The sequence below is a fragment of the Halictus rubicundus genome, unplaced genomic scaffold (assembly GCF_050948215.1).
Source record: "Halictus rubicundus isolate RS-2024b unplaced genomic scaffold, iyHalRubi1_principal scaffold0207, whole genome shotgun sequence".
Taxonomy (NCBI): Eukaryota; Metazoa; Arthropoda; class Insecta; order Hymenoptera; family Halictidae; genus Halictus; species Halictus rubicundus.
The window spans coordinates 343,849-468,739 of record NW_027488748.1 but is presented as its reverse complement, the minus strand read 5'-3'; the positions used below and the strand labels follow the sequence as shown (position 1 = coordinate 468,739).

At 39.1% G+C, this 124,891-nt stretch overlaps 4 protein-coding genes, 1 long non-coding RNA gene and 1 other non-coding gene across 6 annotated transcripts; 2 read left to right on the top strand and 4 right to left on the bottom strand.

The window, feature by feature from the left end:
• Positions 1-10,398: 10,398 nt before the first annotated feature.
• Positions 10,399-20,641, bottom strand: LOC143363998 (uncharacterized). Its single transcript, XR_013083950.1, has 3 exons — positions 20,513-20,641; positions 19,910-20,035; positions 10,399-10,484 (listed from the first exon to the last, which is right to left on the bottom strand). It is a non-coding gene; the product is annotated as an uncharacterized LOC143363998 (long non-coding RNA).
• LOC143363984 (uncharacterized) lies at positions 13,997-18,948 on the top strand. The gene is made up of 2 exons (XM_076804513.1): positions 13,997-15,086; positions 18,668-18,948. Exons 1-2 carry the CDS (start codon positions 14,051-14,053, stop codon positions 18,676-18,678), a joined length of 1,047 nt encoding a protein of 348 aa, XP_076660628.1. The 5' UTR covers positions 13,997-14,050; the 3' UTR covers positions 18,679-18,948.
• A 9,184-nt stretch (positions 20,642-29,825) lies between the features above and the next one.
• On the top strand, positions 29,826-74,355 carry LOC143363997 (uncharacterized). The gene is made up of 4 exons (XM_076804527.1): positions 29,826-29,864; positions 30,886-30,975; positions 31,078-31,362; positions 74,194-74,355. Exons 1-4 carry the CDS (start codon positions 29,826-29,828, stop codon positions 74,278-74,280), a joined length of 501 nt encoding a protein of 166 aa, XP_076660642.1. The 3' UTR covers positions 74,281-74,355.
• On the bottom strand, positions 35,698-35,806 carry LOC143364001 (U6 spliceosomal RNA). Its single transcript, XR_013083953.1, has one exon. It is a non-coding gene; the product is annotated as a U6 spliceosomal RNA (small nuclear RNA).
• Positions 39,060-47,897, bottom strand: LOC143363986 (uncharacterized). Its single transcript, XM_076804516.1, has 4 exons — positions 47,682-47,897; positions 47,302-47,610; positions 42,610-42,681; positions 39,060-39,267 (listed from the first exon to the last, which is right to left on the bottom strand). The coding sequence occupies exons 1-4, from the start codon at positions 47,777-47,779 to the stop codon at positions 39,060-39,062; spliced, it is 687 nt and encodes a 228-aa protein (XP_076660631.1). The 5' UTR covers positions 47,780-47,897.
• Positions 63,872-73,195, bottom strand: LOC143363985 (uncharacterized). The gene is made up of 4 exons (XM_076804515.1): positions 73,176-73,195; positions 64,389-64,483; positions 64,188-64,271; positions 63,872-64,113 (listed from the first exon to the last, which is right to left on the bottom strand). Exons 1-4 carry the CDS (start codon positions 73,193-73,195, stop codon positions 63,872-63,874), a joined length of 441 nt encoding a protein of 146 aa, XP_076660630.1.
• Positions 74,356-124,891: the final 50,536 nt, after the last annotated feature.

Here is a 124,891-nt window from a genome sequence, read left to right as displayed (position 1 = left end):
ATCCGAACCCGTGATCACGGTAATATTAATATTATTATTATTATTATCAAACTATTTGTAAGCACTCCAGTATATGCGCTATATAAACCATATTTGTAAAATCAAAGTAATCTCTGATTCATAACCACACTTTGAATAAATCAATAATTTTGTTGTTTTCAAAATAAGGGTACAAAGATATTTAAACGATCCACAATTTCCCGAACCATAGCCGGTGTATGCAGGTAGGTTTGAAACTGCGTCCTATCCTCTTAAAATCGTAATTCATACCACCTGGGACGTAACACTATCAAAGCTTGCAAAGGAGTATCTTTGTGTTATGGCAACATCTGTTCCTTCCGAAAGAGTATTCTCAAAGACTGGCGAAATAATTAGTAAAAAAAAGGGAATAGATTAAAAGACAATATAGTGAATAAAATATTGCTTCTTAATATGTACAAAATAAATCGTTTATTATGTCTATTTCGTATATTTTCATTTTATCTACGTTTTTTTCTTGCCGAAATGTTCCAGTATTTCCACTCGCGGCATTTCTATACTCATGTCAGGTCGGAACTCACAGTCAAATTTAAAGCATCGAGATATTTGAAGGAATCATTTGGCAATCGATACATATAGTATAGAAACAGCTTATAGTGATCATGAATAAATTACTTCTGTGAATTTGATTGCAAAGTTCAAGAACATTGACACCTTCGACTCGATAATTTCATAGGATGGATAATAAAAATGCCCTTGCAGGTATTAACGAAACAACCCTCCCCCTCCCTAAAGAACAAATTCGGTCATTCAAAATAGGCAGAATTTTTCATCAAAACAGACAGTTTTTTCGAATATCACGGAAAATAAGGAGACCGCCGCACAGTGCGGACAAATGGCCTGTTTTCCGGCACTTCTCGTAATTTGGTTATTAATGTACATATTAATATATACAGGGTGAGTCACCAAACGTTAGCACCTCAAATATCTTTGTTGTTTCTAAAGATACGTAAAATATGGTAAGGACAAAGTTGAATGGTACAATGGGGCTGACACGATGCAAAAAAAAATTTTGTTTTTATGTCATTTTTTTGGAGATATCAAGGTCACCTTGACTTTTTTTAAATGGAACCACCCTTTTTGAAACACCTACAATGATAGTCTCTTTCATTAGGAATTCAGTGACTATAATTAGTCCAAGGTCATTCATGGTCAAGGACAGAAAAAACGTATAAAACTAAAATATGGGAGCAGAATACGTTTATCACGGTTGAGACTTGTAGGAAATAGTAAACATACTATGGTCGTAGTTAAAGTAAACATACTAAGGTTCTTCAATGTTATTCAGCATTCTTATTTACTATCAGTATGTTTCCAAACGCGATTCCGCCATGTTATATTTGATGACTGAAAAGTGTGATATGATCACGATTTACTGTGAATGTAAACAAAATGCAGTGCAGGACCGATTACTGTATGAAGAGAGGCACCCCGATCGAAACACTCCTTCTAGACCGACTTTCATTAATACGTACAGCTAGTTTCGAAGTACTGGAAGTGTACATGCAAGACAGTACAAACGGAAGAAACCCACGACTAATGAAGACAATGAAATTAATATTTTAGCAGCTATAGCTGTCAATCCTTACGTGAGTACGAGAAAAATTGCCCGGGAAGCAGGCATAAGTCAAAGTAGCGTAATACGAATTCTGGCCCGACATAAATTTCATCCGTTCCACATATCGCTCCATCAAGAATTGCACGGGAATGATTTTCAAAATAGAATTAACTTTTGTCAATGGGGATTGCTTCAAAATCATTCATTTTTTTCTAATGTCTTGTTTACGGACGAAGCAACATTTACTAATCATGGCTCAATTAATCTACGGAACGCCCATTATTGGTCTGTGGATAATCCGCACTGACTGCGAGAAATTGATCATCAAAGACAATGGAGCGTAAACGTGTGGTGTGGTATTTTGAACAACAAAGTAATTGGACCATATTTCGTTAACGGAATGATGACGGGACAGAAATACGCTCAATTTTTGCAAGAAGATCTGCCAATTTTGTTAGAAGATGTCCCTTTACAAAATCGCTACGATATGTGGTACTGTAGGGATACGCACGTGTGCGATCGGCAAAGCGCGGCGGCAACGTGCGACATTGTAGTTGCCGGCCAAAACAACCGACGATCTCGGCGGAACGCGGCGGCCGCCAAAGACGCCCTTTGGTGATCTGCCGACTTCGTCATATAATGTATGTGCGATCAAGTATAAAAGGACTGCATCGACCGAGAAGAATCAATCAAATCTCGCCGTCGAACACGCGCCGTCGACATAAATAAAGTATACGCCGCTACAAAATTCAGAAGTGGGATCTAGTGTACCAAGTGAATCGCGTGTCGAGATAGACCTCAAGTTCGAATTTTTTTCTCTTCCTCTTCTTACGGTGCGTTGTAGTGCAATATGAATTCGTATACCGTCGCCGAATTAAAAGACATGCTACGCGAAAGAGAGTTGCCGACGACCGGGACGAAAATCGAGCTAATCCGCAGATTGCGTGAAGCCGACGTTCCGGAACCAACTCCCCGAGAGTACGCAGATGCCCTCGACACTGATCTCGAGGAGCAGGAGACAATGCAGACACTGAAACAACCGGAAAACAGTGCCCTAATGTCCGAAGTGGACCTGTTACGACGAGAAAGAGTTTTAGCCGAGCGCGAAATACAGTTGTTAAGAAGGGAACTGGAAATCACACGTTTAGAAACGCCGCGAACGAGCAGTACAGTGTCAACCCGCACCCGTGAATTAAAATGGACCGAGATCAAAGACATGATCGGCGACTACGATGGAAGCAGTTATGCATTCAGAGGCTGGGATAATCAAATGCGTAAGCTGATCCGGAATTATCAATTGGACGACCAGGCGGCGAAGGCCCTAATCTGTCAGAAGCTAAAAGGAAAGGCGCTCCGATGGTTCCACTCGCGAGAAGATTGCATAGATCTGACATGGGAGGAACTGCTGCTGGAGTTATTCGCTATGTACGGTCAGCGAATTAACACCGTAGTATTGCGGAATGAATTCGAACGACGAACGTGGAAGGTCAACGAATCGTTCGCCGATTACGCCCACGAAAAAATAATTTTGGGTAACAGGGTACCTATAGCCGCCCATGAAACCATCGATTACATAGTGGACGGGATTCCAAGCGAAGCGTTACGTGCAGTGGCACGCGCACAACGGTTCAGGGAAACCAAGGACTTGATGGAAGCATTCGCGGAAATATCGCTGTCACCAGAACCACGACGAACGGGACAGACGCGGCATCGCGCAGAATGGACACCGATGGGCAGAACCGGGGAGTCACTCAGGCCGCAACACGTCAGGCAGGCCCGCTGCTACAATTGCAACGGCATGGGGCATTTTTCGGCAGAATGCAGACAGCCAAGGAGGGAACGAGACATCACTCGCAGAGACGGCAGCATTAGGAAAGCAGACGACGAGCGACGAGTATCACCACAAGGGCAGGTGAACTTCGTAAGCCGAACAGCGGAGGAGGAGGATGATTTCTACCCGACGGTACAGATGACGGTGGGGGACGAAGACAAAACAACAATCGAAGTAAGAGCGTTAATTGATACCGGTAGTCCAATCAGTTTTGTAAAACAAGGTCAGGTTCCGCGACATCTAGTTACAAAAACCGTGAAAAGTAGTAGATTTTCCGGGATAAACGATAGCACTCTGACGATTATTGGCGACATCAAAGCGAAAATAAATTTCCAGCGACGCGAACTCGATATATCACTGCGGGTTGTGACGGATGAGACAATGCGAAGTGCGTTAGTTTTAGGCCGGGATTTTATAAAATTGGCTAAGCTCTCGTTCACGGTAGACAAAGAGATCTCGGAGATAATGAATATCGAGATAGCATCGGATACCCTTAAATCAGCGTCGCGTCCCACGATCAATAGAACGTTACCGTACGAAACGAAAGAAAAATTCTACCGGCTATTCGAGGAAGAGTACGTTAATCCAACTCGCCCGAAACATCCGCAAACGGAAAACGTGCTAGAACTTAGACTGTCCGACAGCAAACCATTCCATTTCACGCCACGTAGATTGTCGTTTGTAGAAAAAGACAAATTAAGGGAAATCCTGGACGACTGGTTGGCAAAAGGCGCGATTAGAGAAAGTACATCCGAATACGCGTCACCGATTGTCTTAACGAAAAAGAAAAACGGGGAAACCCGAATGTGTATAGATTTTCGAGTACTAAACAAAGTAACGGTACGCGATAATTTTCCGTTGCCCTTAATTGAAGATCAGCTAGACCTATTACAAGGTAAAAAATACTTCTCATCGCTAGATCTGAGAGACGGATTCTTTCATATCAGAATGCACGAGGATTCGGTCAAATATACCTCGTTTGTTACGCCGTTCGGACAATATGAATGCACCAAAATGCCGTTCGGTTTAAAAGGGGGTCCCCTAAGATTCCAAAGATACGTGACAGGGATATTCAAAAATCTAATTAACAGCGGGGACGTGTCGGTATATCTAGACGATTTTTTAATTGCATCGGTAACGATCGAACACCACCTAGAAATCTTACGAAAGGTTTTCCAACTATGCGTCGCAAATAAGTTGGAACTACGCATGGACAAATGTAAATTTTTGGAAACAGAAATTGAATACTTGGGATATAGGGTAACGAACGACGGCATCAGACCCACCGAACGCGGTATCGAGAATGTACAAAAATTCCCAGTTCCGCGTAACGTACGCGAAGTGCAAAGTTTTCTAGGCCTCTCTTCGTATTTCAGAAAGTTTATAGAAGGCTTTTCAATCATTGCCAAGCCTCTATATGACCTAATCAAGGAAAAATGTAAAGGGCCTAGCCGATTAAGATGGTCAAAACTGCCCTTAGAGGTTTTTTAATGATTAATGAACCATTCGAAAGCTGACCCAGAAAAACCCCTCTGAGCAAAATTTCAACCCCCTATCTTGCCCGTGAGGGTAGTTACAGGGTAAATTAGATTTCGTGCTTTTCCGCGCATTTCCCACACTCTGATGCTTCCTAAAATTCTGAAAAAAATGTGGCATATTTTGGATCCTAAGACAGATTTTTGAGAATTTTTTCAGATTTTTTTCTTGCAAACTGTGGTCGCAAAAAATGAAAAACCTCAAAAAAATCGGAAAAATGTACATTTCTCAAAAATATGAAAACATGCTATTTTGCTGTTTAGTGCCCCGATAAAGTACCATAACAGGCAGTGTCCTCAATTTTTTTTAGATTTTTTCTTGTGGGCACTTTTTGTCCAGACATGAAAAACCGAATTTTTTCGCCGTTTCTGCTATTAGGAGGAAAGTTACACTTGTTGGTTTTATCGCAGGTATATATTAAGTCATTTTAAACATTATTACATCGAAACAAGTAAGTGTTTGACCTAAGAAATGTTTTAAGAGAAAAAATGGATTGTATTTTGTGCGATATATACCAGAATGTTCGGAACGTTTACAACATCGCCGGTTGGCACAGCGGTTAGGGCGTCGGGCTACGGAGCGGATACGCTGGTGTTCGAATCCCGTCGGTGGGAAAGTTTTTTTTCCATACGTCATCTTTATTTTTTCAATTTCTTATATGGTTTATTCATGTGATTTTAACAATATTTTTTTAATGTTTTAAAAATATTGAGGTAACATTTTTAACTAAAATACATACAAAAATAGTTTTGCAGTATCTATTATTTCCTCGATTCTCTAATTGTATATGTTCATCATTGCGGTCCTGTTTAACATTGTTAATATTAAAATTCATTAATCTAGTTTCTAAGCCTTGCGTCTTCAGAAATTAGGGAGGAAATAAGAAGAACTCTGAATAAATAACACGCAGCAAAGTATTGGTTTTTGTCAAATTGAGAGAAAAGGGCTACATACTACCACTATTTTGAAAGTGAGGTATCAGGTACAAATAAGCCTAAGCCATTCCTCTTTATTGTAAGGTACATGAGGAAGTAATTCCCGTTTATAGTTACTTGAATGAAAGACTTGTTCTGTGGACATTTATGATACGGATCAGGAAGTTCATTATTTTCGGTGGGATGCAGAGGCAATTCATAGTATACTAGGTCAAAAGTACCAGCTTCTACACAAACAAGTAGACAACAAAACCTTTCCAAAAATTGGGAACAATTGGAACTGCAAAAAGACTCCATTTCAAACAGTATCCTCGGTAGATACTCTTGATTTTCCGGAAATGACAGAAGTAGATTTAAAAATTCTTTTCACGGAATCTTACCAATTTTCACAAGCAATTTCATATCAGGCAGAAATCATGGACGAACACAATAATATAAATATTAATTTATTGCCTAATCCAAGAAAATAATATCATTAAATTCGAAGTAAAATCGGAGTGATATAAATAAAAGTTAATTAAAAATGTTACCTCAATATTTTTAAAACATTAAAAAAATATTGTTAAAATCACATGAACAAACCATATAAGAAATTGAAAAAATAAAGATGACGTATGGAAAAAAAACTTTCCCACCGACGGGATTCGAACACCAGCGTATCCGCTCCGTAGTCCGACGCCCTAACCGCTGTGCCAACCGGCGATGTTGTAAACGTTCCGAACATTCTGGTATATATCGCACAAAATACAATCCATTATTTCTCTTAAAACATTTCTTAGGTCAAACACTTACTTGTTTCGATGTAATAATGTTTAAAATGACTTAATATATACCTGCGATAAAACCAACAAGTGTAACTTTCCTCCTAATAGCAGAAACGGCGAAAAAATTCGGTTTTTCATGTCTGGACAAAAAGTGCCCACAAGAAAAAATCTAAAAAAAATTGAGGACACTGCCTGTTATGGTACTTTATCGGGGCACTAAACAGCAAAATAGCATGTTTTCATATTTTTGAGAAATGTACATTTTTCCGATTTTTTTGAGGTTTTTCATTTTTTGCGACCACAGTTTGCAAGAAAAAAATCTGAAAAAATTCTCAAAAATCTGTCTTAGGATCCGAAATATGCCACATTTTTTTCAGAATTTTAGGAAGCATCAGAGTGTGGGAAATGCGCGGAAAAGCGCGAAATCTAATTTACCCTGTAACTACCCTCACGGGCAAGATAGGGGGTTGAAATTTTGCTCAGAGGGGTTTTTCTGGGTCAGCTTTCGAATGGTTCATTAATCATTGAAAAACCTCTAAGGGCAGTTTTGACCATCTTAATCGGCTAGGCCCTTTAAATTTGGTCCCAAAGAAAAGGAAGCGTTTGACGCGTTAAAAGAATGCCTAATACAGGCACCCATTCTGGGAATTTACTGTCCGCGTGACGAAACAGAATTACATTGCGATGCCAGTGCGATGGGTTTCGGTGCTATTCTGTTACAGAAGAAGGCCGACCAAAAGTTCCACCCGATTTTCTATTTCTCAAAGCGCACCACGGACACCGAATCCAAATACCATAGTTTCGAGCTAGAGACACTCGCTATAATCTACGCACTGCGCCGATTTCGCCCGTACCTATGCGGAGTGCCGTTCAAAGTAGTCACGGATTGTCAGGCGCTTAGCCTAACGCTTAAGAAAAAAGAAACAAACCCTAAAATCGCACGGTGGGCATTAGAATTACAAGACTACGATTACAAACTTGAACATAGAGCGGGTACAAGAATGAGACACGTCGATGCGTTAAGTAGGCAGGTTCTAGTACTGCAGGATAACACTTTAGACAGAAATTTAGCCTTATGCCAACAACAGGACGAGCAAATTCAGAAAATACGTCAGAAGTTAGAAAAATCGGAAGACAAACTTTTCGAAATGATAAATGGGTCGGTTTACCGCAAAATGGACGATCGCGCTTTGTTTTTTGTTCCGGCAACGTTAGAAGGCAGTATAATGCATCAATACCATAATGAGCTAGGGCATGTCGGACCAGAGAAAACAATAACAAGTATTATGAATAGCTACTGGTTCCCTAACATGAGGGAAAAAGTTATGAAGCATGTTAAGAATTGTTTAAAGTGCATAGCATTTTCACCGAAATCCGGACGGCAAGAGGGCATGTTACACGAAATACCGAAAGATAATAAACCGTTTTCTACACTGCACATTGATCACCTAGGACCTATGTCGAAGAAACAGTCTGTAAAGTACCGCTACATTCTCTTAGTAGTAGATGGCTTTACAAAATATACAAAAATATACCCCACAAAAAGTACGAGTACCGCCGAGGTAATTAAGTGCTTAAAACACCATTTCGCGACCTACAGTAGACCATTGCGCATTGTATCAGATAGAGGCAGCTGTTTTACCGCGCACGAGTTCGAACATTTCTTAAAAGATCACGATGTACAACACATTAAAATCGCAACCGCAATGCCGCAGGCAAATGGCCAAGCGGAAAGAATGAACCGTACTATCATCCCAATGATATCAAAATTAGTCGACGAACGTAACGCGCATTGGTACGAAGTACTCGAAGAAGTAGAGTTCGCCATAAATAATTCTGTCAACAAGTCGACCGGTGAAACTCCCAGCGTATTATTGTACGGAGTGCCCCAACGCGGAAAAGCGATCGACGCCGTCAGAAATATACTCGAGTCTTCCGGAGCTTTAAAAACTGAGCGAAATCTAAATAAGACACGTGAGAAGGCGGCTTTACGAATACACCAAAGTTTTAACGCCAATAAAAAGTTGTACGATAAAAAGCGTAAACCAGCCTTACAGTACCAAGTCGGGGATAAGGTAATGATAGCAAATTTTGTAAATTCCAGTGACTGCACCAAGCTGGTACCGAAATTTAAGGGGCCGTACGAGGTGGCACGCGTTTTGCGAAACGACCGATATATTGTCAAAGATATCGAGGGATTCCAGATCACCCAAGTACCGTATCAGGGGACGTGGGCTGCGTGCAATATGCGTCCCTGGCTATCCAGTTAAACATCCGTGCCAAAGATCCATCATTTTATACGATTATTGTAAGATTTATGCGTTACTAGTATTAGGTATATAGTATAAATAGCGCCGGTATTCATAAGTAGTTTAAGACGTATTAGTTTAATCGGGACGATTAAAAGGTCAGGATGGCCGAATTGTAGGGATACGCACGTGTGCGATCGGCAAAGCGCGGCGGCAACGTGCGACATTGTAGTTGCCGGCCAAAACAACCGACGATCTCGGCGGAACGCGGCGGCCGCCAAAGACGCCCTTTGGTGATCTGCCGACTTCGTCATATAATGTATGTGCGATCAAGTATAAAAGGACTGCATCGACCGAGAAGAATCAATCAAAATCTCGCCGTCGAACACGCGCCGTCGACATAAATAAAGTATACGCCCCTACAGTACCAACATGACGGTTGTCCTGCTCATTATGCACGAGTAGCAAGAGAAACGTTGGATTCTCGATATCCAAACCGATGGATTGGACGAGGCGGAACAGTTTCATGGCCGCACGTTCGCCTAGTTTACATTCACGGGATTTCTTTTTATGGGGTCTGCTAAAAGAGACCATGTACACGGATGCTCCAACAACAGTTGAAGATATGCGTCAGCGTATCATCACAGCATGTACGAATTTCAATTCGGATACACTTATCAGAGTTCAACATTCCTTCAGAGCTCGTTTACAACAATGTATCGACGCAGACGGCCATCATTTCGAACATTTATAAAATACAGGTATTCTGCCTTCATATTTTAGTTTTATACGTTTTTTCTGTCCTTGACCATGAATGACCTTGGACTAATTATAGTCACTGAATTCCTAATGAAAGAGACTATCATTGTAGGTGTTTAAAAAAGGGTGGTTCCATTTAAAAAAGTCAAGGTGACCTTGATATCTCCAAAAATATGACATAAAAACAAAATTTTTTTGCATCGTGTCAGCCCCATTGTACCATTCAACTTTGTCCTTACCATATTTTACGTATCTTTAGAAACAACAAAGATATTTGAGGTGCTAACGTTTGGTGACTCACCCTGTATATATAAGGTACTAAAACTCGAGGAACGTAAAGAATATATTTCGCAGAAGTTATAAGGGAATAGCAATCCCTAAGACCCGTAACCTATAAATTCCAAATTCAAGAAAACAAGATCTATTCAAATTAAAACATTGATAAAGAAATAATGAGAAAATACCTGCGAAATGACTTCTTAACGACTTCGAATACATTTTAACAATGTTATAACTCCGGAAACCACTACTATGGACCACCCGTTAAATATATTTAAAGACTTTAACTATGCAGTAAATTAGCGCGGAAAACGATCAACAGATAAGGAGAATACTCCAACTTATCTTCCTGCAAGACACGCAGATGAAGATCGGTTTACACCCTGACAACCAACAGGAAAAATGTAATGTTACTTACATTGAAGATCCATTCCACATCAGATGGAAACCGAGATGGTGACCGCGGAAACAGTCCGCGAGATAAGGAGTGAATCCGCACTGCATACGTTGGCGAGCCTCACCCACTTGAAAACACTGAAAATAAATAATAACATGTATTCAACGGCAGAAGGTAAAGTTTTCAAGCTACTACACGCTGTAAGGAAAATAAATTGTAGAGACAACCTGAGAATAAATGAAGAAAACGTTTGCGGTGCAATTAGAAATTGTCTCTACCTGTAATACTTCCACTTGTGAAGACTTCATTCAACGTTTATGAACTCAATAATTACATATATAGAAACAACTTATAGTGATCATGAAAAAATTACTTCTGTGAATTTGATTGCAAAGTGAAAAAACATTGACCACTTCGACTCGATAATTTCATAGGGTGGATAATAAAAATGCCCTTGTGGATTTTAAGAAAGAACCCTCCCCTGCCCTAAAGAACAAATTCGATCATTCAAAATAGGCAGAATTTTTCATCAAAATAGAGTTTTTTGTGAATATCTCGGAAAATAAAGAGACCGCCGCACAGTGCGGACAAATGGCCTGTTTTCGGGCACTTCTCGTAATTTGGTTATTACTGTTTATATTAATGTACACTAACGAGCAAAACTGAGTCTACACTATTTGAAGCAACATAACTTTTTAAAAATTAGATCAAATGACTTGAATTTTATTGAGAAGTTAGAAGGATTAGTTTATTAGACGAGGTGTAGGAAGGAATGGGAAGGGATGGAAAGGTTGCTGGAGAGGTTTCTGAGGTGGGTCCTAGGGGTAGAGAGGTACACACCCGGGAATATGGTGAGGGAAGAGCTGCAAAGGGAGTTGTTGAGAGGGAGGGCGGGGTTGAGGGCATAGCGGTACGAGAAGAAGTTGCGGGAGGGAAAAGGGGGGTAGCTAGCTAGGTTGTGCTGGGAGCAGGTATGAGGAAGGGCACAAGGGGTGGGGTGGCAGTAGGTGGGGTGAAGGAGAGACGGCGTTTTTGGGAAGAGAGGGGCTGGACACCGGAGAAGGCGGAGGAGATTATGCAGGAGAGGATAGAGGCAGTGAGTGAGGAGATAGTGAAAAGGCAAACGAAGAAGCAACAGGGGGAGAGATGGGAAAAGATAGGAAGAGCAAGGTACAACATGCAGTACTGGAGGGTGAAGGGAGAGGGGATACCAGGGTATCTGAAGAAAGGGTGGGCAGAGAGCAGTTGGCAAAGGGTGGCCAGGTACAGGTTGGGAAACGAGATGAGAGGTGGAAAGGATTGGTTGGAGAAGGAGAAGAAAGTATGTAGGGTCTGTGGCAGAGTTGGGCAAAATATTTATCTACATAAAAATTTCGAATAACGAATAAAAGATAAAAATATTTTTATTCGTTATTCGAAGGTTCGAATAAAAAAAGTATCTTTATCCGACGAGTATCGGATAAATACTTTTATCCGACGAGAATTTATCCGACGAATAAAGATAATTTTTTTTATTCGAAGCGGATTTATTCGAACTTCGAATAATTTTTTCATCTTTTATCTGTATCTTTTATTCGAAGGCTTCGAATAAATCTTCGAATAACTTTTGCCGAGCGCCGAGCATCAAAGACCCAGCGACGACAGACGACATACAATGTAAGCGGATGGAGAATCGCGCACGAATGAAAGTTTAAACTTTCAGATTTTTCAACATATCCTCATCAAATTGTGACGAGCGAATGGAGGGAATTTTCCTGATGAAAATGAGGTCAAATTCGAGTGTAATCGAACAAGTTTCACTGATACCTAATTTTACGATAAAAATTACAGTCTCATTAAAGACAGTCCAAATGATGTCGTGTTTGGACTCATTTCGATCGGAATAAGCTCTACAACTCGAAGGCTTCGAATAAATCTACGGATAAAAATGCTAAATACAGTCCAATTTGTACCGTGTTTAGTGTCATTTTAATCAGAAGAATGCCACGAATTAGTTGGCGCAAGACCCACAAAAAAATCATGAAAAACAATGAAGTTTTGCAATTGGATTGGTAGTTGTTTGACACCGATATCGCGCGCTCTGCGAGCTCGGAACTTCAAAGACCAGCGTCCGACCAACAGCCTACAATGTAAGCAGACGGAGAATCGTGCATTATTGGCAATTTATGCTTGTATGTTTTTAATCAGAACAATATTGTTAAGACGAACGAGTTGTAGAGCTTGTTCTGATCGAAATGAGTCCAAACACGACATCATTTGGACTGCCTTTAATGAGACTGTAATTTTTATCGTAACATTACGTATCAGTGAAACTTGTTCGATTACACTCGAATTTGACCTCATTTTCATCAGGAAAATCCCCTCCATTCGCTCGTCACAATTTGATGACGATATGTTGAAAAATCTAAAAGTTTAAACTTTCATTCGTGCGCGATTCTCCATCCGCTTACATTGTATGTCGTCTGTCGTCGCTGGGTCTTTGATGCTCGGCGCTCGGCAAAAGTTATTCGAAGATTTATTCGAAGCCTTCGAATAAAAGATACAGATAAAAGATGAAAAAATTATTCGAAGTTCGAATAAATCCGCTTCGAATAAAAAAAATTATCTTTATTCGTCGGATAAATTCTCGTCGGATAAAAGTATTTATCTGATACTCGTCGGATAAAGATACTTTTTTTATTCGAACCTTCGAATAAAGATAAAGTATCTTTTATTCGAATCGTTATTTAAATAATTTTTTATCTAAATAATGCCCAACTCTGGTCTGTGGGTGGGAGGAGGAAACGTGAGAGCATGTGTTGGAAATGTGTAAGGGAGGGTTGAGGGGAGTGGTTGGCAGGGGATGGTGGGGGAAGTATTAGGGGATGAAGGAGGAGAGGCATGGATGAGGAATGTGGACGAATGGAGGAAGAGCAGGAATGGAAGAGGTATGGGAGATGAAGTAAATGGAGAGAATGCATTGGAATGGAGTGAAAGAGAGAGCAGCCGGAAGAGGAGGTCCAGGAGGCGGGGGAAGGATGTGTGAGGTTTAAGGAGGGGGGAGAGCAGAGAAGCATGTGTGTGTGGGAGAGGGAAAAATAAGAACGCGGCGGACATTAGTGTAAGATCGTTCTCTCTCGCTATGGCGTGTTTTTAGGATACGTTTAATTAAGTTAGGGTAAGTTAGGATAAGTTTAAGGTTAAGATTAGGGTAAGAGCGAGCGAAAGCGGGAGATGTAATTAAAATTTTAACCCGAGGGGAATCAATAATTGATATATATATATATGTCGGGGCGTGATGGCAGCGATGCACCCCGTCGGCAACAACGCGTAACGCCTATAGGACTTAGTTTAATTGTAAAATAACGATTTACCGTACCCTGATAATTGCCCTGCGAAGGGGCAATAAAACAGTCCCTGCGTACCTGCGCTACCCCTCTTCGCGCGCGGGGCAAAGGGAGATGCGAGACAGGGTACCTGGAATGATGGGCTGGGACCCTGTTGAACGTGACCACGGGCGACAGAATAGTTTCCGGGACGGTAGAGCGAAGACTAGCTTTGAGGAAAGCGACTTCTCGAGAGTAAAAGAACAGAAAGACGTACGCGAACATTCTGTGCGGCCCGTGTGCTCGTTGACGTGTCTCTCGTTGCGCTACGCGATCCGGCATCGCGTGTACGTGTAGAGTCCATACGACGTTCGCGTAAGCGCGAAAGGAGCGAAACGATGGAGAACGACGACGGACAATCTCCGACGGGTCCGAGGACGGAAGAGTCCGCCCAGCCTCCGACATCAGAAGTGGGATTCTCGCGGGAAAACTCAGCTCCGCGAGTCTCCTCGCCCGAGAACGATGGAACAAATTGGAAGCTAATGTTCGAGATGCTATTAGGACGGATGCAAGGTCCAATAGTGAATCAACCAACACACGCCACCACCCGGATATTCCTGCCAGAGTTCGACCCGGATAAGGAGGACTACAGTGCGAAAGCTTGGTGTAGAACGGTGGATGTGTGTCTCGCAGAGCGACCGATACAGGGCAGCGAATTGGTCATGGCTCTAAGCAGGGCATTGAAAGGTGGCGCGTCCGCGTGGATGTCGCAAGTGAATTACGCTGGCATGAACTGGAGTGAGTTCAGAAAAATGTTTCTAGCCCAATATGATACGTTCGAAACCCCTGTGGGTGCAATGATGAGGATCAACGGGGGAAAACCAAGAGAAGGCGAGTCTATGCCTTCATACTCAAACCGTGTGCTGGCCTCATTTACTAATTTATACGCATCGATGTCGACGGAACAAATCGCAATAGCATCAACATTGGCACATTGCGTGCAGATAGATCCTCGACTGCAGCGCGTTGCGTTCACAACAAATATCGATACGCGGGCTTCATTACAAAAGGAGCTGATGGCCTTCGGGTTCCGTAAACGGCCAGTTACCACCGATGGAAGAGAACCGAAGTCAACGGACAGCAAGAAGCCGAAAAGTGTTGTTACGTGTTTTACATGCGGCAAGGAAGGACATAAAGCCACGGACTGTCATCGACGCCAAGGAGCTACCAGGTTGCCGGGACCCAAGCCTGGCACGAGCGGAAGCAACCGGGGACCACCGAAAAAGCCGGTTACCTGCTTCAAGTGCGGAGAGGACGGCCATATTGCTCCACAGTGCAAGAAGGAGGATGGAAGACCACATCCGAGGATACCCATGGAACGGCAGATCAACTTGTGCAGTATCGCCCCGGTAACAGCGGAACTAGCGGAATCGGGTGAGGTCTACGAATTTTGTTTTGATACGGGTGCGGAATGCTCTCTGATAAAAGAGTCGGTGGGAAATAAATTTTCCGGTAAGCGATCTAGAAATCTGACAAGGTTAATTGGTCTTGGCAACGCTAACGTGATGAGTAACTTACAGATCCTGTCCCGAGTGGTAATACACGATCACCGCGTTGAAATTCTCTTTCATGTCGTGCCGGACGAACATTTGAGTTATAGTATTTTGATTGGACGCGATTTGATAACGCAAGGGTTTTCTGTTGAAATTTCGGCGAATAGCTTCAGTCTAAGACGGGATAAGATAATAAAAATTTGCGAAGTTGGCAAAAAGATCGATAACTTTAATAGTGTTGACACAGATGTAGTTGGTCCCCATAGAGAAGAACTAATCGATCTGTTAAAAGGATTTTCTGAATCGTTTGTCCTCGGTACACCTACGGGTAGGATAAGTTCGGGAGAGTTACAAATAAAATTAATAGACCCTAATCGTACTGTTCAACGACGACCATATAGACTTAGCCCTGATGAGAAGCAAACTGTAAAGGACAAAATCAACGAACTCTTGTCTGCCGGGATAATTAGACCTAGTTGTTCCCCGTTTGCCAGTCCCGTAATCCTCGTTAACAAAAAGGACGGTTCTGACCGTTTATGCGTTGATTACCGGGAACTAAATAGTAACACAGTCCCCGATAGGTACCCCTTACCGCTCATAAACGACCAAATCCAGCGACTAAGCGACGCACAATACTTTACGACACTAGACATGGCGTCGGGTTTCCATCAAATCCCTGTCCATAAAGACTCGATAGAAAAGACTGCATTTGTTACTCCAGATGGTCAATACGAGTATTTGTCCATGCCATTCGGGCTTCGTAATGCTCCTTCGGTATTTCAGAGGGCCATAAACCAAGCCCTTTCTGGACTCGTAAACACATTTGTAGTTTGTTACCTGGACGACGTTATGATTCCGGCCAACTCTATACAAGAGTCCTTAGAGAGGCTACAAATAGTACTAGAAAAATTAAAGTCAGCGGGATTCTCACTCAATTTGAATAAATGTGCGTTTCTAAAATCACGTGTAGATTATTTGGGCTTTGAAGTGACCGCGGGGGAAATCAGGCCAAACCCGCGGAAAGTAAAAGCATTAACCGAATCTTCTCCTCCATCAACGGTGACTCAGCTTAGGCAATTCATAGGCCTTGCTTCCTATTTCAGACAGTTTATACCTAAGTTTTCTCAGATCACTTCCCCACTATACAAATTGACTACGGGAAAAGGAAAGATAGAATGGAAACAGCAACACGAAAAGATCCGACAAGACATTATTGCAAATTTAATAAACGAACCCACACTAATGCTATTCAATCCGTCATACCCAATCGAATTACATACTGACGCCAGCTCGGATGGTTACGGTGCTGTCCTAATACAAAAAGTAGATAGTAAATCTCACGCGGTCGCGTATTATAGTAAGACAACCACTGACGCCGAATCGCGATATCACTCATACGAGTTGGAGACGTTAGCGGTAGTCAATGCCATAAAACATTTCCGCCATTTCTTGCAAGGAAGACAATTCCTAGTCGTCACTGATTGCAACTCGCTTAAAGCCTCGCGTACAAAAATGGACCTTACCCCGCGAGTACACAGATGGTGGGCATTCCTACAGGCATACGATTTTGACATTGTATACCGAGAAGGAAAACGCATGAGCCACGCGGATTTCTTCTCGCGAAACCCTTTACCGATCAAAGACAGTCATAAACGGATTGAACAGAAACGGGTTAATTTGGCCGAGATATCGGAGAACTGGTTACAAACTGAGCAACTACGAGATGATGAACTGAACAAGATCATTTCCCAATTGGAAAACAATGAAATGGATCCTGATACCGCCAAAACATATTCGTTGAAATCAGGAGTTTTGCATAGAAAAATACAACGTAAAAATCGCAGTCAACAATTACCCATAGTCCCCGTACATTTTCGATGGTCCGTAATTAATAATGTTCACGAGTCTATTATGCATCTTGGTTGGAACAAAACCTTAGAGAAGGCCTATCAACATTACTGGTTTCCTAACATGTCGAAGTACATTCGTAAATTTGTCGAAAATTGTATCACGTGCAAATTATCAAAGTCTCACTCAGGTAAAGCGCAAGCCGAGCTGCATCCTATCCCAAAGGTAAGCGTACCGTGGCATACGATTCATGTTGACGCTACGGGAAAACTTAGCGGCAAAAATAACATAAAAGAATACGTGTTTGTGTTCGTCGACGCGTTCACCAAATTTGTAATTTTACGACATTCCATAAACATAGACGCGGCCAGTGCCATCACAGCACTGAATTACTGCGTGAATTTATTTGGGGCCCCCTCCAGAATTATTGCCGATCAGGGTAGATGTTTCGCAAACAGCAATTTTCGTGAATTCTGCAAGACCCATAATATTGACCTGCATCTAATCGCTACAGGTACGTGTCGTGCCAATGGTCAGGTAGAAAGAACAATGAGTACGCTTAGAAATATGCTTACCGCGGTAGAACTAAATAATAGCAAGTCCTGGCAAGAGTCCCTTGAAAATGTCCAACTAGCGTTAAATTGTACAGCGAATCGTACCACTAAGCATAGCCCTTTGGAATTGCTGATAGGCAAAGTTGCCAGACCAATATCATTGTCAGTTGCTAATGATAACGGCGAAGAACTCGACCTTTCGGACATCAGAGAACAAGCGACCCAAGCGATCGACCAAAACGCCGCGTACGACAAAACACGATTCGATAGTAACAAAGCAAAAATTGTTAGATTTTCGGTCGGAAATTACGTTCTTATAGAAAATCACGAACGAAATCAAACGAAATTAGATGCTAAATTTCGCGGTCCGTATAAGATAATAGAAGTTTTGCCCAACGACAGATATCGTTTGAAGCCTGTAAGTGGCAATAGAGTACTTAAATATGCTCACGAGCGACTGAGATTGATGCCTGATAGTTCTGTTCCCATAGAGTTTGATATCCGTAGTAATTGGAGCGACACCGAATTAACAGAATGTGCCAGTGTCGGGGATGACAACAGTGAGGAAAGAAACACGTGAAAATCCATGCGTCGTGCTTATTAGTCGTAAGCCATTATTCCCAAACCCAGTTTAGCTGGTAAAGGAGGCGGGGCGATGTAACGGCAGACGATGGATGTATTGGGTCATGTTGATGACTGCGAAATGTGTGACCACGTGATTGGTCAGGAGTCGTATGAGTCGACTGAAAAAGGTGTGACCACGTGGTTGGTCGGGTGCCACATGGGTGGCTTTGTTCTGTTGTGTCCAGTAGTGGACTAAAAGTTCATGTTGTTGTCTTGAGCTCACGGTGTGTCAGAACCGCTTGGCCGAACTGTTTATTCCGTGGCACCGAATTATCTGAATATGTTTTTATCCAGAATTGGTTATGATTGCCCGCATGACATCGAACGCGTGTATAGTGCTTCGACATAGAGTACATGGCAAACATGGCATTCAGAGCTCAATCGATATTTTGTCAGAATGGACGAACGGGAAACATAGATGGTATTTCTTTTCCAGACGATGTATAAAGTCGTTGCAATTCCACACGAGGACGTGTGACAGTCAGGAGGGCCGTGTCGGGGCGTGATGGCAGCGATGCACCCCGTCGGCAACAACGCGTAACGCCTATAGGACTTAGTTTAATTGTAAAATAACGATTTACCGTACCCTGATAATTGCCCTGCGAAGGGGCAATAAAACAGTCCCTGCGTACCTGCGCTACCCCTCTTCGCGCGCGGGGCAAAGGGAGATGCGAGACAGGGTACCTGGAATGATGGGCTGGGACCCTGTTGAACGTGACCACGGGCGACAGAATAGTTTCCGGGACGGTAGAGCGAAGACTAGCTTTGAGGAAAGCGACTTCTCGAGAGTAAAAGAACAGAAAGACGTACGCGAACATTCTGTGCGGCCCGTGTGCTCGTTGACGTGCCTCTCGTTGCGCTACGCGATCCGGCATCGCGTGTACGTGTAGAGTACATACGACGTTCGCGTAAGCGCGAAAGGAGCGAAACGATGGAGAACGACGACGGACAATCTCCGACGGGTCCGAGGACGGAAGAGTCCGCCCAGCCTCCGACATATATATATTAGACGAAGTGTAAAAAATTTTTTTCTTAAATTTGAATTGGTCGGAATCGCAAAAGAAATAGTAAAAGTTGGTTTTTCAGCTTTTTTATCTGAGCCTGTATTGAAAATTTAAAGAATGTATTTGATTCGCTGGAATAAATTATATCCATGCTGAAAATTTCACAGATATTGGTTAATTCGTTTACGAGTTATAAACGATTAAAAGTGCGATTTTAAGTCGAAAATCGTGAAAAACGGCAATTTTCCACTTTTAAGCGTTTATAACTCGTAAACGAATAAACCAATATCGGTAAAATTTTCAGCATGGATGTAATTTATTCAAACGAATCAAACACATTTTTTAAATTTTCAATACAGGCTCAGATAAAAAAGCTAGAAAAACCAACTTTTACTATTTCTTTTGCGATTCCGACCAATTCAAACTTTTTTCAAAAATTTTTTACACCTCGTCTAATAAACTAAACCTTTTATGTTGCTTCAAATAGTGTAGACTCAGTTTTGCTCATTAGTGTATGTATATATAACGCTAAAACTCAAGGAACATAAAGAATATATTTCGCAGAAGTTATAAGGGAATAGCAATCTCTAAGACCCATATCCTATAAATTCCAAATTCAAGGTAACAAGATCTATTCAAATTAAAACATTAATAAAGAAATAATGAGAAAATACCTGTGAAATTTCTTCTTAACTGTTGAAAACAAAACACGAGGCCCTGGGGTGACCGAGGGACCAGTCAGTGAGGTGAACAGCGAACCCACATTGCATCCAATAGCCAGCCTCACACACTTGAAAACACTGAAAATAAATAATAACATGTATTCAACGGCATAAGGTAAAGTTTTCAAGCTACTACACGCGGTAAGGAAAATAAATTATAGGGACAACCTGAGAATAAATGAAGGGATCGTTTGCGGTGCGATTAGAAATTGTCTCTACCTGAAATACTTCGACTTGTGCACTTCATTTAATGTTTATAAACTCAATGAATACATATATAGAAACAACTTATAGTGATCATGAATAAATAACTTCTGTGAATATGATTGCAAAGTGAAAAAACATTGACCACTTCGACTCGATAATTTCATACCTCGCTTCACGTAATAATGTATATATGTATAAGGCGCTAAAACTCAAGGAACTTAAAGAATATATTTCACAGAAGTCATAAGAAAATACCAATCCCTACGACCCATATCCCATAAATTCCAAGTTCAAGAAAACAAAATCTATTCAAATTAAAACATTGATAAAGAAATAATGAGGAAATACCTGCAAAATTACTTCTTAAGGTCGATGCACATCTCACCGGCCCGGCCGGCCGGCTCAAAATTATAACCCTGGTTTTGGCCCTAGCGTTTACTGGCGGCAACCGTGTCAGGCTTTGGAACCGAATTTCTTCTCTGGCCTCTCGACCCTTTCCAGATGGCCTTTCGAGAGCGCGTTGACAGTTCCCTGCTGTGCGTGGCACAAAAAAAAATGTTTTTAGGGGCTCCACAGCTCCTTAGGTAATCTATCCGTACCTCTCCTTTAAAACACCATGGAAATAGGAAACGTTCCTGGCACTTACAATTAGTGAAACAGCATCGCACATCCTTATACAGGGTGATCCACACAATTGTTTCAAGTCATAACTCCGTTATTATTGCATTTACGAAAAAATGATAAAGGAGAAAGATAAATGGTTCGAAGAGCACTACATCTGTAGGCCTTTAAATTTTTTTTAGATGCTGCAGTGCATGTGCAATTAACAATTGCATCATTTCTTTAAATAGAATAGATTCTTCCTTTCATTCTACGTAAAAAATTATTAGGGTACCATGGCAAAAAAATTATTAGATCTCGAGATATTTTCAAAAAATGTCTTTATTGAAGAAGATACTCAAACACTTCATAACTATGTTGTAAAGGTAAACACCCTTTCGACATTGTTATCATAACAGAAACCGATTTGTACGAGTGAGCATTTTATAATTCAGTAGCAAGTCACGTATCGTAACTCGAGTACGAAAACTAAGATTTTGAAAAAGTGTAGCTGTATTTCACTAAATACAAGAAAATGTATGACATTTTTTGAAAATATCTCGAGATCTAATAATTTTTCACATTCAACATGTGTTTTTGATTCACAAGAAAAATTACCTGCCTATTTAAAATACGACAGATGTTCCCCTCAAACCCAACAAATGGTAGCTCGAACCTATAGCTCCGAAAGGGAGTACCGTATTATTAATTATTCTGGTAGCTTTTTCCTAATAACGCTCAAATTCCTTAACAAAGTATTCCCCATCTATTACCACGAGGGACTCTGAAATGTTCTAGTTAACAGCTTTTGAAATAAATAATGACGAATTGTTTCACCGCACAGATTGTCAGATGATATTCTTTCTTTTTCGTTAGCGTGGTAATAAATTGTTATTTCGTTTGTTACAACGTTCAAATTCCTTAACAAGATCTATTACCACGAGGAACTCAGAAAAGTTCTGGTTGATAGTTTTTTAAATAAATACAGCATGTTCATTCTGTCTTCGTACTGCCACGCTACGAGCCGGCCGGCTAGCCTGCGAACATTCTCGTCGAGAATGCTAGCCGGCTAGCCGGCCGGCTCTAGCATTGGGCAGCGAACCCCTGGGGTTCTGGTAGCAGAGGACACGCTGTGCCTTTGTTCCGAGCCTCTCGAACCCTCTCTAATAGCTGTCCCGGACCCCAAAATGCTTATAAACGGGGAAAAAACGGCCGGTCGGCCGGCCGGTGAGATGTGCATCGACCTTTAACCGTTGAAAAGGAAACATGAGACCCCTGGGGTGACGGAGGAACCAGTGCGTGAGGTAAAGTGCGAACCAGCATTGCATCCGTTGGCCAACCTCACCCATTTGAAAACACTGGAAATAAATAATAACATGTATCACTCAATGAATACATATATAGAAACAACTTATAGTGATCATGAATAAATAACTTCTGTGAATTTGATTGCAAAATGGGAGAACATCGACTCGATAATTGCATAGGGTGGATAATAAAAATCTCCTTGTACATTTTAACCAAAGAACCCTCCCGCGCCCTAAAGAACAAATTCGGTCATTCAAAATAGGCAGAAGTTTACATCAAAATAGACAGTTTTTGCAAATATCTCGGAAAATAAAGAGACCGCCGTACTGTGCGGACAAATGGCCTGTTTTCGGGAAAACTAATCAAAATGTGTACTCCAAAGCTAATCGCCATAATACGTACTTACAACACACGGCACTGACACGAATGGCTGCTCTGAAGTGAATACTGGCCGACGCTCGCGAGCGAATGTTCGATGGCATTCCTTCGACCGCCTTCGGAACCGATCTTCGCTTCTTTCTCTGCAGCTTCCCGTGGACCATCGCCGCGCCGCCGCGTATACAATGTATGTTGGCGGTTCGTCGGCGTGCTCGTCGCTGCGCGATGCCCAGGCTGCCACATGTCCATTTTCATCTGTCTTTTTCGGCGGTTTATTTGACTTCGAATAATTTCCGGAGACGCGTTCGAATGCTGTAACGAGGACGAGCAGTCAAAGACTGGCGCGCGCGTTGCAATGTATGTGGTTGTATCGCCCAATGACAAAGCAAGGATCAAATAAAACTATAGTCTATATATAGACACTTATGAATCGTAGTTCTTTTTAGACCTTTGAAATTTTGAATCATTTCATTTTTGGTTTAATTTAGCTTTACACATGAATTTATTGACTCTGTTGTAAACATTTATTTCATAATAAAAAAAGAGAGACCGAGGTGTGTGCATGAATAATAGTGGTAAAGTATTTTTAAGTTATAACATTCACAAAACATCGTATCCGGACCTAATCTAATCATACATTATCATTATTAGGATCATACTCTTATGCAAATGTACGTAGACTTTTTGACAGTGATACTGAAATAAATGTAATGTAACAATTACAATTTTTATTCTGTTATAACGTCTGACACCTGATCGTTCCATACTCCGGGTAAAAAAAAAAACATGTCCACTTAGGACCCTCCTCCCTATAAATATCCAACATTTAATAAAATTGAAAGATTCCCTTTTCAGTTCCTTTCTTATTCATTATCTAACACGCCGGTGTTTCCATCTCGTATTCATCAGTCAGCTACACATCTGTAGGTAATACCATACCTCGTCTATGGCACAGAAGAGGTATAAGAGTAGACCAATCACCATATGCGGTTTCGTGTCTCACATGTAAACAACTGCTTTTCTTACGCCCTCTACGCTGACGAACGATAAATGTTGGAACTAGATCTACAAAAATTATCAAATGTGGTCAAATACAAATGATTGACGAGTTATGTACATATCTGATGTTATGATCAGAGTTATGACTATATGTTCAAATTATATTTTTTAATTTGATGTCATTATGTTATATATCTACAATTATCTTTATCAATACAATATTAATAAATATAGATACCATGTTTCCAAATTATAGAAATACAATTTTCATAAATCTTGAACGTAAATAACATTTCTCCATACGTATAATTATTCGCATTTCTACAATTTTTTAACACTATTAATACGCATTCATTTTGAATATCTTTTGTAACTGAACTTGAAAAAGAAATTAAATTGAAATTTACTATATATTTCCATGTATATTTCATTTAAACAACATAAATTTTAGCTTTAAAGAATCATGTAAAATATCAATTAATATTAATTGTGAAATTCGAAAGAGTCAAGAATTAATTAATCAATAATTATGTAGTTGATCGTTTTTTGCGAGATGTCAATCTATTTCACTATTCACTCAGAACGTAGTTGTATTATTTTTTTGCACGTTTCTAATGAGAAAATAAACGACGAACGCAACGTACGACACGTACAAACACTACCGCATTCATCGAGCTCGATCACACTTGTTCAGTCGTGATGCCAGAATCGCGTGACGCCGCACAGTGGTGCCAAATGGCCAAAAAGCGGCAAAAAATCTGTAAAATGAAACTGTCCAACGAATTTGTTTGAAAATCTGTGGAAAGATTGCCACAGTTACAACGCTTATTTGGCAAAAAATTTTTGCACAAAGTTGTTAATATTAAGTAATATGGGCTAATCGAAAATCTCTGTTTTCTGCCCATTTTTTATTTATGGAAGCATAAAACAAATCCTTTAATAGATTTTGGTCTGGAACTAATCGTTTTGGCAAGGTGTAATATTGATCTAACTTTGTGCAAAAATTCATGAGACCCTTTCGTCACAATTTAAGTTTAAATATCAACTTTCAGAATTTCCAAGGGTGAATCGTGCGGAAGCTACGATTATTTGATTTTCCAGGTGAAATTTTTTAGGAATATTTCTAATTAATAAAGAAAAATGTGAAGTGCATATGATTTATTAATTTTTCATGTATACAAAAATATTTAATAACAATTTTTTTTATCTTACATAAATTATTTTTATAGCGTTCATTGGAGCACTACCAAAAAATACCTGTTGCATTTTTGCGACAGTGGTCCAGTGAACGAAAACTTTGTTTATTTAACATAAAAAATTGTTATTAAATATTTTTTAATATGTATGAATGTAATTTTTTTTATTATCTGATATGTATCCCTTAAAAATTCCACCTGAAACGTCAAATAATCGTGACTTCCGCGCGATTCATTTTTGGAAATTCCGAAAGTTGATATTTGAACTTAAATTGCAACGAAAGCATCTCGAAGTATCTCATGATTTTTTGCACAAAGCTAGATCAATATTATAACTTGTCAAAACGATTAGTTCCAAATCGAAGCTATTCAAAGGATTTTTTGTATTCCTCCATAAATAAAAAATGAGCGTAACGCAAAGGGGCTTCAGGTTAGTCCATATTACTTAATGTTAAACAACTTTTTTTGGAAAATTTTTTTTTGCCAGTTAATAGTTGAAGCCATTTGCAATAACCCATATGATTTGTAGATCCCTAAGTATTCAATTATAGGCGGAGTAATTACATAACTATCGCACTGAAAACTGATGAATTCTCAGGAACGAGGAAATGGTTATTTACCATGCGTATATCTCCATAAAACAAATTTTTTCAAAAATCTGACTGGCACATCATGCACGTACTATTAGGCTATACAAAAATAATTTCTTTTTATAAAAATCAAAAATTTATAAAAAGGATTTTTTGCCGCCTTGGCACCACTGTGCGCCATCCCACGTGAAGGGTTGGGGGGGGGGGGGCACTCTCTCGTACCGTCGTCTCCTTAAGGCTCGTACAGACCTGAACATTTCGACGAACATTGCGCCGAACAGCGAACGAAACGCAAGATCGCGCCCTTCGGTTCGCCGAAATGAATGTTGATTTTTGAGGTTCGGCGCGCCGTTCGGCGCAATGTTCGTCGAAATGTTCAGGTCTGTACGAGCCTTTACGTTGCTTCTACTATGCACGCGCTACACACAAGCGTACCCCTATTCTGTCCGTGTGAGCTGCCTGCTCGACTGTTCGAGGCGTTCCACCGAATTCACGTTACCAAAGTTTCGAGCGCCTGAGCCGCAATCGATTCCCGGTTCGGCGAGGCGCACATTTTGCTACAACTTTTAAACTAAAAAAGATATCAATGCGAAATTTGGACTAGAAATCTTTTTTAAAGATCGGGTTTAATGGCGCATACTAAAATATGTTCTATATTTTTTACATAATTTTTTTTTGTTGATTTTTAAGACAGAGCCGGATAAGATGGTCAAAAGTGCCTCCAAACCAAATTAATTTTTAGTCGTACCATGCTCAACAAAAAATTACGAAAGTGTTCACGAGTATTCTACCTAATATCATACACGACTGAGATTTTTTCAGAATTTTTGGCTGCAAAATCAATTTTTAAACAAATCCGAATGCATAAAATTGCCGATTTTATATCGAAGTTTTCAGTTGAGCACGTTTATTGGTCTTATTTTTTATGGGTCGTATTTTTTACAGATTTTCCAGATTATGCAAACGCGTTTAAGAAAATTGGATAGTTGGATTTCCAATCATTTGGACAAAGTGCACATTTCGAATTGAAGTTTCAGAGATACCAGTTTTATAAAAATTCAGTAGTTAGATATTATTGAAACAATTTTTCCGAATTTTTTCAGAATTTTGTATAAATTGCATCGTCGTTAAAAAAAAAACAAAATCAATTATTTCGATGCCTTCTGATCGTTTTGTAGGTGTATTATGTAATATTGAACATTTTTATATTCAGGAAAACAGTGTAGAACCTGCAATATAAAATATTTTTTTTTGCGTTACATTTCAATATATGACTGTGACTCTCAACAGTTTCGGTTGGCGCTGGTCGTAACATCTCCGGCTGAGAATCTGTTGGTCCGGGATCGAATCCCGCATCGAATGAAAGTTTCAATTTTTAGATATTTTCAATACACCTTCAGAAAATTGTGGCGAATGAATTGATGAGGGACTTTTCCTGGTGAAAATGTGTCCAAACTGGAGTGTAATCGAACAATTTTTATTGATACTTAATGTTGATAGGGAATCGAGGATTATTGGCAATTTAAGCTTTTATATTTTTAATGGGAATAATAATTTTAATTCTAATAAGTTGTAGAGCTTATCCCGATGAAAACGAGTCCAAACACGACATCATTTGGACTATCTTTAATGAGATTGTAATTTTTATCGTAACATTACGTATCAGTGAAACTTGTTCGATTATACTGGAGTTTGACCTCATTTTCATCAGGAAAATCCCCTCCATTCGCTCGTCACAATTTTATGAGGATATGTTGAAAAATATAAAAGTTTAAACTTTCATTCGTGCGCGATTCTCCACCCGGTTACATTGTATGTCGTCTGTCGTCGCTGGGTCTTTGAAGCTCCGCGCTCGGCAAAAGTTATTCGAAGATTTATTCGAAGCCTTTGAATAAAAGATACAGATAAAAGATGAAAAAATTATTCGAAGTTCGAATAAATCCGCTTCGAATAAAAAAAATTATCTTTATTCGTCGGATAAATTCTCGTCGGATAAAAGTATTTATCTGATACTCGTCGGATAAAGATACTTTTTTTATTCGAACCTTCGAATAAAGATAAAGTATCTTTTATTCGAATCGTTATTTAAATAATTTTTCGGCGGAACGCGTCGAACAGTCGAGCTGGCAGCTCACACGGACAGAATAGAGGTACGCTTGTGTGTAGCGCGTGCGTAGTAGAAGCAACGTAAGGAGACGTACTGTTGCCTTCGTCGTTTATTTTCTCGATACAAACGTGAAAGAAAATAATGCAACTACGTTCTCAGTCAGTATTGAAATAGATTGACATCTTGCAAAAAAGATCAACTACATAATTATTGATTAATTAATTCTTAACTCTTTCGAATTTTACAACTAATATTAATTGATATTTTGGATGATTCTTTAAAGCTAAAGTTTATGTTTTTTAAATGAAATATACATGAAAATATATAGTAAATTTCAATTTAATTTCTTTTTCAAGTTCAGTTACAAAATATATTCAAAATGGTTTCGTATTAATAGTGTTAAAAAATTGTAGAAATGAGAATAATAATTATACGTACGGAGAATTGTTATTTACGTTCAAGGTTTATGAAAATTGTATTTCTATAATTTGGAAACGTAGTATCTATATTTATTAATATTGTATTGATAAAGATAACTGTAGATATATAACATAATGACATCAAATAAAAAAATATAATTTGAACCTATAGTCATAACATCAGATATGTACATAACCACCGACGAGATATATATAAAGACTGCCAGCCTTACGGGAGAATGTGTCGCTCGAAAAATGCGGTGTTTTCTACCGCACTCTAGGATAGATTTTGGCTGTAGTAAGAAACAGAAGGCCAACGACGGTATTTCGTCGGTACAGAAGACCACTAAGGAAATTCTCGTCGTTGAGAAGGTGAATCATCACGGACTAGGCCTGCAGCCAAGCTCGTATATGCGCGCCGAGCTCAGGTCGAGTCGAGCCGGGAGTCGCTTTTCGAGTCGAGTCGAGTACTCGCACGATGCGAGCTGCTCGCAACGAAGCGAACGGCTCGAAATAAAATCAGGCGTAAAATGACATGATGCGAGTTACAGCGGGAAGATCAGCACATCGATATTATCAAGCATTTTAGTATATTGACAATGCTAAATGTTTGCGATGTTTTATTATGTATTTTGATAGTGAAATGTAGATTCAGAATTTGTATAACCCTTATTGAAAATAATTATGCAATAACAACTATTTCCTAGATTTATGTAAATAACTAGCTGTGATCTGTAAAGAACGGTATTTTATATATTCCTTTATATTATACTCCGGTTCACTGTACAGTCGTAAAAATGTGTTGTCGCAAAATTGTTTATAATGTTGAAAATTAACGTTAAACCAAGTTGGAAGTTGGAAGTTCCAACAGCCTGTCATTCGGTACTGTACAAGTATAGGTGATAAGATTTAAAAGGGCATAGCCGATTAAGATGGTCAAAACAATTGGAACCGCAAAAAGATTCCATTTCAAACAGTATTGATTTCTTGATTTTCTGGAAATGACAGAAGTAGATTTCAAAATTCTTTTCACGGAATCTTACCAATTTTCACAGGCAATTTCATATCTGGCGGAAATCGTAGACGAACACAATAATATAAATATTCATTGCCTAATCAATGTTACTTCAATATTTTTAAAACATTAAAAAAATATTGTTAAAATCACATGAATAAATAATATAAGAAATTGAAAAAATAAAGATGATGTATGGGAAAAAACATTTACCACCGACGGGATAAGAACCCCAGCGTATCCGCTCCTTAGTTCGACGTCCGGCGATGTTACAAAACTTTACGAACATTCTGGTATATATCACACAAAATACAATTTATTCTTTCTCTTAAATCACATTTCTTAGGTCAAACAATTACTTGTTTCAATTTAATAATGCTAAAAATTACTTAATATATATCTGCGATAAAACCAACAAATGTAACTTTCCTCCTAATAGCAAAAACGTCGAAAAAATTCGGTTTTTATTGTTTTTTTTTGACGATGATGTCCCACAACAAAACATCTAAAAAAAATTGACGACACTGCCTGTTATAGTACTTTAACAAGGAACTAAACAGTAGAATAGCATGTTTTCAAATTTTTTGAGAAATTTGCATTTTTCCGATTTTTTTGGAGGTTTTCATTTTTTTTACGACCACAGTTTGTAACAAAAAAAAATCTGAAAAAATTATCAAAAATCAGCCTTAGAATCCAAAATATGTCACATTTTTTTCAGAATTTTAGAAAGCATCAGAGTGCGGGAAATACGCGGAGAAGCGCGAAATCTAATTTACCCTGTAACTAACCTCATGGGCAAGATAGGGGGTTGAAATTTTACTCAGAGGGGTTTTTCCTCTAAGGGCAGTTTTGACCATAAATCGGCTAGGCCCTTTTAAAAGGATCTTATCTTTTGCGAGCGCCGAGCTTCAAAGACCCGGCGACTGCCAAACGGCATACAATGTAAGCGGATGGAGAATCGCGCACGAATGAAAGTTTAAATTTTTAGATTTTTCAACATATCCTCATAAAATTTTGACGAGCGATTGGAGGGGGTTTTCCTGATGAAAATGAGGTCAAATTCGAGTGTAATCGAACATGTTTTACTGGTACGTAATGTTACGATAAAAATTACAAAGACAATCCAAATGATGTCGTGTTTGGACTCATTTTGATCGGGATAAGCTCTACAACTCATTCGTATTAACAATATTGTCCTGATGAAAAACATAAAAGCGTAAATTGCCAATAATGCACGATTCTCCATCCGCTTACATTGTATGCCGTTTGGGAGTCGCAAAATACTAAATGCAGTCCAATTTGTACCGCGTTTAGTGTCATTTTAATCAGAAGAATGCCACGAATTAGTTGGCGCAAGTCCCATAAAAAAATAATGAAAAATAAAGAAGTTTTGCAATTGGATTGGTAGTTGTTTCACACCGATATCTCGTGACTCTACGAGCTCGGAACTTCAAATACCAGCGACCGACCAACAGCCTACAATGTAAGCAGATGGAGAATCGTGCATTATTGGCAATTTATGCTTGTATGTTTTTAATCAGAACAATATTGTTAAGACGAACGAGTTGTAGAGCTTGTTCCGAACCGTGTACACGGTTGCTCCAACAACAGTTGAAGATATGCGTCAGCGTATCATCACAGCATGTACGAATATCACGTCGGATATACTTATCAGAGTGCAACATTCCTTCAGAGCTCGTTTACAACAATGTATCGACGCAGACGGCCATCATTTCGAACATTTATAAAATACAGGTATTCTGCTTCCATATTTCAGTTTTATACGTTTTTTCTGTCCTTGACCTTGAATGACCTTGGACTAATTATAGTCACTGAATTCCTAATGAAAGGGACTATCATTGTAGGTGTTTAAAAAAGGGTGGTTCCATTTAAAAAAAGTCAAGGTGACCTTGATATCTCCAAAAAAATGACATAAAAACAAAATTTTTTTTGCATCGTGTCACCCCCATTGTACCATTCAACTTTGTCCTTATCATATTTTACGTATCTTTAGAAACAACAAAGATATTTGAGGTGCTAACGTTTGGTGACTCACCCTGTATACATGCTATTTACATTGGTCTTAATATTATTCGCCTATTTACCTAGTTCCTTGATCTGATTGTTAACTATATACAGCGTCCGTATTTTACAATGTTGTTCTTTATAACGGTAGCGGCGCGAGACATTTTACCGACCGTTTGTATTCGCCTTTCGCGGTTCTTATTGTGACTACCCTAACTATGTCGTCTTGTCCGGGATGAAGTTTGGAAACCCGTGCGAGGGTCCATTGCATTGCAGGGAAATTGTCGTCCCGCACTCTTACGATACTGCCTATTTCTATTTTTTCGGGTTTATGTTTATGCCATTTTTTACGTGTGGTCAACTCGTGGAGGTATTCCTTCCTCCATCGTTGCCAGAAATGATGTCGCATTTTTTGCACATGCTGCCAGGACGACAATCGACCGGATGGAATGTTTGATATTTCGTAATCGGGTATGCCATTTAACGTATCACCAATCAAGAAGTGTGCTGGTGTCAAAACGGATAAATCGTTTGGGTCGGAGGACAGAGGTGTTAACGGCCGTGAGTTGAGAATCGCTTCAATTTGATTGATATATGTTAATAACGTTTCGTACGATAACAAGGTGTCGCCTATTACTCGTGTTAAATGAAACTTTAGTGATTTTACGGCAGCTTCCCAAAGTCCGCCGAAATGCGGGGATCGCGGTGGGATGACGTGCCATTTTATGGATTCGTTGGCCAATATGTTCCCTGATTATCCGCAATCTTAATCAACGCGGTCGATAACAATACTTTCGAAGGAATATTAATAGAGTTTAATGAGGTTTTTGGAGTTTGTGTGGCCTGATTCGAATTCTGCGTGTCTTTTTTGAAAATATCTCGAGATCTAATAATTTTTTTGCCATGGTACCCTAATCATTTTTTACGTAGAATGAACGGAAGAATCGATATGTGCAAAAAAATATGCATTTCTATTTAAAGAAATGATGCAATTGTTAATTGCACATGCACTGCTGCATCTAAAAAAAATTTAAAGGCCCACAGATGTAGTGCTCTTCGAACCATTTATCTTTCTCCTTTATCATTTTTTCGTAAATGCAATAATAACGGAGTTATGACTTAAAACAATTGCGTGGATCACCCTGTATATACAGTGAGTGTAAAAAGTATTCGCACACCTCTTGTAGGCGTTGTAAAAAACCATGTATTTCTCTATGTAATTGCACACATGTTTATAAAACGAAACATAATTGTAATTTTTATATATTTTAACTACATACTGTCACATAAATACACTTGAAAAAGTTTAACGTTAACGAGAAAAATTAGAAACTATGAGACGTGTCTCTAAATTGGCGCGCAAAAAGTATTCGTACAGGTACTAGAATGTACTCGAAAGGCGTCCGATTGTTTATATTATGGTTTAGCGGGACCCGACAAATAATCAGACAGGGTCTTTGATGAACAGTCTAGTGGCAACCTTCTGCAAAACCAGTCAATTTTTATAACATTCGGTAAAATGGGTCATAAAGATAAGGAAACAAGTGAGACTGAAAGAAAAATTATTATACAACTGCATAATCAGTGTAAATCATTGCGAGAAATAGCAAAAACAATTAATAGGCCACACAGCACTATACAAGGAATTATAGATCGATATGGTGAACGAAAAACCAATAAAAATAAAGCGAAATCTGGTCGCCCTCGAAAACTTAGTTTACGCGATGAACGTTTTATAGTGCGTGAAATAAAAACAAATCCTAAAATTAGTGCCCCTAAGATCGCTGCTAAGCTTGCAAACAACGCTGGAGTAAGTGTATGTGCCAGCACTATTCGTAATTGTTTACGAAATAATGAATACCACGGCCGAGTTGCTCGCGAGAATTATTTCGTAAATGCCGCAAATAGAAAGAAGAGACTTGATTTCGCGAAAAATAATATTAATAAGCCTATCGAGTTTTGGCGAAGAGTCATATTTACTGATGAAAGTAAATTTAATGTTTTTAGCTCTGATGGCAAGTGTACGGTCTGGAGGAAGAAAAATACAGAGCTACAAAAAGAAAATCTACGTCCCACAGTAAAACACGGCGGAGGTTTGGTTTATGATTTGGGATTGTATGAGTGCTGCTGGAGTGGGGTCATTACACTTCATCGAGGGAATCATGGACCACAAAATATACCTAAACATACTAAAAACCCATATTGTAAGTAGTGCAGAAAAAATGGGTATAAAAGACAAGTTTATCTTCACTCAAGGCAATGACCTCAAACATACAGCACGCAACACAAGAAAGTGGTTGCTTTATAACACACCGCAATATTTGAAAACACCTCCACAATCACCGGATATTAATCCGATCGAAAATTTATGGGATCTGTGTGATAAAAAAACTCCGAACCCGGCATATTTCAAGTAAAGAACAATTAAAACTTTCTGTTCAAGAGGAATGGTGCATTATTACAGACGAAATCCCATCCAATTTAGTGGATTCAATGCCAAGAAGACTGGACGCAATTATACAGTCGAAAGGCTATCCAACGAAATATTAATTTAATTTATTTTCGCAAATTATAACACGTTTATTGCTAAATTTGTTACGTGTACGAATACTTTTTGCATGCTAATTTTTAGAGACTTCAGACTGTTTTTAATATATCTCATTAACGTTAACTTTTCGTTAATTTATTTATGTCACATTTTGCAGTTGAAACATATAATAATCGTAATTGTGTTTTTGTTTTATAAAAGAATGTACAATTACATAAAGAAATATATGGTTTTCTAAATCTATAAGAGGTGTACGAATACTTTTTACACTCACTGTATATATATAATTGCGAGAAGTGCCCGAAAACAGGCCATTTGTCCGCACTGTGCGGCGGTCTGTTTATTTTCCGAGATATTCGCAAAAAACTGTCTATTTTGATGAAAAATTCTGCCTATTTTGAATTACCGAATTTGTTGTTTAGGGCAGGGGAGGGTTCTTTCGGTAAAATCCACAAGGGCATTTTTATTATCCCCCCTATGAAATTATCGTGTCGAAAGGGTTAATGTTCTTCCACTTTGCAATCAAATTCGCAGAAGTAATCTATTCATGATCACTATAAGCTGTTTCTATACTATATGTATCGATTGCCAAATGATTCCTTCAAATATCTCGATGCTTTAAATTTGACTGTGATTTCGGACCTGACATGAGTATAGAAATGCTGCGAGTGGAAATACTGGAACATTTCGGCAAGAAAAAAACGTAGATAAAGCGAATATATACGAAATAGACATAATAAAGGATTTATTTTGTACATATTAAGAAGCAATATTTTATTCACTATATTGTCTTTTAATCTATTTCTTTTTTTTTACTAATTATTTCGCCAGTCTTTGAGAATACTCCTTCGGAAGGAACAGATGTTGCCATAACACAAAGATACTCCTTTGCAAGCTTTGATAGTGTTACGTCCCAAGTGGTATGAATTACGATCTTAAGAGGATAGGACGCAGTTTCGAACCTACCTGCATACACCGGCTATGGTTCGGGAAATTGAGGATCGTTTAAGTAACTTTGTACCCTTATTTTGAAAACAACAAAGTTATTGATTTATTCAAAGTGTGGTTCTGAATCAGAGATTACAAATTTGATTTTACAAATATGGTTTATATAGCGCATATACTGGAGTGCTTACAAATAGTTTGATTATAATAATAATAATAATAATATTAATATTACCGTGATCACGGGTTCGGATTCGGTTACAATATACTCCGACTGCTGACACTGGTCTTTGAAACGGTTTGTCGCGAAACAACTGAACGAACTATTTTAACTTCACAAGAGACTACTGTACTATTGACTATGACTGAATAACTGATTGTTCACGATTGCCTGACTGACTGACTGACTGTTTATAACTGAATTTTAGGAGTTGGTCCCCCTTTTTATAAGATGCACAATCCTTTGTTTTTCAAAGATGCTGGCACAGGAGTCTCTACCTTGCATCTTTTTATCTTCTTGATGTCTCCTGACTAGTCAGCTGTATGCCGACAGGATCTTTTTACCATGAAGTCGGCGTCTTTTCTTATAATTTGGCATAATTGGACACCTTTCCTGTTTGTTCTCAGCGTGTAAACTGAGAACGCTTATCTGCGAGTCTTGCAGGAAGAAAAGTTGGAGTCGTTTCACGTGCTACCTTACTGCGTAGAATTTTTAACATATATCCTAATCCTATTTTTACTTCTCCTCGTGCGACATCATCGGTTGTCCATGATAATTCATAATAATTCTTCATCTGAGGGTTTATTCGTTGGCGGTCGAACCACCGGACGTTCACTGCCTCTGTCTGCTGGGACTGTGATTGACTGCAATTCTGTTCCCCGCGGGGGAAAAAAAAAACAGTAATAATCTATCTATCTATTATAATGTATCTATCTATTATAACGTATCTATCTATTATAATCTATCTATCCATCTATCTGTGCATTGTGCGGCCACTTCTTACTTACAGTAACGAGCAAAACTGAGTCAACACTATTTCAAGCAACATAACTTTCTAAAAATTAGATCAAATGACTTGAATTTTATTGAGAAGTTAGAAGGATTAGTTTATTAGACGAGGTGTAAAAAATTTTTGAAAAAAATTTGAATTGGTCGGAATCGCAAACAAATAGTAAAAGTTGGTTTTTTCAGGCTCTTTTATCTGAGCCTGTATTGAAAATTTAAAGAATGTATTTGATTCGCTCGAATAAATTATGTCCATGCTGAAAATTTCACCGGTATTGACTTATTCGTTTACGAGTTATAAACGATTAAAAATGCGATTTTAAGTCGGAAATCGTGAAAAATGGCAATTTTTCCACTTTTTGTCTAAAGGGTGTGTGCCTGGATCACGCGAGTACTCAACAGCACAGAACGCTTCACGATTTTGCGTGTTATCCTTGCGCAGGGACCATGCTAATCTTCTCTGTATCGTTTCAAATTTAGTATATGTGCTGTCGAAGCAATTACACATGTCAGACACAACCTCCATAATTTCCAACCAGGGCGTTTGATATGTCCCACCGGATATCTGGTGCAGCGAACGGACGATTATCGTCTGTGAGTTATGCACGATCTAACCACGAAATTATACTAAAGGCATAGAACATGTCAAGACACAACACAATCGTCCTACATATTTCATCGTCCATTACACAAGTATATATCATCGGAATTATATCATATTTGGTTTAGTTTTAATCAGAAGCATGTTGGTAAATATGTTGGTAAAAGTTTCATAAAAAAAATAATGACAAATAAAGAAGTTTTGTAACTGGATTCGATTAGTCTTCTGGTCTCACACCGATATAGCCGACAATGTGTGGCACACTTCTCGGCGACGACGGCTCTTGACCTTTGCTGTTTTCGCCGTTTTCACGTCAGTAGCGTTTTCAAGTTATAGGTTTCTTATGACTTGAAGACGGTACGACGGTTTCCAGCGTTCCCTGTGTAGTTCAAATGGGACGCTCGGCGAGAACCTCCGATTTCGTATCTTGTCAGTAAAAACGGCGGACTGACAAACAACGAGATTTCACTGTAATAGGCAGTCCTTATAGTAATAGGTATATATTATCTGTAGGGAGTTTTCTATTTTTTAAATATTTACCTCTTTGTGTATGCACAGGATCACGAGCAGGTTGAGCCCATTTACGAGCAGACCCAGGAGGGAGCACAGCAGGATGGGCACGTCAACAAAAGAAGCCGCCATGTTCGAGTCTCTTGCTGAAACACGCCATTCGTAGCTTTATCTTAGTATTAAATAATGAATTTGTACGGTGTCACGTTGCCCTGATTTTCGGCCCGTCCGACGGGAGAAAAACCCGGGCAACGGCGGGTTTTTACAGACCGTGAAGCCGGGCCACGTTCGGCCGCGCGAAACGTGGTCCACCCGGGACAAACGGCGCACAGTGGTGCCAAGGCGGCAAAAAGTCCATTTTATAAATTTTCGATTTTTATAAAAAAAAATTATTTCTGTATAGCCTAATAGTGCGTGCATGATGAGCCAAAGTCAGATTTTTGAAAAAAAATTTCTTACGGAGATATACGCATGGTAAATAACCATTTCCTCGCTCCTGGGAATCCATCAGTTTTCAGTGCGAAAGTTATGTAATTACTCCGCCTATAATTGAATACTAAGGGGTCTACAAATCATATGGGTCATTGCAAATGGTTTTAACTATTGACTGGAAAAAAGAGTTTTCCAAAAAAAGTTGTTTAACATTAAGTAATATGGACTAACCTGAAGCCCCTTTGCGTTACGCTCATTTTTTATTTATGCGGAATACAAAAAATCCTTTGAAAAGCTTCGATCTGGAACTAATCGTTTTGGCAAGTTATAATATTGATCTAGCTTTTTGCAAAAAATCACGAGATACTTTGAGATGCTTTCGCGGCAATTTAAGTTCAAATATCAACTTTCGGAATTTCCAAGAATGAATCGCACGGAAGTCATGATTATTTGATGTTTCAGGTGAAATTTTTAAGGGTTACATATCGGATAAGAAAAAAAAAGTGACATTCATACATATAAAAAGATATTTAATAACAATTTTTTATGTTAAATAAACGAAGTTTTCGTTCACTGGACTACTGTCGCAAAAATGCAACAGGTATTTTGTGGTAATGCTCCAATGAACGCTGTAAAAATAATTTATGTCAGATAAAAAAAATTGTTATTAAATATTTTCTTATACATAAAAAATTAATAAATCGTATGCACTTCTCATTTTTCTTTATTATTTAGAAATATTCCTAAAAAATTTCACCTGGAACATCAAATAATCGTAACGTCCGGAAAATTCACTCTTGGAAATTCTGAAAGTTGATATTTAAACTTAAATTGCGTCGAAAGCATCTCGAAGTATCTCTTAAAATTTTACACAAAGCTAGATCAATATTACACCTTGCCAAAACGATTAGTTCCAGACCAAAATCTATTAAAGGATTTGTTGGATGCTTCCATAAATAAAAAATGGGCAGAAAACAGAGATTTTCGATTAGCACATATTACTTAATGTTGACAACTTTTTACAAAAATTTTTTTGCCAAATAAGCGTCGTACCTGTGGCAATCTCTCCACAAATTTTCAAACAAATTCGTTGGATAGTTTCGTTTTTACAGATTTTTTGCCGCTTTTTGGCCATTTGGCACCACTGTGCGGCGTCTCGTCGACTCGATTTTCGCGACGGTTCTCTCAAGTTCGGTACTCAGAACGGGCGCCAGGCACGAGGACGGTGCCACACGAAAAATTACGCTAAGACGCGAATCGGCCGCCGCGATCTCGATTCGACGAGCACCGCGCGATATCCTGGAAAGCCCCTACACGGGTCAGGGTTCTACGTGAAAGAAGGACGGGGCATTCCCCGCGGCGGGAAAGTTGCTCAGAATTACGACACACGAAAGTGGGCTTCTACTTTACATTTATTGTCGTTCGGGTGTTACAAAAAGCTGCCGGCAAAACCCGGCAGCGGTGGTCCGAGAAGCCCGCACGATTGTACAAAATACACGACGGATGGACGGTCGCTCGCGCTTATCGTACCCGAAACACAGCTTCTCGCAGGTGTATTCGGCAGCTGCCCTCAAATCGTTATCATACGCCGCAAACTGTTACTTATTATAGGCAACCGTTAAGGTCCAGCTTTCCCAGGTGGCCTTGATCCGCCACAGTGTGCGTGCCTGCCGTGTGCGTGTGCCATGGTGTGCCGCACACAACGCTAGATCGTACAAGATTGCAAGGGTTCGGGAGGCGTCAATTTATGGCTCGATAATGTAAAGATGGGGCATGTCAGTGGTCAAAAGCGGTAGATGAAGTGTACTTGCTCGTGCATGGACGGGAAAGACCAGTGATTTCGGCTTTCCTCACGTCGATCACTCCGTCGCGATTAATTAAAGCCGCGCTCGGTTATTTGTAAGAGGTGAGGTGTTTTGAGTGTTACTTCAACAACTTGTTAATAACAATAACTTTAATAACGGTAACGTGTACAAAACATGTAGCGGAAACGAGGAGTGTATGTTTAAAGTGCCGGAAGATTTGCTGAAGACTGGCGACGCGCTCGCAAAGATGGATATTTAAGGGCTGTAATTCTATGGTGGGGGTGGTAAAATGAGAGGAGAGAATGGGTGTGAGGATGGTGAGATTTTCCAGACGCGCTGTCCTAAAATGCGTGGAAAACTCGGACGAGTCCCGTCGCTTCGGGTTCACGACTCTTCGACCCTTAGACTAATTTATGGTCGGGGTTTGAAGTGCTTGGCGTTGCGTGTGCTGAATGTTATTGGGAGGAAGTTGGTTTTTAGGATTCGACATTGACCAGGCGCAGTCTTTGATTGTTTCTGTTCTGGCATTCGAGAGTCTAGGAAGAGTCCCGTCGCGTCGGGCATAAGGGTTTTCGCTCCTTGAGGTAATTTATTGCGGATGGTCGCAGTGATTGTATTTCTGTCTGACATTCGAGAACTCTTTTATGGGTCTCGCATTTCGTTGCGTCCCAACATGAAGGATAAATCTAGAGCGTTTGCCACCAGGCAGGTCCTACTTTTGCGTTGTCGAGCAACATTTTGCATTATTCGGTCGCATGATGCCGAATGCCCGAAATCTGCTATGCAGATGACACCCTGATTTATGCCGTGGGGGAGGACTGGAGGAGGACCAGGCACCACGGTGAGGCCGTCCTGGACTGCATGGTCGGGCGAATTCGGAGGATGGGGCTGACCGTGGCCGCCGCAAAGACCGAGGCGATCTGGTGGTATGGATCGCCTCGGCCGTGGCGGCTACCCCGTGGTCAAGACCTCCGGATTCGCGTCGCTAAAACCTCCGTCGAGATCGGGCCCAGGATGAGGTACCTGGGCCTGGTCATAGACGGCCGCTGGCGATTCGAAGGACACTTCGGGCTCCTCGCCCCCCGACTGGAGAGGAACGGCAGCCGCCTCGGGAAGCTCAATCCGAAGGCTCCAGGGATGGGGACACCGGGTGGGCCCCTCCGCCCGGGGTCTTATAGCGTAGGCAGTGGGGGAGGTTAAAACCTCCCCCGGGGTATGATGATAGCTGGGAGGTGTCCTGTTGAGTACACGCGCGATCCAGGCACCTTCCATTTAGCTTAGGTGGGCGTGGGTTTTTTAGTGGGTAGCCCCTTGGGGATCTTTCCCCAAGGGGTAGTCCCACATAACCCCGACTCCCCCCAGGGGGTCGGGGTATGCGTAACGTCATTTTCCCCACGGAAAAAAGGGGGGGACGTGGGCAAATTTTGAAGCATAAACCTCGTTTTCATAATATCCCTAATAATATTTTTACTTGACAGAAACATATACAATAATACCTCCCGACCCCAATATAACACTAGATTTATTATTAACAATAAGTAATGTGCCGACTAAAGATAAAAGATTTAATAGACAAGTCGATGCACTTAATCCATGTAAAAAAAATGTTAAGGAGATAAGTAATACAGCCCGTAGATGACTAAAGGCCGAAAGTACTCCAAAAATATTTTTCCGGAAAATTATTAAAAAATAGTTTAAACATAGTTAAAAAATGTTTTTACAACAGCGTAACAACAATCATACGGTTAGAAATCGAAAAAACATCTAATTAAAGAAAAAAAAAATTGGACCCGGGCGAGATCCGAACCTGGTCCATAGCTACAGCACCAACCGGCGCCGTTGAAAATACCTTCGAAATATTGGGATATATCCTGCGTAGTATAATTGTTGTTTTTTGTATTACGCAATTTTTAAAGTCTGGACGATGTTTCCCTGAACTTAGAGATGTTTAATATTACATAATATATTTTTACGATAATCATAACTTAGTGTTTCACGGAAAAAACGCCGAAAAAAGTGGTTTTTATTTTTTCCTACTATGACGCACCAATCGCAGGAATTTGAAAAAAATTGAGCATAATACTTAGGGCAATATCTAATTGCCAAATTAATTCTGTTCTAGTGTCTCTTCGATTTCCATATGAAATCTGCATTTTTTCGATTTTTACAGCCAGAGTTTGCAACCGAAAAATCTGAAAACGACTCAAAGTATGTGGTTTGGTGTCCGAAACGTGTCAGATTTTTTTCAGAATTTTAAATGGGGAAAATGGGCCAAAAACTGGATTTTCGTTTTTCCTCTATAACTACCCTTACAGATGTGCTATAGATGTGGTAGGCTATCGAATGACGCAAATTGGAATAAAATCCCTTCCAGGGCACATTTGACCCCCAAAACCGGCTATAGCCTTACTAAACATTTCAGTATTGCACCAGTAAATTCTACCATTTTCGTATGTATAGCATGAAAAAATATATATAGAAGGGAAATATTCTAGAAGAAATTTTTCGTTTTGCAGTTAAAATGGCTTCGTGTGCAAAGGGTTAAAAGGTACCTGGCTCTTCTCCAGTGTTTATTTTTACGATATTCACGTTCGAACTGTGTGTACATTGCTACGCAACTGGTTATCATGGCGTCCATTGGTGAAAAATATTCTATGTCAGTGTGAGACCTTGTGCGCTCTTAGCGTCTGTTTTAAAATTTGTTCTGCTCGAATTAATAATTTGAGATTCAAGTGAACTGAACAGCACCACTGAACAAACGAAGAGCAGCACTCTTGCTCTTACAAATATTGCAGTTCTGCCAGCAAAAAATGTTAGCCGGATTTTCTGCCGCACCTGGCTCACGGTCGTATGAATTAAACGCTTCGTTGTATTTAATGTGTTCACCGGGATTACGTTCCCCCGACAGGCAGACCTTGCCACGGTCGAAGATTAACCTTTTGCGAACGAGTGTCGGCAAATAGCCGCCCAAGTCTTTTTACCGTTGCGGACGAGTGTCGGCATATAGTCTTTGCATTGATAAGATCTTATCTTCCGTATAGTGTAAACTTACGATGCGAGACCATAGTAGGTTCAGAACGAATTCAGTCTGCCGCGTCAGTCTTTCAGTGTCACTACCAGAGAAACCAGCAAAGTTTTCATACATTTTATACATTTTCACATATTTTTTCACATATTTTACATCTTATAACATCTGAAGCCAGACGTGGTTATAAATTATAATAAATATATGTAGGAGGCAGACGCGGAAAGGAGAGTTCGCGACCGCGGAGGAACACCTAAACAGGCATAAAAACGCCCAAACGAGGCCGTCGAACTCTCCTGCGATCGAAGGACGCGCGCGAGCATGTGTGTGCGCGTCTGCGTGAGCGTCGACGATGTTGTGACCGCGGCGTAACACAACAAACGGTAGCGACCGCGGGAACGAGCGGCGGGCGTTAGGCCGTTACCCTAACGTCCAAATCATATAAGAAAAGATCGCGAATGTTCGATGAAGGCGCGGATAAAAGGACGCGTCCGCGCCGGGACGGGGGATTCGCGAAAGAACGATTATACGGTAAAGGCGAACGTCACGATACGATACGATCCGATACGATAATTACGATTACGACAAACGGCTACGAACACGGATTACGAACACGGATTACGAATACGGCTTACGGACTAGGTTTTCTTTTATATTCTTTCGGCGCGCGAAGTAATTGTGTAATTGTCTCGTTGTACTGTGATTATCGTCTAACTATCTGTTAATAAAGTGGTTACTTAAAAATACTGCTCTTACATATATGGGTGGGGTAGATAAAGCAGATCAGTACACAGGCACGTACTGTTTCATGAGAAAGTCTCAAAAATGGTGGCGAAAATTATTTTTTTGGGGATTGGAAGTTTCAGTGATAAATTCCTATCTATTACATGAAGAACATCACAAGACATACAACATAAAAAAAGTTATCCCATTTACAATTTGTACGTCACTTGGTAGGTCAATTGATTGGCGATTTTCGAGACGCTAGTCGCAAGGCTCCTGCGACTTCTGGAACAGCAGAAAGGCTCAACGGCCTTCTACATATTATTAGGCGAGATGAGACAGGAAGAAGTAACGATTGCGTCGTCTGCTCTAATCGAAAAATAAAACACGGAAGGAGAGAGTCGAGGTACTATTGTGCTACTTGTTCGGCTAAGCCGGCCTTGCACATAGGTGATTGTTTCGAACTATAATATATCACACAAAGCACGAATATAAAACATCGCCTATGTAAAGACGACTAAATTTGTTTCTTTGTGATTTTATAAAAATGTTATTTGAATAAAGCTTTAGATTTTATAACACAAACGTGCGACCTGAACACTTTATTTACTGCGCGCTCCAATACCTATCGTCCACAGCGACGCTCGCCCGTCGAGCGCCCCCGTCCGCAAAGGGTTAAAGTGAATAGAATGAAAATCTTCCTTTCTCCGAAAAGGATTAGTTGACCGTAGCAAAAGCTAGCAAAACGGTGCACTTCTTAGGACAATTTGCGGATTATGGAGGTGGATCTGAGGTTAAGACTCCGTAGATTCGCGATAAGATAGAGCGACCACGTTACCGACAAGAATAGGCGAAAAATCGTTTTTCCTGGCTCCGAGTTTTCTGACTCCGCAAAAGTCACGAGACTACCCTTAGCTCCTAGATCGGATGACGCACATCGTCCCGTTCCACCGCTTCGATGAATAGTCGAATCGATTTCTCGATTGTTTGCGGAAGGGGAATCATACGGCGAATGATCAATTAAGCGGAGCCCGAGGCGTGCCAGGTTTTTAATTAACCGACCGTTATCACTTCAAGAATTAAAATATACGTGCTCGCAGCTGTGCGCGCGCTTTTGTTCTCTTTGCAAATGTCCCCGGTACGAAACAAATGAAACAATGAGATTTCCATAAAATTACTCGTGTGCACGGTGTACGCAAAGTGCTCGTAATCCGGCCGCGGCGCTTCTCTTCCGCAGTATTGACAAACGTGATAATAATGTGCTCGCTGATGCGGGACAGACACGTGCACCCTTCCTCCGAAACGAAGTTTATTCTTCCATTCTATTATGTTTTTTTACATTTTCATTACAGGCTGAAATGCGTTTTGTTTGAAATAACAACTGATAAAATTGTTTCTGTGCCTTTGAAAGGCAAAGGTTCTACTGCAATCGTACCGCACTTCTGCAATAATATCCATCGAGTTGAGGATTGATGGAATAGTTTGCGAACAATGCATCAACCGGGGAAGCATAAAAGCAATGACCGTGGTTACAGTTCTACGTAGCCAGAGAGAAATTTCATTGTCCGGATAACGGTGCAAAAGCCCTTTGATGGTTAGCAAAACCACGAACATGCAAAGCTGGTATTTATATTTGGATGTTTACGGTCGGATAATATTGCCTGGGCTAACAGATCTCTCTGTGAAACGAACGTTGCAGGGGTTATTACATGAAGCTGCAACGTTTCCGAACGCACTGTATCCAGTTTTATCATCCATTTCTGCTTATTTTTCGTTGATTGATTAACTACAACTGAACCGAAAAATATACAATTTTTCCGATTTTAAATAACTACAACGACTTACAGTCATATTCGGGCACTTTCAAAATCAATTTCCTTAAAGTCAGTTGATTTTTACAGAAAAAGTAAACGAATACTCGATCGATGTCAATTATGAATTATTTACTATTCCTCGTATCGAATAGGGCTGTTACTTTTCCGAAGCTTCGACACTTCGAAGCTTCGAAGGATTCGAAGGAACGAAGGGACCTTCGAAGGTGATGAAAATCGAAGGTTCGACACTTCGAAACTTCGAACCTTCGATTCGTTTCCAGTTAACGGATAAAAGGAATAAATTTTCATAATTTGTTTCTATATTCATTATTTGAATTGTTATTTCAATTATTTATTGTTAAAATAATGGTTTAAATGAATAAATTTTCAAATTTTGTTTCTACATACATTATGTGAATTATTTCAATATTTCATTGTTAAAATAATTATTTAAAGAATGTACAAGTATTTACATAATGAATATAGAAACACATTTCTATATTAATTATGTAAATACGTGTACATTGTCTAAACAGTTATTTGAACAATAAATTATTGAAATAATTCAAATAATGAAGATAGAAACATATTGTGAAAATTTATTTATTCAATAAGTTATTTTAACAATAAATAATTGAAATAACAATTCAAATAATGAATATAGAAACAAATTGTAAAAATTTATTTATTTAAACAATTATTTTATCAGTGAACTATCGAAATGATAATTCTGTTACGTATGGAGACGTTTCTCCACGTTCATTTCGATTAGAAGTTCTAATCTCTTTTCTGAGAACGAAAAGCGTCCCAACAGGCCCCTTGTTTAATGATTGTACTCCGGCTGGACGCAACTGGCACGAAGCATGATTCAGTAACAGCACCGTACGATTTCCTAAATTGGAAATCTTCAAAACATCCCCTTCTGGAATGTTTTGTCAAGATAGTCTTTGATAGGAAACATCCTGGCTAACCCTTCGTTTTACCCCTATAAACAAAAGATCCAGCTGCAAACCTTAAATTCACTTGAAACGACAAATACGAGTATGCGACCGTAAAATAAAACAGATACATTCCCCTCTCATTTTTAGGGTATATAAACCCATGCATTTTCATCCTCTTCGGTTAGTCGAGAAGCGGTTCAGTCAAGATTCAGACGCGGTTCAGTACTCGTGCAGTCACGTCGCGTCAAGTCTAGTGAGATCGGGTTAAAGTCCCTTTCGAATCAATCGTAACCTTATAGATTCCGTTAGTTCGGTATATATTCTATTTGGCATTCAACAATCGCTATCTAACCCCGCATTGCCAGTGCGTCAACATATTTGTCTTGTTTGTTAACTCGCGTAATCTACAACCTTTAATTATTGCCTGATATCCTGATCTAATAACGTTCCCACATGATACAATCTTACCGCTCGGATTGTATCAATTAAATTATATATAAGTTACGAGGCTTACTAATCTTAGATTCAATTCAACGAAGATTTCTCCAACCTAGTGGCTCCCCGGTTTCGCATTGGGTGCGTCCACGAAAATTATACTATCCTAGCGGAACCCTGATTTCGCATTGGGTTCTTCCGTATCCTAGCAGCTCCCTGGTCTCGCATCGGGTGCGTCTGCGTGTTATCCACCTTCCTTTAAATCGGGTTCGCCGCGTGTCTCTCCTAGTGACTCCCCGATCTCGCATTGGGTGCGTTCACGAAGTTTCATCCTCCTAGTAGCTCCTCGGTTTCGCATCGGGTGCGTCTGCGTTTGACTCCAACCTCCCAGAGGTTCCCTGGTTTCGCATCAGGTGCGTCCTCGACGTCAACTATCCTAGCGGCTCCCCGATCTCGCATTGGGTGCGTCCGCGTACTTAACTAACAAATTGAAACCATATTCCTGGGGTAACAACCCCTCGCCGGCCTCTCGCGTTGCTCGCAGCCCTGGCTCGTAACAAAACTGGTGACAGCGGTGGGATACATTCAATTATTTTAGGATCGCTTTAATTTTTGGTTTTTACAAGTTAAATTACTCGTAACTGAGTATCGACAATATACTAGTTTTCGCTAGTCACGTCGTAATATTATAAGCAATATACTAGTTTTCGCTAGTTACGCTTTTATTAAAAAAAAATTATATACTAGTTTTCGCTAGTTACGTTTTAAAAAATGCTGAACGGAAAAGCAAATACTTCTAACGCTGACATAATGAACTTGACGGTATCACTTGCAAATTCTATGTCGCTGTTGACGCAAAGGACATGTTTACAAAACGTTGCTTCGACAATTCCGACTTTTAATGGGGAAGACCCACCCTTGTCTCGTTTCGCGCAGACTATAGAGGACGGGTTAACGTTGATTCCTGAGGGTACGGAAACCGAGTATCTAGCAATTGTTCTTACTAAACTCGTCGGGCCAGCACGTAGAAGCACATTAGAGCACAAGTTTACGACCGTAAAAGCATTAATTCAGCACTTAAAGAAAAGATTCGCGCCTGGCAAAAGTTTGTCATATTCCCAAGTGGAAATCGCGAAGTTACGCATCCGCGAAGGTGAGAGCCTACGACAATACATCGATAGGACAAGCCACCTAGTCTATCGTACGCGCGGAGCCATTAAGGAAAAATACGAGTTCCACGCTGAAGAATTCATCAAAGAAATGGAGAAGGACGTTCTGGAAAACTTCATCGATGGATTGAAGGTGTCGGCTCTCCTAAAAGATACAGAAAATCTGGAGGAAGCTTACGACGCTGTGCTGCAAATAGATAAAAAACTAAGAAATCGAAGACAATCGCCTCGGAATGAATCACCAGCAAGGTGGTCCCGCCGAGATTCTTTCGACCAAGATCCTCGTTATCGCGAACGTGAAGTGTCGTATCCTCTATCTCCGAGCAGATATGATCGACACAGAGATCGACGCACGAGACCATCTGGTTTTGAGGAGGAAAGAGAAGAACGCGCTTCTGCCTGGACCTTGCGTCACAGGAGCCCCTCACACTCCCCCTCTAATCGCTCCGATTCATCAATGGGAGATGACGGAGAAAAACGGTATACGATTCTAAAGGGTACCGATAAAAATCGCATGTCAAACATGTATTGTTGGCATTGCGGAACTTCCGGGCACGACGGGAAATTCTGCAGGAATCGTCCCCGTAGTCCGCGATTCCGACGAGATTCGCGAGATTCGCGAGATTCGTCCGTGGAATCAAAGAAATTTTTAAACTACGATCGCGCTCACCGTACAGGCGACACGATGAGCGAAAAGAAAGAAGATCGCCCAAGATCCGTCCGCTTCGAAGAGAAACCCTCATCAAGGAAGCACCTGCACCACGGATAAAAATTACGATCCCAGAACTGGAATCAGGAACGGGAGAATTTTTAATTGACGGTGGAGCGTCCGTAAATTTGGTAGTCCTCGACGCTCTAGAAAGAACAGCAGAGATTTCACGAGAGGAAATCGAAATAACTGGACTCACCACAACCCCGATTTTCACCGTAGGGACGACAATTCTCCATATCCATGAAGCCCCAGCAATATTTTACGTAGTAAAACACCTTGCCATAGAAGCAGATGGACTAATCGGAAGCCCATTCCTAAAACAAGAACAGGCTGAGATTTCCTATTACCATGGAACACTGGTATTAAAGAACAAACCTATCAGGCCTATTCGATTTTCAAATTATTTAGAAGCACCAGAAAAAACAACTAAACACCGCATTCCAGCAAGAACCTCACAACAAATCGCTATTCACATAGCTAACCCGAAGATCAAGGAAGGCTACTTGCCTCGCATAAGAACACATGCCCAATTGTACATAGGAGAAGCAGCTGTCATAAACGATCAAGGAAGGTGTCATGTTATGGCAACCAACACCAGCGAAGAAGACCTGGACATAGAAATAGAACCACAAATTTTGGAACCCTATGACATTGTAAGCACTTCGGACGAAGACATCTACTCAGAGGTACAAGGTCATGCTAATTTCAACAACAGAGAAGATAGGGCACAGGGAATCTCCCAAATGTTAAATCTCAAGCACTTGAACAAAGAGGAACTGTGCAGCATCACTGCTCTGTTAAAGGAGTTTCCCGACCGATTTTATCTCCCCGGAAATAAGCTAGGGAAGGCCTCCGATTTCAAACATTCCATACACACGACCGACGAAATTCCAATAAACACAAGACAATATCGCTATCCTCCGATACATCAACATGAGATAAAAAAGCAGATAGACGCATTACTATCCGAAGGAATAATAACTCCGTCGAAATCCCCATATAATTCACCTTTGTGGATTGTACCTAAGAAACCGGATGCACAGGGAAACAAACGTTGGCGTATGGTCATAGACTTCCGTGCGCTCAATGATAAAACAATTTCTGATAAATACCCGCTACCACAGATTACAGAAATATTAGATCGTCTCGGTGGAGCTAAGTACTTCTCCGTTTTCGATCTCGCAAATGGTTTTCACCAAATAGAGATGGACCCGAAAGATAGGCAGAAAACAGCCTTTACCACACCTAACGGACATTATGAATTTTCACGAATGCCGTTTGGTTTAAAAAATGCACCACCCACCTTCCAACGCCTCATGGATCAAGTACTAACTGGACTTCAGGGAACGGACGTGTTCGTTTATCTGGATGACATTGTGGTTTACGCATCATCACTACATGAACACAACGTTAAAGTCAGGAAATTATTCAATCGTTTACGAGAACATGGCTTAACCCTTCAGACCAATAAATGTGAATTTTTACGGAAAGAAGTTACTTACCTTGGACACATTATTTCAAGACAAGGAGTAAAACCTGACCCCAGAAAATTAAAAGCCGTCAAGGATTTTCCAACACCCACCAATCAGAAGAATATACAACAATTTTTGGGATTAGTAGGATACTACAGACGATTCATATCAGATTTCACCACTAAGGCAAAACCATTGATTAGCCTCTTGGGAAAAGGAATAAAATTCAAATGGACAGAAGAACAGGAAAACAGCTTTAAACAATTACGTGAAGAACTTTGCCAAGAACCTATTTTACAATACCCCGACTTCAGCAAACCATTCATCGTTACAACGGATGCATCAGAACATGCCATTGGAGCCGTGCTTAGTCAAGGCGAGATTGGAAATGATCTGCCGATTGCTTACGCATCGCGCAGCCTCAATAAAGCAGAGAAAAATTACTCGGCTACAGAAAAGGAATGTTTAGCCATGGTTTACGCTGTTCAATATTTCAGACCGTATGTTTACGGAACCAAATTCACTCTTGTGACAGATCACAGACCTCTAGTTTGGCTACATTCTGTAAAAGATCCGACATCAAGACTCATGAAGTGGAAATTGAGACTTCTGGAGTACGATTATCAGGTTATCCATTAATCCGGAAAAACGAATATGAACGCAGATGCTCTTTCACGCAACCCTACCATTTCTTGTTTACCACTTATTTCACGTGAACTTCGAGATCCCGATTTCAAGACCCAACTACCGAAGACACATGAAGACAGACCGGATTCAATTGGACAACGTATCAGACAATTACGTCGAGACCGAGAAAAACGACCGAAATATCAAGAAACAAGCAGTTCAGATGAAAGAGAAGAGCCCGCTCTTGGAAAAGTGCGACACTCTCCGATAATAAACAAAAACCGGTCCCTTCCGAGCCTATCTAGAGAAGTGTTGATGCCAGACGAAGGCCAGGATACCACACACCAGTTTTTACCCGCAGCAAACTCCACAGAAATTTTTTCTACAGATAAGAACCAAAGCTTATCTGATGATTTAATTTCGTTTGAGGAACCGCTCGAAAATACAGTTATTGAAAATACAAACAATTTGCAAGTGGATCCACCTAATATACTGCAGGAACAATCAGACAGAACAGATGGAATTTTACAACCCACCATAATCCGGCTACCCACAAGCGAAACATGTGCAAGGCACTTACCTGACCGTACAGCAGACCCTTACCCATTCTTTGACACCGCTACCGACAGTTCTCCTACCGAAACTGACCTGGAAGCGCCGCCAGAACCAAAACAAAAGATTATCGTTTCTTCAAACACCCTCACAGCAAAAGAAGACAATTACGTGCATTTTATATCAGCCGACTGCAATTTAATAACTCCCATCGGAAAATTACTCTTGGACACCGAATTAATAAACAAACAGGAATTTCTAGCTGCAGGACCAAAGAAGGGACAAGTTGTAATTTCAAACAACGGATTATTTAAAACATTCAGCATAATAATTTCCGACAATTTTTATGATAAACCAAATAGAATGGACATAGTCAACGGATTGAAAACTCTCCAACCAGCTGAAGGAACAGGGTTATATAAGGCGGGTGCCTTAGAACAAGTGTTCAAAATCAGGTGTACGTGACTGAGTCCTTTATTTACAATAAAGAGTGATGTCGCGAGAGCGTCCGGGGTGGTTCAACTAAAACCGGCGATTCGCTTAGACTCGCGGTTGAACTGTATTGCAACTTAGCAACGACCGGACTAGACTCTAAGTCACTCGGCGGATACGCGGCTGTGTCTCGACTGCTGACTTCCTCTTCGCGTCGGTAGTCTCTGCCTTATATCTTCAAAAATGCTTGTCGGCTGATTGGTGGAAGTCCTTGCGGGGAACTTCCACCAATCCGTGCATTTTGCATAACACGCCCACGTTCCACGCCTCTCGTGCGTGAGAAGGGTGAGCGTGTCGTTCTGTTAAAAATCTAATTTTGGTGATGCAGCGGGGTGTCTTCCGGGCCCCGTGCTAAGTGCGGTACGTGACTGCTGGCTTACGTCAACGGGCCCAGCTTTCCCGGGTGATAGAAACCAGGCACGCGTCGCTGGGACACTCTAGGCTGGAGACCCTTAGACTACCCAAAATTTATGGCGTCCACTTGCGCTATTGAGTTCGTCGCTAGGAACTACAAGGACACATCTGTCCGCTAAGTGGCCAAAAACGTTAAAGACGTTTTCTCACAAATAGCGTCTTATGCTGTGCAAACCATAAATCTTTCTTGGTGCTGGTGCGCTGAAGATTTCTCTTCCGGCGCCCCGCTAGCCGCTACACAGCTTTAAAAGAACACAGGATCGAATCTTTTCGAATATCAGCCACCGGAGATTTGCATAAATTGCCACTCAACGAATTTTTCAATACATTGGAAGAGACCTTCACAGAGCAAATTCCTCAAATCACAATATGCAATTGCATTATCACCACACCTTCTGCGGAAAATAGACAAGAGATTATTCACGAAGCACACGATAGTTTAATCGGAGGACATAAAGGAGTCACAAAAACCTACAATCGTATTCGAGCAAGATTTCATTGGCCACACATGCGCAATGAAATTCAAGATTACATCCGAAAATGCAAAAGTTGTCAGGAACAAAAATTAGTCCGTGTAAAAACTCGTCAGCCTATGTTGATCACCGACACAACTTTGGACGCATTTGATAAAATTTCTCTGGATACCGTTGGACCATTACCAGTCACACCAGGAGGCAATCGATACATTCTTACTATGCAGGATAATTTAACCAAATACTGTATTGCAGTAGCAATACTCAACATCCGAGCGACTACCATTGCCGATGCTTTCGCAAGGCATTTCATCGCAGTTTACGGAACACCTCGGCCATATTAACAGACAAAGGAACCAGTTTTATCGGAAGCCTCATGAAAAACTTATCTGAAATTTTCAAAATCAAACAGATCACTACTTCAGGATACCGACCGCAAACCAATGGATCATTAGAACGAAGTCACATCGTACTCACGGAATATCTCAAGCATTACATGGATAATTACGAGGACTGGGATTTGCTAATTCCTTTTGCAATGTTCTCTTACAATACCTCAGTTCATGAAGCCACCAATTTTACACCATACGAATTAATTTTTGGTAAACAAGCTCGGGAACCAACCTCATTTCCAACTGGTACGAACTTGAAAACGTATGGAGACTATTTAACAGAGTTAATAACCAATATAGTCCGAATACGTAATTTGGCTGCAAACGATCTTAATAAAGCAAAAGCTCGCTCAAAAAGCTACTACGATTGCAAGGCAAACCCTGCCACATTTAAAGTAGATGATTTCGTTTACGTACTCTTGGAACCTCGTACTAGCAAATTCGACCCCCATTACATTGGACCGTACAAAATACTAGACGTGACAGACTTGAATAATGTTGTATTACAAACACCAAACAAAACAATAACTAAACATCAAAATAAATTAAAACATGCTTATTTTGAACCAACAGCCGGGAATGACCATGATTCTCTTTTGCGTACTCCTGCTGCCACTGACAATGGGTCAACACCCGGGAGATAAAGACTCAACAATAGAGATATTACAACAAGACACCGGCTTATTCTTTGAGAAATTGTCGGACATCCGGATCTATCAAACACAATGGCGCGTAGTAACTTCGCTCGACGTCAACAAATATCTACAACACGCACCACCTGTACAACAATTGATTTCCATAATCGTCCAGCTCTGCAAAAGGCACGAAGCCACCAAATGTCTCAACGAAGACCTCGGACCTCGATTGATAAAGAAGGAAGAAAACACTCGTTATTATCGGAATTTGATAAAATCTGCAATGGGCGACCACCCATACCTCAATACAAAATCACCCCCACGTAATGCACCATTTGGATTCATCGGAACAGTCAGCAACATCCTCTTTGGAAACGGAAAAGATTAGTATTTCTTAATTTCTTCATTTCTAATTTCTTTTATTAGTATTAGTATTTGTATCTAGAAAACCTAGATACACATACTGTAATTAATTCAGATTTTTAGGTAGAACATTCTATTGTAAGAAATTAAAATCCTCAAAAAAGAACAGAAAATATGCAGATTACCTAAACCAGACTTTCATATGTTCTAAATCTAATATATTTAATAAGATATTATCGAAATAATTTTTTACAACAAAACGGTCAGGAATCGATTTTGTCCAGTTAATAAACGTCTACTCTGAATCAAGGGCCGGATTAAAAAGATGAGACACGAAGTACGCCGACAAATGATAGGCAAAAACATGCCAGCGGGCGCTGGTCAAAAATCGAAGGGCGACACGTGTCCTCGGAGGCTGAATTGATACGATCAATAGGGAGAGGACAAACAAAGGGGTCCGCACCCCTGTATTTTCCGACGCGAATTAAATTCTCAATTTGATTCACCGTGTAGTCGTCCGGAAACAAGCCGGGCAAAATTAACAACAATCGAACGAACAAGATGGTGGCGAAAATGAACAGAAGACAGCCCTCGGGTGTATGAACGACGAGAAGAAAGAAGCAACGTACATACACGCTGCTCGCGTGATCACCAACGGGGGTGGGTTGGCGTAAGGAATCCTGACTATTTCGAAGAAACGGGGAATGGACACATCGAATAATTTTAATCGATCAGCGGGAAACATGCCACGGTAAATGCGAAATTCGGAATGCATCACCTGTGACCCAGAAATCGTAATCGAGATGGATCGACAGGCAATTTTAACTTCCTGCAAAATTTTTGCATTCTTGAAATTGGAACCTGGGCTCCCGTGTGCTACTTCATTTCAAGAGTTAGTGGAAGCAATTCGTTCTACACGAAAATTGTCAAGAAGAATATTTTTTAATGGTCAATTTAATCCCTTAAACGTTCCCAAATATCGATCTGTTTAAAAATTACGTAAAATAACACTAAAACGGCGGGACCCGTTGAAATGAGTCTAAACAATGTTCTCAAATCTTCATTTGTCTAAAAAGCGCGTGAATAGACACTGGAAATAGAGGCCTAAAGATTAAAAATTGTATAATTCACGAGCGTCGACAGACTGCGCAAACGCATTCACGGAAGATCGTTCAATAAATATATTTCAATATGTTTCACTCAGCAGCTACACGGTGTTGACGGGAATAACACGATTTTCTCTCTGTAGAAATGTTCCAGCGTGGAATGACAATTTCGTGTTCGTTCGTGCGTCACTGCATTCTCTTGAAAGCCACTCGAGAGCCATTCAGACCCGGTCACATTTTCGCCGACAAAATAAAATGCAACAATAACCACAGTAAAAGCAAACGTTTCAGGCGATGCACCTAAAAATTTCGAAAGTCCCGACCAATCGTCTTACATCGAAAGAAAATTATAGGTGGTAATAAAAATTGATTTTGAAGTTCGATAAAGAAATATTACGTCACTAGCATGTGACCGACGTGTTAGTCCAAGTTAACGACAGAGATAAAATCGTAATACAGTGAATTCTCGATATTCGTCACAGGTCTTGCCAGCGTCAAGTATCGTCCAGGAGACATGTTTACACTCCTCGGCGTCCGAGGCCTCTCGAGCTCCGCGGTCCCTCACGGGGTATACCCCGTAGTGGGGATAGTTCCGCGACGTTTATCATGCAGGCCTTGGCGACATATATAGAGAAATCACTTTGTATTACAAAATACTAGAAAGAGAAAAGGGAAGATGAACAGAGATAAAATGATGTTCATTCAAAGTTAACAGACATGGGTTCACCCAGCGGCGAGCGAAATTGACAAAGCCCGCCCGGGAAACAATAATTATGAAACTGCGAAACCGAGAGGGGCGAGTCTCGTCCACTGCGAAATTGAATGATCGATGAGTATTTGGAAGCAATTGCGGTGCTGGCAAAGAGCGTCTCAAACGGGAGAAGTAATACGCTCGTTATGCACTTTATACAAGCAACAGAGGCTGATGAGACAATTAGTCGATTCGACCGAGATCGGATTAATTGATTTGTAAGTTTGCGGACCGGCGAGAACTCTGCACAAGAAAAATTGTATCTGCATTCTATCGATGCGACTTGTCAATAAACGGACATTTTAGTTTTATTCAAGTATATAAAATCGTGATTTTACAACACTCTGGTCATTTGTTGTCCAATTTTTTCGCTGACTTGTAACTAGACTTGTAGATGACTAAAATACAGTAGTGTGCGAATTAATGCGAACATACCAATATTTTTAATGTCTTATTAGTTTTCTAAATTTGGCAACATGACTATGTCAGTGGTTGCTGTGATGACCTGTTAGGTATTGACGTGTCGTTAGTGGATAAGTCTGTTACAAATTGCATAATTACATAATTATTTCATTTCCGCTAACGACGCGTCAATACCGCTCGACCGGTCAGCGCAGACTAATTCATCAAACGTACAACAAAATGGCCGCAAGCGCTGACAAAGTCATGATGCCAACTTCATGTTGCAAGGTCCAATCAATTTACTCTGAATTTTAGAAATTTTCGAAGATCTTCTCACACTATAAATGTGTAAAGGTTCGCAATTTAATTACAGTAAATTCAATACGGTCCCAAGGAACAGCAATCTCTTAATTGCGCTCGTACACAAGCTTGTAAGTACTGGCTGCTAAGGGATGAAAAGCATCGTTCATGGTCTCGCATTTTAATATCCGCGAATCGATCGGCAAGACCCTCTGTCCGGTTCTGCACGGATGGTCTGCGAGTGAAATTAGCCAGCAGGCCATCAACGTGTAATAAAGTTTGTTTAATCAGTCACGATTACAGAGAAAGAGGCATTGCGAACGGTAGTCGAACCGGAAACGCGCTTCAATATCCGAGGATCGAATTTTCCACATACCAGGGATGCTGAACGCACTTCATTCCGTTTCTTAATTTCCATTTCTACAAACCGATTGTAACCTCGTAATGACTATTGCCTGGGCCCGCTTGGGGGGGGGGGGGGGGGGGACAACCCGGGCACTTGCCCGGGGCGCCAAAATTTAGGGGCGCAATTTTGGCTGTAAGTTTGCAATTTGTTTTTTTGCCCGGGGCTTCGTAACCGCTGGAGCGGGCCCTGCTATTGATCATCCCAAGCTGTCACACGGAGAAATGCTAACAAATCGTTCGAATGCATGACGAACATGTAATTAATATACCGTCGATGTTTATTGGCAAATACAATTAGCTAGAACGAAATGTGCGCTCACGTCGTTGCTCGTTATACTGATATTCCAGATAAGCCGTAGGCTATGGATTGACGATTCGCATTAATTTAACGGGATTAAATTCCTGTTGCAGTAAAAATCTTCCAAAAGGAGTTCGCGTTGGAACAAAATGGCGCGTGTTCTATTTAAAATCGATGGACAAAAAATGTAATAACGACTGCCTGAGAACCTCGCTGGTTCTAAATTTTAATAAATTTTATTTTATTATTTGACTACTAGGAATATCGCCATTTTCGTTATCCCGAGGTAACAACTTTCTCTTCCACAACCAGCTATGAAACCACACTGTCAAGCAATCGCAGTTAAATTACATCCCCGCGAACCCTCGGGAAATGGAAAACTTTCGACATCGAAGACGCGAGAAGTTCGCACAGGACACGGGCTCGGACACGAGAGATCCTAGGAGCGTGATTGGGGGCTCGTTCAGCTGGAAAAGATCCTAACCACGTGCTTATGCTCCCTAACACGGCTATCTAAAGTCGCGCATAAACGCCTCCAAGATCAAGACGGATTTATTCGTCCGTTTGTCAACCGCTTACCCGACTTTTCCTTCGAACCGTGTTGCACAACGTTCCCGTGAAAATTGAGTTGTTGTGACGAGTGCCATTTCGCTTTGTTCTATGCAGTTTTTCCGTTCTTAACGCAACGACCTCGTTCTCGAACCCTTCAACGAAATAGCTGATGCCCTTTGTCCCGGAAATGTACCTTCGATTTCCTCTGTGCGCGCAGACCGTCGCCAGTATAATGGCTCAAAGATAAATTGTAACAGATACGCCAATTTGGTCTTACCATCTCGTAATTGAAATAGTGGAATGACATTTCTCCCTTTCCTTGTGTTTTATTCGAATTACTCTTTCTCTTTCTCTCTTTCTCCCTCTCTCCTTCGTTAAGGGAATTCAAGTACCTCTGCTTGCTCGCCAAACTACATTGCATTTAAGAGCCAAGACTCCGCAGATTCGCGATAAGGTACAGTGACCACATTACCGACAAAAATAGGCGAAAAATGGTTTTACGTGCCCCAACTTTTCGTCCTTATATGAGAATATTTTTCGGTGGGAAAGCGCTTCTTTGAAAGAGGAAGGTTCAGTCTAGCGCGCGTTGATCATGAGCTGACGAGATTATGCAGATATTTGGTAATATTAATATAAGCATTAGAAGTAGGCCAAAAAGTCGAGAGTAGCGCGCGCTAGAAAATATCACCGGCTACAAATTGAGCTATATTTTGTCCTGATTCTCTGCGAAATAAACCGAAAAACTTGAAGCACGTTTCCGCCGTCAGAATTCATGATATCGATAATACAGAGCAAAAAATGTGACAAGTTTAGTCACAGACTTAAGACCCGTCGGATCAATACCAAGACGGATCTGAAGTCAGTGCCTGAAGGCTGTGAACAGAAATTATACAACAGTTACCGATCTGATGACTCTGAAAAAGTCACGTGACTACCCTCGGCTCTTAATTACAATTTAATTCGCGGTAATTCGTAACCCAGTGGTGAACTGTACTGAATCCATCAGTTTGTCGAAGCTGAAGTTAGTCTAGTCAACTTTACCAGTCTGGAATTGCAGATTGATGCGAAAGGAGCTCTGCAAATTTGTTTATAACATCCCAAAAAGAGAGATTCGTATATATTCAAGTTTTCCATACGAGCAGTTGACCCTGCAATATTTTCTGCCATTACCATCTTAAAAAACCTCAAAAAGCGTTCCAGTCTGGTTCGACCAGTGACCCGCAAAATGGTTGTTCTCAAGATTAATCTTGATCGCGCATCGCGGTCAAATTAACGACAAGGATCGATCAGTTTCGGGCTTCGTTGCAAGGATGCGCGACAGGTATTGTGTTTGATGCATCGGCTACCTCGTACTGGGAGTCGTTAATGGATTTTAATTAATGCGTCTTCCTCAGGCAGGTGCTGGTCCCCATTAGCACGTTTAATTACAAGATGTTCTCCGGACGCTGCTCAAGCGTCATCAGCGCAAATAACAGAACGGTCGATCGGAAGGAAAAAGCCCGACTGCGACAAATAATTCAGCCATCCTGATGCGCCCGAGCACTATAAATATTCGCCGAACTACGCGCTTCGGGAAAAAGACGCGGGAAATACGGCAATTTCCGTCGACGTATCTTCAGCGAACAAAGACCACCTAAACTAACCTAAAGTCCACCAAACTGCACCGGACCAATACACCGATTCGTTCCCATCAAAAAGAGGAGAAACGAAGAAGAGAATTATCGAATTATTATTATCAGTGCTGTTGCAGATACGTAGGTGCACGCATTCACAATTTGAACCACGCGTGAAGGGCTCGAAAGTCTTTCAGTGTAAATCCAATTTTCTTATTTTAATTTTTATATTTCTGGAATTGTTAATATTACATATAGTCTTCCGAACGTTTATGCACACATCTTTTGACATCGTCGATTTAGAAAAATTAAAGGAACTGTTGCTCAGTGATTTTTATGCAAAATAAAACTTTTCAAGCCTTGGAAGCTACATTGACATTTATTTCTTTTCTCAGTGTTCGAGCAATCAGCTGTTCGGTGCCGCTGTGCGTCCGCACGCACACACAGCAAATTAGCGACTGTCGAACTTTGCTTGTACTGAGGACTCGGCCGTCGTCGCGGTTCGTCTCCCTCTCACGACGCACACTTTGGGTGGCTCGGGTAGTTCCGGGTGCGCGGCGAGGGGAGAGAGCCCCGTCAATATACACGGCAATCCGTCGAGCCCTCTTCCTCTTTTCCGAGAATCGCAGTGGTAACAATAATAAATCAGTTAGCTCTCCCACAAATCACATTTTATTTCTCAAATCATTCGGATCGTAAGTTAAAGGTTCCTCGTTACGGAACCCAACGAAGATCCAAAACACTCCGTAACAATGAGAAGCTGAAAATAATTTTCAAAAAGTTATCTATTCGATCGATTCATTTTCGTTATAAATGCGTAAAATCCCATAATGCAAACGCGTTGACGTTGGTGTGGTGTCGTCCATGCGCGGTGCTTTTAATTGAGCCTGAATTCGATTACTCAGCTGTGGCGTTTACAACCGATATTTATGTAATTAGAACCGCGGTTTAATTCTGACACGGCCTTATTGCGGAAAGAGCCCTCAGTAAATATCGATTTGCCAATAATAACTTCAACAGTGTTCGTTCGTTGGTCGGGTCACCCTAACCCCTTCGTGGAATCGAACGATCGCAGTAAAGCGACCGACAACAATCGAAAAGAATTCCGACGCGAGTTGGTCGCGACAAACGGGAAGACATAGCGGTCGGAGCCGTAGCTGGTAGGCCGACTTGTGCCTCGGAAAGTTCGCAATCATGTTCGTTTAAGATGGCTTTCGTTACAAATCGCCGACTCGAATGCCCGGCGGCAACGCGCTCCGAGGAAATACGAAACTCCGAAGAAATAGAGGAACTGCCGGCGACAGTTTACCGTGTACGTAGCTAATCGGAACGGTGCTCACCCCATTATAACTGAAAATATGGCTGACAGCGAACCTCCGGTGCCGTTACCCAACCGAGACAAGGATAACAGCGGTCTTGAGCCCTTTTCCTCACTCTACCGAATTACCCCCTCCTCGCCGGGTCGTCGACACCCCTCAATGCCACCCTTCGGCTGACATTGAGGGCCATAGTACCTTCTTTGGGTTCAGCTTCACCCATGATGTGCAAAATTAAAAAATGTGACAACAAATTTTCTCCGCGGTTGACGTAAAGTTCTCAAAAAAATTGTTTACATCAGCTAAGAAACTAATTTTAAAATCTCGAAAAAATTGAAGCCCAATGAGTGTTATCGTCTTTTCGAAAGTGTCCGATTACTGCCGTTTCCTGCCCAATTCGAACAACCTAGTGTCCGTAAATATAAAATAACACAGTTTTCGTAAGCTAATGATTTTACCATTGGTACTCATTCCCAAATTTTGGGATCACTGTACCAAAGCCCTTGGGAAACAGAAATTCTCGAATCAAGACACTTCCATTTTTCCACATCTGCCATAAGCTAATGATTTTTCTTTTCACTGTTATTCGTCCCGAAACTTTGAGCTCACTATACTGATCCTTAGGCAGACCTGGAAAAATTTTAGTTAAAAGAAGAAATAGCTATTCGAAATAATTTATTTCCCACCTTTATTTCCATATTGCTGTTTGCAAATAAAAATAGTATTGATTCATTTGAGACATTAGCAATTTCAAGTATTATATTATTTCAATATTTATATTTCTTTATTTCAAATATGTCACAAGAGTGTCGGTATAAAGTATACTCAAACGCGACAATCTGGGCACCAGATATAATTTTGAAAAATAATTTCACAATTATCTCAAACAATTATTAGATAAACTAATTATGTTATTGAACACGTATGGGAAATGTGTATGGGAGGGGATGATGGAAGAGGATGGCAGGGGTTGATGGGGTAGTGCTCGGATCGAGGGGGAAGGGGAGGAATGGTTGAGGAAGGTGGACGAATGGTGGGAGAATATGAGTGGAAGAGGGGGTCCATGAGGTTAGGGAAGGGGGCGGAGGTGTGTGTGTGAGAGAGAGAGAGAGAGAAAAGACAGGTATGCTGTGTATTATTATTTTTTCTGTGATAAGCTTTTGATATTTAATTGTTGTTTTTTGTTACATAATGTAACTTATTGTAGGTTAAGTTATTGTATTTCTGGCGTTGGTTATTTTATTTTTATATTGTTACTTTTATCCTATTTTATGGAAAGTCGACAAGATCTCTCTCTCTCTCTCTCTCTCTCTCTCTCTCGCTTGTGTATAAAGCTGTGTGCGGTTTTGCGTGGTAAGGTAATTGGTAAGTTAGGCTAAGGTTAGGATAAGAGCGGGGAAAGGAAGGAGATGCAATGGGAATTGTAACCCTGAGGGGAACAATAAATGATATATAACTAATTATGTTATTGGAAATAATGTTTCAAATGTTTCTGATATAATTTTGGAAAATAATTTCACAATTATCTGAAATAATTATAAAATAAACTAATATTTTATTTGAAATAATGTTTCAAATGATGTCACTTCTAAAGCAATCACCACACTCCGGGTTTTATCCGTTTATGGAAAAAATGAGTAGGTAAAGTTTAAATTATGGTTATTAGCGCGTGTTATAGGTGAGCATCAAGTCCGTACAATGTAGCGAAGACGGAATAACAAATGCATCTAGGCCACGCGGCTGCCGTAGCTTCTGATTATCAGTTGTAAAAGATGGAGACAGGCCCTCGAGGTGTTCGTCTTTTGCTGCAAACTACTTATAACTTGTCCTTGATATAATATTTACAAACAGTCTTGTATTCTGTGCAGCAATTTTAACGATTTTTAGTTGACCATCGGCAATGTAGGTTGCACTTGAGTTGATTCGATGACAGAGCACCTGCGTTTCAGTCACTCAACGGTTAACAAAGTTGCAGCCAGTAATCAGCACTGACCTATTCACCGCGGGTGTGAGTATGCAAAGTGTTGGTTCTCTATTACTGTTGCCATCAATCTCACTAAAATAGTTCTCTTTAACTTAAGGGTATATGCAACCTTGTAGACCTCATAAAATCGAGTGAATCTAACATTTTTCTCTCGCGTACAAAGATACTGTAAACAAAAGACATTCTTTTAGAGAATATTAAGCAACATTTTAGCTTTATTCTCATATTTTTGTTTTTACGTAAAATTGCAAAATGGAGGAGTTATATAACATGTAGCTGTCTAAGGATGAATATAATTGCTTCAATTAAAAACTGTGTTCCCTGTAAAATATAATATAGCTACCAGGCCGTTGCAAAACCGCTGTAATTTATCTCGGCGAATTTTTATTTTGCAATTCCAACGCAGTGGGCATTCCATTACACTATGCACCGAAATAGATTGAACGGTTAGACGGAAAAAAAATCTATAAATCTATTCTATTCTAAAATAATAAATCTGTAATGAAAAAATCTGCGGCAAGTTTGATTGAATAATAACTATCGGAATTTCTTTCGGGGCATAGTCCGGGCTCCGATATCGGGAAAACATCCCACGATTAGGAATAATCTTTTCGGCTATCAAAAGTTTTCGAGTATTTCCGATATCATCGCGAACCGAATTACGCTTTGATAAATTATAATTTGTAGCCATGGGTAAGGATTTAATCAGGATATGCTGGATAAAAGAATTTATTTTTGGGTTAGGAACAGGGGTACAGGAAAGTGAGGTATATATTCAATTGCTCGCATTATAAATCACAATCATGCAAACTTTCTCTCATCACACGTATACTCTAGCTAGGTTCCGTGGTATTTTCGCAACCGATCCGAAGATGCTCTGTCCTCTCTCGCTCGACAAGGCGTCCAGGTATTATCGCCGTACTCTCCTTGTCGAGACGAGCGGCCAGGAACACTCTTCCGTTCCCTCTCGGCAGGCGTCCAGGTATTGTCGCCGTACTCTCCTGCCGAGCCCTGGGCGGCCAGGAGTTGACCCGTTCTCTCTCGTTCGACAGGCGTCCAGGTATTATCGCCGTACTCTCCATGTCGAACGAGCGACCAGGAACAGACTCCCGTCCTCTCCCGTTCTCCCGACAGGCGTCCAGGTATTATCGCCGTACTCTCCTGCCGGGGTGCTAATGCTAACCAAGAGCGGCCGTGGTCCTTACCTCGTCCTCTCTCTCGGAATAGCAAATAGGCCGAGTCCCTCCGTGATCCCTCTATTTATATAAATTCGTTGCTATCCGCGAACGTGAAATCAACACCCGGTCGTTAAGCGTGATTCGACTTTTCGAGCGCTCCCCTCGCGTCGCTTCCCCGCGTGATTGCCTACAAACTCCCTTCGCGAAACTTCTAGAAGCTTGTCGTTCCGCGTTTTGTTTTACTTTTCCGTCTCGAACTTTCTATACATGCTACAAATTAAATTACTCCTTTAGACGCTCTTTCAATTACTAAAGAGTCAGTTCGTCATACCGAACCGTAAGATTTTTCTGGATGAATTAGTTTACTACGCGAAGGGAAAAAGAAATTTCGAAAGAATTGCGGGGAAAATACTAAAAGTTCTTTTGTACGAGAGAAAACACACAGAAAATGAAAATTACTTGCATAGCAAAATTTTAAAAATTCGGTTCCAACCAATTGCAATTTTTTTATAAAAGATTCTTTTATTTCAGAAAATTCATTCTTCTAACATTTCGAAGAGAGAAAAGTCGTTTCGTACAATTTCATACATAATAGGAGCATATAATAACCCCTCGAACCACTTTAAAATAAAAGAGATTGATGATCTACTGAAAACAGGGAACAAAGTTCTAATAATTGGAGACCTTAATGCAAGACACCCAGCTTGGAACAATACAAATCTGAATAGCAGTGGAAGAAAAATATATAATTACATTGCAAACAATAATAGCGGCATACTCTTCCCCAATGAACACACACACTATCCCACTAATGGACAACCACCATCCACAATAGACATTGCCATAAACAAAAACATACGAGACATCTCCGAAATGCTGGTTTTACACGAACTAAGCTCAGATCATAATCCTGTGATAATGGAACTGGGAGTATAAATAGTAAATGATCTAGAGAAAAAGGGACTCAACTATAAAAAAGCAAATTGGAAATGAAAGATCAATTACTTTTAGTTTATTTATTACATCTGTAAATTGTACTTACTCCATAATCAAATTCCTCCGGATTGCTTAGAATTTCTTCAACCAATTCTAACCTCTTCTAACGATTTTAGCGGGAATTTTAAATTCGGGAATTTGTTCAGAAACGACACGCTGCGTGATCCTCCTGCGTTATTGATTTGTGTTATCTCCTTCAGCGCACGCATCTCTGCTAATACTTTTGTGAGCAGAACTCTCGTCAAATGGTTCTGCAGTATTAGTGTTTTTAACATCCCATCTCTTTTTTGGCACCCCTTGCAGCAATTATTTTCCGTTTGCTCTCCTATTAATTGTTTGTTAGATATTATATGTTTTAAAGTGAACTTATTTATCTCTAAAATATTTTTCTTAACTTACCAATACTACACTGCTTATCGGAATGTATCTCATCCTCTTGTCCCTCTCCCTGCGATTCCTCGCCAACAGAGTGCGAACAAGCGGCTGAAAAGAAAATATATTTTGATTAAAAAGATATACTAATTACAGAACCAGAATGATTTATAACTATGAATGTAATATATAATGTTTTATAGAGTGCTTTCTTTTGAATTTACATACCTATGTTCCTCTGTTTTTTCAAATCTGGAGCAGGGTAGAAAACTGCTGCCTCGTCAGAGGAGGTACTGTCTTCTAATGTAAACGCTGGCCTCTTTCTTCTCTCCGATGGTGACTCTGCCTCCGATTGCAGATCGCTCGTCTCCTCTGCGGCCTTTGCCTTGTTTCTGGCCTTCGTGTAGTCATCTAGAAGCATTAAACGAAAGCGTTACAAGCGTTATTATTTCAATTGTACATTTAGAGTGTATAATAATTGTGTTTCGGCGTCGACCGACGGTCGGAGCAGCCTCATGCCGGGACCACTCAGAGTTGAGCGCGCAAAGGAATCCACAGGATGGGTCAGTGAGAGGTTGAGAGAGAGAGAGAGAGAGGGGGGGGGGGGAGGGAGAGGGAGAGGGAGAGGGAGAGGGAAAGGGAGAGGGAGCTGATATTAAACTGCACTTTATTGATCGCAGACCGATCACAGGCGGCACGACCGGCCGGTCACTCGCGAGCGATGGAGAGAACGAGAACGTCGCGAGCGCTAGAGAGAAAACGAGAACGTCGCGATCGCTAGAGAACGAGGACGTCGCGAGGTGCGCACGATCGAGAGAGAGAAAGCGCGATCGAGAATCGCGAGCCGGCGGATGGACGGATATCTTGCGCGTGCAGATTTCTGCCGTCGGAACGCGAAACGGAAATCTTGAGCGGCACGAAACGCGTGCCGCCGCGATACGGAAATGTTCAACGCGGGCGACGGAGATCTTCAACGCGCGGCAGAATGCACGTAACGCGGCGCGGAAGATTGTAGAAAATACTGCGAACGAGCAGTTCGAGATCGCGAGAGTCTCCGAGCGAGAGATTTTGAAATCTGACCTGAGCGAGACGAGCGCGAGCAGCAAACTAGCGCGAGAAATATGACTGAAGACGAACGTTAAGAGCGTTAAGCAGCGTGATGCGAGTGACGAACATTAAGAGAGTGAGAAGGCACACGCAGGTGCCTTAAATAACAAGGACCATCGAATGTGGAGCACCGTGATTGGTGCTCCCGAATCGGATAATCCTTGTTTGTCTCGATTTGAAGGATTCGAGCGTTGAAATTCGGCCAATGAGAGACGAAACTGTTGCTACGCGGTGTCGAGCAACGGCGACACGCGTTCTTGCCGCGTGTTGACATACGAGACAAAAACTGTATGATACAGCGGTCGCCAGTTGAGACAATAGCCGCCGAATTCCAACGCTTGAATCCTGAACAAATTGTAACTTACCGAAAGTGCTGTTTCTAAAAATCTTGACCTTGTACTTGGTCCATAAATTGTTACTGGCCTCCATTTTTTTTATTGCGGTCATCAAACGACCCCGTTGCAGTGGTGGCCAGTAACAATTTTCGCCCTCTAACCACTTTGTTGGCACTGCCTCCACGCTGCCATCTTCGATGAACTGAACCACCGTCCACGTTGCAGTTTCCATTGTTTGCTTGCCTAGAATTGAAAAATACAGTCAAAATTTCTATGGCATGGTTTATAAGAAAACATACTAATTTAAACATTAATTAAAGAGATATATACGGAAATTAAGAGAAGTTATATCAATGTAACAAATATAGCGGAAGAGCATAAGCAAAAACACGAACGATAACAAATAGTAGCAATAAAAATACTTACTTGTCCGAATATTACAAGAATGACGATTTGGAATTATGTTGTTCTCACTTCACACACTTGCTCCTGCTCCCAGATCGATTCACTCGCAAAATTACTTAAAGTGCCGAATACGTCTCCGGATGGTTCCACGATAAGTAATGAGAAGTCACTCGCGCTCCTAGAAGACACCCTCGCCCATCCCCACTCCGCGGCCAGATCCCTTAAGAACAAGGTATCGTCCACAGTAAAGACCCCTAACTTTCTAAACATGTGTCAACGAAAGCTCCGAATCGGGTGTGAGTACAACCTCAAGTTGCCAGCCATCGCACAGTGGCGAATTCGGCCGAGTTCGTGGCCAAAATTCGTATCTTCAAATCTATGATGAATTATTGAAATAAATGACGACGATACGACTCCCCTAAAGACGTCTTTTTCAAGACGTGGTTTTAACGTCTGAAATACATACCGAAATAAAACTAACATCTGAAATATAGCTATGTTAGTACTTTTTAATTTGTACTATGTATGTACAATATCTCCTTTTTTACACAGAAGAGCATGCGTTTATGTTTTAAAAATTAACACCAACACTAAAAAATATTGTTCACAGAAAGTTCTAGCCCCCGGTAACATGACGGGTTTTATATCTGACTAATCCGGTACTGGCAGACCGAGGGTAACTTTTTACCGTCAATTTGTGCTGCCTCACCTTATCTGGCGATACTGACAAGGGATCATATTCAGATGCGAAAATCCCATTTTGATGAGACTTATGGGAGCTTATACATAGTTCTTTGAAAGAAATTTGACACGTGCTTTTTTATCAGCAACCATCCACTCGGGGATTAAAACCATATTTTTTGAGATATCTCGGAAACCAGACGTCGAATAAATTTGAATTTTTTTTAAATTGTGTGTTTTTCAATGGGAAATGTAGTCGCGCAAGAAAATTTTAACAAAAGTTTTTTGTTTAAACAATATATTAAAAATTTGATTTTTTTTCAGTTTCCCTTATTTATTGTTAGTTCATTTTAATGTAAACTTGGGTGTGTGATCTTTGATCCAAAATAGGGGGTACATGTTTTTTTTTGCCATTTAACAATAATTATGCATAATGGAAGATATTCTTGCGCCTGGCGTGCGTAGGAAGGAATTCTGGCTGGTTTTATCGAAATATAAGCATTTAGTATAAACCTGTATAGTATTTTAAACAATACCACTGGGTTATGTGTCGTTTATTATTTTATTAGTAGCGAGAGAAGGTGGCGCAGGTAGCAGCGTGACGCGGTGCTAATTATAATTACGGCGCGCCGCAAAAAAAATCAAATTTTTAATATATTGTTTAAACAACAAACTTTTGTTAAAATTTTCTTGCGCGACTACATTTCCCATTGAAAAACACACAATTTAAAAAAAATTCAAATTTTTTCGACCTCTGGTTTCCGAGATATCTCCAAAAATATGGTTTTGACCGCCAACTTTGAGGGCTGTTTTCACCCCTTCAAAGTGGATGGTTGCCGATAAAAAAAAACAAGTGTGAAATATTTTTCAAAGAACTATAAGCTCCCACAAGTTTCATCAAAATCGGATTTTCGCATCTGATTATGTTCCCTTGTGAGTATGAAAGGGACGAGGAGTTCTAGCAATAAATGACGGTCGACGAAGCGAGGCTCTACTGTAATTATTTCTCTTTCTATCGATATTTTACCGACCGTATATGACACCACATTTTAAAAAAGGACATCTTAAACAATATCATATGATGAAGTCTATTGCCAAAACAACCGCTGGTAACCAATGCGTTAACTATTTCTAGCCCATCATCATGTTTTCTATCATCCTACCAATGATTCACAGATTAAATAGGAGTCACGAGTGACCGACGAGGAATAAGTCGTAGCCAGAAGAGAACAAAAACACGAGGGGTCAACCGTATGGCGATCAGACGTATTAAAAACGCCGTAAGCAATTCTCCCCCTAAATTCTCTTCCCTTGGCGCGGTTCTCATCTCTGACGGTCGCAGGGGTGGGAAGAAAGGATGTCACGTATATACAGTTTCGCTGTCAAAGGGACGATACGTACTTTCGCACGAATTATGAAAAGGTACACCACAAGTGGGTAGCGATATTGTTACCACCGGGATGCTTCTGTTCTCACTGAAGAAAAGGGTGGTATTTGCTGAGAGCACGTGGGTGGTACACACCGCGACATACATTCTGTGTAAGACTCTAGCAAACCGCGCGTGCCTGTGTTGCACGAAAAAATTTGCCCTTTCCGGAGGCGATGCTTTATTTCCAGAGAAACTGTTTGTCCCTGAGCCTCGTGGCTGGAAAAATTATGATAGTGGAACTGGCAAAAGTGGAGCTAACACCTCTCCTCACCTGTGAAGAAATGCGGAAAATACGAAGCGGATACTGTTGCTCAACGTATCCTCTTCGAAACGGATTTATATTATTTAGTGATTGTAAAATCGAGGCAGCCAATCGATGGGGGCAGAAATAAAATAAATCAGCATACGAGAAGCATGTAACAATTTCCGATATTTCGCAGCCGATTGAACGACCAGCGATCGAGCAGTGGCTCCTGAAACTTATTACTCTGACGCAACGGCGAAGGGCAGAGGGGGTGGGGCCGACACGAACGTGAACGCTACCAAGCAGAACCGGGGGTAATGTAGAATGAAAAACGAGGAAAAGTCGAAGATAAAATTTCAGTGTAGCTGGAAAACGCGGAGTATCAAGCCGATTTTTCCTTACGGCGCTGAAAACGTAACAATGAAATTATTGGCCACACCTAACACTGATTCCTACCGTGTCCCTGCTGGCCAATCCCGCGAATGGAAACGATAAAATCGGATTTGTTACGTTCTGTCGAAAGCTCTTGATCGGGATATTAAATATCTTCACATTCAAATTCGTGGAATTTAAAAGGTTTTTGTATCAGCCCATTGAGAGCATCGAATTTAAAAAATTATATTTTGAAGGATCATTCGTCCCAGGCTAAACGAACAATGATTAACAAGACCGAGGATTTTATAGATTCGTGTTAAAAATGGATGGATCAAACGCAAAACAGTATAGAAGCATTTAGAAAATCTAGAAACGCATAAACGATTTAAAAGGGAAATAAATTTCGCAAGGGAAATGAATATCGCCCAACGCAGGCGATATTTCTTTCGCATTAAAATTCGCAATATATTGATTAATATTTCGCCCGAACGACTCGATGACTCTTCTCTCTCCGTAAACATGTAATCTGTTAAATTTTCGATTTTAATAAGCGCGGATATGTCCGGCCAACGGGCAAATAGACCATCCACGCGATTATACACAAAACGCGATAAAATAAACGCGTCATTTGTTGCGAACGTGATTTTTATTTTATTTCCAATCTCGCGAAATCCCATGGTCATTTACGGAAGAATTGAAATAAATATTTTTTTAAATTTTCAATGTACTGTTCAATGACCCGCGTTTTTCGTTAATAACTCCTTAACGAAGTCGAGCAGAACATTTTCACGGAGGAAAAAGTTATATAAAATTTATTGTTATGATAAAAGTTATTATAAAAAGTATATTCTGCAATGATTACACATCGACTTCTGTTCTCTACAATTTTTTTTTTTTTATTGAAAATTGCAGAGAACAGAAGTTAACTAAAAATGTATTCCTTCTTTCAACAATTCTAATGAACAGAGAATAATGTAATAACTAGACTGTGGATCTTTATCTTGTATTTTTGATTTTTATTTAGTGACGACAATCTATAACTTTAACCATTTGTCCTGCTTTAACTGCAAAAGATACGCGAACTCTTTTCACACGCGACGATTCTTTGGACTCGCCCGAGTTGAATGGCGTATTTATTGTATAACATTTTTGTATAAAATTAATAAAATAATATAATATTAGATTTTCTGAAGATTTTTGGAGGATAAATTAATTTTTTTGTTTCTTCGGACATACGCTCGAAATCGTTGAAAATCTGACTGAACGTGTTCTCGATATTTCTATAAAGTGATGTGAAATCATCATTTTAACGTTAAAAATTAAGGGTTGTAGGCAAAATCTACCTACGTCATAGAGTGAACCGTCTCCCTTTGGGCATATCGTGAAAAAGCTGTTACAGGTGATACAGACGTAGCGTTTGATGAATCAAATAAAATAGTGGCGCAAGGGACAGGAGAAGATATTGTTGGACACTGTGAAATTTGCTGATCTTTCGGAATTGCTTTCCCAGAGACCGTGCGACCGATTCTATTGAAACTTTTAGGGCGATTCGTCATACCGTTGACGTAACGAAAGAAAATTGCTTCGACAGGAAAATATAGTTATTGTCGATATAAAAGCGTCATTTCTGACGTCTTGTGTCTATCTAAAAGTGACAATTCAAAGTGACCTGATATTTTTCATGATTTCCTTTGTAACAGTGAATTGAGCCTGTGAATCGTGAACGTTCCGAGAGAAAGCAATTTTTACGGAAAATCCCATGAAACAATTTATTTTAATAGTATCATCGTTGTTAGAAATTCTAACTGTTAATAGAGATTTTAAGAAATTAGAATTGTCCCAAACAACGCGTTTTACGTTCTACGTGTCGTGCTGAGTATCGTAGGAGCATGAACTGATCGCGTGCCATAGCTCTGTTAATTTTACGGAATTTTTAATTAAAATTCCGGAGGGCCAGACAACGGTATTCGATTACAATATTTCTCGAAATCAAGCCACGAAATTCTATCGTATTCTAACAATAATTATTCTGATTATTAAATAGATTAAGAAATAATTTAATAAATAATCAAATTGTTTGACGAATACTTCGCGTTTGCTTTAAACCTCACAAGAAAACTTCGATTGACTATTTCGCCGAGGGATTTTTCGCATGTTCCGGGAAGTTCATATTTATTCATCGAGTTGCATTGGCGTTTGAAACAAACGGAAGAATGGGATGAAAAAGTTCTTGTTTGCATACCCGACATATGTAGATATTCCCGTTGAAATCGCGCACGTGACGGGCTTTCTTGATTAGCCGTAAAAATTCGAATTTCAGTCTCCGCTCGAAAAATTTGCGTCACAGAGGGGAATCATTATTCCCGCAGGGTATTATATCCCGTCGGCCGGGATCGTGTGCGCCCGAATACGAGGCGCATACAGTTACACGCGATCCGCTTCTTGTTCCATATTTCACGGTGGGCCCAATAAGGATCACAATTAAGCCCGTAGTGTTCGTCTTCCGCAATTTGACAGTGTCTAACTCTCCTTACGCAAAATTATGCGCGGTGACTTCCGGCCCGTGTTAATTGCGACGTGGAATCCGTGGAACACCGTATCGAACGCGATTGTCGAGAGTGGATTGCCAAAATGGAATTGAACAACGGGCAATAAACAAACATCGTTAAGTGCTAATTTTTGTTCGCTGTGGATTTTGTGCATTTATAGAAAAATGGAAACTGGAAAGCTAAATTGTGAAGGTGTTAGAAAAATTGGAGAATATTATTTTCAATTTATGAAAGTTGTTGAAAGAACAGGCACATTTTCATCTAGTTTCTATTTTTTACGATCAACTTATTATTTATTTAGAACAATTTTATTTTCTATAAAGGTTTTCGATACAAGAATCGAAAGTTTCTTATCGAAATGCAACAATGGTGATGACACTGGCAAGACCCGTGTTGTTGACATATATCGAAAATTCACTGTACTTCCAAATTTCGGTAATTCAGAAATTGTCCGGCGATCGACAAACCAGCCCTCGATCACTTGTGACTCATCTCAACTTCGATGACCTTATGAGAACGACTAGAGACGTTTGACCTTAACTGCCGAGTCCTTCTATTTTGGGGGGTGTGAAAAATTCATGTGCTTTTTGCCTCTCATCACGGACGCGATGCTTAACGAGATATTTTATTTATTATGGCGGGTGATTCTTGTCGATGGACTGCGGATGTTTGGGCAATTTTCAGTTTCTGTAGTCAAACTTTAAGAAACCCCACGAAATCTTATTTTCAGTGGTAGCAACTTTGTAGATCTAAAATCAAGAAAAATTCTACTCAATTCTATTGAATTTTGTAGTGTAGATATAATTGAAATCAATCTGAAAAGCCGGATATAATCATTTTCTTTGGGGTTATTGCAGGAAAGAAGATAGCTGAACTTCTTAAAGGTAGTTTCCGACGGATCGGTTGAAAATAATGAAAACGGTACGCTAACGTACACCGATCAGAAACATTTCTATCTTCGTTATATCTTGGAATTATTTCCTGCGCGAAATTGCGTGCAACATCCGTAAAAGTCGATTTTAATTTTTCTTTTTATTTAAGGACAATGGCATTCCTTATTACAAAAAAGTAAGATGTACGAGCAACAACGGTGTCAACATCTCCGCTAATTTCCCGTCAAAAAACTTCCCGCAAAGCAGCCACCTTTGTTCGCGTAAAAACGAAGGATCTCCTAAGCGGTTTTCTTGATTGAGGGGATGAAGAAATTCATTTTTATCTTCCGGAGATACGAGGACGCGCGAAATACGTCTGTAATTGTGTGTGAACCGTATAATCCTCGAGCATACTACTTGAGCATATTTCGATTTTCTAGAAACCGATAGATCTTATTTGTTTGCTAAAAGCCATTTTATTAATCGATTATACACTCGCCATATTTTGGACAGTAGTGGTCAGTTATGATACAGAAGCACGTTGGGGTGTTAAGGGTTAATAGATGACACGAACTTCCACGTTTATCTAACCTGATCTAATTCGTCGGGGGTTACAACTCCTAAAAGCCCCGTTTATTCGACCGGTAATTTCAAGCGATAGATCGAACCGGGCAAGCGACGAAAGTTTAAAATTCTCTGACTTTATTAAACGTTGCTCGATCAGCTTGTAAACTTCGCCCGCGTCCCATTAACTAATTGTTTTCACAACGCCATGGTTTCCCGGCCAAGGTAAGTTATGAAAACGAGGCTGGCCGGTGCATCCGATAACTATGCGATTCGATTCCCTGCGTCTTCAGAGCTGCACATGACTTTTTATTCCTCGGCGGAGGCTAAGGAAAATGATTTCCATCCACAATGGCCGACGTCGCGGACGTTCTCGCCGTTCCCTCGAACTGATTCGTTCGATTGTATCAGAAACTTTCTGTATTTCGTCCTCTATGAAACGATAAGCTCTCGCCTTGTTCTTATAAGGATCATTCCACGCGAAATCGGACTCTTGTTGCAGCAATGTTTCGCATTTTGTTCAAACTTGAATATATTGTAGTCACCTATGAACAAGTCTCAAAGGATTTTCATGATTTTACAGAAAAGTAAGAAAGTGTCACTCTTTTTTCATTAAATTATACGGCTAGAACTAACAAATCGACAAAGATCAAAGATGAGTTTTTGGGAGCTTATAGTGATAACGTAAGAGAGTATACTAAAAATGTTGTCATTTGAAAAAAATGTTTTTTTCACCATTCATTTTGCAATTGTTTGAAATAGATGCAATATTTTCATGGCCGGAATATTCTTAAAAATTTGAAAAAGAATGGGGAGATAGGGCAAAGTGTCCCCATTACTGACCCTTTAATGAGAATTAAAATTATTTTAAGTGAACGCTGCACGTAGGTAAGACTGTCCGGCCGCTGCTTCTACCGCGCGCCAGCCGTCGGAAGCTGTATGTCACGGTGCAGCGTTCACTTGAAATAACTTTAATTACGGAAATTTGAAAATGTCCGCTTTTATGAGAAAGTTCCTCATTTCCCTTAAATTTTTAAAAATGCTCCTGCCACGAAAGCAGGAACATTTGTTTCAAACAATTGCAATATAAACGGTGGAGAAACATTTTCTTCGAATGACAACATTTTTAGTCTACCTACACTCTAAGGATGCGTGCGAATTTAGGGGTAACACTGTCGCGACTTATTCTCCAGAGTCAAATCGTCAGTGTTTTATTATGCACGAAAGGAATGGCACTCTGCGGTAGCATCGGAAATATTTGCTACCGGAGAGGGCTATTCCTTTCGTGCATAATAAAACACTGACGAATTTGACTCTGGAGAGTAACTCGCGACAGTTTTACTCTCAAATGCACACACAGTCGTAGAGTGTCCGGTACGTTAAAAACGTTGTCATTTGAAATAAAAAAAAAGGTTTTCTTCACCATTTATTTATTGCAATTGTTTTAGACAAATGCAATGTTTTCGTGGCAGGAACATTTTTCAAAATTTGAAGAATACGAGGACCTTTATCAAAATATCGGACAGTTTAAAATTGACGAAATTAAAGTTATGAAATGAACGCTGCACCACAGACGAGGTATAAGGATAGACCTATCATCCAATGCATTTTCGTGTCCAACGTTTTTGGGGTCACGTAACCCCATTACCATTTTCGTGTCACATCCTGTATAACCAACTGGAACTAAAATCTGCTGACAGCGTCGTTAGTAGTAGGAATTACAATTAAAAATAGCTATATATATAGTCACTGCAGTCTCGCGAATACAATAGAATATTGTTTTCTAAAATACTAATTTCGGTTATGATTAGTTAAACTTTATGTTGGGTATAAATAACAAATGAATGAAACTGTACGTACAATAAAGAATATGTTTAACTGCAAAATTCGAAATGTTGTAAACAGCCAAATATTAATATGTACTTTATAAATGTAACGTATACGCGAATAAATTAATTGTTCAGAACTGTATTGTTATTGTTAGAGGATGATATAATTTTGTTCCTGTTATTAATTAACTACATTGCTTTGAACAGTAATTATTATATAAATATTTTTTAAATGGTTTTTATGAAAATTTTCATGAACATTACAAGACAAATTGTTTTGGATCTTCGTTGGGTTCCGTAACGTTGGAACCTTTAACTTACGATCGCGAAATGTTTGAGAAATAAAGTCGGAATTTGTGGGAGAGCTAATCGATTGATTCGTGTTATCACTGCGGTTCTCGGAAAAGAGAGCGAGGGCTCGACGGATTGTCGTGTATATTGACGGGGCTCTCTCCCCTCGCCGCGCACCCCGAACTACTCGGTCCGCCCGAAGTGTGCGGGGAGAGAGAGAGACGAACCGCGACGACGGCCGAGTCCTCAATACAAACAAAGTTCGGCAGTCGCTAATTTGCCGTGTGTGCGTGCGGACGCACAGCGGCACCGACCAGCTGATTGCTCGAACACAAATGTTTTAATAACTTACTAAAAACTACAAAGCCAAGCTTTGAACGTAACTTGGTTATATATAAATAACCTTTTGTAATTTTGAAATTTGAACACCAATTATTACTATATTTGTTAACAATAAATAAAAGATTCGTCTTAACATCAGCTACAACAATATGTAATAAAAAATACTTAGTTTTATATTTACTTAAAAAATTAAGATGACCATAATTTTTTATCAAAAAAATTTTTGTCTATTGGGATTTATAGATAACTGAGTATCGATTAACTTTTGTTGGAAACATTATTCTGCCAGATTATCCGAAATGTTTAAAACATCCCCAGATGGCTTCTTTTGGGTCACTGAGATCTTGGTTGGTGGCCCGTCGAGAAATTTTCCGAGTGTGGTACTCGCGAAATTATCGTACATAATTCCTTATGCGTTGCTTCCTGGGTATCTTCTGAAAGATTTCCGATGGACAATAGGATGCTTTCTACCACATCAGCACCTTGTATGAGCACTTTGTGTACAGTTACCAATACATAATACCATGGATATAAATTCATTCCCCGATGCTCTGTGTGCAACTCGTGCTATGTACTCCAACTCTTCCGGGGTGTACTGCGTCAACAGGCTTTCTATTTGCCTGCGATTTATCATGTCACTTGCCTCAGAAAACCCTTTTTTTGGTCGTCCACCTTCACTGCGTCCTTCAAATTCAAACTGTTGTAGATTGCAGGTATTACGCAGTGACTAAGAACTCCTTTTAGTGGTCTATAGATATATATTTTGTACGTTACACTTCGAACCGGACTGAGTAAAACATAAATGACCTTCTTCGCACGCGGCTACACACAGAGTGAGGGATTCGCACGCTTTGCTACATATGTTGTTCTTTACTATAAACGGAGATGTCGCGATTACGATTATGATCGGTAACGCAGAACCCTGGTTTCCAACAAGAAACTATAAGACGCTTGATATAGTAACGCTTTGGAACGAAATCGCAAGATGTGAGCGCGGCTGAAGGGCGATCAAGCGCGAGCTTGCGTTTTTCTAGGGGCTACACGGACCTTCTTCGCTCGGGGTCCGTGTGGGGCGAGTGTGACGCAACCGGGTATCAAGGTGGGGTTCGCTAGTACCTGATGACGTACTGTCGAGCGTCTTGGCGCGCTCGCGGATGGAAATGATGGGGAAGTAATAACTTATAATTAACTTATTTTCTACCTTAACCTATGATGCGTCGCGGGTGACGTCATCAACAACACGTCGGTCGTCCGACGTGACACCAGTAAAGACGAAGTAAAGTGACGAGCACGATCGATACAGCACGAAACGATTGTAAATAACTGTAACTAAACAAGTGAGTGAAATATTAGAAAAGGTTTTCACCGATAATTCTGCTACGTGTGTCTAGAAGCTATACCAAAATATACTTCCTCAAAGAAAGTTTATAATTCCGCTAGACGAGCAAACGAAGTTCCCGTGTTCGTTTCAACGGGTATGAACACTCGATGAAATGTCAACGCATAGGGTGAGGAAGCCAATTATTGTGGTGGTGCCAATTACTGTGCCGACATTAATTATATTTATTTCTAAAGCATAATGAATATTAAAAAAAAATATTAAATTTTTTTCATTAGAATTAGTTAATATATAGCTATATTCATTATGCTTTAAAAATAAATATTATTAATATAGGCACAGTAATTGGCACCCCCACAGTACTTGGCTCCCTTGCCCTAGTTTGAGTGTTTGCAAGCATAATGCGGAAAAAGTATTTTCCTTCGATCATTCTGTTGCTGCAAACGCCCTTTCTCGCGGGTCCATTGCATATTTTCTCTTCTCGCGTGTCCCGACGGCTCTCATTAAGACAAATGACTGGAAAAATTACCTTGGCAAAGAGCCTCCGTCTATACTACCCATTTCTCGAGTAGGAAATATCTGCCTTCCGGATTGTTCATGAAATCAAAATTTGTGTAGCTTAAAAGAAATCGTTCGAATATAAAATACCAGAGGTCAGCAATTTTATTGAATCTTTTAATTTTCAACGAATTTTTGTGTTTTTTTTTCTGAGAGGTACAGGTTTTATTCCAAATGTGTAATGTGAAAAATAATTCTTGCTTGTAGTATTTTGATATTAATAAAAAAAGAAAAAACAGCTATTCGTTTGTCCGCGCAATGAAGCGTGCTTTTCACACTTTTTGAAACAATGACATATTTGAAAATCCGAATATTGCTTGCCGTTTGCACCTGCTGGTTTAAATATTTCAACTACAGCATGACTTTTATTAAAGAGCAATTAAGACGAAATTGGTTGGCATTAAAATTTTTATTAAAGTTTGAGTTCAATGAATTTTGCGGTAGTGGAGACACTATTATCTGTCATCCACAACCCTACAATACAGTGTTATAAAAATTAATTCAACGACATCAAGAAGTAGTTTTCTCAAATATTTTCTGTAGCATTTATGAATAGCTAGATTTCAAATATATGTGTAAAATTTTGAGACGTCAATTTTTCAAGTAATTAGATAATATCCAAACGTGAGCGTCGAAACGGAAATCGAACAGGAAAAGTAAGATCGCAGTTAAATGGATGCAGAAGTTATAAGCTAATATCCTTCAGTAAAATTGCATCCCCCCCCCCCCATCTCTATCTCTATTTTCTTCACGAGAAGCGTCTTCGCCCTCGTCTTTCATTTCTTCGCTGTTTGCTCTATAAAGACGGAACATAAAATTGGTGATGCGATGAAGGAAAAACTTATTTATCAATCTTATCGGATTTCATATAAAAAAAAAAAATCAAATCAATTCCTACATTTTTATATTTTATATTTTCATATTTTTACATTTTATACCATATTATGCCTTTAAATCCAACAATTTTTGTTCGTTTGTTTCGCTTTTGTAACGAAAAATAAAGAAGTTTTGTAATTTGATTAGTAGTGGTCTTCTGGTCTGACACCGATATAGCCGACAATGTCGTGGCCGCGCAACGGCTCTCGAGCATCGGCCACTCACCGTGGTGGTGTGGGTTGTTCCACTGACTCGCGGGTAGGTACGGGAGAGGGCCGCGTCCCCATCCAGGGTGGTATGCAAACTCGGTGGCATACTGGATTGAAATGCGCGTGCGGGACACGGGTGCCACCAGGAGCCTCGGGACGGACGGGGAGGAGTTAGTAGGCACACACGGTACTGCACACCCCTGCCGAGGAGCCTCAAATAACCCGGTAACCCACCCCCCTTCTTTTATCCGTAACGAGATTACCTCCTCAAAACAAAAAAAAAGGTTGATCTAGTGATGGAATATTGATCGGATCTGTTCGCACATACGCGACGATTATAGTATCGGTAAAGTCAAAGTTTGGCTAAAATGGGTACTTCGGTCACCCCACATAATTTCGCAAAATTTGTTATGATTTGATTTTGAAAAATGAATTTATAACGTGTGTATGCCAATCAAATATTAATAATAATTTACCAGATATACAGATATACAGGGTGAATTCGATAAAGCAGGACACCTAAATATCTCCGTTACTTTTCGTTGTACAAAAAAACTCCGTAGGACAAAGTTACACTGTTTGAAGGACCACATATAACAGTGTAAGGGAAAAAAAAATTCAAGGTCATTTTTAGGAGATTTCAAGGTTATCGATGTTTGTTTAAATGGAACGATATATTTTTAGCCCGGGTTTGATACAAAGTTTGCGATGTTCTGATTCCTTTGCAGAACATAGTCGTTGTTCCATCTGTATTAGCTTCCTTCGCTACGCCAATCATTGCGATGCATTGACTAGAACTTCTTTGTCCCTATTAACTACTTGCCGCACGATTTTCTTCTCCGTTAAAATAACTAGAACTTATTTGTCGTTACGTACGGGTTGTTTAAGACGCGACTGCCTTTTAGTTTGATAAACCTCAATTTCACCTATCTTTAATTGGTCTTTTTACATAATTTAATATTCATTTGAATCGATATATTCCAACTGTTTAATGAAGCTTTTTGTTTGAATAAATATGTAGGTGGCTTGAGAATCCACTGCCTCTCAAATTAATATACCTCTGATTGAATTTTTTGCGATTCAACTCCACTGGAACTAATAAACGTTTAACGTATTACTTCGCTTGGAAAGTTCACTGTTCTTCTGCGGTACAGAGAATTTGCAATTTAATATATTTTTAGTGTTTGAACAGTTTAAAACAGTTTAAAATTACAGGTAGCTGCTAGAACTGTAGTAGCTAATTTGTATAAATGTGGTATCGAATTCCTAATTGCTTTTCCAAAAATCAAAAATATTTTCTTTCGACTTTAAACGAGGAAGTTGGGTCAATGTCTTTAAATTTTATCCAGAAACTCGAATAAGCCTAATGTAAGAAAATGTACTATCATTATATTCATGTGAATTAATTTAGTATATTCATATTAATAAAAATAATTTTTAACAGGACAATTCAAGGAGCAGTGAACTCTACGTCTAAATTGGACGATTTACTTGTTGCTTATTTACATGCATAAATAATATATATGTTTGTATTAAATACATATATGTATGTTAAGTATATGCGAATATGTTAAATATGAAAGATGCAGATTACCTAACCAAGACTTGCATATGTCCTAAATCTAATAATTAACGAGATACTGTCGAAATAATTTTCTACAACAAAATGGTCATGAATCAATTTGTACAGTTAATACACGTCTACTTTGAATCAAGAGCCTGTTTACAAAGATTAGAGATGAAGTACCCTGACAAATTATAGGCATCGCAGATACGTGAGAGCGGTCGCTGGTCAAAAATCGACCGTAACAAGCGACTTCTGGGGTTGAATTTATACAGGGTGTTCGATAACTGATGGTACACGCGAAAAGGGGGTGATTCTACATGAAAAAATAAGTGGAAAATATAGAACAAAATTTTTTCATGTAAGGCTTTGTTTTCGAGAAAATCGACTTTGAATTTTCGCCGGGTATGCGTGCACTTGATCATGTCTCGTTATAACGGATCCCACTGTAGATTATTGTTATACGTCATACGGGTATAGAAAACGACAGTGAATGTGTTGATAACAGTGCCAAAGTCAGAAAAAAACGAAATCCAGAGAATTAGTTACGAAATAAAAGAAAGAAAGTAAATTTATAAGGACAAAGTTATATTATTGTGCGTAATAAAGAAAAACCAACAACAAAATTACATTTTGCAATAAAATGTATTCAATAGTATTATTACTAAATACATATCTTCGAGACGATTTGTGACGAAACTGAATCGTGGCTATGAAGATGATAGTAATAAATATAACTTCTCGTAAAAAGAAATTTCTAGTTATGAAATTATGTTAAATAAAATATAAAATTCTGTTCAATAAAATAAATATATTATTAATTGTTTTCTAATGTTTTTAGTCAATAAATCAAAAGTTTAAATAGTTAACCGTTTGTTGGTCTGAACGTATCTATAGGAATAACAATAAATTTTTGTGAAAATTTCATCTCGTTCGGGGCAACAGTCACAAACATCTCATGGTATGAACGTTTATTACACTGAACTGACGAAAAAATATCTTCTTTTACAATCACGTCGAAATCGAGCTGTCCGTTTGTTGCCCTGCGATCTTCAATTGTTCCCGCTCTAATTGCCTCTTCTACCGCGCTATTCGCTTCGGTCGCGGGCCGACAACATGACGCGTTTCGTCTTTGAACAATAAAACAATTCACTCGTTCAACCTTCATTTCTTTTTCAAAATATTATTTTATTTGAACTGTGTAATAACGATCGCGTTACGAACGCTGAAAATAATCTCGTTTTATCTACTATCTATTTATTTGATTCGATTTTTCGTAAATTAATTCACAGAGACGTTCGCTGAAATTGTCACGCGTGTATGGCAATCACCATCTCATTCGTGCAAAAAAAAATCAACTTAATTTTGCGCACGTAGTCATTCCATATTGTAAAGCATCGTACGATTCAGAGAGAAATTCTTCACGTTTCTGTAACCGGTATGTTTCTCACATTTCGTAAGAAGATGTCTTCCGTTTAACAATTTGTTACAGCTTAAAAGCTATTGCCAAAACGAACGCCAATAGCGAGCGCGTTAATTATGTATCTTTCCATGGCACTGTTGTCTCACCAATGTGTTAATACGGAAAGATGTGCAAAAATCGAGGTGCACAAGTTCGAGCAACTCGTGGCGGGAATAGTATGGACATAGTCGTCAGATCAATATTCGTTCCCGCTGAAATTTCCCCTTCTAGCCTCCGGTAACATGACGGGTTTTATATCTGACTAATCCGGTACTGACAGACAGAGGGTAACTTTTTCCCCTCAATTTGTGCTGCCTCACCTCATCTGGCGACACTGACAAGGGAACATATTCAGATGCGAAAATCCGATTTTGATGAAACTTATGGGAGCTTATAGTTCTTTGAAAAATATTTGACACGCGTTTTTTTTATCGGCAACCATCCACTTGGGGGTCAAATCCATATTTTTTGAGTTATCTCGGAAACCAGATGTCGAAAAAATTTGAATTTTTTTTAAATTGTGTGTTTTTCAATGGGAAATGTAGTCGCGCACGAAAATTTTAACAAAAGTTTTTTGTTTAAACAATATATTAAAAATTTCATTTTTTTCCAGTTTCTCTTCTTTATTGTTAGTTCATTTTAATGTAAACTTGGGTGTGTGATCTTTGATCCAAAATAGGGGATACATGTTTCAGGATTTTTTTTTGCCATTTAACAATAATTATGCATAATGGAAGATATTCTTGCGCCTGGCGTGCGTAGGAAGGAATTCTGGCTTGTTTTATCGAAATATAAGCATTTAGTATAAACCTTTTAGTTTTAGCATTTAGTTATGTGTCGTTTATTGTTTTATTAGTAGCGAAAGAAGGTGGCGCAGGTAGCAGCGTGACGCGGTGATAATTATAATTACGGCGCGCTGCAAAAAAAAGTCAAATTTTTAATATATTGTTTAAACAACAAACTTTTGTTAAAATTTTCTTGCGCGACTACATTTCCCATTGAAAAACACACAATTTCAAAAAATTCAAATTTTTTCAACCTCTGGTTTCCGAGATATCCAAAAATAGGGTTACCCTGAGATCGTCGACAACTCATTTCACCGACACTGTTTTCATCGACACGATTTGACCGACATTAACTTTCGTGGACAGTATGTTTTCATCGACATGGTCAGATAGCCGACAAATATTTTCATCTACACGATTTGACTGACACTATGTTTTCATCGACACGGTCAAATCGTCAACAAATGTTTTCATCGACTGTCCGTATTTACCAACGGGTATCAGTTCATTCGTTTCCACGAACTGATAGCTACGTAAGAAATTGTTATTATACTTCCCAATTTGTACCTTTGCTATATCATGTGTACTTTATCGACAGCCACAATTTCAAATCTGACCCAGACCTATTCTTATTATTTTTTCGATTCCATATTCTAGATCTAGATAATGGCCTAAAAAATATACAAAAATGTGACATCCCCTTTTCCATGGCAGACCACCGAGCGTAGACAGTATTTGTCAAGTTAAACCCTTACTTTCCCGGTAGTGGAGGGGCATCGCCCCCCAAGCCCACACCTTGTACGAGGATTATAAGTTAAACATTTTTTGAGCCAAGACTTATGTAATTTGAAATGCAGCGGATTATGTCAGTGGAACGAATGAACTTAATTCTGTCGCTAAATATAGACTGTCGATGAAAACATTTGTTGGCGATTTGATCGTGTCAATGAAAACATAGTGTCGGCCAAACCGTGTAGATGAAAATATTTGTCGGCTATCTGACCATGTCGATGAAAACATACTGTCCACGAAAGTTAATGTCGGTCAAATCGTGTCGATGAAAACAGTGTCGGTGAAATGAGTTGTCGACGATCTCAGGGTAACCCCCAAAAATATGGTTTTGATCGCCAACTTTGAGGGCTGTTTTCACCCCTTCAAAGTGGATGGTTGCCGATAAAAAATATCACGTCAAATATTTTTCAAAGAACTATAAGCTCCCATAAGTTTCATCAAAATCGGATTTTCGCATCTGAATATGTTCCCTTGTGAGTATGAAAGGGACGAGTTCTAGCAATAAATGACTATCGGTTAACACTGATTCCTGCCGCGTTGTTCCCGGTGACCAATCAATAATTTCGTGGAATTTAAAAGTTTTCTGTAACAGCTAATGGAGAGCGTCGAATTACAAAAATTATATTTTAAAAGATTATTCATCCTAGACTAAACGAACAATGATTAACAAGACTGCAGATTTTATAGATTCCTGTTAAAAATGAATGGATCATAAGTAAAACAGTATAGATGCATTTAGAAAATCTAAAAATGTTTAAATGATTTAAAAGGGAAATAAGTTTGGTTTGTGTATTGTCCAATGAACGCAGGCGATATTTATTTCGCATTAAAGTTCGCAATCTAGTGATTGATCTTTCACCCGAGCGACTCGATGACTCTTCTCTCTATTTAAACGTGTAATCCGCTGTATTTTTCGATTTCAATAAGCGCGGATTACGTCCCGTCAACACGTAAAAAGCTCATCTACACGACTATACACGAAACGCAATGAAATAAATGCGTCATTTGTTGGGAACGCGATTGTTAATTTTTTTCCAATCTCGTGAAATCCCATGGTTATTTGCGGCCATTTTGTCGACAGACATGTTGTTACCTTGTGTGTTGTATTTAGCCCTTCCACACGCACTAGACCGGGACATGGATGTGCAAAACGACCTTAATGGGGGGAAAATACCCCGTCCGTCGAGCATACGGAGAAAGTTTCTTTCCCCCACTCAACATCCGCTGCATGTCTATACAATCGTGTCTCATGAACGCTGTCCGCTTGAAATATCTTTTAACGATTCGCAAGAACGGTGCGAACAAGAATTGTTGGATTTAAAGGCATAATATGGTATAGGATGTAAAAATATGAAAATATGAAATATAAAAATGTAGAGATCGATTTTGTTTTATTTTTTTTTTATATGAAATCCGAAGAGATTCATAAATAAGATTTTCCTTCGTCGGAACGCCAATTCGATATTCCGTCTTTATAAGGCACAGAGAGGAAGAATGAAAGGCGAGAACGAAGACGCTGCTCGTGGAGAAAATAGCGATCGTGGTGGGGGACCGACGGAATTTTACTGGAAGATATTGGCTTATAACTTCTGCATCCATTTAACTGCAATCTTATTTCTTCTGTCGATTTCTGTTTTGACACTCACGTTTGGGTATTGTCCGATCCCACCGAGATTTTCTTTTTACATATAGTCAATCGTCGCGAGGCAACAGCTGCATAAAGTTAAAGCTGAAAGCCATAAATTATGCCCTTCTCCGATTTCTAGCCATCCTTCGAAAATTAGAAGAATGCTAATTCTCGAGTGTCCGTACGCACGGCTCTCGAGGGTTTTTTAGCTGATGGCATTGGAAAGCGGCCATAAAAGTTCAATCCGGGAAATCCTCGCTCCGCGTACCACCCGCAATGTACCGGAGGTCCCGGATACGAACAAAGCGGGCCTTATAGCTCGCACAAGCGTCGACCAGGCCAAGAGCTCAACCCCTCTAGTGCAAGACGTGCGCGTGCCCCTTAACCGTCGTCACCGGACCCAAGCTAAGGGGCAATAAATTCGTTCGCGAGCCACTTAGGCTAAATACTCGGGTTGTTCCGGGGTTCTGCAATTCGGTTTTTTTTTCCATTTTCCTGGTTTGACTTGTGGGTGGAGACTTCCTCCTCCACCGGTGAGGGTTGTCCCGGAAGATTCTTCCCCTTCAGGTCAGCCAGCGAATGAGAAGGACTTTTCCCCCAAGTTGGGATGTTTTCTTGGCACCACCGAGGTGACCAGCGAGCGGGCCCCGGGACAGAAGACAGACTTCAACGAGATTTCAACTAGACTTCAACTAGACTTCGACTCACTTTCGACTCGTTTGAGACTTCAACTTACCTTCGACACTCGTTAGACTTCAACTTACATTGGTCAGATCAAAACCTACATTCGACTCGGTAGTTCGACCAAACTCGTCTCTTTCACTCGGAAGTCGACTTGTGTTCGAAGACTCGTTCGAAACTCGTATTTTTTACTCGGTAATTCTTCGTTACTTCTTGTACCGCAGGAGTCTACTGGCTCCGTGAAACAGATGCCCAAAGTTAGTTCTGCAGGCAACAGTTGTTAATTTGTTACGTTATTAATAAAGATATACTTATACACGAACGAAACAATTCAGATATTATCTAATTACTTAAAAAATTGATGTCTCAAAATTTTACACAAATATTTGAAATCTGGCTACAGTGAATCCGCTTGATATGCCAAAAGTTCGGGTCTTGTCGTGCTCGGGGCACTATTCTTTGGTGCAGTGCCGAACGTAGAAAAGGACAGCGATATTCACCGCTATTTACAGTTCGCCGCAGTCCGTTAACACGTAGTAATTCGTGTGTCCAATGAGTTATCTGTCAAAGTCACAGCGGAGAAATACTGTCGACGGGACCCTATTATTCTTTGATGCAGTGCCGAACGGCACCGCCATTCTGCTGAAAATAGAAAAGGACAGCAAATCTCGAGAACTTCTTTATTTTTCATTACTTTTTTATGGGACTTTCACCAACATGTTCGTGGCATTTTTCTCATTAAAATGAAAGCAAATACGATATGATTCCGATGATATTTACTTGTGTAATGAACGATGAAAGTTACTCCCCATTACAATTATATTAACGGAAAATTAGCGTAAATATGATCCGGATTGTATCGTGTTTGGTATCAGTTTAATCAGAAAAATTCAATAAATATATTGGTGAAAGTCTAGTAAAAAAATAATTGACCATCAAGAAATCTAAGTTTCGATTTAAAGGCCTGAGCTAATGCCAGTTTTTCATTTTTCCCGAACGCTTCTACGATACGCGTCTCTTTCTTTCCCATGGGCTGTCCTTCTTTCCTATGCGAAACTTTAATCGTTCATTACACAAGTAAATATCATCGGAATTACATATATCATATTTGGTATCATTTTAATTAGAAAAATGCCACGAATATGTTAGTAAAAGTTTCATAAAAAAATAACGAAAAATAAAGAAGTTTTGTAATTGGATTAGTAGTGGTATTCTGGTCTTACACCGATATAGCCGCAATGTCGTGGCCGCGACGGCTCTCGAGCTTCGGCGCTCACCGCGGTGGTGTGAGGTTTTCCATTGGCTTGGACACGCAAGGTTGGCACTGGCATACAATGAGATTTCACTGTAATCGTCAAAGGTACTCTGAAAATCATCAGCTATATCTTACGAATAACGCCTCTCAAATAACTTCTCATCGCTAGAGACGTTGAATACGCATACGCCGTTACTCCGAGATTCGATAAACCATGGATGACGAATAAAAATCGTGAAGAGTATCTTACGGATAAACTGTGGTGAATATACATCTGAGAAAGTTGAGTACGAATAAAAGATAACTGAAAGTTAAAGGCTATAGCCGGTTTTGGGGGTCAAATCTGCCCTGGAAGGGATTTTATTCCAATTTGCGCCATTCGATAGCCTACCAAAAAAGATACCTTTCAACCAAGTTTTAGCCCTATAGCTCATCTGTGAGGGTAGTTATAGAGGAAAAACGAAAATCCAGTTTTTGGCCCATTTTCCCCATTTAATGACAATTTAAAATTCTGAAAAAAATCTGACACATTTCTGATACCAAACCGCATACTTTGAATCGTTTTCAGATTTTTTCGTTGCAAACTCTGGCTGTAAACATCGAAAAACACGAAAAAAATCGAAAAAATGCAGATTTCATATGGAAATCGAAGAGACACTAGAACAGAATTAATTTAGCAATGAGATATTGTCCTAAGTATTATGCTCAATTTTTTTCAAATTCCTGCGATTGGTGCGTCATAGTAGGAAAAAATAAAAACCACTTTTTTCGGCGTTTTTTCTGTGAAAAACTAGGTTATAATTATCGTAAAAATATATTATGTAATATTAAACATCCCTAAGTTCAGAGAAACATCGTCCAGACTTTAAAAATTACGTAATACAAAAAACGACAATTATACTGCGCACGATATATCCCAATATTTCGAAGGTATTTTAAACGGCGCCGGTCGGTGCAGTAGCTATGGTCTCCGACTGCGGAACCGCTGAAGACTTTTTGGACCAGGTTCGAATCCTGCCCCGGTCCAAGTTTTTTTTTCTTTAATCAGATGTTTCTTCGATTTCTAACCGTATGATTGTTGTTACGCTGTTGTAAAAACATTTTTGAACTATGTTTAAATTATTTTTTAATAATTTTCCGGAAAAATATTTTTGGAGTACTTTCGGCCTTTAGTCATCTACGGGCTGTATTATTACTTATCTACTTAACATTTGTTTTACATGGAATAAGGGATTGATTATTTTTGTGACAGAAAATATATACATGAAGTATTATTAGGAATACTTATCTGTAATAATTATAGGTGGATTGGTGTGCAGTGGAATCATGTATGGCGTTTTCTGTCTTCGTCGCTATCTTCGTCAATTGTCGGTGTTATTTGGTCGTTATTGAAAATTCTGGTGAGCGACTCTGCTACCCGAACTATGTCTGTGTCGTATCGAGCATAAGATAAATAATAAATGATAGCAGCTACATGTGAGCAACATCCAATAGTGCGATTACCATTGGCACATTCACAACAATACCGTTTTATACCGGAATGACCAGTTGAGTTTGGTATATAATCTATGTAGCATTTGTACGTTTTGCGGTTGATATGTCGCGATTTTACTTCGAATTTTACAATATTATTTTCTATTAAATAACGGACATTAATTTTATGATCGTGTTCATCCATTATCTCGGCCAAATACGAAACAGCTTGAGATAATTGGTATGATCCCGTGAAAAGTATCTTCAAATCGTCTTCTGTCATTTCCGGAAAATCAAAAATATCGGTGGAAGATATGTTTTTAAACGGCGTTTTTCTGCGACAGCTGCCCGTTGCTTGTAAAAGATATAATAAAAAACAGCAAAGACTATTGGAACACCTCAATAAAGCAATGTCCACGGCTCAATTGTTTCAGTTCCAAAGTCCTGAATCGAAAATGTCCTTCATCAGGAATTTTTCCAGACAACAATGGTTATAGTTGTCCGAAGCATAAACCTCGTTTTCATAATATCCCTAATAATATTTTTACTTGACAGAAACAGATACAACAATACCTCCCGATCCCAATATAACACTAGATTTATTATTAACAATAAGTAATGTACCAACTATAGATAAAAGATTTAATAGACAAGTCGATGCACTTATTCCATGTAAAAAAAATGTTAAGTAGATAAGTAATAATACAGCCCGTAGATGACTAAAGGCCGAAAGTACTCCAAAAATATTTTCCGGAAAATTATTAAAAAATAATTTAAACATAGTTAAAAAATGTTTTTACAACAGCGTAACAACAATCATACGGTTAGAAATCGAAGAAACATCTGATTAAAGAAAAAAAAACTTGGACCGGGGCAGGATTCGAACCTGGTCCAAAAAGTCTTCAGCGGTTCCGCAGTCGGAGACCATAGCTACTGCACCAACCGGCGCCGTTTAAAATACCTTCGAAATATTGGGATATATCGTGCGCAGTATAATTGTCGTTTTTTGTATTACGTAATTTTTAAAGTCTGGACGATGTTTCTCTGAACTTAGGGATGTTTAATATTACATAATATATTTTTACGATAATTATAACCTAGTTTTTCACAGAAAAAACGCCGAAAAAAGTGGTTTTTATTTTTTCCTACTATGACGCACCAATCGCAGGAATTTGAAAAAAATTGAGCATAATACTTAGGACAATATCTCATTGCTAAATTAATTCTGTTCTAGTGTCTCTTCGATTTCCATATGAAATCTGCATTTTTTCGATTTTTTTCGTGTTTTTCGATGTTTACGGCCAGAGTTTGCAACGAAAAAATCTGAAAACGATTCAAAGTATGCGGTTTGGTATCAGAAATGTGTCAGATTTTTTTCAGAATTTTAAATTGTCATTAAATGGGGAAAATGGGCCAAAAACTGGATTTTCGTTTTTCCTCTATAACTACCCTCACAGATGAGCTATAGGGCTAAAACTTGGTTGAAAGGTATCTTTTTTGGTAGGCTATCGAATGGCGCAAATTGGAATAAAATCCCTTCCAGGGCAGATTTGACCCCCAAAACCGGCTATAGCCTTTCAAAATTTTACATTAATCTTTGCCCATCTCTGCCAGATGTGTACGAGGACTGACCAGACCCGCGCGGAGCGGAAATACAAAATGTTACGTCCCGCGGTTCGATTCGGTGCGCAACAGCGCGAATCACGAGGCCGCGGACAAGGCATTAATAATAATTTCAGCTTTTGAGGCCGCACGGCGAGTATAACCGTGCCTGACTCGGGACACGAGACTTTCGGACGCGCGTAATTTAATGTCTGACACTCACCGGACCAGACCCCTTCGGCAGGCTCTCACCTGGCTAGACCCCTTCGGCTGACGCTCTTCAGGCAAAGTCCCTTTGGCTGACCCTCGCCGGCTGTGTCGTATAGGCTTGGTGTTGTGGACGCTGCTCGTCCTGTGGGAGAGGATTCTCCTGGTGCTCGGCGGGCTGATACTGGGCCCTCTCTCGAAGATGGTCGACAGGAGCCAGCGTGATTCGGGCGGGCATCCTCCAGGGGATTTATTCCTGTTGGTCAGGAGTGCTGTGCGGAGTGGGTCAGTGGAGCGAGGGTGAGTCTGGTCATGAATGAATGGTGGGGTAGGAAGCGTTAACGCGAGGAGTGCGAATCGAGGGACGCGATGACGTACTACCGAGCGTCGTCGCGCCGTTTAGGGTGAGGTGTTTAGCGGGATATTATGAGTGCGGGAAGGTACGTGTGATGGTAAGGTGGATTGGTAACTTAACTATCGGATTGTTCTTATGTCCTATCGTGTTTGTCTTACGTTAAATGTGTACTTAGAGCTACGCAAACATAAGATCGAATAAATAATTTTATTTATTTATCACCGACAAAGATTTTGAGACAGTGAGGTTTTTTAAAGGACTTTTAGGGCTATTTTGAATGAATCAACCTGAATCTTGGCCTACCAACCTCTTTCGTTTGGTGGATATTGAAGTAAGTAGAACAGAGTACGATTAAAGGTCAATGCATATCTCACCGGCCGGCCGCCGGCCGTTTTTTCCCCGTTTATAAGAATTTTGGGGTCCGGGACAGCCATTGGAGAGGGTTCGAGAGGCTCGGAACAAAGGCACAGCGTGTCCTCTGCTACCAGAACCCCAGGGGTTCGCTGCCCAATGCTAGAGCCGGCCGACTAGCCTGCGAACATTCTACGAAGACAGAATGAACATGCTGTATTTATTTAAAAAGCTATCAACCAGAACTTTCCTCAGTTCCTCGTGGTTAATAGACCTTGTTAAGGAATTTAAACGTTATAACGAACAAAATAACAATTTATTACTACGCTAACGAAAAAGAAAGAATACCATCTGACAATCTGTGCGGTGAAACAATTCATCATTATTTATTTCAAAAGCTGTTAACTAGAACATTTCAGAGTCCCTCGTGGTAATAGATGGGGAATACCTTGTTAAGGAATTTAAACGTTATAACAAACAAAATAACAATTTATTACTATGCTAACAAACCTATTCCCACCTCAGGCGCGCCTGTAGGCCCAACTAGACCCAACTACGCAAACATAGTAATGATTTCGTCGGACGGTGATCATAAGGTAATTAAAAAACACGTCGCAGAAACTAATTTTTACGCTCGCCTCATCTGACTTTGCTCGTCATAAAATTGATGGACTACAAATCTGACATTTCTAACGGTTCACATACGTGCAAGGATACATGGTGTGCATCATTACCGCCAAGTGGGAAATTCTAGTTATGTCTCCTGCGGCGAACTTCTGTCACGAAGAAACCTCGGAATTGTCCTTCGCGTGGGGGTAAAAAGCGCGATCCGAGATATTATTTTCGGGTAAGAGACGAGGGTCGCTGTGGAGACAGGTACAACCTGGCCTTGAAATAATTTTAATTTCGCCATTTTGGAAGTGTCACCGTTTTTAATTGCTCGGGTGTAGCATTTTTACATTCGTCGAAGAGGTCGGGGTCTACAAATTACTTTATAGTAAACAGATGTTGTCCGCCTGTGCCGACTTCCAGCTCAATAGTAATAATCTGTCATAAACCGCTACATACAGAGCAGCGCCGGGGGCGGTACCTAAACAAACCGAGTCTATCGTAGGTATGCCTATCCCCATCTCTGCCGCGGCTGTTGGCCCAAATTTTTGAGGCCGAAGGCCGTCACGCTACACAGCTGTGTGACCGCTGTAGCCAATATTTCGAATTCAGCCGAAAATGCGTGTGAAACAAGGCCTGTCTCTTCCACTCTGAACCAATCGGCCGCGCATTCGTATCTAGATACGTCACCGCAGTCCTGCCGGGGAACCTTCTTCTAAGCTTCGCATCAATACGATGTCACCACTTCGAACCCATACGAAATGGCGTCTTGCCACCCCCTACAATCGTGTAGTAGTGGGCGGTAACAGTTTCATATCTTAGCCCACTCCTATAACCCACAGCTTTACATCCAGTATCATGGAGTTAATCACACGGGAATTTCTTAGTAAAAATAGTATCTATTGAGTCATTGGGAAACAAGAATGCACAGGTTACCTGAAAGATGGCAACAAGTCCTTACAAATAATGGAAATTATATCATTGAATAATATTAAACACGTATTTTTATAAATTGATTCAAATGTTTTCTTTAAAATACGACAGAACTTTCCCTCCAATCTAATATATTTTTATAACAGTTTCAAGTACCCAATATTTGCAATTTTTGATGCTCCGCGAATTAAAAAACGGAATTTCAAACAGGAAGAATCGTAGAATACGACCATATTTTAAAAAATTTTTTTACACTTTATAACCGGTGGGAGAATTTCCAGAACAAAGATGGTTCTAATATATTTTCATTAAGAAATTACATTTGCGTATAACATGATAAATTATTTAAAAAGAATTTTATATGTATAATTTACGTATGATAAAATACATATAAGGATGTGCGATTCATGTGCAATTAACAATTGCATCATTTCTTTAAATAGAAATGCATATTTTTTTTTGCACAGATCGATTCTTCCTTTCATTCTACGTAAAAAATGATTAGGGTACCATGGCAAAAAAATTATTAGATCTCGAGATATTTTCAAAAAATATCATATGTTACGTATGGAGACGTTCTCCACGTTTATTTCGATTAGAATTTCTAATCTCTTTTCTGAGAACGAAAAGCGTCCCAACAGGCCCCTTTTATTAACGAAAGATACTGTATGCCTTCTTTATACCAAAATCTCTAAACACTCCCTTCTGGCATCCGTTAATCAATATTCTGATAGGAAATAGCCCGGATAACCTTCATTAACCCCTTTCAACGAAAATCTAACTGAGCCCTGCTTTTCATTAGAAGTGACAAAAAATGTGACTGTGACCCTACGCGACATCAAATCTTAAACACAGTACCCCTTTCATTTTCAAGGTATATAAACCCATTCGTTTTCATCCTCTTCGGTTAGTCGAGAAGCGGTTCAGTTGAGATTCAGAAACGGTTCCGTAACGTTATAGTAATCGTGCAGTCACGTCGCGTTACAGAGTCAAGTCTAGTGAGATCGGGTTAAAGTCCCTTTCGAATCAATTCATAACCTTATAGATTCCGTTAGTTCGGTATATATTCTATTTGGCATTCAACAATCGCCATCTAACCCCGCATTGCCAGTGCGTCAACACCGTTCAACATAGGTAAACAATTCCTCTAATTGTACATTTATTATATTCATTCGCGACACAAACAACAACACTTGTAGTAATTTCAATTCAGAATAAATTGTCTTGTTTGTTAACTCGCGTACCCTTAATTATAGCCTAAAATCCTAATATAATAATTGAACGTTCCCACACGATACAATCTAACCGCTCGGATTGTATCAATTAAATTATATAGAAGTTACGAGGCTTACTAATACTTAAATTCGATTCAACGAAGATTTCTCCAACCTAGTGGCTCCTCGATTTCGCATTGAGTGCGTCCACGAAATTATACCATCCTAGGCGGATCCCCGATTTCGCATTGGGTTCTTCCGCATCCTAGCAGCTCCCTGATTTCGCATCAGGTGCGTCCGCGCTCTTATACAACCTCCTTTCGTATCGGGTTCGCCGCGTGTTCCCTAGTGACTCCTCGATTTCGCATCGGGTGCGTGCACGAAGTTCAATCCTCCTAGTAGCTCCTCGATTTCGCATCGGGTGCGTCTGCGTTTGACACCAACCTCCCAGAGGTTCCCTGATTTCGCATCAGGTGCGTCCTCGACGTCAACTATCCTAGCGGCTCCTCGATTTCGCATCGGGTGCGTCCGCGTACCTAACTAACAATTGAAACCATATTCCTATATAGGGGGTAAAAATCCCCTCGCCGGCCTCTCGCGCTGCTCATAGCCCTGGCTCGTAACACATACATTTTCTTGTATTTATTGAAATACAGCTACACTTTTTCAAAATCTTAGTTTTCGTACTCGAGTTACGATACGTGAATTGCTACTGAATTACGAAATGCTTACTCGTACAAATCGGTTTCTGTTATGATAACAATGCCGAAAGGGTGTTTACCTTTACAACATAGTTATTAAGCGTTTGAGTATCTTCTTCAATAAAGACATTTTTTGAAAATATCTCGAGATCTAATAATTTGTGTTTCTTCATGAATAAGTAAAGGACTCAAGCGCGTATAATTCCATAACGCTATTTCCGAGCGCTTCAAGTACCTACAACTCGAAACTTCAAACTGTTATATCTCATCATGGAAGTATCTGACAAAAAAATGTTTCAGACAAAATTGACTTGTTTTTTCCGGTAGAATCTAAATATGTAACATTTTATAGGGGGTTCCATTTAAAATGACAAAGGTAACTCCCCTCCCCCGTTAAAGGGGAAGGGAGGCCACTTCACGTTTATGTAGTCAGAAAGGCCCTTCTTCAGTTCCATGCAATTTAAGACTAAGAACTTTAAAATCGATGGCATAGTTTTCGAGATATTGAGCTGTTCAGAGTTATGTGGGCCACCCTGTATATACATATATAACTCCCGGGGACTTTGTTTTCCCGTCCGTACGCTTTGTGGTAGTGTATCCTACAAACGCTGGGAAACATTTCGTGCCGGGAGAATAATGGCGGATTTCTGTTGCGCGGTTCGTGTGTATGTTTGGGAATTTTTCTTTGTCCTTGATTACCAGCTACTGCTGTGCTGTGGCCCTCGCGGAAAAAGTTTTTTCTAACAATCAACAGATGGTAGGTACGCCACGTTTGATGAAGCCGAAATCGATTGAAAGAAATCGGTAAAACAGCGGCAGATATAGAAGGAAGATAAATTTTTGGACCTTGTTTGTTTATATACATTTGGGACAATTTAAAAAAAATAATAAACAAGGTGTATCGATAAAATCAAATTTTTAAGAGCAAGTAAAGAGGAAGTACCTATTTAATACGGAAATAAATTTTTCGGCCATATTTGTTTACATACAATTACGACCATTTTTTAAAACAATCAACAAAGAATACTCTTTGTAATAAGACCAGAATTAAATGGATTAGAATAAATTTTCCGAAGGCTTATGTTTGCAAAAAATTAATTTATTAATAACTTTTGTAGCCAATCGCCAAGATAGTCCGTTTCTACTGGAACAAACCTCAAGTCGATCCATCGATTTATCTCGAATAAATTCTTAAAAATATCCTTTCTCACAATAACGGAGGAATAACGTTCGAAGCTCAATTACGACTATCAAGATACTATAACAATACTTTCCCTCATTCTTTGCCCGTAGTAAGTTCTGAAATAAAAGGAAGGAAATGATCGCGAAGATATCTTGTTTAACCCTCCGGGTGCTGTGCCGCAGTCATTTTCGACCCGCTGGCTTCAACACCACTTTCACTGCTTCCGCGACGGAAACACTTGCTTACGTCACTATACCTATCTCAAAGCAGCCTTTTTTTGTCCTCTGGGGACCAAAACTTTACGGATAGCTTAGTTTCTAACGATACTCTGCTAAGGGAGGTCGTGTGCGACAAGACGCAAATCGATATTCTATATTGATAGGTTTTCATGTTTCTGGTATCTATTGTTGAATGTTTTTATTTATTTGTTTGTTATGTCCATACAATCTACAAACGAGCCAACATGTAATACATACAATAGAAATATTGAATTAATATTATTTTTTCATAAATCACGATGCTGTTATATAATACTATTGTCGCGTCTCGCGTAGCGTCGCGTCGCACAGTGGTCCAGATCGAGGAATTAGCTGTTCATTTGATAAAAAAGTAACTTGCTCGTATTGATGTTTATCGCATGTATATTGCTTTTTAAGTATCCATGACATTCGAAAATGGTGAAATTAACGAGATTTATAGAAAATTGTGATTCGCACAATCATTTAAATATCAACACTTTATGAATCCTATTTTTCACCGAAGTAATTACCTCATTTCGTATTGAAATCCTGTCGAACCATTAAAATACCATTACGTTAATCCTGTAGATCATTTAAAAACAATTAACTTTTTTTAAAATTGGACAAAACTGCTTGAATTTGTTCTAAATGTTAGGATTAATTTACTGAGTAATGCATAAATAATTTTTTTTTAAGTTGCTATTGGTCGTAATTGTGAAGAAAAAAGTACAGGTCTCGACTTTTAAGTTTGTTTTTCTGTGAAAATTTAAAGGTGCTGTGGCGGCTTTGGCGCCGCACAGTGACGCAAAGAACTTTCGATAAAAATGAGATAGAGCGATGAAATTTTTTTAAAATTAAAGCTGAAACTTTGTAGAATATGGGAAAAATAGGGAGATTATGGTACGAACGCTTTTTAACCTTGAGAAAATTCGTTAAACTTGCACAATTTCAAGAAAATTGTGGTTTTTCCAATCCACGCGCAGAAAAAATTTTTTTAACATGCTATACATCATTTCCCATAGATTTTTTCACTGATTTCAAATCTGGTCTCATTTGTCTACGACTTCAGGATTTTGCAAAAAATAGATTTTTGTAACAGAAACTAATGAAATCATTTTTGATAACACACTAGTTTGAAGGTATATCGTATTCTCATATATAAAACACAATAAAAATAATAATAATGAAGTATTTGAACGTTTTGAGTTACTTACGAAACACGAAGCACTTCGCATCTCATCTCTTGACGTATCGCTGTCATTGCTACTGGCACTTTCTGCAGACTGTGTGTGGCTGTAATGTATTATAAATTAAATATCTATTGTCCATAATTATATTTTCATTTACAGAGGAAGTAAGGTAAGTATTTAATTATTTTACTCACATATTTTATATAGGGTGTCTGTTTGGGCCGAAGTGTGAAAGTAGAGTGTTTGGGTTTCGGTGAGAGGGGTAAAGTGTTTAGGGACGGCCAAGCGGAGGGCGTACGTTAGTGATTGAGTTTTCGGAACGGATGCGAAACTGATAGAGAGAGAATGAGAGTGCGAGAGAGGAAGTGTGAAAGTGGGCCTTGGATAAAAGGGACGAATGGGAGGGATGTTATCTCTCTCTCTCTCTCTCTCTCTCTCTCTCTCTCTCTCTCCCTCTCCCTCTCCCTCTCCCTCTCCCTCTCCCTCTCCCTCTCCCTCTCCCTCTCCCTCTCCCTCTCCCTCTCCCTCTCCCTCTCCCTCTCCCTCTCCCTCTCCCTCTCCCTCTCCCTCTCCCTCTCCCTCTCCCTCTCCCTCTCCCTCTCCCTCTCCCTCTCCCTCTCCCTCTCCCTCTCCCTCTCCCTCTCCCTCTCCCTCTCCCTCTCCCTCTCCCTCTCCCTCTCCCTCTCCCTCTCCCTCTCCCTCTCCCTCTCCCTCTCCCTCTCCCTCTCCCTCTCCCTCTCCCTCTCCCTCTCCCTCTCCCTCTCCCTCTCCCTCTCCCTCTCCCTCTCCCTCTCCCTCTCCCTCTCCCTCTCCCTCTCCCTCTCCCTCTCCCTCTCCCTCTCCCTCTCCCTCTCCCTCTCCCTCTCCCTCTCCCTCTCCCTCTCCCTCTCCCTCTCCCTCTCCCTCTCCCTCTCCCTCTCCCTCTCCCTCTCTGTGCGTGCGTGCGTGCGTGCGTGTGTGAGAGAGAGAGAATGCGTTAAGTATCGAGTTATTAAGAGAGAGATTAAAGGACTTTAGCGAAATTGGTGCGATATCACCTCACCCCAAGTAGGCATAGTCAATTAGGCAAGCTCCTGGACGATCATTAATCTAACCTAACAAATTCACTCGTTACTGACCGGTTCCCGGAAAATTAGCTGGATTAATAATTTCGAAGCTTGTCGGAACCGTTTATCACTATGTCAATTAAAATATCTGCTGAACTAATCTTTTTTCGACATGGTCAACACTTTTTTGAAATACGGGTAGATTCGCGTGAGTCGACACGAAAATATCCTGTCGCATAACAACGAGATACGGTTTTTCGGTTGCACCAGTTTTGATAAAGTCGATGCACTTCGCAGGACGTGGAAATTTATGTAACGATGGTTAAAGAATTCTGCTTTGCACACACGATTTTCTTGATTAAAAATTATATGTGTAGAGTGCGGATTTTTGTGCATTCATAGTATTTATACATTTCAATTCGATGCAAGGATAGAAGAATAACGGTTGTTTCTTAAATACGGAATCTGCTTTTAGTGTTACGAGCCGAGGGCTAGGGCAGTTAATGCGTAGACCGAGGTTTGTTTGCTTACACAGGAAGAGGTTGTCGTGGACTAGTCGATGCCTACTTCATCACCGATTTGCTCACTACCATAGGATGGGTAAGCGGAAGGTATTGGGAAGTTGGCCCTTGAAACATTTAAATATTATTGATACATCTCGAGCGATAAAGGTGTATCTATGTAGGAAATACTAGTTACTGGAATTCAAAAGGATGTGAAAATGAGTTTGGAGACTCGTTTGTTTGACAATATAATATGAAAGTAACAGGGGTAATTGTGTAGTGTGAAATATTATCGCCGATACTAAGTTCCGTTGCTCCCGGTTTTGACGCACTGAGAAATACGGGGATTATGTTAACTAATTTGCCCTGAATAATGGAGGTAGCGGTTAAAGAATTGATTCGAAAGGGGCTATGAACCCGATCTCACGACGCGTATCGTTCGGTTTTCTGCTTCAGACTAACCCGTTCGTGAGCAAACTTGGACCCTTTATATAGTCAGATTTGTTTAAAAAAAAACGGCAGTGGGGTATGGAAAAATTTGGAAGGTATCCCTCCAAATTTTCCTATATGCATGCACTTTTTCCTAATGGCGTAATTGTTTATGATGGCATATGACTAGGACCTCTTGCAGGGAAAAACATGTCGTTTCTAGAAGGGAGTGAGAGACTCACGTAAACAGAATCTCCATTCGTAACACTAGCATCGAGTTTCAAGATCTTCAGGGATCAATTTTTGAGTATCCGACTTCTCGAAATTCCGTGTATTTAGTTCCATAGTTATATCGTTGCAAATTTACAATTCGTTCCCAAGGTAGCTCTTGAACTTATTAATTGACCTTGTTTCGTGATATTTTAGTTCATTATACTTATATACATTTCAAGGAAATTTCAACAATCGTGAAACTGAAGCACCTTGTTATTGAGAGTGACGCAATGCTCGAGCAGATACGAATTTCCATGTAATTCACGTACCGCGTTACACGCGACGGAATTTTACTTTTTACCTACCTGCATGTTAAGTTTGGCAAAATTGTTTGGCATTGCGAGATCAAATATCGGATTTCGCCGATGAGCGTTGAATAATTCACTGGAACACTAAAAATATTGTTGCGTCGAAACGTTTAATGTAACATCTGCATTATACCGTGTATACCTAGCTCACGATGAAGCCGACCAGTAAAGACGAAGTAAACTGACATGCACGAACGATACAGCACGAAACGATTGTAAATAACTGTAACTAAACAAGTGAATGAAATGTTAAAAAAGGTTTTCATTGCTAATTCTGCTACGTGCGTCGAGACGCGATACTAAAATATACTTCCCCAAGAAAGTTTATAATTGCGCGAGACGAGGAAACGAAGTTCCTGTGTTCGTTCCAACGATTATAAACACTCGACAAAATGTCAACGCACAGGATAAGGAAGCCAATTACTGTGGGGGTGCCAATTACTGTGCCGATATTAATTATATTTATTTCTAAAGCATAATGAATATAAAAAAAATATTAAATTTTTTCATTAGAATTAGTTAATATATACCTATATTCATTATGCTTTAAAAATAAATATTATTAATATAGGCACAGTAATTGGCACCCTCACAGTACTTGGCTCCCTTGCCCTAGTTTGAGTGGTTGTGAGCATAAAGGGGAAAAAGGATTTTCATTGCGTATTTCCTCTTCTCGCGTGTCCCGCCGGCTCTCATGAAGACAAACGACTGGAAAAATTACCTTGGCAAGGAGCCTTCGCCTATACTACCCATTTCTTGAGTAGGAAATATCTGCCTTCCGGAATGATTATGAAATCAATATTTGTATAGCTTCATAGAAATCGTTCGAATATGATATACCAGAAGTGAATAGTATTATCGAACCTTTCAATTTTCAACGAATTTTTGTGTTTCTTTCCTGACAGGTGCAGGTTCTATTCCAAATGTGTAATTTAAAAAATAATTCTTGCTTGTAGTATTTTGAAATTAATAAAAATACAAAAAACAGTTATTCGTTCGTCCACGCAATGAAGCGTGGATTTCACAATTTTGAAAGCAATAACATGTTTGAAAATCCGAATATTGCTATGCATTTGCAACTGCTGGTTTAAATATTTCAACTGGACCATGACTTTTATTAAAGTGTAATTATGACGAACTTGGTTAGCATTAAAATTGTTATTGAAGTTTGAGTTCAATGCGTTTCGCGGTAGTGGTGGTATTATTAACACTTTTGTGCTGAAAAAGCTTTTGAATATTCAAATTGAATTAATTACTAATTCTAACAGAACTTGTGTGTTGGACAATTTTTCTACATTGTAATGATATTATATATTACAATAAATTGTATAATACTGTAGGAATATTGTATATGAACTCCTACGCCTTGGGTGTGGCATATGGGGTTGAATAGTGCGACATTGGTTACGCTAATGTCTTTTCATTGTGTCTTCGCAACTCGCAACTTCTCGTGGACTCACTCGCTCGCGGCTCTCACTCATCTGACATGACATTCCTTGTATTCGTTCCTTTTATCTGAGGCCCACTTTCATTTTTCCTCTATCGCACTTTCATCTTCTCTCTATCAATCTCACCTGAGACCAGGAGACCACTACTAATCCAATAAGAAAACTTTTTTATTTTTCATTATTATATTATGGATATTACACCAACCTATTTGTGGTATTTTCCTAATGAAAATGATACCAAATATGATATGATTCCGATGATATTTACTTGTGTAATGAACGATTAAAGTTTCGGATGCAAAGAAGGACAGCGTATAGGAAGGAAAGAGGCGCAGAAAGTCGAAGCGTTCGGGAAAGATGAAAGATTGGCGTGAGCTCAGTTCTTTAAATCAAAACTGAAACTTTTTTATTGTTAATTAATTTTTTACGAGATTTTCACCAATATATTTGTTGACTTTTTCTGATTAAAATGATACCAAACACGATTGCGAACAATTGCGATCATATTTACACTAATTTTCCGTTCTACCAAGACTGACCCTCGTGGACCGTTGCGGGTCGCCGACAACGGGCCACTCGTCATTTGTTTATTTCAGGCGATAAGCGTTTTATAAACTCCGATAGCCCTTTCCATCTCAACGGTCCGCCGACCGTGTGCGGTCCTAGGCGATCGGGTTTCTATAGCTTGTGCCGACAGCTTCCTACAGGCATTATCGGCAATGTTCTTCGTTTTTTCATCAGCGCCATCAATTTTATTCCCAGCAACTCTGCTCGACGCGTTTCCGTCTTCCGCTGAATCGGAGTTTTTCTCGATTAATCCCTCAGGCGCGTTTCTGTGCGCAGGAAAATTCAAATTTCCGTTCTTCCTCGCGTCTGCGATCGCAAGCAACGCTGTATTTTTGATACCTGACTTGATTCGCCGTTAAGCATGAATTTACGAATGTAACAATCAATATTCAAACTCAATTCTCCCGCAAATATCCATGGAATTCACTATATTGGGAATAAAGTAAAAATCGCGTTTGAAATGACGCATTTATTGCATTGCATTTCGTGTATAGTCGTGTGAATGATTTATTTACACGTTGACCGCACGTAATCCGCAGTTATCGGAATCGAAAAATGCAGCAGATTTCACGTTTAAATAAAGGAAAGAGTCATCGAATCGCTCGGGTAAAAGATCAATCACTAGATTGCGAACTTTATTGCGAAATCAACATTGCCTGCGTTCATTGGAAAATACACATACAAAATTTATTTCCCTTTTGGTAAAGCATGTGATACAAAAGACTTCTAAATTCCACGAATTAGGTAGAATTCGCGCTCGTGTCGACCCGACCCACGCTTCTCTTCGCTGTTCCGTCAGAGTAATAAGTTTGAGGAGTCAGGGCTCGCCCACTAGTCATTTAACCGGGGGCGAAATATCGGAAATCGTTACATTCCTTCCGTAAGCTGATTTATTTTATTTCTGCCCGCTGCGATTTCTACCCCATCGCTTTGCTGCGTCGATTGTACAATTAATAAATAATATGAATCCATTTGTACGAAGAAATGTTAAGCAACAGTATCTGCTTTGTATTTTCCACATTTTGTCACTGGCGAGGAGAGGTATTCTCACTTTTGTTAGTTCTACTGCCACAATTTTTCCAGCCACGGGGATCACAGACAAACAGTTTCTCGGGAAATAAAACACCATTCACGGAAAGGGCAAATTCTTTCGCGCGACACAGGTACGTACGGTTTTCTAGAGTCTCTTACACATAATCTATGTCGCTGTACGCACCACCCACGTGCTCACAGCAAATACCATCCTTTTCGTCAGTCGAAACAGAAGCATCCCGGCGGTAACAGTATCTCCTCCCACCTGTGGTGTACCCTTTCAGTACTCGTAAGAGACTACCTATCGTCCCTTTGACAGCGAAACTGTATGCACACGAGACCCTTTTTTCCAGCGCCGCGCCGCAAACGTCAGATATGAGAACTGCGCCAAAGGAGAAGAATTGCTTACGGCGTTTTTCCGACACGTATTTTTTTTTTTTTAGTCTGAAAGACTTACGTCTGGAAAAGACGTCTTTAAGACGTTTCATTTCAGACGTGTTTGAGACGTCATTTTCAAGACGTTTTACTTCAGAGATCTTACAGATGTCTTTTTCGAGACTAAATAACTTGAATTTCTTGGAGATGTTATGATAGTGGCTATTTTACTGTACAATGACTGAAATACTGTTTCTTAATTTTGCTATTACTTGGAGTGACAAAAAAAAATAAATTTCATTTATTACAAACACGTGTATTAGGTACATAATGCACAATACAAATGTATATATATATATATATATATATATATATATTACATTAATTATATATATATAGTATTTGTATATTAAATAATTAGTATCTTAATCACGACTCGATTTATTCAAATCCCCACCATACGTCGTATGCGATTTCGTTAATTGCCGTTTCCGATATTCGTATTAAATCTGAGTTCTTATTCGTACGCCCGTAGCCCACCAGTGGCCCGGTACACCACCGAGAAACAGATTCTTCCGTTGACTCTATAGTTGTGCTTCATCGCGCCAGCCGGAAATACCAGCTTCGGAAGCTCGCCCGCGAGTACGGCCTAGCAGCGGCAGGCCAGGACCAGTTCGTTCGACTACTGGGCCCGACGATCGTACTCGTGACCAATTTCTCCAGGAAAGTGCGCGTCGTCACCGACCAACGAGAACAAATCCGGTGGAGAACGCCCGCGAATCGAACCGCGGGACGTAACATGAATAACATTAGGTTAACATGCACGATAACGAGGTGCAAATTTCGAAATTTCCATTTATTGACAAGTCGCATCGATATAATGCAGACAATTTTTATTTTGCAGAGAAATCCGCAGTTTAATTAATAATTAAATTTTATACCTTGCAAAATGATGTTCAACAAGGTCTTCCAGAGAAAAGGGCCTAGCCGAATAAGATGGTCAAAACTGCCCTTAGACGTTTTTCAATAATTAATGAACCATTCGAAAGCTGACCAAGAAAAACCCCTCTGAGCCAAATTTCAACCCCCTATCTTGCTCGTGAGGGTAGTTACAGGGTAAATTAGATTTTGAGCTTTTCCGTGCATTTTCCGCACTCTGATGCTTCCGAAAATTCTGAAAAAAATGTGGCATATTTTGGATCCTAAGACAGATTTTTGAGAATTTTTTCAGATTTTTTGGATGCAAACTGTGGTCGTAAAAAATGAAAAACCTCAAAAAAATCGGAAAAATGCAGGTTTCTCAAAAATATGAAAACATGCTATTGAGCTGTTTAGTGCCCCAATAAAGTACCATAACAGGCAGTGTCCTCAATTTTTTTTAGATTTTTTGTTGTGGGAAGTCTCTGTCAAAAACAAGAAAAACCGAATTTTTTCGACGTTTCTGCTATTAGGAGGAAAGTTACACTTGTTGATTTTATCGCAAGTATATATTAAGGCATTTTTAACGTTATTACATTGAAACAAGTAAGTGTTTGACCTCAGAAATATGTTTTAAGAGAAAAATAAATTCTATTTCGTGCGCTATATACCAGAATGTTCGCAACGTTTACAACATCGCCGGTTGGCCGAGCAGTCAAGGTGTCGGACTACGGAGCGGAAACGCTGGGTTCGAATCCCGTCGAGGGTAAAGTTTTTTTTTTCCATACATCCTCTTTATTTTTTCAATTTTTTATTACATGGTTTATTCATGTGATTTTAACAATATTTTTTAAATGTTTTTAAAAAATATTGAGGTAACATTTTTAACTAACTTTTATTTATATTACTCCGATTTGACTTCGAATTTAATGATATTATTTTCTTGGATTAGGTAATAAATTAATATTTATATTATTGTGTTCGTCCACGATTTCCGCCAGATATAGAAATTGCTTGCGAAAATTGGTAAGATTCCGTGAAAAGAATTTTTAAATCTACTTCTGTCATTTCCGGAAAATCCAGAGTATCTACCGAGGATACTGTTTGAAATGGAGTCGTTTTGCAGTTCCAATTATGTCCAATTTCTGGAAAGGTTTCGTTGTCTACTTGTTTGTGTGGAAGCTGGTACTTTTTACCTTGTATACTATACATTGCCTCTACAACCCAATGAATTTTCGTGACTTTTCGGGAATAATTCGACACTTTCGTCGAAAGTTGAGAACGATTACCTTTTAAAGCAGGCATGAGAACTCTAAAACCAAGACCTGTTAAATGAGATGTAACATCTCGAAAACCTCTGTCGACAACACAAAAGTCTCCCCTCTTCATGATGGTTTTCAATCAAGTAACTATAAACGGAAATACATCCTCATGTACGTTACAATAAAGAGGAATGGCTAAGGCTTATTTGTACCTGATACCCCACTTTAAAAATAGTGGTAGTATGTAGCCCTTTTCTTTCAATTGGACAAAAACCAATACTTTGCTGCGTGTTATTTATTCAGAGTTCTTCTCATTTCCTCCCTAATTTATGAAGACGCAAGGCTTAGAAACCAGATTAATGAATTTTAATATTAAGAATGTTAGAGAGGACCGTAATGAAGATCATATACAATTAGAGAATCGAGGAAGTGATAGATACTCTAAAACTATATTTACATATATTTTATTCAAAAATGTTTCTTAAATATTTTTAAAACATTAAAAAAATATTTTAAAAATCACATGAATAAACCATGTAATAAAAAATTGAAAAAATAAAGAGGATGTATGGAAAAAAAAAACTTTACCCTCGACGGGATTCGAACCCAGCGTTTCCGCTCCGTAGTCCGACACCTTGACTGCTCGGCCGACCGGCGATGTCGTAAACGTTGCGAACATTCTGGTATATAGCGCACGAAATAGAATTTATTTTTCTCTTAAAACATATTTCTGAGGTCAAACACTTACTTGTTTCAATGTAATAACGTTAAAAATGCCTTAATATATACTTGCGATAAAATCAACAAGTGTAACTTTCCTCCTAATAGCAGAAACGTCGAAAAAATTCGGTTTTTCTTGTTTTTGACAGAGACTTCCCACAACAAAAAATCTAAAAAAAATTGAGGACACTGCCTGTTATGGTACTTTATTGGAGCACTAAACAGCTCAATAGCATGTTTTCATATTTTTGAGAAACCTGCATTTTTCCGATTTTTTTGAGGTTTTTCATTTTTTACGACCACAGTTTGCATCCAAAAAATCTGAAAAAATTCTCAAAAATCTGTCTTAGGATCCAAAATATGCCACATTTTTTTCAGAATTTTGGGAAGCATCAGAGTGCGGAAAATGCACGGAAAAGCTCAAAATCTAATTTACCCTGTAACTACCCTCACGAGCAAGATAGGGGGTTGAAATTTGGCTCAGAGGGGTTTTTCTTGGTCAGCTTTCGAATGGTTCATTAATTATTGAAAAACGTCTAAGGGCAGTTTTGACCATCTTATTCGGCTAGGCCCTTTTACTTGCTCATTTCTCCCGTAAATGCATAAAATCCGCAGTTTAGTAATGACATAGAGATAAAATGTAGTTAGTCAAATAACGAAAAGTGAATACGACTTGCGCCACACATTACTAATGAGAAAATGACACTTGCATTTCACTGAAAATGTAATTTTTGAGGAAGCGTTCAGTAATGTACTAATATACATTACTGAACGCTTAATCTTTGTCAAATGTTACCGCACATGCTTTCAAATTCGGATGTTTTTACGAGCTGGCTCGTGAACGTTTGGAAAAACAATCGATGAGCGAACGCAAACTCTTCCCACGGTATTGCTCGTTGGAAAAGGGGATGGCGATGGTACGCGTTCACGGTTTAACACGAAGGGGCGTAATTTCCTTGTACAGGTGGGATAAATGGATGAGTTCACGGTTTCCATTGACACAATGATGGAAATTTGCTTCCTGTGAAATGTGTCCCATAAAAAATTTTGTTGTGTGAGCAACTAAGCACTTTATCGCGTTTTATCGTTGAGCGTGCTATTTAATGAACAACACCTATGTCACAGTATCCGTTTGCTTCAAGAAGAATTCAAAACGTAAACTATTTTAAGATATATTCTACATTCTACGATATCTTAGAGTAAACAGAGTACACTTACGAGTAAAATGACTTTGGCGAGTGAAAGTCGGAGACAAATGGTCTCAACTCTTTTGAAGATTTCCTTGCTAACAATACGAAATACATTTTTACAGAGCTCATTTATACTCTCTATTCCCTAGCTTTAATGCAAACCAGCTCTTGCTTCTTTCTCCAATTTTCCAGTTTGAAAACGCCTTTCCCAATTGAAACGAATTTGAAGAAGGAGCCGAATAGGTTCTTGCTAAAAGCTTTACAATGATATTTTTCTATTTAGTACAGACTTTTTTTTATTCATATTTATCTGTGTACGTGCAGTCTTCAGGTAACAGTCAAATTTCGTAATAACTATAAAGTCAATCTTTTAGGATGTTTTATCCACGCAACCTACATCTACATTCTCTTCTGTGTAATTATGTTACTCTAGTCGATGCAAAAGTCTGTTAATACGATGACGGTGTGAAGTAGAGTAAACAATACAGTAGCAGCATTACGTATGCTTCGTGACTCATCAATGCTTCGTCATTTTCTGTTTATGCACGAAGAATATCACTGCGGAATGGAAAATGTGTTCAGTGAACTAATCTGCAGTCGAGTCATTACTTTCGCATAAATCGGCGCATGCAGCATGATATTATAATGATTGAATTATATTCAGGTAATATAAAGGTGATTGTCTATATTCGTTTCCTAGAAGCAATAAATACTCATACGCACAATTAAGCATTGATAGAGCATCCGTCGTTTGTTCAAGACTGTACAAAAATAGTTTACCGTTAGCACATGGAACGTGTACTCGTTAGGGTGGACCTTAGCTATACTCGATGCAAATTATTTTGCAAGATTTTTTTTATCTCATCCCCCATAATTGTGATGCGTGTTGGGGAAAAAATTGGGGTTGGTTGGAAAATTTTGAATTTTTAAAATCTTGACATAAATATACGTTACGATATATCGTTGAGTTTGCCTTTTTTCTCTCTTTAAGATACATACACAGCATCTACAATTATAATAGAAATTTTGAATAGAAATTTTAATAGAAGCATCCATGACCTCGAAAAAAATTTTTCAAAAAAATTGGAAGCCATCTTTGAACTGTGCTTGGGATTGATACCTTGCCGACAGATAAACGACCCGACTCAATCGTATTATTTTTATTCGTCTGTGTAATTAGTCAATGTAAGTATTCACAGAAATGAAGAGAAATAGCGACAAACGTATGTACTATGTATTTGTTAATATTCAACACAATGCAGAAGGCTTTAAACTTACTTTTGTTCGCTGCATGCGTCGAAAAGAGACGAATACACAAAAAAAGTTTGATGTGCTGAAAAATTAATGAATGTTATGAACTAGTGTTAAAGTTATTAATACCGATATAGAGAAATTCCATTGTTAAACTTTCTTTTGTCCGCCGCCGTATGTTTCATACTCCATATATGTATGCATGCATCGTATGTAGTAAGGACATTTAAAAGAACATATTTGCAAAAATTATTCTTTGTTGCGCGTGTAGTGCGCAGTGAACGCGGTAGTAATCGATCTCCTCTCGATTCTGTTTCAGCTTAAAAAAAAAAGAAAAGAAAGAAAGATAGAAGCATCAGAGGAATGGTAGAACGAGGCAGTATCCGAGAAGAATATCGGTGACGAATATCGTTCGCAGCATTCGTGCGGGTTCCAGAGCATGGGGTAGGGACACCGTAGAAAGTATACATGTACATATAGTTAGACAGGAGGCGTCCAGGAAGGAAGTGTCGTGGTCGCTCTTCCGGGCAGCTGCTCCGTATATCGGCATATAGGTACTATGGTAAAGTAATCCACTATAGGACACCGTACAAGTGCCATTACTACCGGGGGGCATCAAGGGCTTCATTTAATACCGCGTAGTTCATAATTAGGATCTGGATATTAAATATTACATTTAGATTTCTTTTTGTTCTCTTTCTCCATCTTCTTTTTCACCGTCGCCAATTCCTCCAGTCTACCGTTTCCTTTCAAATTGTTTTGTCTATTACATCGGCGCGCATGAAATATCGACATCACCACGCGCCGTGTATATTTTTAATCTTTCATACATCAAAATGCTTATCAATAGTTATCGACAGCATGTGAAATTGAAATCTGTTGTGTACTTGGTACGAAGTATTATTTATTTATTTCTACGATAACATTACTCAACGATTGTTTTGAATAATTGTAGCAAATGCTGGCGCCATATGAAGTTCCGTTAAAACCTGTATACAGGGTGGCTTGAATAAAGTGTCGCGAATTGTTTTCTCTGAAATTGTAACAATCAGTGCTGATTGAATTTACTCGAATGATGCTCTTTCGTTTTCTTCTGCAAAATGATATTATTTACAATGGATCAAAAAAGTATTTGTACATATACTCAATTAATTGTAAAGAATATTATTCTTACGATATGATTTCATGAAATTACACCGTTTGTGGAGAGATTTTTATCGCTGTTCTTCTAACATCTATACTTCTAAATGGTCAGTTTCTATACAAATTAACAATGTACACATTCGCTTTCGTTCTAGTGTTCGTTCCAATTAAGATTCCGATAACTTGCAAATTCAGTGTATGGCAATTTTCGGCATTATTCATTGGCATAATTGTAGTTTGCTCAATAATTTGGGCGATATCTGTGTCCACCAGACAACAACTATTTTTCTTTAAACATATCGCTATCAATGGATATTGCATTGAAGAAACACTTCTAGATGCATCTGCTATGAATTAGCAATTCTGCTACGTATTAGTCAATTTGAAAATATAACTGTGTGGGTCTGCTGATGATTGTCTAGCGTTTTCTACTATTTAATTAGAAGAATATTGATTAATGAAACAAATTGTAATTATCTGGAACTGCTTATAATTAATTGTTTTTGCCACACTCGGTACCAAAATAAATATAGAGTATTCAATGCATATTTCAATGATATATTGTGAACACTCAATCTTGCATAAAAAAATTATCGTTTTATTGTCTAATCATCATCTCGTCTGTTCCTCATCGAAATTGTGATTTCATTGTATTTTAAAAATGCTGATATACGAGCATAGGAATGGAGGGCAGAGAAATGCAACGAACTGTGCGTCTGTTTATAAGTATCGGTGCGAAATAAACTTAAAAAGAAATTTTTCTTTCATCGAAGAACTTGAGTGAATACATACATGTAGGATGGGTTATCAGAATCAAACCGAACAGATAGACGCGACGTATTTAATCAAACAAATTAAGTATATTTAACGAGATACAGGATTATAACAATATGTATAAGGTTGTGTACTGATCCACTCGACTTCTCAATGAATACTGCCCGCTCAGTCGCGTGTCTTTCTGTTTCGAACCTTCGGCGATTGTCAGTTTTTCCATCGTGCACACGCACGCACGCATACACACATACGCACACACGCACACAGGTACGCTCGCTCTGCGCTGCGCTCATCGGTCCCTACATTGTATCGCCGTTCTTATTCCCATATCTGGGGGTTCGTCCGGGGTCTTCGGTCCCCGAAGATAACGTCGCTTGTTTATTCATTAACTTGGTATGCTTTCATGAAGTCGGCAGCTGTGCTTGTCATCATAGGGCCTTCGCTATCTCCGACTCGCGCGACTTCGTACCTATTGTTTCGTTTCACTTTCGTTACCGAATACGGACCTAGGTATTTTTGCTTGATTTTTAATGCTGGTCCAAACTGAGTTCTTTTAATGAATACCCAGTCGCCTTCTTTGTATTGTCGCGCCGGTTTACTTTGTTTATCGTAATGTCGCTTATTTTCTTCTTGTATTTTCATTATACTTTCTTTGGCTAACATTCTTAACTTATCGCGGTCTTCGTCATATAATTGGATCGCTTCTTGTTCTATCAATTTAATAATATCGTGGTCTTGTTTGTTTTTCATTGATATTCCGAATAAAACTTCAAAAGGTGACATTCCTATTGATCTGTGAAACGTACTATTCATACATTTTTGGACCCTGCCTATATGTTTATACCATTGCTCTGGATTATTTAATGATAATTTCGTTAAAATTGGTATTATTGTGCGGATGGTTCTTTCTGCTTGTCCGTTACCTCGTGGAATTCCGGTTGTGATTTTTATCGTTTTTATGTTTTCCTCTTCGCAATAGTTTTGAAAATCTAATGATGTGAATGCGGCGCCTCTATCGGAAATAATACGGTCTGGATTTCCGAAGATTTTTTGTTGACTATCTAACTTGTTTATTACTTCTTTGGCGTTAGTTGTTTTCGTCGGATACAACCATGTGAATTTTGAAAATCTGTCTATCACCACAAAAATATAGCGATAAGCTTTTCCCGTTGCGGTCATTGGACCTACGTGGTCGATGTGATACGTTTCTAAGGGTCTTGACCCTTTCGGAATTGGCGTTAATTCACCCTCACGTTTCCCTAGCTTTCTTTCTGATACGACACATTGAATACAACAGCTAATAAATTTCTTCAATTTTTCTTCTAAATTAGGGATATAATATTCTGTTTCTATACGTTCTTTCATTTTCCGCACTCCAATATGACCGTTTTCGTGTGTGTTTCTTATTATTTCTAAGTACATGCACGAAGGTACAACCACTAACTTTTTACTGTTTTTCTGTTTCATTAAAATTCCGCTCTCTACAAAGTAGTCGTCGTATTTCTCGGTTTCTAGAGTATGTTTGATTAAGCGCAATCTTTCTTCTTCGCCCTGCTTTTTCTTTAGCATCGCTAACATTGTATCTTCTATGACTAATACTGGGAATCGGCTGAGCGCGTCAACGTGTTTGACTCGTGCGCCTTTTCTATGTTCGACATTGTATTCGAACTCTTCGAGGCTCAATGCCCAACGCGCAACTTTAGGGCACAAATCTTTTTTCGACAATGTCTTTTTGAACGCTTCGCAATCTGTTACTAATTTAAACGGTATACCTAATACATAAACACGGAATTTCTTTACGGCATTTATCACGGCTAATACTTCGAGTTCGTATGAGTGATATTTTTGTTCTGCGTCTGTTGTCTTCTTGCTATAATAATACACGGGATGAAATGCATTTTCTTTTTCCGCTTTTTGTAACAAGACCGCACCGAATCCTTCTTGACTCGCGTCGGTATGTATTTCTGTTTCGGCTTTCGGATTGTAGATTCGTAGTACTGGATTCGTGGATAAAATGGATTTCAAAGTTAAAAACGCTGCTTGTTGTTCTTGTTTCCATATAAATGGTCGATTTTGTTTGAGCAAATCTGATAACGGTATCGCGATTTTAGCATAATCTTTGATAAATTTACGAAAGTATCCGGTTAATCCGAGAAGAGATTGTAATTGTTTCCTATTTTTAGGTTGTGGAAATTTTTGCACTGCTTTAATTTTTGCATTTCCTGGATAAACGTTTCCGTTTTCTATTTCGTGACCCAAATATTCTATTCGCGTGCGTAGGAATTGACATTTATTCCAACTAATTGTTAACCCGTTTGCGGCTGCTATTCTTAATACTCTTGTTAATTTCTCTAATGCGCCTTCATCGTCTGATCCCGGTATTATTATATCGTCGACATACGTAAAAATTACCTTTTGTTGGATGAGATCGCGAAAAATTTCATCTATATATCTTAAAAAACTAGTGGCGCTAATACAAAGTCCAAATGGTGTCTTTAAAAATTCATATTGTGCATCCGGTGTAACAAATGCGGTATACTTAACACTTTCTTTTGCAATTGGTACATGTAAATAGCTATTTTTTAAATCTATTACAGAAAATACGCGTGCATTTCTTAATTCGTCTATTTTTTCTTCAATGAGAGGCATCGGGAAGTGGTCACGTTCAATTTTTTTATTTAGTTCTCTATAGTCAATGCAAACTCTATAGGATCCGTTCTTTTTCGGTACAATTACTATTGGACTCGCGTACTCACTCGTGCTTGGTTGAATTACCCCTTCCCTTAGCCATTCATCGATCTGATTATCTAGAACTGTCTTTTCCTTAGGCGCTAATCGTCGCGGTCTTATATTAATCGGAGTATTATCTTTTAATGTTATTACTGTCTCTATCTTAATATTAACTTTTTCCGCTGGTTTATATTCGTCAACTAACATTTTGATCTTATCCTTGTATTGTTCTTTCACATTTAACTCACCTACTTCGACGCACATAATTTCACGTAATTCCCTAAATGCAGCATCGGTGGTGTTCGTTGTATTCTCTTCACCTGCTTCCGCGATGTCCTTGCTGTCTGAATTTGGAACGTGCCTTTCGTCGCTTACGGTCGTTGGTGCTTTGCGTATTGCAACTATGTTACCTTTGTCCAGTCGTAATTCAACGTTCTCTAGGAAGTCTTGTCCCAAAATTACGTTGTATGGAATCGACTGTGATGGAACGATGAAAAATTTGATACCGTAGATGTCCTCGGCTATCTGGGCAGCAGTGTTGAAAAATCCTATGACCCTTGTCGTTGCATTGCCAGCGCCCGTGATGCTCATTGCCGTCGTTGTTAACGGTGGACTGCCAATTTCTTCGTGCTGATTTTTCTTCATCAGCGAGATGTCACTTCCCGAATCGATTAACGCACGGCATTCTACGTTATTTACTTTAATCGGGTACACTGATTTTGAAACACAATTTACACCCGCGGTTTTATTATCGCGTTCACTTTTTGCACTGTCACATTTATTCGCTATGTGTCCAAAATTATTACACTTGAAGCATTTGGGTCCTTTTCCTTTCTCTGGGCAGGTTCTTGCGTCGTGTTCTGGCGATCCGCACGTGTTGCAGCGAGGAATTTTGGCTTTGCGCGATGTGTCTTTCTTTTCTTTAGTTTCTTCTTTTTTCACGCTTGTTTTTCTTTCTGATTTCTCCCGCATTTTATCGTATAATTTTAGGTTTTTCTTAATTTCTGCCAACGTACGAGATTGATACAAAATCGATTTGTTATATTCATTGTCCTGTATGCCATTGATGATGTATTCGATAAGGGCTTCATTTTCGACATTGCCTTCACTGGCTATTTCGCGCATCGCATACAGATATTGACGACTGGTTTCATGAGGTAATTTTCTTCTTCGGAACAGTCGCGAATGAACTGTCGCGCTATTTGTCTCACTTGCAAATTCATTTTTTAACCTTCGTTGCAAATCTTTCCATGAGAGAATGCCTCTTTCCGCCGCTATGAATTGTTTTGCAGAACCTTTCAGCATCCGTTTTGCATATATCAGTTTCTGTAGTTCATTCCATTGCAGTAACATGCTCAGATCTTCAAAATCTGCAATCCATTTTTTAATAGATGCGTTATCGTCGCCCGTGAAATATGCCATTGAATCTTCGACATCCTTGATTGTAAACGGACTAGCGTTAGCGATTGGTGATTTTCTGGCGGTTTTTCTTGATTCGTAGTCGTATTCATCGTCTTCAGATTCGTCTGGTTCTTCGCTTCCGCTCTCTTCCTCTTGTCTGATATGATATTTTAATCTCTCTTGTAATTCACTTTTTCTCCCTGTCGAGTCCACGTTTATTTCCTTTAACTTTTCGCGAAGTTCGTGCACTTTCATTCTCATTATATTTTCGACAGTGACTACGGTTCTTTCGTTCTCGCTGTACTCTTCTTCGGATAGTGCACTCCCTTCACCTGCATTACTTGGACACATATCTTTCTGCATCTCGTCAAATTTCCCCTTGTTTATTCACTTTTTACCACAATCTATCGAATTCTACTGGCTAACACTCGCTTTATCACTTTCACTTTGACTTTTCTTATTGCGCGTTGCCCTGTAGCTTTATTCGACCACGACCGGATTAACTTTTCTTTCTCGCGTTTATCTTCTCGAATATATTTTCTGACTCCCGCAGCTGAGCCCCCAAGATGTAGGATGGGTTATCAGAATCAAACCGAACAGATAGACGCGACGTATTTAATCAAACAAATTAAGTATATTTAACGAGATACAGGAATATAACAATATGTATAAGGTTGTGTACTAATCCACTCGACTTCTCAATGAATACTGCCCGCTCAGTCGCGTGTCTTTCTGTTTCGAACCTTCGGCGATTGTCAGTTTTTCCATCGTGCACACGCACGCACGCATACACACATACGCACACACGCACACAGGTACGCTCGCTCTGCGCTGCGCTCATCGGTCCCTACATTGTATCGCCGTTCTTATTCCCATATACATGCATACATACGCTCCAAAGGTTCTGATCTCGCGAGCCATGTTTACATTAAAATGAAGACAATCGGCGTTTTAACACTGCGGAGCACTAAAAGTGATTATTATACATTACCTTATAAAGATAACAAGACTGCATGTATTCAGATTTTTAACGATTTTTGTTATAATATATGTCCAAGGAAATAAACTTATCGAATACATCTCCCATAAATGCATCTTTATCTTTTTCGCTTGCTTAGAAACTACAAAAATTGAACAAAATCAAAGAAATTTACAAATTTGCACACACTATCTATCACCACAAAAATGAATTTTAAGTATCCAGATACAATTCCGTTACCGAAATATGCATGACGTGGTAGTCCAATATTTAAGTTTCAAAAATCATAAATGGAAAACTTTGAAGCCCGTCGTTCCGATAGGTCCCGTAGTTCTGGTGTTAGTAAAGACCTATTGCTGTATTGTAAAAAAAAACGTTTTATAAAAATTCATCGATGAATGAGTGTAAATATTGTTTCGATAAAAGAAATGAAATTCATATCTCGAAAGAATTTTCAAACCGTAAAGAGATTGTTACAGTATTACGTGTTAGACGAAAGGAAGAAGATTGATTGATTGCGAGTCTGGTACCCTGCCCCAACGTAATAATAATTTGCCATTAAAAGTTCATTTCAGCTGGAATTTTAATTGCAATTAGATCGGCGTGCCTGCCACTTACCTCGTTACAAATTAAGTCGAAGATCACATTGAAAGTAGCGTACTGGATGTGAGGTTCCATCGACTTTTCCACGGACGAACGGAAGAACGGACGAACGAACGAACCAACGGTTAGTAATATTCTTCTGGAAATACTTTAAGATTTTATGAGAAGGCTGTCGTCCCGGTAACTTTCAATTTTGGAAGAAGGAATGAGAGAATATGAAAAGAACGGCGAAGGGAGGAGGCACAGTAATTTTTAATACTTCCATCGGTATAACTCGATACTAATAACCGGTTGTTTCCCAACATCCTCGACATTTTTGCTCTTTGTGATATAATTACGAGATATTAGCTTTCCCGACATTCTTCACAGTTCCGTTCTCATGATCGAAATGTTTGCTCTTGCGGCAAATGCAGCTGCTTCAAATGTAATCAACTCAGTCTCGTTTTAGTTTCCTTTCATGATATCAACGACAAGAACGAGCATATGGTCATTCGCACCATTTTAGTTTGTCCTCGATTAACAATCGATCGTTAGTACTACATGCACATACGCGTCTCGCAGAAAAACCCGCGGCAGCCAATTTTCTCGCCTTATAATTGATGTTACAATGTTGCGTAGGGTTGTACCTAAAGTTTTTGCACCAAATATATCGGGTGGGATATTTAAATGAGAACACCTAAATATCTTCTATTTATGATTTCATGAAAAAAGTGCTTATGACAAAGTTGTAATATTGTAGTCTAGTCATTTTTCAAAGATTTCAATGTCATCGGTACTTTTTTAAATGGAATGACGCGACGTACTGGTTTTTGCATATTCTTATAGAGCATAAAAAAGAAAATGATCGATCTCTACAACCATATGGTTCCGATCATTGTATCTCGAAATATTTACACCAATATTTCCTAATATTATCGAACGTTATTAGGGCCCAAGTCTCCAATTTCCTTGAATTTGTTTATTATGGTAGAAAATGCTTGGAATGAAGGGCAATTCGAGTTGGAAGTTTATCTCTGTATATGCTAACTGCTGATCTGCAATATTGTCGCTATCGTCGTAAAAGAAAATCAAATTAACTTCCTCTTGCACGTTATATCTCTCAGGCAGTACTTTGAAGATTTAACTAATTGTAAGAGTGCTGAAGATGTTCAGTCAATGCTCTTAATAACGCGTATCACAACATAAACACGAAGCGCTACCAAAATTTCGTTTCGAAAAATATGTACTTGTGCTCCTTCCTCAAATCCCACCAGTATGAACTGAATCTATCTGGTCCATTAAGATTGAATTCTTTTTCATCACTCCAAATCACCTAAAACGTACATACGTTCATACACTTCTCACTGAAATAGAAAATATGTAGGGTAAGGGACCCAATTACTGTCGGGGTACCAATTGCTGCGCATATATTAATTATACTTTTTTTTAAAGCATATTGAATATTAAAATAGAAAACTATATAACATATACAGGGTGGTCCACGCAGCTTGCACACCTATATAACTTCCAAAGGATGCGTTGTACGAAAAAGTTTTGTATACAGAAGTTGCATGGTCTGAAGGGGTACACAATTTAGTGTATTTATTTTTTTTTTACAGGTGGAAGTGTTTCGGAGATTTGAAGGTCGACTTTGTTTTTTTAAATGAAATACTATATTTTTTATACCAAAATATGGAAGAATGTCGAATTCTGAGTAAAAAAGTATTGACCTTCATTAGCCCTAAACCTAATAATTAACGAGTAATTTCACTTTATTTCAAGATATATATCAAAATAAGAAAGCGTAGACGAGCACATTTATTTTATTTACTTTACTTAACACTATTTCCTGCAACACTATTTACTTCAAAGTGTATCACCTGTACTGATCGAATACACAAATGTATTAATTGTAATTGATAATATTGAATATTGAAATTGATAATATTAATATTGAAAGCAATTATACAGAATGTCGCGTTAATTATTACCTTTATATCCCATATATTGTTCCATAGCTTTTATTCAGGGTTCAATCATCTGTTCAATTACAAGTTTAAAATTTATCCTTTACAATAAAATAAAATTCAAGGCCACTTTTACATCTTGATAAAAAAGAAAAGTCGAAAAAATCGAAATGCTACATTGTACGCTATCCTTAAAACCATACAACTTCCGTTTCAACCACTTTTCACCAAATATATCAAATAGTTTACATGTAATTCGCACACTTGGTCGTACACTTACAAGAATCGATAATAATTAAAACACGGAATTAATGTAATTTATGAATCATCATAATCTAATATTTCATTAGTATCCTAATAGAAAGCATGTAATGTAGACGTATATAAACGCTTGAATAGCAATTTGTAGAAACTGCTGGCGTAGCTCTCTTGCAGAATTTATTACGAAGCAATGCCGGTACTGGAACGAGATGTAGATCCGTTGCAGTTTTCGAAATTGAGAAGACGTTCTCGAAACGTCTCGGTTGGCAGTATCGAAATCGTGCCCGTATACTTACGTACTTATTCGGTTGGCAATGCAGCCACTTGCAAATCTCCAGAAAACTCGTGTCATCTCGAAAATGTCTTAGACACATTTACCCGTATGCGATCAATGCACGCACACGTATATGCATTTTGGGTTACGATGCGAGCAAGCATTCTTCTATCGTGGCCAGCGCTCAGACCGACTACATAAATGCACTTTCTGAAAAGAACAGTCGACGCGAGGTGAGGATCGTGGCTCGAGGATTCCCGCTGCGAACACCGTTCTGCGGGTTATTCGAAATTGGTCAAACAGATCTATAGCATTTATAGTGGAACAACAAGTTAGGGTGTCCTAAAAGTTTCACTAATTCTGCTCAGTCTGACGTTTCTTGAATTTTAATAACCCTTAACGGACCAATGCCGCCATATAAGCGGCATGGCAATTTTACTTACTGGGTCCAATGCCGCGTATATGGCGGCAAATATCAAATTTAAATCATCTTGTTATCCTATTACTCTGAATATATATTAATAAATTTTCACTAAAATATAAATATTTTCCTTTCTATGCTTAATATAAAAATATCGAGTTCACAGTTTCTCTTCGTATGAAAAATAGCTTGGACCTGGTGGGAAGTAAACTTGAAATACTTCCGGACCGCTAAGGGTTAAAGTACACGTTAACACGTCGATTGCCACGTCGGACACATACGAGTCTGACCTTTGTCAATCTTTAAAAATCAATTTTTAAATTGTACCAGCGACGCCTGAAGATATGAAAAATCGTATTATTAGAAAAAGAAATCGTGCGCTACATTGAAGATAATCTATTTTTGTTTAAGCTGACACAATAATTTTTTATTTTTTTATTACGGTCACTTTTACGGTAAAATTATTTATTATTTGAGACAAGTATTTGTAACGAAAAATTATCTGAAGATAATTCATTTTGATTGAACACTAAATAAAGATCATTTTTTTTTAACAAAGATAATAAAGTGTTTTGATATAATTCATTATTTGAAATGATTAACTGATGTCTCATTTTCAATGAAACGTGCCCAGCCCTGAATAGAAATAACGCGTAATTCGAATGATACATGATCGAATTGCAATTAAAGAATAACATTTTTTCAATTTCGGAGCGGTTTTATTTTTGCTTTGTCATAGTCGTTTAATCCTCAATCACGACGGTGCAACGTTAAATTTTTCTAAAGCTGAACCCTCTTATTTCATCGTTGATAGCGCTCATAAGCGTATACGCTCGACATGTGGCGAATGTATTTTCAATAATGGGACTTTTAGAGTTCCCGTTGTACGTGTCTATGCGAGTCCTATTGCGTATTTACCGAGGGATGCTGGTGGACAGATGCGAGCATGTCTGTAAGTGGATGCGCTCCTTTTGCGCGCACAGAGGCTTTTCTTTTCAGTGATTTTCAGTGGTTCGAATCCACTGTATACATAGGTATCTACTCTGGCATAAGTACACATAAGTATACAGATTATTCCCGAATTGTTTAACTACAACTAAAATTAAAAATGAACTTCTTTCTTGTATTTGTATACGTAATACATACATACATAGACAAACTCTTAAGGGCAAAGCGGTTTATGGAACAAGTTTTAAGGTTTATAATTGTTTAATCGTTAGTAGGTGCGCGGACGAACGTGATACCAAATCAGAGAGCCGTATAGGTTGGAAAACAGCTTTTGGATTTCTGATGTGAGATTAGGTAGCTCATGTAATATGTTAGTAACAGCCACGCAACTTTAATATTATAAATTAGTTGATACAACCCACGCGGTAAGATTGTATCATGTGGGAACGGTCAAGTAAGAATTGCTGGATCTGAATGGTGGGTTAAAATCAAATATTATTTAAAATTAGCTTTGACTTAATTATATGTTGCAAGAAATTAGATTCTGTTACAATTATTATTATCACGGTAGAGATTGAGTATACGAAGTAAGGTATACATCCGCGACAAAATATGGAACCACATTTAAAAATCGCATAATTTCCTTAACATTGCACCAAATGTGTTGAGATTTCTTGACATGTCAGAAGACATAGTTTATTAAATAACGGGTAAACAAAATTTTGAAAAGATTCGTATTGGTCGGAATTGTGAAGAAAAAAGGAAACGTCAATTTTTTCAACTGTTTTATCTGTGCCTATAATGAAAATTTAAAACGTGCGTTTTGTAGATCTACGTCAATTATATATTCGGTGAAAAATCCATCGAAATCGGTTAACGTTGCTACGAGCAATAACAATATCACCACAAAAATGTATTATTTGTATAAAGCAGAGGCAAAATTACAGATATTTGATCGCCGTCAAATCGTTTCGTCCCACTGTGTGTCGGTTGGATATCGCACTGGTAATACGGGGAACACAGAGTCGTTGAAGAATTGTGCCAAAATAGAGACTACTTGATTTGGAAGGGTGACTAGTCCCGATCTGACTAAATACAACCAGCTTCAAAACGTGATTCAGCGTAACGACGTGTACTGACCGTTTGTACTTTTCGTACTATCTCACGAAGGTTAATATTCAGGGGTTTATAATACTGTAAAATCCGAGTGGTGATGTTCCCAAGATTTTAGAAATTCTTAAAGATGTCAAAATTTCTGCATTATGAAATTTCATGGATTTGCAGTGTACTGAATCATGCTTTGTATCGGCTGCATCCAGCTGGTTCATAGTCATCCCTTCTTGTATGAACAAAGGGGTCGAAGTAGGACGTTTTCCGTTCTCAGGAAAGAGATTAGACAATTCTGATCAAAATGCACGGAAAGAAAATTGTGCATACGTACCACGGAAATTACTGATAAAGGAAAAAATGATTTCATCAAATAAATCAAGTGTCTATCATCGTAATTATTCATATTTTCAGAATAAAAAATATTTCCCATATCGATAAAAGTAAGTAAAATGATAAAATTCGTCACCTACAAAGAAAATAGTAATATAAAAATTAATATGTTTGTTTTCTTATAATGTGCAGAATGAGAAAAAGATTTGTGTGGCAATGTCTCTTGTCATCTTCATCGTTGGAAATATTAAAAAGTATTCTATTGTTTTGTCACGATATTTCAATTTCTTTATTTCAATTTTCTTACAGAGATAGGCAGTTTATTATTTTATACTTGGTGAAGTGCAAAACGATGCATCAGTTTATTAATATTTTTCTAAAATGTCATCACCTCTTCTAGCACATTTCTCTAACATATGAATCACATACTGTACTATGATTCATATTTAATATACAGCTAAATAATTTGTTCCAAGATCATATTCACAATTGAAATCGAATTTTTTCTGCCAGGGGTAGTACTAATTAAGAAGAAGATATTTCGTTGATGTATAAAATCTGCAGTAAGGAGCGAAACTGATTACACACTATTTGAAACAGCATAACTTTTTTCAAATTAGTCCAAATAACTTTAGTGTTTTTCAGAAGTCAGAAGGATTAGTTTATTAGACGAGGTGTAAAAAATTTTTGAAAAAAATTTGAATTGGTCGGAATCGCAAAAGAAATAGTAAAAGTTGGTTTTTCCAGCTTTTTTATCTGAGCCAGTATTAAAAATTTAAAAAATGTGTTCTATTGACTCGAATAAATTATATTCATGCTGAAAATTTCATGGATATTGGTTACTTCGTTTACGAGTTATAAACGATTAAAAGTGGGAAAATTGCCATTTTTCACGATTTTCGACTAAAAATCCCACTTTTAATCGTTTATAACTCGTAAACGAAGTAACCCATATCGGTGAAATTTTGAGCGTGGATATAATTTATTCGAGCGAATCAAACACATTCTTTAAATTTTCAATACATGCTCAGATAAAAAAGCTGAAAAAACCAACTTTTACTATTTCTTTTGCGATTCCGACCAATTCCAATTTTTTACAAAAATTTGTTACACCTCGCCTAATAAACTAATCCTTCTAACTTCTCAATAACAATCAAGTCATTTGATCTAATTTTAAAAAAGTTATGTTGTTTCAAATATTGTGTAATCAGTTTTTCTCCTTACTGTATATTTCCGACAATTAAGCAATTAGGTACACTAGTGATATCCCTTTACAAGGAACAAGAGACATTCCATCTTCATAAAATGCTTAGCCACCATTATGATGTGCTATGTAACAACAATAAACAAATAAAAGAATTTTTTCAAATTATGTTCCCCGAATTTACAATTTCCATATGTAATTACCATATTCTATTTGAGGAACATCTTGGAGGTACATACTGAAAATTATTTTGGTAATATCTCGTTAACTATTAAGTGTAGGACATATGAAGGTTAATAAGATTTTACGCAGAGTTTGACACTGAATGATTCACGATAAAAAAGATAGGCAATAAAATGCGAAGAAATCAGGGTGATGTTGAAATCTCCACCCATCTTTCACCCAAATGAAAAGTGTTTACATCACAATAATTCCCTCTGTATACAATGCAATTTTTATACATATTATATTTAATAAATAAAATTATTTCTATTTTTAATTTTAAAGTACTTAAAGTATGGCGTAGTATAGTTCTTTCTCGAACTACATCCCGTCATCATTGATGTAGAGATAATCTTTTTTGAGAACATAGACCACAGTAATATTATTGACTTGTACATAATTTATAGCTTTAAGTTATCGATTACGAGGTCTTTATACACATACACGAACTTCGCGACCAATTGAATTTCCTCGCGTGCTGCGACCAGACCGCAGTCACGAGTTTCGATTATGGTTGTTTAAACTAAAAGTTACACGTAATCAGTCGTTCTTTTTTCCATCGGCTTTGATCAAATACAATTATCGGGACACCGAATACGATTGTTTGCCGAATCTTGAATTACAGAGGGTGGTCGCGTGCCAGTAGATAAGATACGGCCTCTTATGTGTTAGAACAACGGCATAGATTCGTAGCAGTTTGCGTAGCAGCTATCAAAGAAGGACTATATTTATAGTATATATCTATCGCATTTTCTATGTCAATCAAATTCAAAGCAAATCATAACCTATCTGTTCAAACAATTTCGTTTTTTTACCGGTTTAGTCCGCATAAACATACGAATATATTATAAGAATTATGCACGTTTCTCGTTGCTTAATAGTGAATACATACATAATCTATGTATTTACAATAAACGTTCACATTTGTTAATCGAATAAGTTTCCGTAATACTTCTGGTGATTACATAATTTCTGAAAGTGTAATTCAAAATTAAATTTAGGCACAAACGACAATCTGTTAGAAGAATTTTTAGGGAATTCATACTACTGATTTGTAGGCAATCTGATTAATCATTCTAATTCATAACGTCTAACTTTCAATATCTATTTGCATTTTCCTTTATTTTTTTTTGTCCACCTAGAAAAATGTTTCTGATAATTTTTAAATCAATTGACCTTCACCATGATCCTTTTGTCAGGTTGATTATCGCAAATTAAAGGTTCGAGCGAAGGCTAACGTAATCGAAATATGGATTTGGTATGGGTCGTGGTTTGGATGTTAAATAGAGAATTCACCCAATATACCAATAAACATTTATTAAATGAACAACAAAAACTTAACGACGTAACAAGCAACAACAAATGAAATAACAATGAAACAACTGACGGCGAATGAACTGACTGACTGACTTGACAAACTGACTTTACAGACTGACTTGAACTAACTGACCTTACAGACTGACCTCCCATCCGTCAGAATCCGCGCTTATATCTAGTCCCCCGCGCCGCCAGAAATTTCCTTCGAACAAGGAAACTTCTGGAGTGGGGATGTCGCTTCCTGTACGTGCCCCTTGGAGAAAGTTCGTGTCCTTGCACCGAACATCCGTGTCCTGGCGAAAGTCAAGGGTTGGCGGCCAAATGTGCACGCCAAGGAAAAACCCCGAACCTGGTCGCCAAATGTGCACCCCAGGTAGGAACAGACTTCCGGCGACTAAGTGTGCGCTCGGGAAAAGCTTGGGCCTGGCGACCAAGTGCGTCCAAGGTCCCAGCCTGCAAACGACGCTCCTACCTGGGTCCGATGAACCCTTCTCCAAGGGGTCCGCCACATGGACAATGTTTATAATGACTCACTAGCTGACGTGAAAAAAATTTTTTGAAAAAATTGCAATTGGTCAGAATCGTGGAGAAAATGTTAAAGGTTATTTTTTACAATTTTCTTTTATCTAAGCCTCTATTGAAAATTTAAAGACTGCGTTTGGTAAATATGTGTCAGTTATCGTATATTTTGGAAATTTCATTGATATCGGTTGAGGCGGAAACAAATCGACAGGCATTCAAAGGTCGAATCCTAGTAGTCCTAGGTGATTTCAAATTTTTTTTCTATACGCATTTGTTGTGTTTAATTTTTTAAAATTATAAACAAATCACTACAAGCATCATACTGAGATGTAATACTTCTTAGTCCATCGCGAAAGTGTTAATATTTATTAAAAAATTACATGTGCGTATAAAATAATAAATTATTAAATACAGTCTTTTGTGATGACAATTAAAAAAAAATTAAAATGTTTTTGCCTTTAACAATAACCGTGATATGCATTGTTTCGTGAAGGTAGTTTCAACAATTTCGAAAGTAACAAAATGATGACATTTAACCCCCCCCCCCCACCGCCCCTATATTCACATGGACTAGTTCACTTTCAGCAAAATCCGAGACATAATGAATAACCCACCAAGAAAGTTAATCTGTACTGACGTCTAACATAGTAAATAGCCCATTCTTACTCCTTTCTGCGGTAAGAATGATAAATTCAAATCGAACTTTGTCAAAATATTCAGGGTGAGTCACGTAACTGTACCTGAATTTATTCATAACCTACTCGTTACATAACAAAAAGTTTCAAGTAAAGGTTTCTTTATATCAAATAAGATACGCAATGCGATCATTAGTTTTTTGATGTCTTGATATTTTATATCAAGAGATATAAAGGTGACCTTGAGTTCTTGTATCACAATGTGTGATATTTAAATATGTAATTGAAAAGAGTATTCAACGCCGAGTAAAAATTTATTAAGATAGATAGGATGCCAAAGTGATAGTGATAGTTACTGAGA

Excerpts from the sequence above, each read along its gene's own strand:
- LOC143363997 (XM_076804527.1), top strand. The coding sequence starts at position 29,826 with ATGAGGTCAAATTCGAGTGTAATCGAACATGTTTTACTG. Across the intron at positions 29,865-30,885 it reads TAATCGAACATGTTTTACTG|TTCCTTGATCTGATTGTTAA; the intron begins GTACGTAATGTT and ends CTATTTACCTAG. Across the intron at positions 30,976-31,077 it reads CGCGAGACATTTTACCGACC|GGAAATTGTCGTCCCGCACT; the intron begins GTTTGTATTCGC and ends ATTGCATTGCAG.
- LOC143363986 (XM_076804516.1), bottom strand. The coding sequence starts at position 47,779 with ATGGGCTTCCGATTAGTCCATCTGCTTCTATGGCAAGGTGTTTTACTA. Across the intron at positions 42,682-47,301 it reads ATTTCCCGTCGTGCCCGGAA|AAGTCGCAGGAGCCTTGCGA; the intron begins GTTCCGCAATGC and ends CTGCTGTTCCAG. Across the intron at positions 39,268-42,609 it reads TACCAAGTGACGTACAAATT|AAATACAATCACTGCGACCA; the intron begins GTAAATGGGATA and ends AATGTCAGACAG.
- LOC143363985 (XM_076804515.1), bottom strand. The coding sequence starts at position 73,195 with ATGATCCTTATAAGAACAAG. Across the intron at positions 64,484-73,175 it reads ATGATCCTTATAAGAACAAG|AAAGAGGCCAGCGTTTACAT; the intron begins GCGAGAGCTTAT and ends ATCGGAGAGAAG. Across the intron at positions 64,114-64,187 it reads CGATAAGCAGTGTAGTATTG|GAGAGCAAACGGAAAATAAT; the intron begins GTAAGTTAAGAA and ends AACAATTAATAG.
- LOC143363984 (XM_076804513.1), top strand. The coding sequence starts at position 14,051 with ATGGAGAACGACGACGGACAATCTCCGACGGGTCCGAGGACGGAAGAG.